The 116,906-nt window shown below is 46.5% G+C and overlaps 2 protein-coding genes across 12 annotated transcripts; one reads left to right on the top strand and one right to left on the bottom strand.

Moving 5' to 3' along the window:
* Positions 1-6,723: 6,723 nt before the first annotated feature.
* Positions 6,724-33,300, bottom strand: PLA1A (phospholipase A1 member A). Of its 9 annotated transcripts, XR_006280556.1 has the most exons (13): positions 33,114-33,300; positions 28,445-28,617; positions 24,227-24,428; positions 21,812-21,989; positions 20,488-20,596; positions 18,996-19,097; positions 16,738-16,827; positions 14,708-14,875; positions 13,052-13,141; positions 11,942-12,050; positions 9,486-9,650; positions 7,819-7,922; positions 6,724-7,241 (listed from the first exon to the last, which is right to left on the bottom strand). XR_006280556.1 is itself a non-coding variant. In XM_038387050.2 (12 exons), the coding sequence occupies exons 1-12, from the start codon at positions 33,215-33,217 to the stop codon at positions 7,157-7,159; spliced, it is 1,575 nt and encodes a 524-aa protein (XP_038242978.1). In that variant the 5' UTR covers positions 33,218-33,298; the 3' UTR covers positions 6,724-7,156. The 9 variants fall into 9 exon arrangements, 5 of the variants coding, with proteins under 5 accessions (XP_038242978.1, XP_038242980.1, XP_043368434.1 ...); XM_038387050.2 differs by lacking the exon at positions 7,819-7,922 and having other exon boundaries at positions 33,114-33,298; XM_038387052.2 differs by lacking the exon at positions 7,819-7,922 and having other exon boundaries at positions 28,445-28,637; positions 33,114-33,243.
* Positions 33,301-43,440: 10,140 nt separating this feature from the next.
* CD58 (CD58 molecule) lies at positions 43,441-109,278 on the top strand. 3 transcript variants are annotated; one of them, XM_043512462.1, is made up of 23 exons: positions 43,453-43,616; positions 49,943-50,254; positions 62,364-62,612; positions 64,034-64,138; positions 66,057-66,101; positions 68,633-68,698; positions 71,697-71,783; positions 85,621-85,692; positions 86,858-86,893; positions 87,269-87,331; positions 88,424-88,495; positions 90,813-90,848; positions 91,227-91,289; positions 92,382-92,453; positions 93,619-93,654; positions 94,031-94,093; positions 95,186-95,257; positions 97,576-97,611; positions 97,988-98,050; positions 99,143-99,214; positions 100,380-100,415; positions 106,513-106,565; positions 107,842-109,278. In XM_043512462.1, the coding sequence occupies exons 1-23, from the start codon at positions 43,556-43,558 to the stop codon at positions 107,884-107,886; spliced, it is 1,815 nt and encodes a 604-aa protein (XP_043368397.1). In that variant the 5' UTR covers positions 43,453-43,555; the 3' UTR covers positions 107,887-109,278. The 3 variants fall into 3 exon arrangements, with proteins under 3 accessions (XP_038240359.1, XP_038240328.1, XP_043368397.1); XM_038384400.2 differs by lacking the exons at positions 71,697-71,783; positions 87,269-87,331; positions 91,227-91,289; ... (1 more) ...; positions 97,988-98,050; positions 106,513-106,565 and having other exon boundaries at positions 43,442-43,616; XM_038384431.2 differs by lacking the exons at positions 66,057-66,101; positions 71,697-71,783; positions 87,269-87,331; ... (2 more) ...; positions 97,988-98,050; positions 106,513-106,565 and having other exon boundaries at positions 43,441-43,616.
* Positions 109,279-116,906: the final 7,628 nt, after the last annotated feature.

The raw sequence follows: 116,906 nt of genomic DNA, 5'->3' as shown, positions 1-116,906 counted from the left end.
AGGTCTTTTGGTCAATCCACTTGGAATAAGGAGGATGAGAAGAACCAGGACTGAATTTCTGTGCCCTCTTGGGATGGATTCTGGGTCTAGCCCTGGGAAAGAGGAAGGACTTAACCTGGATTTCTGTGTCCCTCTGGAAGGGAATATGGGTACATCTCTTTGGAAGGAGAAGAAGCTGTACTGGATTTTAGTAGATTCTGGGTGTCTCCACTGAGTTGGAGATGGAGTGAAGGAACAGTCAGGTCTGAGCCCTCACAAAAGGATCTGGGAGATCGGGATAAGGAAGCAAGGAAGGTGCAATATTTTAGTTAAAAACAATATGGAGAGATAGTAGGTAACTTACAAATACAGCAATAATAATATTTCTGCTGCAAGCTCACCCATCAATGGGGGCTCGCATGGTATGATAATAGTCACCAGGGGCCCCTTTATACCCCCCTTTAGTCTGGTGCCAAGGGGCCACATGGCAGGCATAAGGCCCCCTATGCCCAGGTACAGAGGCGGCTCCACAAGCTCCATGCTGTTCCCACAGGGACCTCAAGTGCAGGAGGCATTCTGGTGTGGGCCGGGGACATCGGTAGGGCTTGCTCCTGCAAAGCTCTATAAGGATCATTGAAGCACGGACGCAAGTAGCCAGTGCGGGGTCTATGCCAGCCCCTACAGTAGAAACTGCCTCCTCTTTGTTACTCTACCACAGGAGAATCATAGAATCATAGAATCATAGAATATCAGGGTTGGAAGGGACCCCAGAAGGTCATCTAGTCCAACCCCCTGCTCAAAGCAGGACCAAGTCCCAGTTAAATCATCCCAGCCAGGGCTTTGTCAAGCCTGACCTTAAAAACCTCTAAGGAAGGAGATTCTACCACCTCCCTAGGTAACGCATTCCAGTGTTTCACCACCCTCTTAGTGAAAAAGTTTTTCCTAATATCCAATCTAAACCTCCCCCATTGCAACTTGAGACCATTACTCCTCGTTCTGTCATCTGCTACCATTGAGAACAGTCTAGAGCCATCCTCTTTGAAACCCCCTTTCAGGTAGTTGAAAGCAGCTATCAAATCCCCCCTCATTCTTCTCTTCTGCAGACTAAACAATCCCAGCTCCCTCAGCCTCTCCTCATAAGTCATGTGCTCTAGACCCCTAATCATTTTCGTTGCCCTTCGTTGTACTCTTTCCAATTTATCCACATCCTTCCTGTAGTGTGGGGCCCAAAACTGGACACAGTACTCCAGATGAGGCCTCACCAGTGTCGAATAGAGGGGAACGATCACGTCCCTCGATCTGCTCGCTATGCCCCTACTTATACATCCCAAAATGCCATTGGCCTTCTTGGCAACAAGGGCACACTGCTGACTCATATCCAGCTTCTCGTCCACTGTCACCCCTAGGTCCTTTTCCGCAGAACTGCTGCCGAGCCATTCGGTCCCTAGTCTGTAGCGGTGCATTGGATTCTTCCATCCTAAGTGCAGGACCCTGCACTTATCCTTATTGAACCTCATTAGATTTCTTTTGGCCCAATCCTCCAATTTGTCTAGGTCCTTCTGTATCCTATCCCTCCCCTCCAGCGTATCTACCACTCCTCCCAGTTTAGTATCATCCGCAAATTTGCTGAGAGTGCAATCCACACCATCTTCCAGATCATTTATGAAGATATTGAACAAAACGGGCCCCAGGACCGACCCCTGGGGCACTCCACTTGACACCGGCTGCCAACTAGACATGGAGCCATTGATCACTACCCGTTGAGCCCGACAATCTAGCCAGCTTTCTACCCACCTTATAGTGCATTCATCCAGCCCATACTTCCTTAACTTGCTGACAAGAATGCTGTGGGAGACCGTGTCAAAAGCTTTGCTAAAGTCAAGAAACAATACATCCACTGCTTTCCCTTCATCCACAGAACCAGTAATCTCATCATAAAAGGCGATTAGATTAGTCAGGCATGACCTTCCCTTGGTGAATCCATGCTGACTGTTCCTGATCACTTTCCTCTCCTCTAAGTGCTTCAGGATTGATTCTTTGAGGACCTGCTCCATGATTTTTCCAGGGACTGAGGTGAGGCTGACCGGCCTGTAGTTCCCAGGATCCTCCTTCTTCCCTTTTTTAAAGATGGGCACTACATTAGCCTTTTTCCAGTCATCCGGGACTTCCCCCGTTCGCCACGAGTTTTCAAAGATAATGGCCAAGGGCTCTGCAATCACAGCCGCCAATTCCTTCAGCACTCTCGGATGCAATTCGTCCGGCCCCATGGACTTGTGCACGTCCAGCTTTTCTAAATAGTCCCTAACCACCTCTATCTCTACAGAGGGCTGGCCATCTCTTCCCCATTTTGTGTTGCCCAGCACAGCAGTCTGGGAGCTGACCTTGTTAGTGAAAACAGAGGCAAAAAAAGCATTGAGTACATTAGCTTTTTCCACATCCTCTGTCACTAGCTTGCCTCCCTCATTCAGTAAGGGGCCCACACTTTCCTTGGCTTTCTTCTTGTTGCCAACATACCTGAAGAAACCCTTCTTGTTACTCTTGACATCTCTTGCTAGCTGCAGCTCCAGGTGCGATTTGGCCCTCCTGATATCTTTCCTACATGCCCGAGCAATATTTTTATACTCTTCCCTGGTCATATGTCCAACCTTCCACTTCTTGTAAGCTTCTTTTTTATGTTTAAGATCCGCTAGGATTTCACCATTAAGCCAAGCTGGTCGCCTGCCATATTTACTATTCTTTCGACTCATCGGGATGGTTTGTCCCTGTAACCTCAACAGGGATTCCTTGAAATACAGCCAGCTCTCCTGGACTCCCTTCCCTTTCATGTTAGTCCCCCAGGGGATCCTGGCCATCTGTTCCCTGAGGGAGTCAAAGTCTGCTTTCCTGAAGTCCAGGGTCCGTATCCTGCTGCTTACCTTTCTTCCCTGCGTCAGGATCCTGAACTCAACCAACTCATGGTCACTGCCTCCCAGATTCTCATCCACTTTTGCTTCCCCCACTAATTCTACCCGGTTTGTGAGCAGCAGGTCAAGAAAAGCGCTCCCCCTAGTTGGCTCCCCTAGCACTTGCACCAGGAAATTGTCCCCTACGCTTTCCAAAAACTTCCTGGATTGTCTATGCACCGCTGTATTGCTCTCCCAGCAGATATCAGGAAAATTAAAGTCACCCATGAGAATCAGGGCATGCGATCTAGTAGCTTCCGTGAGTTGCCGGAAGAAAGCCTCATCCACCTCATCCCCCTGGTCCGGTGGTCTATAGCAGACTCCCACCATGACATCACTCTTGTTGCACACACTTCTAAACTTAATCCAGAGACACTCAGGTTTTTCCACAGTTTCATACCGGAGCTCTGAGCAGTCATACTGCTCCCTTACATACAGTGCTACTCCCCCACCTTTTCTGCCCTGCCTGTCCTTCCTGAACAGTTTATAACCATCCATGACTGTACTCCAGTCATGTGAGTTATCCCACCAAGTCTCTGTTATTCCAATCACGTCATAATTCCTTGACATCACCAGGACCTCCAGTTCTCCCTGCTTGTTTCCAAGGCTTTGTGCATTTGTATATAAGCACTTGAGATAACCTGTTGATCGCCCCTCATTCCCAGTATGAGGCAGGAGCCCTCCCCTCTCAGACATTCCTGCCTGTGCTTCCTCCCGGTATCCCGCTTTCCCACTTACCTCAGGGCTTTGGTCTCCTTCCCCCGGTGAACCTAGTTTAAAGCCCTCCTCACTAGGTTAGCCAGCCTGCTGGCAAAGATGTTCTTCCCTCTCTTCGTAAGATGGAGCCCGTCTCTGCCCAGCACTCCTCCTTCATGGAACACCATCCCATGGTCAAAGAATCCAAAGCCTTCTCTCCGACACCACCTGCGTAGCCATTCGTTGACCTCCACGATTCGACGGTCCCTACCCAGGCCTTTTCCTTCCACGGGGAGGATGGACGAGAACACCACTTGCGCCTCCAACTCCTTTATCCTTCTTCCCAGAGCCACGTAGTCCGCAGTGATCCGCTCAAGGTCATTCTTGGCAGTGTCATTGGTGCCCACGTGGAGAAGCAGGAAGGGGTAGCGATCCGAGGGCTTGATGAGTCTCGGCAGTCTCTCCGTCACATCACGAATCTTAGCCCCTGGCAAGCAGCAGACTTCTCGGTTTTCCCGGTCAGGGCGGCAGATAGATGACTCAGTCCCCCGGAGGAGAGAGTCCCCGACCACCACCACCCGCCTTCTCCTCTTGGGAGTGGTGGTCGTGGAACCCCCAACCTCAGGACATCGCATCTCATGCCTCCCAACCAGCGGGGTCTCCTTCTGCTTTCTCCCCCCAGACATATCATCTGGTCCACTCTCCGCATTGGTACCTGTGGAGAGAACATGAAAGCGGTTAGTTACCTGTGTCTGTGTTACTGGAACCCGGACATTCCGCTTACCTCTTCTGGAGGTCACATGTTGCCAAGCTTCTTCACTGGCCTCTTGGCTCCTCTGTGCAACCTGCTCTATATCTTTAGAGCTTTGTGCCCCTAGAAGGCTATCCTGAGTTTGGTCCAGAAAATCCTCAGATTCCAGCATCCTCTATCACAACCCTTCTGTGTTGTTTCCCCAGACAGATGTCTCTCTAGCTATTCACTGTGTCTGCTTCTTTCTGACCCAGTCATCCTCTGTAGGCTAGGAAGCTCCTCCAGTGGAGAGCTGTTGGCTTCTCCTTAGCAAAGGAGTGGAGGTTTCTGTTCAGTGCCATTGAACTACACAGCAAGGTAGCCACTATTCCCTGAGCGGTCGGGTAGACCCTGGGGTAGTTGTTAATACATATTGCTACCCCGAGGTATCCACGGAAAAGACAACTGCTGTCACAGGTGCTGACTTTTATTTTTCCTGGTGGGTGCTCCACCCTGCACTCTGCCCTGAGGCCCTGCCCCCACTCCGCCCCTTCCCCTGGGGCCCTGTTCTCACTCTGCCTCTTCCCGCCTCCCCTCCGTCCCCTACCCTGAGGCTCCCAGCCCGCCCGCCCGCTGCTCACTGCTCTCCACCTTTCCCAAGTGCCTCTTGCCAGCAGCCAACAGCTGATTGGTGGTCCTGCCGAACGACTGTGGCTAGTGTGTGCTGAGCACCCTCTATATTTTTCTGTGGGTGCTTGAGCCCCTGAGCACACATGAGGTTGGCACCTATGACTGCTGTCACAAGAACTGATACATGAAGCCCAGAGCGCATGCGTAGCAGGAGGGGAGCTGCCCCCTGTGCCCCCACCACCACACCTAGCTCAGAAAAAAATCAAACTCTCAAAGGCTCTGCTGAGTCCCACAGAGAAGCCATCAGAGGGCTGGATGCACTCTCCGTTGTGAACTTCCCACCAGGGTATGCCCCCCATATGATTCTTACATAAAATCGTCACTTATAAAGTTTGCAGATGACACAAAAATTGGGGAGGGTGGTAAATAGTGAAAAGAACAGGTCACTGAGACAGAGCGAGCCAGACTGCATAGTAAACTGGGTGCAAGCCAACAATATGCATTTGAATATGGCTAAATGCAAATGTAGCCATCTAAGAGGAAAGAATGTAGCCATACTTACAGAAAAGGGGTCTCTATACTGGGAAGCAGGGACTCTGAAAAAAATTTAGGGGTTGTGGTAGATAATCTGCTGAACATGAGTTCCCAGTGCAACACTGTGGCCAAAGGAGCTAATGCAATCCTGGGAGGCATAAACAGGGGAATCTTGAATAGGAATAGAGAGGTTATTATACCTCTGTATTTGGCACTGGTGCGACTGTTGCTGGAATACTGTGTCCTGTTCTGGTGTCCTCAGTTCAAGAAGGATGTTGATAAGATGGAGGGGGTTCAGGGAAGAGCCACATGAATGATTAAAGGATTAGAAAACATGCCTGATAGTGATAGACTCCTATAAACTGGATGGGTAAGTACTGTCCCAAGGGATGAGTGCAGGACCCCAGTCTTGTAAGGTTCTTTCTTCACTCCCTTCCCTCCCCAACACAATTACACATCTGTAGGGTTCTGAATCTTGTCATGGTGGGGAAACCTCCTGGCTCCAGATGAAGGCCTCTCCTTTGCTTTTGTACTGACTTGCTTCTGCTGGCCAGCTGTCCTTTTGACCTCTGTGTTCTGTTTCTTTCATTCCAGGAAGGGGCTTCTCCACCCCTAGTCTGTCTGGTGGGGTGGCCAATTCAGGGGTTAGAACGCTGATGTTCTGAGGTATTTATTAAAATATGTTTGTTTAGGAAAACCCTGTGAAAAGGCATGGCCCTAAAAGAGACTGATGGCTCTGACTGAGAGACTACTGCCAGGAAAGGCCTGTGTGTCCAGGTGCAGGGCCACTCTCCCAAGGCTAGATGCAAAGCTCTTCCAGAAGAAGTTATGGAAGTTTTGGACTGTCCAAAAAAAGTTTTTTTTTTCCACCAAATGCATCCGATGAAGTGAGCTGTAGCTCACGAAAGCTTATGCTCTAATAAATTTGTTAGTCTCTAAGGTGCCACAAGTACTCCTTTTCTTTTTGCGAATACAGACTAACACGGCTGCTACTCTGAAACCAATCAGATAGCCAGAATAGCAGCTGGAGTCTTGTCATGATAAGATAAAACATATCGATGCTGATTACACTGCAGGACCACTCATGAAATCAAGAGGGCCTCAGACTCTGTAGGCATCCATGGCCTGGACTAGTTATTTTCACATCTGTGTGTGTGTGTTGGTAGGGGAATGACTCTTTCCCATACAAAACCGGAGCCATACCACTCCACGTTCTCTAATAACAATAATACTTTGCACATCTGGACCGTTTAATGGGAAGATCTCAAAGCACTTTAGAAACATTAAGGAATTAAGCAACCGTCACAATTCTCCTGAGAGAGGAGCAGAATCAGCCCCTTTTGACAGAGGGGGAAACCAAGATTAAGCGATTTGTCCAAGGTCTCACAATGGCGCATTTGTAGAGCTGGGAATAGAGCCCACAAGTCCTAACTGCCAAGCAGCTGCTCTACCCATTTGACCATAGTCTTTCCTTTCAGCAGAGCATTTATCTTCCCAGAGCTGTTATTCATTCTATCCCCTAGGTGGGTTGATGAAAAATCCAACTGGTTCTGTCCTATTTGGAGGAAGTATCGTCCAGAGGCAGGAAGTAAATGTTGGAACCCAGCATTGTGCCTGTGCATGCTGCATGCTGCAGGGGACTTTCCTATGCACAGGGCACCGCCAGGTCATATTCAAGGGGCCTGCTTGCCGTCAGGGACAGATTCTGAGACAGGCAAAACATCTTCTCACTGTGAGAGAAGCACACAGGAGTTAGGCAAATCTTAAAACAACCAAGGGTGAGAACCTGCTGGTGTCAAAGGACTAGCCCCAGAGGGGCTCTCTCTGATCTCCACCTCTTGCGGTCGCTGCTGCATTAGTTAGGGGAGTCTCAGATTTTGTGTTTCTCTGCGAGGACAATGTGTTGAGGAATATGGGCTTTCACAGGGTGCCAGGTCAATACACATGTAATTGGCATCACACGCTGATGCCTCAAATTTGGCTTTGACATCATACCCAAACATTCAGAGGTGATGGGCCAGATTGTACCATTTAGTCACAGTCCCGACTGGGGGGTGCTGTGAAAGGGGAAACCCAATGCTTCCCAGAATTCCAGCATGCAAGGGATCACATGCAAGGGCTGCTGGGCCAGCCTTTAAGAAGGTGCAGCATGTGCTCCCCTGTGTGGCCAGCTGATCCTTGCAAGCTGGTGTGAAGGACATAAGGTCATGACTCTGCCACTCCCCTAGCAGCTTTGTGGGTCTTTTGCTCTTCAGGGGGCACTGGAAAGGAACAGTCCTCAAAAGAACGTTGGAGCAACTGTAGCACCTTCTCTCCATGTGGGAGTCTGAGAGTGGGGAGGCTTTTTGTGTCCTCTCCTGCTTATGCACCTGTACAAAGGCCCAGCATTGTCTAGCTTTCAGGTGGGCTCTCTAGGCATAAAATGAGGAGCATGTCTCCTAATGACTATGGGGTGCAGTTGAGGGGGCTGCTTATGGTATATCAAGGACTGTATTGGAATTGCAAGTTATCACTTTAAGCGTGTGTGTGTGTGTGTGTGTGTGTGTGTGTGGGTGGGGTGTCCTGGTCCTGCATGTAGGCTAGTGGGCTCTGTAGCAAAGCATGCAATCAGTCAGACTGGAAAGAGCCAGCTTAAAGAAAGGTGGGGTGAAGTGTGCTTCTCTGCCTTAGGGAGCAGCCTGCTTTGTCTCACTGTGTTTTTGGGATCATGTGTGTTATTGTTCTGAATTCTAAACAATACAGTAGTGTTACGTTGCAACCTTCCATTGAGAGTATTTACGTTTATATCTAACTTCTCTGTGTGTATACTGGGAACATAACTCTGGTTGTCGGGAATGTTGCATTAGGGTGAGAACCTCATCCAGGTTAGATGGGTTTGCTTTTGGTTTTTCCTGCTTTCAAGATGCTAACTAGGGCTGGATGGTAACTACAGTTCAGCGAATAATGGATTTTTTGGTTCAGAGGCTGAATTTAAAATCCAGGGAAAATAATCTAGTCCGCTTGAAATGAAACCAATTTTTTCAATTTTTTTGTCCAAAAAAAAAAAAAAACCCTAAAAAAAGAAATTGTTTCAAACCAAAATATTTGATGACCCAAATTTGGCAAATAACTTTGGAACCTGCCGAAATGCATTGTTTGGTGACAAAATAATTTGTAAAAAAAAGAAAACCTCAAAACATTTGTCCCGCTCTAATGGTTACTGGTTCACAGTCTCTGGCACAGCCGCACAGGCAATGCCACCTGGCAGCAAAATGGCTGCCCTGGGCCCAAGCATCAGAAGCTCCCCCTGATTTCAGAACAATCAAGGCCCTATGCTGACAGGTGCTCAGTACGTGCTCAGTTCTTCTCCAGATGAGACCCAAAGTGAGTGGGACAGGGTCGAGAGGGCAGATGAGGACAAAAAGAATGAGCCCTAATGGAAATGACCAGTGCAGATTCCTTTGGCAGCTCTTCACTGTGGTGCTAAGCCCCCTGGTGGGGCTTCAATTGGAGCAGCAGCCTTTTCCCTCACAGCAGCAGGGTCTAGCTCAGCTAGATCACAGGGGATAAATGGAGATGGGTACCATAGTCCAGGTGATTCTCTCACACATGTAGGGTATATAGGACAATTTCTCCAGGGACAGTTTTTCAGGGGCCTTTTCCTCTCCAAGAAGCAGTGGGGCTCGTCCGTTAAAATCAGGGGATGTCTCCCATGTAATTCATTTCCTGAATTGTCTCTATGTGTGTGCATGCAAAGGAAGGGTTGGGGGCCTTTGTGGCACCTCGGCCCTTTCCCAATATTTCCTTCATTTCTGCTGTATGTGGTACCCATCAACAGCCAGAGAAGACAAAGGGGAGAAGCTCTAACTAACATGCTTAGCTTCTGCATGACTCCAAAAGAAGCTGTGCTCTCACACAGGGCAAGAAGCCAAAGCATTGAGCTGGCCAATAAGGCTCTCTGGCTGGAGTGAGCTCAAGGGATGTTTCCTGCTTACCCATTACTGACAGGCAATGCGGTTGTACAGAAGTTGCCAGCGATGACGGCCTTGTCCTTCTTCCAGATCTGCAACTTGGGGAGATACTTCAGCATCACCACCTCTATCTGGCACAGTGGGACCGAGTGAGCCAGCACCCCTTTGCCCACCTGCTGCTGCTTAGGTCTGCAAGGCAGAGGGAGGGATGTGAATGAGAACAAGGGGCCAACCCACAGTAGCGTGTCTACTAAAACATTGGAGATGGTGGGGTTGTTAACAGGAACCCTCATAGAACTTGGTGAGATCTAAGGATCCTTCTATGGCAATCTTACACTTCATGAGAGGTGGGAGGCTCTGTCCCAATAGACCCCCTCCTACTCCAAGGGGACCTCTCTGTGTTATATGACCTTCCTCTTCAAAGGCTGGAGAATGTGTGGGTGTGGGTGTGTATCTTTCTTCTTATACCACATGATCAAAGCAGCTCCCCCAGATCAGCAAATATTCACTCCTCTGTTCCTCTGTCTTGTAATCCTATCCTGACACTCCATCAAATACAGCACTAAACATTGCACAGAAGGCCAGGAGCATTATGAAGTGGGAAAAGCGTGGGGTGGGGGATGTTGCCTTCTTTGAAACATCAGGTGCTGGCCACTGCCAGCAAGAGGGTAATGGACTGTAAGGACTATTGATCAGATCCACTAAGACAAAGCCTGTTTTATAAAGAACAATGAGGTCTATTAATCTCTACTGTAATAGCATTGATTTTAGTGGAGTTACATGGGAAGGAATTTGGCTCACTGTGTCTGGTTTGCAGTTCTCAGAAAATAAAATAAGAGAAATGATTAGTAAGAAAATGTAAAACAAACCAAGGGAAATCCTTCTTTCTGAAGCATGTATTCAACATGTGGGATGCACCCCCCCCAAATGGGAAGAGAGTCACTGGATTTCAAAGAGGGTTGGTTTATCGCCAGTAATCCTGTGTGTGGGAAACTCTGGTTGACTTTAACGGGAGTGCTGTGTGTGGAGGCTCTGCGGGACTGAGCGCATGATGGCCAAACATTTCAAAGCTGGGTGTCTACAGTTAGGGTCCTAACTCCATATTTAGGCATGAAAAAACCCCAACCTCAACATGTTTTCAGCACTGCTGAGTACCTACAAATCCTACTGAAGTCCCTGGGAGCTGCTGAGCGTTCAGCATGCTTGAAAGTCTGGTCACCTATTTAAGTGCGGATCGGATACAGATACAAATTTTGTATTCTCAGACAGCTCTACCTGTAACCCAACCAATTCCCATGTGTCCTGTCCTTCTTGAGCTCACACGCCACCTAGTGGACATACTTAAATGACCCAAATGGCTGTTGAGGTCAAATAGTCATGATTGAGCCACCAAGGTTTAGAGTAGAGTGGGGCCCAGATCCAAGCACCCACACACACATTGTTGGGAAATATAGACCTGGCCTTAGACTTTCCTGGGCTGAACTTGCATGTAACTCAGAGGTTTGATTTGTGTCTGTTCAAGCTCCAGAAGGTTGGCTGCTTATCTGAATTCATCTAAACTTCTTTGGTCTGCAACATTAGGCTGGAAATCAGTAGAGATGTTAATGCTTCTTGTTACTGGCCAGGCTGGAAATCCCCTGGAAACAGCTCCTCCCTGAGTATCTCAGCCCTGCTGCTCTTGGTCCCAGGCATAGAGGTAGCACACTTCAAAGGTCTGGGCCAGACTTTGTGCTGAGCGGAGTTTCTGCTCAGCTCAACAGAAAGGGGCCATCTGGGAGCTAGCTCTGGTGCTGCTCTGGCCTGGGCCCTTGGCACACATCCTGCAGCATGCTCTGCTCTCTTCCTCCTGCCCCACCTTGCCTATTGTGCAGGGGGTTGAGGGGAGGGACAAACGAGCTGTAGGAGCCCGCAAGACTGGCTCTGTGCCTGCTGGGCACTCTCCTTTGCTGGGGAAATCCCAGAGGAGTTAGCACACGGGGCAGGGAGAGGTCAAAGAATCTGGCCCTTTAATTCAGATACAATCTGGGGGAAGATGGCACGTTCCAGATGGATCTTACTGGCCCAAACTTGCCTCTTTCCCCAGCATCAGTGGATTCTCCTCTCCCAAGTTCATTGCTGAGTAACTGCAGTTACAATGGATTAGTTAACCTCTGTCCTGCTGCACAGAAATGCTTCTGTCTCTACAGCCATTTTCAGCTCACATCTCAGGGTCATCAGGACAGCTGCCTGATGAGTCAGGTATGTGTGGCCAGACCCTGGAAGGAGTCATGTATGGAGGTTGGTATTTGCTGGATGTCCCTCGCTTTGCCAGCAGTTAGGTTACCAACTACTCAGTTGCATTACCAGGACACCTGGTGGTGATTGCATGTGGTCACTTGTGCTACCGCTATGCGTGTACATGGCTTAGGAAGACATCCTTGCGCCTGCAACAAGGAAAACAAGGGAGTAAAGACAGGTCAGAGGTGCACATTGTCACTCACATGGTGATCTTCACGCTGGCTGTAGAGTTGCTGCTGCGGAAGGTGATCTCAAGGTTGGTGACCAAGCTTCTACTCTGCTGCAAGTGAAACTCCACCAGGCTGTGGTACACTGGGCAACAGACAGCACACGACAGAGTGAGGGTACAAGTCCCTGGCTGGACCATGCCTTCAGCATTAACCCTTGCCTTGTAGCAATGGGAGGGCTGTCTGTCCTCACCCCCTGCCTGTTATGACCTCTCTAGCACTGTATGGAGAAGATTAAGCAGAACTTTGACATAAAAAGGGAACAGGCTGCCTGGTTGATTGGACATATAATTTGTTTACTGACGGGACTCCATTCCTCACCGTTATGTTCCGAGTGTGAGAGTCAGACAGACAGACCCAGAGAGGGGGGAGGGTGGCAGAGAGAAAATGAAGGTGTCGGTGAGAGCCACTGGGCCCACATCTCCTCTCATATTGGTGTAAATCAGGAGTAACTCCACTTAGACCAGTGGAGTTACACAGGTGTAACACTGGTGGAAGTGCGAGAAGAATCAGGCCTGTTATCCTCGATAGTCTCCAGGAGCGTGGCAGGAAATGAGGCTTAGGGCCAATTTCTACTCTCAGGTACACCTGTGAAAAATGGAGTATCTCACCAGGAGTCAATGGGTATGGAAATGGCTGGAGAAGCTGGCCCATAACTCAGAAGAGGACAGTAGCTTGGGTTAGCCCAGCATTTGTAACAGTGATGTTCTTCTGCGGCTGGTGAAAGCAGCACCTCCCCGTCCCCCTGCCAATGTACATCTGCTGAAGGAGGCCTAGGGATAGGGAGACTCATGGAGGAGCGTGTGAGAGGGGCACAGCAACATCTATTGTCCCTCGCTGAGGAACATGGCACAGCACAATACTGCACTTCTGCAGCAGGTATTGAGGAATTTACAGAAGCTACCATGAAGCCAGATACCCCCTCAAATCATTTCTCAGAGCCCCCTGCAGTTTCCATTGGAAGCAGGGGAAGGACTGACACATTCCAGGCAATGGTGACTCTCTTCAGGAGCACTGACATAAATGGAAAGTCTCCACAGTTCATTCATGCCACCAGCCTGGCTTCCTTCTCTCTTTGCTACTTACTGCAGTACGGGGCTGAGGAAGCGGTCACCAAGTAAACCTTCACCTCCTTGGGGAGCTTTGCCATGCTAACTCCACCGTGCTCCAACAGCCCTAGGGGAAGAAATGAAGCCAAGCTGGAGGGGGAAAGGCCCTGAGGGAATGGTTGGCAGGAACATCTGATTCACTTCTCACCTATCCCACTATTTTGATGTGGATCAAAATAGTCTTTACTTACCCCCAGCATCAGTGAGATCAGGAACAGGCTCACAGTGTCTGCGTCCCAGCTACTCTCCACTGCAGGGTTCCACCTGCACACCCAGTGTCACACCACTGCGACCACCAGGGCAGCCAGCAGCAAGGAGGGTCACCAGGGCATCCAGGCATGCTCCAAGATGACACCATTGTAGCCTCTGGGCCTGATTCCCCACTGCCCTGCAGCCTGTGCCATCCTTTGCACCTCTCCCAAATGAGTGTAAAAAGGCTTCCCAGTCAGGGTGGTATGGTTTCACCCTCACTTTGTGCAGCGTGTACCTAGGGAAACCAGGCTGGCTGTGCTGGGGGGAGGGCTAGCGACTCCTGTTGTGCATTCCCCCAGCACCAGAGAACATGCCATGCCTTTCAGGGGCAAAATACTTCCAGTCAGTGGCTTTCCAGTGGTGCACCTCCTCGCACCCTCCAGCACAGCTCAGCCTCAGGGGAGCGCAAGAGAGTTCTCCCAAGTACTGGAATGCAGCCACCTCTGGGGTGTACAGAGCCACTGCTGACCAGCATACTGATGTAGGAGCAATGGGTGAATATCAAAGGGGTTGAAATTCAGGTTCGGCTCAGTTTAGGGTAAACGCTGGCTGCTTCTCTGAACGAGCCAAACTTTTTGACTTCAGTGCACATTGGTTAGACAGGTAAGTGAACAACATCTCCTATTGAAACTGCAGGGGGGAACGCAAGGGCTTATAAATGTTTGTGTGGATTATGGGGCAAGCTGGGGTGTAAATCTACCCTGCACCCGCCTGCTGCGCACTAAGTGTCCATGTGGACCCTGCTGATACGCACTAATGGCTCGTTTGTGCACTTTGATTTACTCCCATTTCATCAAGGCGCAGTAAGGAGCTGTTAATGCACATCAGCAGGGTCCACACAGACACTTAGTGCTCAGCAGGCTAGTGGAGGGTATATTTACACCCCAGCTTGCTGTGAACTAAATGTTAGCGTAGACAAGCCCTGAGCAGGAATTGAATGACTCACATTGGCATTTGGCCAGGAGACCAGGTTTAAAACTAGAGTTGGTCCCAAATCACAGAATTTGATTCCAGATCTGAACTCCGATTTCTAACCTGCCCCAAGTTCAGAGGAATTCGGATTCAGGATTTTGATTTAGCCCATTCAGAGGGAGGGGCCAGCTGCAAATCTGACCTTTTGCAGACTTTGGCAGGGGGGCTAGATCTGGGGTATTTGTTCAGATTCATTTCCTGCCCTTATGGAATGTACAATAGGGTGTTCAATGGCGATAGGCATTCAGAACCTTGGTTTTACAGCTCATCCCACAGCTGAAACCCGGTAGTTCCTGACCATTGCCAGCTCAAAAAAATCCAATCTAAATGCCTCACCCTGCATCAAAGACCTTCAGGTTTCTACTCTCCTCTCCCTTTGGACAGTGGAGTTCCCAGGCTGGTATCATACCTATTCTGGGACAGGAGTGCAGGAAAGGATTGAAACAGTCCAGGCAGTGGCCAGCAAGGAAATGTTCATGACTTGAGCATGGAAATGCCATCATAGTACAGGAATTCTCCAGGGCACTGACATAGAGATGTACCGCCCTCATGTGATCACAGATCAGATAGTTATACCCTGCAAGATAAAGCAAGACTACAGGTAAGGTGACCATGAAGGGACTGACCTCTTGATCCAATATGGACTCTCTATGCATTTCTAAGGAGCCCAGCACAGTAATAGCTAGGGTGCAAGTTAAGAAACACTTTATTCTGTCTGCGAAGAACACATCAGGTACAATTTTCAAAAGTGCCTAAGCAATTTAGGCATCCAAGTCCCACTGAAAGTCAAGTCACTTAGGTGTTTTTGAAAATTTCATCCAAAATCCCCTCCACTCAGCCTTTCCTGGGCAGCTGTGAACTAACCAAAAGGCTGCAATTCAAGCGTCATAGGTATTAGCTCCCAGTTTGGCCTCTAACTCACTGTGTGATTGTGAGCAATTCACTTGGCCTCTCTGTGCCTCAGTTTCCCAATCTAGAAAATGATGCTATGGATACTCATCCATCTTTATAAAATGCTCTGAGACCTGTGGCTGGAGAGCCCTATATATGGCGAATTCTAAGGCCTAATCCACATTAGAAAAGGTTTGCTAGCAAAGCTGCACTGACAAGCCCTCTCAGTTTAGATGCAGCGTATACCAGAAGAAAAGTTTTTTTTTGCTGTTATAGCTTATACTGGTTCCACAAATGAAATAAGAGATACTGGCAGTTAGGATATAGATATTCAGGCCTGTCTGCAAAGGCCTATACTTTAAGAATTTAGGTATATGTTTATCATTTAGCTAGTTATAGAGGAATAAAAAAGAATCAAAAGTTACTGTCTGCCTATTTATAGGGCCTTTTTCACTGTGACAGTCTGAGGCCCTGTTCTTAGGCTAAGCAACAGAGGCAGCCATAAGCTGGGAAGCGTATGGTCACATCCTTACGCTCCAAACTAGTCACATTGAAATAATTACTATTGGCCTGTTAGGCATTATCAGGACAGGATTGTATTCCTATCACCTCCAGAGAAAGGGAAGTGCCTAGAAGATGTAAAAAGAAACTTATTTTGATAGCATCCTGTCTGGCAAGAACTCACTTATCAATAGCTGGGATGTGAAATCCTCATTTCTTTATTGTTCTATCACTGTAGTCCCCAGTTCCCTATTGTTTGTCTGTATAATCTCTGTCTGGTTCTGTGATTGTTTCTGTCTGCTGTATAATTAATTTTGCTGGGTGTAAACTAAGTAAGGTGGTGGGATATAATTGGTTAAATAATCATGTTACAATATGTTAGGATTGGTTAGTTAAATTTCAGTAAAATGATTGGTTAAGCTATAGCTGAGAATATTACTATATAAATTAGGGGAAAACAGGAAGTAAATTGGGATTTGAAAATAAGGAAAAGGGAACTTGGATTTAAGCTTGCTGGAAGTTCACCCCAATAAACATCGAATTGTTTTCAGCTTTGGACTTCGGGTATTGTTGCTCTCTATTCATGTTAGAAGGACCAGGGAAGTGAGAAGGTGAAGGAATAAGCCCCCTTACACTGGCAAAATGACTTTTTTTGCTGGTATAACTGCATTTACACTAGGGCTTTTGCTAGTATAGAAATATCATTAAAAAAAAATCACCCCCTGGGTACAGGCAAAAGTTTCTAGTGGAAACCTGGCCTCAGGGTGCTTTGCGTTTCACTGTTATGTTGTTGCATAAACATAGGTAGTGTTAGCTGGTTCTTCTTCTTCTTCTCTGAATGCTGAGAGGCAGCTTGGGCAAGACGGCCCATCTTGCATGATACCGTCATACTATGGCTTGTCCTTGCACATTTACTGTCCTGCTGTAATGTCTACCATATCCCTGCCCTGGCTCAGGTGGGAACTGTTAGTCAAGCAGTAGCTTTACAGGCTGACGGATTGGAATGAAGGGAACATCCCTTGACAACTTGCCGTGAATCCTTCTCACCTAATGAGATGAAGCGGGGGCATCCAGGCTGGTCTTTGCCTCCATTAATGAAGTAATCAATATGGCCTACAGGAATCCGGATACCAAAATCTGAAAGGAGTGAAAAACCCTGCTAAGCTATTATTCCTGCTCCTCCTTCTCTAGGGTAACATTCTAGAGGAAGCTGCTAGTTTCATGTTCCAAGGTCCTAAGAACAGGATGTACCCAACAATACCCGAGCTGGCCTCAGGCCCACACACACAATATGCTGGTTTCTTCACCAGACTAAGTGAGAATTTTAGGTGTCTTGCCAGCTGTTTTCACTGTACAGATTGCTCCATCCCTATGTATTGAAGCATGGAGGAGAGTGTTCACCTGGGCCTTTGTTTTAATGGGACTTTCACACTGAAGGAAACTGAATGGGAGAAACCTTAATTTGGGAAATGATTCTCTGGTCACCTTTTTGCTGTTTTTCCTTTACTGTCTTTGCAGAGATCTGCAACTGAATTAGAAGTGGTTTCTCCCTCCCTCATGATCTACCTGCCTGATCCCCAGTAGTGTCAGTGTCCTGGCTTTGTGACTTCATAGCATGTTTCCCACAAAATGACTGTGAGGTCAGTCACCATTGTGACTTCTCTGCAGGAGAAGATGATGGGCTGTGATGAAGGGCAAGACTTTTTCCATGTTCTTGTCCTGCATAATTATCTGCAAGAGGCAGTGATATGTAGTGGTTAGAGGACAGGAGCAGGAGTCAGGAGGCCTAGATTCCATGGCTGGCCCTGCAACTGATGCTCTGTATTTTTGGACACATCACTTAATGTCTCTGGGCATCAGTTTTCCCCCCCGCTGTAAAATGGAGATGATACTGACTTACCTCCCGGGAGTTATGAAGCTTAATTAATAAATCTCTATAAAGAACTTTGTGGTCTTCAGGGAGAAGGTGCTACAGAAAGGCAAAGCATTATTCTTCTATAACATCTTTCATCTAAATTGACCTCTAAGCACTTTATAAAGGTTACTAAGTAATTGTACCATCTCTGGGTCGGATTCTGCTGTTGCTTACACCAGAATAAATGTGAACTAACTCCCTTGAAGTCAGTGGAAGTAGGAGGAGCGAGGCCCTACATACTCACAGGAGTCACTGGGAATGTTCACCAGAGCCCATCAGTGTGGCATAACAGTTTAGGAAAGGAAGTGAAGGAGAATATTGAATTGAAATCTCCAGGGGCATTTTGGGAGCAGTATGTAATGACCAGAGATGACATAAGGTGAGGACACTGCGTCTTGCACCCCAATCTTTGCAAAAGGTGCCCGGGAATCTTTAAGGGCAATATATTGTCAGGGCCTCAGGTTGTATGGAAATTGAAAGGGAAGCTTCTCCTCTGCCCAATGTTGAAGGAACTGGACTGTGTTTCTGCTGAAACAATCTTCTCCTGGCAAAACCAGGAGCTATGCTGAGCTGGTCCCACCAGAAGCTCTCTCTCTGTGTTCCTCCACCTGACTTGCTGCCCATTCATTGATCCTGCTGCCTTCAGATGCTGGGGATGAAGAGACACAAAGGGAGGAGCAGTATTTGAGAATTTTTTGACATTGTAAATTTCCCTAGTGTAGACACAGACAATGAAATTCTCAGAAGTGCTATTGTTGGTGGGGCTTCTAGTATAGACAAAACTCTCATGGCCATATTTTTACTATAATTTGAGTTTAGCCTTCTGGAAAGCTAATCTAACCAAAACACAACCACATCCTACTGTGAGACTTGAACCTATTATCTTCTGACTTAGAAGGAAGAGCCACCAAGGGCCAGATTAACCCAACCCTGGGTCCTAGGCAAACACACTTTCTGGGCCCCTGTCTTCTAATAGAAAACAGCGCTATAGTCCACTCACCGCAGCTGGGCTGGCCATGCTGTAGATCTGCCAGGACTGGCTTCTCGTCTTGCTGCTGCTTGGAGTGCTGCTCACAGTGACAGAGGGGCAGCCAGGCCAAACTTGAGAGGCACTACAACCTGGAGCACCAGGTTGCAATGCCACTCATTTGAGTGAAGTTCTTTCAGTTGGCACACAAATTTGCACTGGTAAAAAAAAAATCCTCCCTCCTGCCCCCTCCCCCAAAATGTGGGCCCTAGGTGGGTGCCTGGTTTGCCTGTGTGTGAATCTGGCCTTGGAGTTAGCCACTGGGCCACACTGACAGCTAGACACTAACCATGTTCCTGGGCATTAATGATGATGGCAGAGTGGGGAAAATCAGTAGGCTGAAAAGAATAGAAACCAGATTACTGTCTGTATCAGTGTGAATGGCTTCCACAAAGAGAGCATCTCCAGGATCCAGGCGCTCCTCACAGCTGGCTTTTGTGTACTTGGGCCCCGCAGGATCCAGTCCTGTACCAAGATAAGACTTTCGTTCTAACAGCAGACACATTGCCACCCTCTTCCCCCTAAGAGAACCAGTGCAGACTCTGGACCCAGCCTTGGGTTGGAAGAGTTTAGGTTAGTACCAAGAAATCCAATGCTGATACAAATGTTTTCAGGCTGCAAATGGAACAGGATATTTGGTATAATTGATTGGACGCTTGTGAAATCACAGGGTAGGAATGAGTGGGGAAAGGGAATTGTCAGAAGGTATTGATGCCTGTAATTTACTTGGCAGAGGTAAAAGGAAGACACATTTGGCAACTGTTACAAGTTAAAGGTTCAGAAACGGTAGAAGGCCCTGAATGTGAGATTGGTGAGCATGTAATTACTGGGGAGCAAAATGGTGCTACTTTTATAGGCCTGGTGAATATGTAAATAAAAATGTTACTGTTGAAGATGAATCTCAAAAGACTTACGAGGAAACAGAAAGAGCAATGCCAATTTCCCCTTCTGCTAAATACCTTGGGCCATAACATACATAGACCTAACATCAGACTAAACTAATCTTAATAATGCATATTTTTTTAAATGTAGAGGAAGAGGATTGTGGTGCAGGTAGCTAGATGGACTGTCTTGTATGTAATGCACCTCTGAGTGTAAAGTGTGCCCTGGAACTGAGCTAGCTCAACATGGCAGCTCTGTAGAATGAGTCACACACACTGTGCTCTCTCTCCTGGGAGTTGTACTGTTCCTTCTTGTTGTTCTTCCTTAATCCAAAATAAAAGCTATTCATTTGAAAGCATATCTTTTGTATTAGAAACACAGGAGTGATCTTTGTGCTGAGGGGCCAGCAAGGACCATCTGACGCAAGCTTTTTTGTGGTTCCCTTGGTACCAGGTCCAATTAGGCTTCCCAGCCAGGACATTTTTCCTCTAAGATGGTACAAGCTCTGAGCTGAAAGGGTCAGCTCTTTATAATTCATTCCTATTGCTGTCAGTCACACACAATCCTTTGTTATTGGTCTGAACATACAAAACTTTTCTCAAGCATTAATGCTTTGATTCTCCTGGGGTCTAGATTTCCCCATCATTAACTGATGGTGCAGTGACAACTGGTCTCCACCCACCCAGTAAGTGGTGTGAATTCTATTATTTGACTGTGTGAAAAATGTTACAGGCTCTTCACAGTCTGAACAGCGAGTCCTGCAAGTGAAATCCTGTGCTCAGAGGGTTGCTGGCCATTATTCCAAGAAAAAAAAAAAAATTTCTGAACCGCTCTGTAGCTCAGAAGTACCCACAAGCTCAAGACTTCTCAGCTTAAGAACCATTATCAATCCCTTTCCATCAACCTTGACATGCTCTTTCTGTCCTCACAATACAGGGCCATTGGGAGAATCCTGGACCCAATGTTACAATACCTGTAATCCTTCCCAGCTGGCCTCCATGGAACTGCCCCACCAGACCTGCAACATGTGCTCCAAGGCTCACCCCAATGAAGTGCACAGATGTCCCTGACACTCCAAGTGCCTGAGGAGTTGATAATAGTTAATACTTTTCATCCCAGGGTCTCAAAGCACTTTTCAGAGGTGAATCACTATTATTTACCCGCATTTTACAGATAGGAAAACAGAGGCACAGGGAAAAGTGATCTACCCAGTCACAGCAGACCAGTGAGTGGCAAAGCCTGGTTTGCGGACCTCCTGTCCTGTGCACTGCTCCTGGGCTGCACTGCTTTTCTCCATGCATAAGGTGGGTAACCAGAGAGAAATGAAGAGTGGTTGATATTGTCCTTACTTAGTTCTCTGACACATTGATCATGGACACAAGATCACTCCAAGTCAGAGCTGTCATCTCCTCCAGCCCCCTACATGCTCTCATGTTCCCTCCCCTTGAATTATCTTCACTCTGGAGCACTTCCCTCAGAACCTCCTAGTTGGGTGACACTACCCCCAACACCTGGATGTCCCAGGAACAAGATCTCTCTCCTAGCTTTGTCACCTCCCCATCCCATGCTGATGTTGTTTTCTCATGATGTTTCATTGGTTTTAGTTGCATAGGTTACATTCCATTGACTCGAATGGGACTTAAGCACTTGCGTCAGTGTTTTCTGACTAAGGGTCAATATGATGTGATATGATACCACGTGCCCTAGTTAAATACAATGGGATGCAACAAATACAGGGCAACACATTTGAGGCAATACAGTATTATGGGACAGGACACAACACATTTATCCTACCACCTCGCCTTTGATAGTTTGAGACCCACTTTTCACAGGTGTAAACAATGACATAAGGGGAAAGCAATGGAGGATCAAGGTCAGTGCCTTCAATATGTGAGACTACACTACTGTGCAGGGCCTGTGATATTGGCAGGACAATGCAGTATGGTACAATGCAATAAAGTGAATCACAATGCTAGGCACTACAGTATGTGACAATGCTATATAATAGGGTAAGTGAGAGTGGGCAAGAGGTGGAGAAAGGTAGTGTCCTTAGTACACAGACCCATGGAGTGATGGGTTGGAGCAGCAGATGAGAGCTCAATGCACAGCTGGGCTGTGATACTCAGGAGGAAGAGGATCTGGGAAGATGGAGAATCTGTTTGGCCACTGCTGTGAGCTTATTATGGAACAAACAGCAGAAGTCAGTAGTGGAAGCTACTGTCTGGGTTGGTTTGCATTCACAACTGTTTCTGTCCCTTGGCTATGCTCCTCCCACCCAGACATTCATTTCCACCTACCAGCAACTTGCTGATGAAACAAGAGATCTCTATGCTCAGCTTCATGACATTTTCCACAGCACCAAAGTAGGTTCTTGTAGCTCCATGAACCCAATCAACTGCGACCACATTCACCTTAGCAGCTCGAAATAATGCACCAACGAGTCCATTGATCCAGGAGGGCTTTGTGCCAAGTGCTCTGGTGAGCCATCAGAAATAAATATGTAAGATGCCTTCTAAAATGGGGCACACACACATGCAGACTTCTCCTCTGGGGTGGTGTAGCAAGGCAATGCTTCACTGGCACAGTGCCTCCTGCTGGTCATCCTGGGAATCAGCTCTTCCAGCCCAGAGCACCCTCTGCAGGCTGGTGTCTCACTTGCCACTGGCCCCCATGCCCCTCCCAGACCCCAGTACCCTTTACTCTGAGGTTCTGCCCCCACAGTACTCCCACACTCTGGGTCTCCCCTCCCAGGGGAACCTCCAACCTTCTAAACTCACCTTGCCTCAATGGCTACTGCCAGTCATCAGCTAGCCCCCGCTCACTGGGGCAGACTGCAGTCTGTAATGGCCACTCATCATTGGCAAGGGATTAGGACCAGCTGCTTCTGCCTATTCCCAGGCTGCCCCTCTGCAGCCCCAGTACTTTTCTGGGCCTTTATCAAGGCCTGCAGCCTGGGGGTTTAACCAGGTTGGAGCTCTCTTTGCCCTTCTCCAGCCCTACTCTGCCTCAGGTACCTTGTTCTCAGGCAGCTAGCCCATCCCACTCCAGGGCTAGAGTGAGACTCCTCTGCTTCTGGCCCACAGCCCTCTTATAAGGGCCAGATGGGCCCTGATCGGGGTGTGGTCCCAGCTGTGGCTGTTCCCCCAATCAGCCTAGCTTTTCCCCAGCTGCAGCCCTCTCCAGGGCTGCTTTAACCCCTTCAGGGCCAGAGCAGGGTGACTACCCGGCTACAGGTGGCATCTCAAAATCTCCCTGCTGGGACTGCCATACAGTAGGTGAAAGTTTTGTCTACTATCAGATCGCCCCAAACAGCCTTCCTTCACTGCAGTTCACAGACTCTTTTCACCTATAACTATCCTGCCCATTATGAGTCAGAAAGAAATCAGACATTTACATGACCAAAACTAACACCTGCAGTGACAACAGCTCGAGTGAAATTGCCAGAGGTATCAGTCTTGCTGTAGTACTTAAGCTGATCACCAGCTGAGGTCAAGAAGAAATTTAGAGGGAGTATAGTCTAGTGCACAATGGGATAGAGGTCTAGGCACTAGGAGCTCCTAGTCTCAGCTCTGCTACCAGCTGGCTAAGAAACCTTGGGCAAGTCACATCGGCCCAGATTTTTAAACGCATTTAGCTCTGGAACACCAAATTGATTTAGAAGCCTAAATCCCATTCTTAAAAGGGATAAGTGTTAATAACACTTAGCCAAAATCCTGTCAATTGTCCATGGTATTTGGATTTTGGCTGCCAAGTCCCTAAATCCCTTTTAAAATGAGGTTTAGTCTCCTAAATCAGTTGGGCATTACAATGCTAAGTGTAGCGATGCCTAAATATCTTGAAAAATTGGGGCTTTAAGCTCTCTGTGTCACAATTCCTCTTCTATAAAATGATATGTATTTACCTCTGGGTGTATTTTATTTATTGATTTCATTTTATAATGTCTCACCTTTCACGGAAATTAAATTAACATGATTTAAAATCAACTATGGGCTGGCTGATGCTCCCACAATAAAACAAACCCACCAAATGGCCACAGCTTTAAAAACCCTGGCTCAAACTCCCTGCCTCCAGGATGAGAAGAAGAAAGGTAGGTTTGGCAGGCTTCCTAGCAGGTTAAGAAATCCACACACTGAATGGCTGGGGGCATAGAGGGAGAAAAGTCCAAAGCAAAGACTCTTCATGAATAAAACTAGTAAAAAAACAGGGGGAAAGACTGCATTTTGGGAGAGGGTGGGGGGATATCCCTGTTTTTTAAAACCTGTGGATATTTGAAATTTTAACATTGAATTGAAATGTTGAAATTTGAAGTATTTTGACCAGCTCTGCAGCTCATCTCAAGATGAGGGTGAAAAAGTCACAAAAAGTATATTAACATTTTCTCCCCCCTTTTTTTTTTTGGTTTAGAATTAGAAATGTTGACTAGATTTTTCACTGACATTTTGAAATTCAGCTCTTTTGACATGGAATATCTTCCCCTTTGATTTAAGCACCTTGCCTGATTGTGGATTATAAACTCTTTTGGGAAGGAAATATCATTTCATTCTGGGTTTGTGCCATGCCTAGCATCAGGGGGTTCTGGTCCATGACCAAGGCTCCTAGGTGCTATGGTAATACAAATAATAAATAATAATTGTTGAGGTATGACATGAGGAGAGAGAAGGAGATCTCTGAGGTCACTCGGACTGAAAGTGTCCAGCTCAGTTTATGCTTACCTGAAGCCATGGATTATTATTTTGGTGTCCAGGCTAGTATTGAAGTTGGAGTTCTTGATGTCATCGTCAAGTGATATCAGCTGCCCACAACTGGGGTTTGAGGAGGTGAACAGAAGAAACTGGACGTTAAGTTTCCTGTCCTGTAAGAAGCTTGCAGTCTGAAAGTCAGAGCAGGGCTGTGCTGGGACATAGGTCTCATGCCCTGCAGTGAGAAAGAAACAAAAACATGCATGCCTAGTCTGTGTATGCCCATTGGGAAAGAGCAAATGGAGGGGAGGGGGATGATGGGCTTGTAGGGCACTGAACTGAGACATTGGCAAGTGGGGTACAGTTCTCCACTCTACCACAGCCTTCCAGTGTGATCTTCAGCAGGTCACTTAATTTTTCTGTGCCTCCATTTCAAAATCATTGCATGGTATATGCACAGGGATGTACAGAGAGTTATAAATATGTGCTGGAATTATGTTCTTAAAATGTGCTTGGCAAGCAATACATAAGTCCAGTCTGCCCTAGATAAAAGAGTGTGTATTTGCTTTTCTGACCAGCCAGGCAGAGACAATGAAGGTACATCTACATAAAAGGTAAACAGAGCTGACAAGTGGGGGAGAAAATAGCCTGGCGACTACGCTCCAGCAGGAAAGAGAAACTTCGTCTGGGCTTCCTTTTCAAGAATACATTTCAAAGGTTTACTGGACTATGACAAGAGGGGGAGAGAACCACTAATTTAAGTTATCCTTCACCTGAGGAGACAAAGAAACCAAGCACTTTGAGATCTGAGAAGGGTCCTAGCTAAAAAACTGGTCAACCAGACTGGAAGAAAGATGGGTGAGAAAAACTTCTTTGAACAAGGGACTCTAGTTTGTTAAGTTAGATCGAAGTCCTAGAAGCCTATTCTTACTTTTGTTTGCTTGTAACCATTTCTAGCTTTATTCCTTATACTTGGTATCACTTAAGCTGATATCTTTTTATTAATAAATGTACCTCTTTTTTTTTCACTATAAACCATCTCCATGCTTTGGTTGAAGTGGAGGGTTTGTCAAACCCAGTTAAGTTAACAAGTTGCGGTGTACTCTCTCTTTCAAGGAGCAGTGAACTAGATAAAGTTCTGTGAGGGGCTGAGCACGTCTCTGAGGAACTCGGGAATTGGGGTTTATTGATTGTTACCTGCTAGGCAAGGTTTGGACTGGCAGGATAATAAAGAGTTTGCTGGCAAGGCAGACAAGCTGGTGTGGCAGTGAGCTGACACACATAGCTCAGCTGCAGCAAAGCTCTCATTTGCTGAGGCTGGGGGGAGTAACAGTGATTCTCAGGCTTGGAAACCCCAGCAGATAGATCAGCTAGAGTTGTAACTATTCAGATTGTGACATTTTGGGGGCAGGGACAGTCTTTTGCTCCATGTTTGTACAGCACGTGACACAATGACGCTCTGATCACGAAAGACTGGCTTCAGAAAGGCTCAGACTGTGGACATATCTCTGTGAAGCACATGCCCACATTGGTCTGTGTAATTTTTGTATGTGTTTTTCCACCTCCACACTCCAGCATACCTGGCTACTCTCTCTTAGTCACTGGAGATCTAGAGATGGCTCTCTCCAGATCCTATCAGCAACACAGTGAGCACCAGCCAGAGAGGATCACTTGAGAGCAAAGTAAGGTCCCTCTTCAGTCCCTTAAGGCAGAGCTCCCAGCCCCCACCTCCATGACAACACATCTGCTACAGTGCCCCAAACGGTTGTCTTTTATTCTGTGTGCTGCATTTGTCATTCTGAAAGCAGTATAAGCTCCCTGTCAACACAGGTGGTTATATTGGTCTAACTACAGTGGTATAACTATACTGATGTAGTTAGGCTGGTAAATTTCCCCACATAAACAAGCCCTTAGTGTTTTGTTTAGTCCATCATCATAGTATGCAATCTGCCAGGTATATTGTGAAGTTAAGTATATTATTAGTTGTAAAGTGCTTTAAAATCTTTGCATGGAGAACACTACAGAAATGCTATATTTTTATATGCTCAATAACACTTTTACATGCATGCATATATTGTGCAGGAATGATATGGGTGACAATTTGAAAATGTGTCTTGTAGGTCATATTCATCTTTGGTGCAACTGTGATGCTCTGTACCCTGGGGAAACACCCTGCACCCCCATGTCCAACCTTATAATATGATTGTGTGGTATCCAATGCAAAGTTTGTCATGTCTGGTATCTTTGGAAGGCTCATGATGCACTGAGCATTGTTGTATGCTCAAATAAATTTGTTAGTCTCTAAGGTGCCACAAGTACTCCTTTTCTTGTTGTTATAGTAATGTTATAGGTTGTAATTTCATATATATAGTTATGAGGCTAAAAAGGTGTCCTCATGGCTTAAAACAAGTCCAGGCAAAACTCTCCAGGGGCAGAGGGGCAATTCACACCTCATCAGCGCATGTATGAGACAAACCCAGCCCAGCCTCACAGGAACAAAGGACACTGGCCTAGGCAGCAACAAAGGATCTGTTGGACTCTTGAGTGAGTCACCCCACTTCCCTTGTCAGTTTGGGACTACGATGAGGTAATGCTAACCTGACTTGAGGAGGGGGTCAAAGCCAAGAAGGAAGAAAGAACATGATCAAAGGGAGAGACATTTGCCATGCTCTCTCTCCTCCACCTCCATCTACAGATACCATCCCCAAGCAACTGAAGCGCTGATCAAAGGGGAGAGCCTGGATGAAGGGCAACCAGCCAGCCTCTGGTGAGAAGCATCTAAGTTTTGTAAGGACACTGAAAGTGTTAAGATCAGTTTAGACTGTGTTTTGCTTTTATTTCATTTGACCAAATCTGACTTGTGCTTTGACTTATAATCACTTAAAATCTATCTTTTGTAGTTAATAAATTTGTTGGTTTATTCTACCTGAAGCAGTGTATTTGGTTTGAAGCATGTCAGAGACTCCACTTGGGATAACAAGCCTGGTATATATCAATTTCTTTGTTAAATTGACAAACTCATATAAGCTTGCAGCGTCCAGCGGGCATAACTGGACACTGCAAGACAAGGTTCCTAGGGTTGGGTCTAGGACTGGAGATATTGACTAGTGTCATTCGATTGCACATTCGGTTGGTCAAAAGTGCTCACTCACATAGCTGGGAGCAGCTTACATGCTAGAGGCTGTGCGTGAACAGCCCAGGAGTGGGGGTTCTCACAGCAGAGCAGGGTAAGGCTGGCTCCCAGAGTTGAGGATTGGAGTGACCTAGCAGATCACCGGTTCATATAACACCAGGGGAACATCACAGCAACCCCACTTAAAAGCTTGACTCTTCCCCATGCTCATTCTCGCGCCACTACACCCTAAACTTTCTTTCCTTCTCTAAACAACCTTGAAGCCATGTTTAAAACAGAAACAAGAAATCCCCTTACAAATCACTCATTATCCCAACTGAGGACACTTTTATAAAAAAATCCTGGAGGGACCATTGTTGAATGGTGCAAGAAACTGAGAGTCAAGAGACTGAGGGCCCAAGTCTCCCACTGCAGGATATGAGAATCTCCCACTGAAATCTATTTGGGACTTACCCATGCCTGTGTGGATGGGGAAGGGAGAACTGAACCCAGGGGTTGCATTTCTGACTGCAAGTGATCAATGGTATAAATGAGCAAGGCTGATTAGAAAGGACAGTCCTGTGCCTTCCATGAATGGCAACTGGCAGCAAATGAGGGAAGGAGCAGGGAGTTACAATGTAGGAAGTGCAGGTTCCATGGGATTTTAGCATAAGAGAACAGTTTTTCAGTGATTTTTTTAAACCAACCATAGGGTCCCATATCTTCTTTCTTATTCCAGATCAGACATGCTCCGTTTTCAAGACAGAAGTCGGTTTTCTAATTTACCAAGCCTGCCAAACTGAACATCCCATCTGGCACTTTCTACCTCATACTTAGCTACTTCTAATAAAAATTTTGCAATGTAAACTTAGTTGATCATTGGGTTGCTGTAATTACTTTTGTAAAGCCAAGTTGATGGACCTGCCTCACAGACATATGTGGTGGAACCAATATGTTGGGGTAAGAAAGGGCCATTTCTACAGTCACTTTTCTTACCAAAACTCACTTGGCTCTAGCAGGGACCTGATATACATGTTGGATTGTGTAGTGTAGGGACCATCAATTGAATTCACTGCCAGAATCTACAATTCCTTGCCCACCACCTCTGATGCATGAGCCTCTACCAGTACCCTCCTTACCTGCACATGCTGAGCTGAGCAGCAGGACAACGGCAAGAACAAAGAGATACTTCTTCCTGGGATCCTCAGCCTTCTTCCTGGTCAATCTTCTCATGCTGTAATCCACAAGGCCTTCACCAGAGGGAAGGGAAAAGCAAGCCCTCTGCAACAGGAGCCTTCTGAGCAGGTTGGTTCTGTTAATGTTTAATACAGCCTGTGTTTTTTTGGAAAAACATGGGAGCCCTCACTTCTGTCCTTGCTTGATTATTAGCCAAAGTCACAGCAACAGGCATAGAACATTATTGATTTTCACATTAAGGACATTGAACCCACTCCCCTCTCCAAACAAACAGCCTCAGAAGTCAATTACTGGCATGATTAACTGTAGCTCAGCTCCTGTCATTGTAATAATGATACACTTCAATAGCCACTCCATCCAAAGTCCTTTTGATTGTTAATGAATTAAAGCCTCAGAGCTCCCTGGTAAGGTATGGAAGTATTGTCATCTCCATCTTATGGAGAGCAATGAAAATCAATTATTGGTTTGTAGCCTGAGATCAAATATACCCAGCCCCCGAGCCAGCCCAGTGAAAATGAATGAGTGAATGAGGATGGGGAAAGCGAGTGGCAGAGGAAGGGGTGGATGGAGTTAGTGGGGGCGGGGCCTCAGAGAGGGGGCAGGGTATGGGCAAGACCTCAGGGAAGGACGGGCAGGGAGCGATGCAAGGGTGTTCAGTTTAGTGCAAGTAGAAAGTTGGCAATCCTATCTGCAGATTAGGCCACTTACCTGGAATTCTATAATCTAAAGCAGTGGTTTTAAAACTTTTTTTCTGGCGACCCAGTTAAAGAAAATTGTTGATGCCCGGAACCCTATGGAGCTGAAGATGAAGGGTTTGGGGTGAAGGAGGGGTCTCCAGATTTGGGGGGGCTCAGGGCTGGGGCTGGGGGTTGGGGTGCAGGAGGGGGCCAGGGCTTTGGGCTGGGGGTGCAGGCTCTGGGGTGGGGCTTGGGATGAGAGGTTTGGGGTGCAGGAAGGGGCTCCAGGTTTGGAGGGGGCTCAGGGCTGGGCCAGGGGATTCGGGCGCGGGCTTACCTCGGCCGGCTCCCGGTCAATGGTGCAGCAGAGGTGCTGAGGCAGGCTTCCTGTCTGTCTTGGCAGCACAGACCATGCTGCGCTCTGGAAGCAGCAGCAGCAGGTCTGGTTCCTAGGCAGAAGTGCACAAATGGCTCTGTGCAGCTCTCACCCGCAGGTTCTGCCCCCCCCCAGCTCTCATTGGCTGGGCGGAGTCTGTGCTTGCGGGGGGCAGCACATGGAGCCCTGTGGCCTCCCCACCTAGGAGCCAAACCTGCTGCTGGCCGCTTCTGGTGTGCAGCGTGGTGTCAGAACAGGTAGGAATTAGCCAGCCTTAGCTGGGCAGTGCTGCCGACAGGACTTTTAACAGCTCAGTCGACGGTGCTGACCAGAGCTGCCACGACCCAGTGCCTTACATTCTGTGACCCAGTATTGGGTCGCGACCCATAGTTTGAAAACCACTGATCTAAAGCCAGGCACCGAAAATTCCAAAATGTTGGTGTAAGTGACTTTACAATGTTACACAGCAAATTAGAGGAAAAACATTATTGGGTTCAATACAGAGTAACTGGGTAAAACTTGATAGACTGTGATACAGAGAAAGTGAGACTAGAAGATGATCTAATAGTCTCTTCTGTCCTTAAACTCTATGAATTTATGAAATCCACATTAGAAACCAGGACTTCCTGTTCCCCAGCCTCCCTCCACCACTTCAATCACTAGACCGTACTGCCTCTCAAAATAAGGCAGTGGCAAAATTTTTACTTTAATGGGACCACTCCTGCTTGCCTTACACACATAGCCCCACGGACTTCAGTGGAACTGTTGATGAGTAAGGATATGAGTGAAGCTTGCAGGATCATGCTCCAAACTATTAACCTGATCTCATAAATTAAAAATCTCCATAGCAACTGTATGGGTGTAGCAACCCTGTGTTTATTCCTTATAATAGAACATAACAGACCACAAGAAGGAAACCAATGAACTTTTCCTTCCTTTTTCAGTTAAAACTAAGATAACTAAACCTTCTTTTTAGCCGGATTCATTACTTAATATTTATCAAGTGCTTTGAAAATATATAGTACTATATCATAAGTGCTGAGTATTAGTATTACAACATTATGTTAATACAAACCTACAGGTAAAATGCACGGAAGAGATGCATGTGTCTTCACAGCATTGTACGTACTTTCAGAGCTGCGTAAGGAACTGATGCATCACATGCTACCAGGTTACTTTAAAGGGCCAATTTCCTTTTTTACAGACATGTTTCTGGGGTTTTTTTTTAAGGCATTGTGATGATTTTGGGAATTTGACTATGTACAAGCTACAAGTTCTGGTTCATTTGATGAAATTGCTGTATCATCAAATTCATAAGAGCTTGCTTACACTAGAGAGCCTTTTTCAAGATAGTTATGTCAGCAAAGCCCCCTAATATCAATGCAGGAGCACAAGCCAATAAAAGGTGTTCTGACAGCAAAGCTATTCCACCTCCCGGAATAACATTGTCTAAGTCAACAGAACCATGCTTATGTCAGTATAGCTGTGCCTACCTCAGGGTTTTGCAAGTATAGCTAAGTCAGCTAGGGTGTGTGTGTCAGTTTCTCCCCCCTCCCCCGCAGCAGACGTAGCTATACCAGCAAAACTTTATTGTGTAGACTAGGTAGGCCTCAACATATAGTGAGTCTGTCATGGGCTGATAAGTTCCCTGACGCACATCACCTGCCATGTCTGGAAGAAGCTACAGAACCAGGGGTGTCAGAACAAGGCCATGGCCTCCCACTTTTTACTGTCCATAAGAGTGAGCGACGGGGGGGAAAGGGGGTAGAGAGGAATGAGCAGGGGGTGGGGCCTCAGGGGAAGGGACAGTACAGAGGCGGGGTCTCGGGCTGATGTGGCACAGTGTATGAGGCCACAGTTTGGGGATCTGTGCCTCCCCCCTTTTAGGGAGCTTCTGCCACTCCTGTACAGAACAAACAAAAAAAGTTGTTAATATAAGGACTGGGCTCTGGCTAAATGATGATATATGCCTGAGTTGGGAGAGCAAGTTCTACCTAGGTGGTTTGACAGCAGAGCAGTTTGGAGACTAGAAAATCCCCAAACAGGGAAACAAAAACCAGGTGGTAGTGCTAGCTTTTAAAAAGAGGCTGAGTAAGGGGGTGAGAAAGGCACAGGCTCTTGGCAGGAGATGTAGGAGCAGCCCACGTCAAAGGAAGCGAAGAGAGACAGCAGACTCCAAATTCCAGACGGGAAGCCCAGAGGAAAGAGCTCCAGGAGAGGGGACTTGGAACCCTGAAAGGATGCTGTCCCACGTCTTGAACACTGAAGCAGGAAATGGCATATAGAGGTCTTATTGTCTTGTCTGGATCTTGTGCTGTCCACAGTAAAAAGTGATTGTTTTTTGGAATCCTTACAAAGCCTGTGTGTCTATTTGCTTCAGCTACCACGTGTTGCTGGAGCTGTAATGTAAACCAGAGTACAAAAACAGCACAAAATGTCAATTCCTCACCTATTAAAAAAAAACCCCAGGTGCCCTGAAGAAATATATAGGCCTTGCAATGTTCCCAGAGTCAGTACATTGGGGTGCTGTCAGAGTAAGAAGAGGAAAACAAATAACATAGTTTGCGGAAATCGGCTAATATTTGAAAGCTGCTTTTTCACATGGACACTTCTCATTGAGGAGCTAGAAGAGACTGGTTCTAATCTGAGCAAATTATGACCATTTAAAAATGTTGTACTGTGTTCACCTGAGGGACAGGGCAAGGTGCATGCTCAGCTAAATTAACTATGTATTTAAGACCTAGATCATCAAAGGAGTTTAGGATCCTCACTTTCACTGAAATCAACGGATTACCTCTGTGGATCTGACCCTAAACTTCTACATCTCATTCTAGTTTGAAGTGATTCAGGTTCAAATCTTGATGTGACAGGTACATAAGCTTTTCCACACAAACTGGTTGGAGCCCAGTACCACTTCAACTTTAGATTCCTGGTGCCTATTTTCTCCATTAGCTGGTTTCAGCTAGAATGTCTTCCCTGCTTCCTGCAGCTTTTCAGCCAGCCTGCCCTGACAGACCTGACTGGCAGAGCCGTTTCACATTCAAACCACTTTGAAAATCACAGCCCTTGTCTAGAAAATGAGTTTCTAAGGAGCCCAAGGGATCCAACTCTCTTAGGATTCTTTGGAAGTCTCAGCCTACATCCCTACGGCTAAAGGGTTGATAGCAGGAAGCAGAAGGGAATTGAAATTATGGCACTAATGGAGGTTCTGGGGGAACATAAGAGAAGCAAAGAGGAGTCAGGAGGGTAGTGTAGCCTCTATTTAAAATGAATAGATAGTTCTGTGTTAAACTACAGTGCTCCTAGGGAGTGAGCTCAGCTCTTGTGTTGCTCCAGTCTTAAGATCAACATGCTGAAAGTTACTCTTAGTGATTTTCTTAGATTGGGAGACTCTAGGAACACACAAAGAATGAGGGCCGTGACCACAAAGACTGTCACAAATAAGGAATCTTGTCGTATTATAAGTTTTACTAAACAGATTATCAAAGTTACAGTCACAAACAAATATATAAAACCTAAGAAAGCCCCTGCAATAGCTAATGCAGTATTCATACTCACATCCCCAAAGACAGAGTTGAGTCTGATGGCTCTCTCAGCAGGTGGTCATCAACAGAGGAGTGATTCCTGCTACCGTCTTCCCACCCTGTCCGCACCATGAACATATCCTGTTGTTATGACCAGTCCTAATACCTTATGCATATGCATGAGGGTTCTACAACCCTCCTTTTCCTTATCTATACTTACACACTCCAGAAATGCTGGGGCGCCCTGCTTGTCAGAGGTGGTTTTCTTATTTCCCCTTATTCTTATTAGCATCTTTGCTTCAACCTGTTTCTGGGGTTACCTGCGATAAGAGCAGAACTTTCCATGATGTTACAATCAGGTGTCTTGTGGTTTAGATGGGTACATTGTGGTCTACTTTTGCAGAACATCAACTGTTGGCTCATTCTTTACAGTAATCTTGTAATTTTCCTGGCCCAGGGTTATTCTTACGTCACCCATTTATGCCAAGCCTCCTGAAGCGAAGTGTGGCTAAGCTGAAATCTTATAGACCTTCACCTGTAGGCTGTGCATTACAGCCATGCTTTACTTATATACCTAATACACGTGTCACTCCTGAATACTTGTATGCAGTATTGTTGTAGCTGTGTCAGTCCCAGGATATTAGAGAGGCCAGATAGGTGAAGTAATATCTTTTATTGGACCAATTTCTGTTGGTGAGAGCATAAGCACCGACTCTTTGGGTGCTCCGGGGCTGGAGCACCCACAGGGAAAAAATGGTGGGTACTGAACACCCATCGGCAACCCCTCTGTCAGCTCCCCTCTTTCCCACAGCATCTCCCGCCTGCTAGCAGGTCCCCTCAATCAGCACTTCCCCCTCTCTCCCGTGCCTTCCGCCCACCGTGATCAGCTGTTTCATGGCATGCAGGGGAGGGGAAAGGGGGAAGAAGGGGAAGAAGCAAGGGCATAGCACATTCGGGGGAGGGGGCAGAACAGGGCAGGAAGAGCCAGGGTGGGAGTGGATTGGGGGGCAGGAAGAGGTGGAGCAAGGTGGGGCCTTGGGGAAAGGGGTGGGGTGGGGGCAGGGCCTGGGGCAAATCAGGGGTCGAGCACCGCCCAGCACACTGTGGGTGAGAGAGACAAGCCTTTGAGCTACACAGAGCTCTTCTTCAGGCCTGGGAAAGGTACACAAAGGCTTTGTCTACAGTACCACTTTTGTCGGTCTGGGTGTGAAAAAACACCCCCCTGACTGACATAAGTTTCATCAACAAAAGCGCTGGTGTGGACAGTACTATGTCAGCAGGAGAGGCTTTCATGCCTCCATAGCTAATGCCGCTCATTGGAGGTGGTAATTATGTCGGCAGGAGAACTCTCTCGTGCTGGCAAAGAGTGACTACATGGGAGACTTTACAGAGGCACAGCTGTAGCATAGTCTATAGTGTAGGCATGGACTCAGGGCAGATCTACACTATGGGGCTAAGTCGACTTAAGTTACGCAACTCCAGCTACGTGAATAACATAGCTGGAGTCGATGTACCTTAGGTTGACTTATTGCGATGTTGTAACACCCCGCTGGGTTGACGGGAGAAACTCCACGCATCAATCCCCCGGTAAGTGGAGACAAGCCCTCAGTGTCACAAGCTAAATACAAGATGGAACAGATAGTTTAGCATAAATAGTTAGCACATATTTTAAGGGACCTGTAGTGGGGCGGCTGCCCCACTCTTGCAGAACAGGGGTTAAAAGCCTAGAGAGGGCTGCAGCTGGGAAAAGGAGTGAAAGCAGCTGAGTGAGTAGCTGGTCACAGGTGTGGCCAGCCCAATCAGACCACAGCTGGCCCTATAAAGGGCTATGAACCAGGACCTGAGGAGTCTCTCTCCAATCCTGGAGGGAGAAGGGCTAGCTGCCTGAGAGGAAAGTACCTGAACTGGAGCAGTGCTGGGGAATAGGGCAAGGGAGCTTCAGCTTGGTAAAACCCCAGGGTGCAGGCCTTGTTGAAGGCCTACAGAGGTACTGGGGCTGCAGAGATACAGCCTGGGAATAGGCAAAGGCAGCAGGTCCTAACCCCTTGCCAATGATGAGTGGCCTTTACAGACTGCAGTCTGCCCCAGTGAGCAGGGGCTAGCTGATGACTGGCAGTAGTGGGTTTAGAGGGTTGTGGGTTGCCCTGGGAGAGGAGACCCAGAGCGTGGGGATATTGCTGGGGCAGCACCCTGAGGTAAAGGGCACCGGGGTCTGGGAGGGACACGGGGCCAGCGACCGGTGAGACATCGGACTGCAGAGGGCTCTCCATATGCTGGAAAAGAGCTAATTCCCAGGATGATCAGCCGGAGGTGCTGCACCGGTGAGTCTTCGCATTGCTACACGACCATTCAAGGTGAAGTGGCTCGTTAATGCCCCATTAGGAGATGGTGGCAGAAGAGTATGGGGCAATAATGTGGCCATTGTGATCAATGTGGTCAACCGGCCACTTCTCTTTGAATGGTCCCTTAGAATATGTGCTTACTACTTATGCTAAACTCTCTGTTTGATCTTGTATTTAGCTGTTGCTGTGACTGACATCCGATGAAGTGAGCTGTAGCTCACAAAAGCTTATGCTCTAATAAATTTGTTAGTCTCTAAGGTGCCACAAGTACTCCTTTTCTTTTTACAATAAGTACAGTTTCTCAGATCCTGAAGAAGAGCACAGTGTAGCTCAAAAGTTTGTCTCTCTCAGGTCCAGTAAAAGATATTACCTCACCCACCTTGTCTCCTAAATACTTGTCAATCTTAGGCCATGTCTACACTAGAAAATTATGTTGATCTAAGTTACATTGGCATACAACTGCAGCCAAGGGTGAAAGTAGGCTGGTATGGGCTGGTATGGTGTACTGGTAAGAAGCCGGTACCAGCTCATACGCAGCCGATGTTAAAGCATTGTGGAGATTTAAAAGGGCCCGGGGCTCCTGTCTGCCGCCACTGCTACCACAGCAGCCGGAGCCCCGGGCCCTTTTAAATTGCTGCTGGAGCCCTGGGTGGTGCAGGCCAGGCAGTGCGGATGGGCTGGCTGGGAGAGGCTGACCCCCAGCCCCTCCCCTTCTGGGGCCCAGAGCTGGGCCCCCATACTGATAAGTGTTTAATATTACTTTCACCCCTGGCTGCAGCTGTAATTAATTGGCTTTTGCATGTCCACTTTACATGCTTTGTGTTGGTGGTGCTTGTCCTCACTTGCAGCACTTGCATTGATGCAGAAAGCAGTGCACCATGGATAGCTATCCCACTGTGCAACTCACAACCATCTTGCACATGGTGTTTTGACAAGGTTTTGCAATGCCTCTTGGGGTCAAATGAGTCACGCTGGAGTGAGTGGCCCATCCAATAATTTCATCTGCATCCCATACTGTTTTGTCTCTTCAAAAATCCCTGCAAACCTGCTTATCCCTCCTCACTGTCTGCCATATCTGACAGAAACATGGATCCTTCACAGCTCTGCACTGCTGTGATGAGCATTGCAAGCATGGATCCTGCAGTATCTGCCAAGCTGCCAGAGGAACCGCAGGGAACATGCTGATTCCATGGGGCCTGGATTGCTGTGGGACGTAGAAAGAAACAATTCAGTCATTGGTGGTGAGCAGCTGGAGATGGTGGAGTGCTGGTTCTGGGCCTGAGAAATAAGCACTGAGCAGTGGGAACACATCGTAATGAAGGTTTAGGATGAAGAGCAGCGATTGCAGAACTTTCCAATTTTGTGCAAGGTCACATTCCTGGATCTGTGTGCTCAGCTCACCCCAGCCCTCCAGTGCAAGGACACTAAAATAAGATTAGGAGGACTTGTGGCACCTTAGAGACTAACAAATTTATTTGAGCATAAGCTTTTGTGAGCTACAGCTCATTTCATCAGAGCTGATGGAGAAGTGAGTGGTGATAGCTCTGTGGAAACTTGCAACACCCAATTGCTACTCATCATTTGGGAATCAATTTGGAGCTGGGAAATCCACCATGGGGGTTGTTGTGATGCAAGTGTGCAGGGTTGTTAATTGCCTCCTGCGACAAAGGACTGTGACTCTGGGCAGTGTGCAGGACATAGTGGATAGTTTGCAGCAATGGGGTTCCCGACCTGCAATGGAGTGACAGATGGCACACACATCCCTATTTTAGCACCAGACTACCTTGCCACAGAGTATATCAACAGAAAAGGCTACTTTTCTATGGTATTGCAAGCACTGGTGGCTCACCAGGGATGCTTTACCAACATCAGTGTGGGCTGGTCAGGGAAGGTGCATGACGCACGCATCTTTAAGAACACAAGGCTGTTCAGAAAGCTGCAAGCAGGGATTTTCTTTCTAGCAGACCTGTGGACTACCACTGGGGATGCTGAAATGCCTTAGCGATCTGGGACACCCAGCCTACACTTTACTCCCATGGCTCATGAAGCCGTACACCAGCCACCTGGACAGCACCAAGGAGCACTTCAGCGACAGGCTCAGCACATGCAGAATGGCCATTTGAAAGGTCACTGGCGCTGTCTACTCACAAGACTTGATCTCAATGGTGATAGCTGCTGTCTGTGTCCTGCATATCTGCACAGCAAAAGGAGAAGGTGGAATGACTGTCTGTTAATTTAGAGCAGCTGGATACCAAGGCTATAAAAATTGCTCAGCATGGAGCTACACAGCTCAAGGAGGCTTTGAAAGACTATTTCAATAGTGAGCCACAGTAATGTGTGTTGCTGCAGTGTGCTCTGTGACATTGCTCTTTTGCACCCCAGTATGAACCTTGTAATAAGTACTCTGTGTGTGGTAATGTACCTATTACTATTATCTGTGCATGATGTCAGCCGCAGCCTGCATATGTTGTGAACTCCACAAGATGAATTAAATTTCCCTCCAAAAAAGACTTTGATTCCATACTCATGCAAACAGACACATTTATAACGGAATAAAACTTAATAAATAAAGAGGGGGGAAAAAACTTTTGAAGGGGGGGAAAGAACAGTCATTTCCATTTCAGAAACACACACTGACCTGTAGTACTTGTGGCACCTTAGAGACTAACAAATTTATTAGAGCATAAGCTTTCGTGAGCTACAGCTCACTTCATCGGATGCATTAAGTGAGCTGTAGCTCACGAAAGCTTATGCTCTAATAAATTTGTTAGTCTCTAAGGTGCCACAAGTACTGCTTTTCTTTTTGCGAATACAGACTAACACGGCTGCTACTCTGAACACTGACCTGTGAAAGACACCGTTGGTGTATATGTGCAGCTGTGATTCTGTACTCTCCTCTGGGGGTGGAAGGGTAGAGGCAGGCATGCATGGGACTGTTGAACCTGAAGGTCAACAAGAGTCTCTTCAGCATGTCTGCTGCTTGACAAGTGCAAGCATCTTCGGCTGCACGTCTCTGTCCTTTTCATGTCCCTTTCTCCTCTCCACTCTATCCCCGTCCATGCTGTCCATGAGGGTGAGCCTCCAAGCAGTACCGAGTTTACAATGGTGCCAATGATGCCATGCCCCACACTCGAAAGAGGCCCATAATCCCTCCCCTGACATGTAGAGGGTGAGCCCAGCAGGCGCCGGCCCTTGGGCTGGTGCGGGAGGCCACCCCACAGGGTGCACAGAGCCACCTGCAGGGGGCAGCCCCCCAGCACTGCACCCTGGGCTCAGCGAAGTGGCTGGAGCCGCCGAGGCTTGGAAGAAGGGCAGCCAGGAGGAGCAGCAGCAAGTGTGGCCATGGGGAGGGGACCCAAGCCTCAAGCGGCTGTGCCCCAATGCATGGTGCCGGGGGTGCTTCACTGCTGCGTCCACGTTCCTGGGGCATGGCTCCTTCAGGCACTGGGCTCCATTCTGCGGCTGTGGGGCACAGATCGTGGCTCTGTGCCCCTCCCTTTGAAGCTGCCACCGTGGCTCAGTCCCCGCCCAGCCTCTGGTGGAGCGGTCATGCCCCCTCCCCCTCATCCTGGGTCCCCTATGCCCTGGGGGGGGAGGGATAGCTCAGTGGTTTGAGCATTGCCCTGCTAAACCCAGGGTTACGAGTTCAGTCCTTGAGGGGGCCATTTAGGGATCTGTGGCACAAATTGGGGATTGGCCCTGCTTTGAGCAGGGCGTTGGACTAGATGACCTCCTGAGGTCCCTTCCAACCCTGATAGTCTATGATTCTATGCAGTCCCTTTCCCGGATTAGTCCGAGGCGGGCATGGGCTGAGCTCAGGCATCCCCCGCGGCTAGGGATTCCCCACTGCTGGGGTCAGCGCTAAGCCCGGACACTTGTCCTGACCCTTTCTGCTGCACTGCCCTTGCCCCTGCCAGTGCTGGCTGGTGTGGAGGTGAAAGGGGAGCAGCCAGGCCTCCGGCAAGTGAAGTCACAGCCTCCTGGGTGCCAGGGATGAGTTGGGTGGACCAAGCTTGGACCAAGGCTGCATCCAGATGAGGCCTGGCCAGGTTCAGAGAACAGGGGTGGATCGTTAGCAGGGGGTGAATCGGGAGTGGGGTGCCTCATAGCGGTCCATCTGGGATTTCGGTTTGGGAATAGAGGTTTGGGAGTCAGGAGCCCGGTTCTGGTAGGCAGTGGAGAGTTTTGGGTTGAGAGGGGTTGGCTCATAGAGGGGTCTGATCCAGTTTGGGCTGGAAAGCGGTCTGGTCCAATTTGGGGGTTTTGGTCTGGGGAGGGGTGCGGGTCTGGTCCAGTCCGGGGGAGGGGGGTTGTTGTGGGGAGGGATGTGGGCCAGGTCCAATTTGAAGGGTTGGCTGAGTCTTTTAGGTGCACAGCTGGTCCTGATCTTAGTCTCTGTACCTCTCTGCCTGCAGGGAAGGACCAGAAAGTAGGGTGACCAGATGTTCTGTTTTTAAAGGGACAGTCCCGGTTTTGGGGACTTTTTCTTATATAACACTATATATATAATGCTATATATATATATATATATATATATATATATATATATACTATTACGCTCCACCCCCTGTCCTGTTTTTTCACAGTTGCTATCTGGTAAATAGCAAGTCGAGTATGAATAATGGTGCTATAAGTAAAATGTATTAAAGTTGTTCATATTTTGTGTTTTTAAAATGTTTTGAAGAGTTTTAAATCTGCCCCAATTTCATACAAAAATTTAATTCAAGCCCTGGTTGTTCATATGTGAAATGTGAAGGGTGAGAAGATAGCGTGATGGTTCCCTTTTAGTGGGAGCAGCACATGGCTGGTGGTTTTGGCCAGCTTTGGCTTTTGTTAGTTGTTTTTACCCACTGTGTTTTATTTTGTATGTTTTCTGTTATAATTTATTTGTTGTACACGTGTGTGTATTCTTTTTGTCTGAAGGCTCCCATTGCTGGTACTCTCGGGGCAGCCACCTTCATCTGTAACTTAACTTGTGAATTTTGTAAATAAAACCTGTGCAGCTGTGTCAAAAACAATTCTGTGTCGAGCTCCTGTCTTTTACAATTGTACCCCACGGGGGCCCACAAATGTTTGGCACCAGGCCCACAAAAGGTTAATTCGGCCCTGCCTCTAAGCCTTCTGCTCAGTATTAGAAGCAGTAGAGGCTTGCAGGATCTCTTGGAACATGTCATCTCACGTCCTCTTTCTTCTCCTCCTTATCTCAGAGACTTTACGGTCAGAAGGGACCATCATGATCATCTTATGTGGCTGAGCTGCTCTGCTGGTGTGGATGGAGAGACCCCCAGGCCACATTTCCAGCTGCAAAAGATATAAGGCACAGAGGTACTATTGTGAGTGTATTTGTGAGATAAATGGAAATTTTGTACACTGAATTCAGTCCCTTTGACCCACACAAGTTACAAGCACTACATTCTCAGTTCTCCTTGGGATTCATAGGGCATGGCACCAGTCCCAGCCATGGTTAATGCATCCCGGGAAGGGAGGGGGTGAATTGGGGAAATAAGGGGGAGATAGCTCACAGGCATAAGTATATGTGCATGAATAAGGTCCTGCTTGAATCGCAGGATGTTCTATAAATAATTGTGGCTGAGCTGTGGACAAGATGTGGGAAATCATGGAAAAGTAATGGACCTTTACTAATAATGGTAGTTTAAAAAAGCCTATTTTCAGCTTGGAAAAGAGATGGCTAAGGGGAGACATGATTGAGGTCTATAAAATCATGATTGGTATAGAGAAAGTAGATAAGGACGTGTTGTTTACTACTTCTCATAACACAAGAACTAGGGGTCACCAAATGAAATGAATAAACAGCAGGTTTAAAACAAATAAAAGGAAGTATTTCTTCCCACAACGCACAGTCAACCTGTGGAACTCCTTGCCAGAGAATGTTGTGAAGGCCAAGACCATAACAGGGTTCATAAAACAACTATGAAAATTCATGGAGGATAGGTCCATCAATGGCTATTAGCCATGATGGGCAGGAATCTTGTCCCTAGCCTCTGTTTGCCAGAAGCTGGGAATGAGCAACAGGGGATGGATCACTTGATCATTACCTGTTTTGTTCATTCCCCCTGGAGCACCTGGCATTGGCCCCTGTCAGAAGACAGGACTCTGGGCTAGATGGACCCTTGGTCTGACCCAGTAGGGCCAGTCTTATGTTCTTATTTCTTTAAGAAAAATTTGCTGGAATGATATAAACATTCAAGTATTATGTTATGCCTGCTCATTTTTTTGATAACCGGACATTTTTCTGCAACCATATTATATTTATTTTTTAAAAAGTGACTGGTACAATATACAATTCAAGAGATTAAAAGTCTTAACACACCTGCTGTAGAAACAAGTCCAGTCACTTTAGCCTTTTACATTTTACAGGCATTGAATATTAATGCAGTACACCCCACTACAGGGGTCTCCTTCACGCCCTGTCTTTGCATTATGAAGACTTGTCTGTACTGAGACACTGCACATTGGCATCCACAGAATTAGGCAAGATTGATAGTGATCACTTTGCTGTCCCTGCTAACTCTAGAAAATGCTGTAGAACTTTACGTGAATCCCAAAACAAGATCATTTCATTCACGTTCACTTGCAAAACATTTGTATGGGGAAAGCTGTGCTGTAGCTTCATGGACAAACGTAGGGATTGCCTCTAGAAGGAGTGCCTGCTCTGACAACATGTTCACTTGTTTCACATCAAATACCTGAACTGCTTTCATCAATGACAGTCCAGGCTGCGTGAACCTTGATCCTTGTTAAGCAGGTCTGGCAACACTTTCCTCAGTAGTATTCTTTCAGTTTGTTTGCTGTTTTCTTGAACACTCCTTGTAAAAACGCAATCCGCTCTGCATCTTTGCTGTGCTTTTCCTATGCATTGGAGTCCGCCCGGTGTGTCAAATCCATACAGTGTTGTACGATTGATGGACAGAAATAGAACACATGTCAAAAGATGTGATGGTTTTCACCAGTGGTTTGGCATTTCAAAATGAACTATAGCAAGTTCACGGTGTTTAAAAGCTAGATCAGGCTGTCCATTATTTGCGTATCAGGTGAAAACGCCATTTCACTTTCAACAAACTCGCCCTAGTCACTTACATGCTCAGCACAGTAAAGAACTACTTCAAAGCACGAATTCCATTGTGTCACTACTGGCTCTGGAAAGAGAAGCACTTGGTCAGGAGGATTAAGCTGTTTTTTTCCTGCAAAGAAAGTCTGGAGACACAGTTTGCGAGCAGTGCAGTGTTTAAACATTTTTTTCATAGCAGCAGCGAATTTCTTGACTTTAGAAAAATGAATGCACCACTGATTGCTGCCAGAATTACCATATGCTCATTGCACGTTACATGCATTGAGTTAGGAAGTAGTCCCTGTAGAAGCTGATTATATGCTCGAGTGCCGTATGTTGCATTGTCTGTCATGTCCTGTACATCTTATTAAAGTCTACATCAAAATTGGTCAGGAACTTGCCGGCCAATGGGAGCTGCGGAGCCGGTGCTCGGGGCAGGGTCAGTGCGTGGAGCCCCCATGGTGGGCCGCTGAGCCGGAAGGACACGCCGGCTTCTTCCCGGGAGCCGCGCCGAGCCAGGCAGGGAGCCTGCCAGCCCGGCGGCACCACCACCGCCAAGCGGACTTTTAGCAGCCTGGTCCGGGGTGCTGAGCGGAGCCACCGGGGTCCCCTTTTGGACCGTGTGTTCCAGTCGGAAACCAGACACCTGGCAGCCCGCCCCAGCTCCAGCGTGGCCAAGGGGCAGGGCCTGGGGAGAGGAGGAGCGGGGCCCCCCCAGCTCCACCCAGGGGCCAGCAGGGCCCTCGGGTTAATCCGCCACTGGGAAGAGGCTGCAGCGAGGGTAGAGGGTTGGTGGAGACGGGGGGCCACGGGCGAGGCAGAGGGACGGAGGGGGAAGGGCCAGGAGAGGGGGGTGAGGAGGGCGACGGGGGAAGGGAGGCGGTGTGGGCTGGCGGGGGCGGGGCGGGGCGGGGCCAGGCGCCGGCAGGAGGCGGGCTGGGTTTGAGGCGGGGCCGGGCCCGCCCACCATCTAGTTTCGCTCTCGCTCCCAGGGCTTGTGCGGGGCGGCGGCCTCGGAGCGAGCCCGCCGGGCCAGCGCAGCCCGGTCCGGCCCCGCGAGCCGACATGGGGCTCGCCGGCCGCCTCTCCTCGCTCGGGCTGCGGCTGCTGCTGAGCGCCCTGCTGGGTAAGGGCGGCTGCCGCCTCCGTCCCTTCCCGCCGGGACCGCGTGCGAGAAGCGCCCCGGCCCGCGCCTCCCGGCAGCGCGGCGCAGAGGGGGGGGGGAGGTGGCTTTGCCCCGGGCTCGGCCCGTGGCCTGGGCTTCTGTGGGGCGGGAAGTGCGAGGGAGCTGGAAAGGCTGATGCTGGGTCCCGGGGCTGGGAAGCCGCAGGGCGGACCCCGACTCGTTACTCGTGGGGGCGGGCGGAGGGCTCTTCCTGGGATTGTTCGTTAGAAAAAGCCTTTTCCCAACTCGGAAAAGTTGTTTTCAGTCTGAATGAAAGTGAAGGCTCCGGGCCAGCTCCCACTGCAATTACAGGGACAGCGGGGATGCGCCCAGAAAAAGGGGGCGGGGGGGGTGAAAACGGCTTCTTCCTGCTTTTCCTAGCTGCTCCCTGCCTGGGCCAGTGTCTTATCTGGTGCACACCCCCCCCCCCCCGCCCCAAAGTTTATGGTTCTGGATGCTTGCCAGCCCCACAGAGGTGACACGATTGTGAGCTGAAGCCTGTTCCTCTTGGCGTCTCGGGAACAGAATTATTTGCTAAGAGCTCAAACCTGCAATTAGGGTGACCAGGTGAAACGGAGAAAATGTCGGGACACGTGGGGGAAGCAAAAAAACCCCCCAAAACAAGAATCCGCCGGAACGGCCCAAGCGACAATACTGGGACAAACGGTGTCCCAGCCGTGCATCGGTCGGGACGCGGGAGAAAGAACTAAAAATTGGGACAGTCCCGATTTTATCAGGACATCGGGTCACCCTGCCTGCAGTTGCCTTGATGTGGGCAAACCCGGGCATAACGTCGCTGGGTCTTAGTGTGGGTGTGTGCCCCCGTGGAGTCATTTGCAGGATGAAGGCCTAAGTCAGGGGTAGTCAATTATTTTCTGTCAGGGTCCAAATTTCTTGGTCAAGGTATAGTCAAGGTCCAGACTCCAGAGACAGTAGTAATAATAACAGGTTTCAGAGTAGCAGCCGTGTTAGTCTGTATTCGCAAAAAGAAAAGGAGTACTTGTGGCACCTTAGAGACTAACAAATTTATTAGAGCATAAGCTTTCATGAGCTACAGCTCACTTCATCGGATGCATGTAGTAATAATAGGATTTCAGGGTCTGTTCAGAAGCATCTGGTGATCTGGATTTGGCCCACTGTCTGCTGATTGACTACCCCAGCCTTGGTTTCTATCATTTTCACCTCTGGAAACCCACTGAGGAAAATGGAATTACACAGATATTGTTTCAGAGTAGCAGCCGTGTTAGTCTGTATTCGCAAAAAGAAAAGGAGTACCCGTGGCACCTTAGAGACTAACAAATTTATTAGAGCATAAGCTTTCGTGAGCTACAGTTCACTTCATCGGATGCATTGGTGATCTTCCTAAAAACACCATCCTAGCCACTATGGATGTAGAAGCCCTCTACACCAACATTCCACACAAAGATGGGCTACAAGCCGTCAGGAACAGTATCCCCGATACTGTCACAGCTAACCTGGTGGCTGAACTTTGTGACTTTGTCCTGACCCATAACTATTTCACATTTGGTGACAATGTATACCTTCAAATCAGCGGCACTGCGATGGGTACCCGCATGGCCCCACAGTATGCCAACATTTTTATGGCTGACTTAGAACAACGCTTCCTCAGCTCTCGTCCCCTAATGCCCCTACTCTACTTGCGCTACATTGATGACATCTTCATCATCTGGACCCATGGAAAAGAAGCTCTTGAGGAATTCCACCATGATTTCAACAATTTCCATCCCACCATCAACCTCAGCCTGGACCAGTCCACACAAGAGATCCACTTCCTGGACACTACGGTGCTAATAAGCGATGGTCACATAAACACCACCCTATATCGGAAACCTACTGACCGCTATTCCTACCTACATGCCTCTAGCTTTCATCCAGATCATACCACTCGATCCATTGTTTACAGCCAAGCGCTACGATATAACCGCATTTGCTCCAACCCCTCAGACAGAGACAAACACCTACAAGATCTCTATCATGCATTCCTACAACTACAATACCCACCTGCTGAAGTGAAGAAACAGATTGACAGAGCCAGAAGAGTACCCAGAAGTCACCTACTACAGGACAGGCCCAACAAAGAAAACAACAGAACGCCACTAGCCATCACCTTCAGCCCCCAACTAAAACCTCTCCAACGCATCATCAAGGATCTACAACCTATCCTGAAGGACGAGCCATCACTCTCACAGATCTTGGGAGACAGACCAGTCCTTGCTTACAGACAGCCCCCCAATCTGAAGCAAATACTCACCAGCAACCACACACCACACAACAGAACCACTAACCCAGGAACCTATCCTTGCAACAAAGCCCGTTGCCAACTCTGTCCACATATCTATTCAGGGGATACCATCATAGGGCCTAATCACATCAGCCACACAATCAGAGGCTCGTTCACCTGCGCATCTACCAATATGATATATGCCATCATGTGCCAGCAATGCCCCTCTGCCATGTACATTGGCCAAACTGGACAGTCTCTACGTAAAAGAATAAATGGACACAAATGAGACGTCAAGAATTATAACATTCAAAAACCAGTTGGAGAACACTTCAATCTCTCTGGTCACTCGATCACAGACCTAAGAGTGGCTATACTTCAACAAAAAAGCTTCAAAAACAGACTCCAACGAGAGACAGCTGAATTGGAATTAATTTGCAAACTGGATACAATTAACTTAGGCTTGAATAGAGACTGGGAATGGATGAGTCATTACACAAAGTAAAACTATTTCCCCATGTTATTTCTCCCTCCCACCCCACCCCCCACTGTTCCTCTGATATTCTTGTTAACTGCTGGAATTAGCCTACCTTGCTTGTCACCATGAAAGGTTTTCCTCCTTTCCCCCCCCCCCCCCGCTGCTGGTGATGGCTTATCTTAAGTGATCATTCTCTTTACAGTGTGTATGATAAACCCATTGTTTCATGTTCTCTGTGTGTGTGTATATAAATCTCTCCTCTGTTTTTTCCATCAAATGCATCCGATGAAGTGAGCTGTAGCTCATGAAAGCTTATGCTCTAATAAATTTGTTAGTCTCTAAGGTGCCACAAGTACTCCTTTTCTTTTTGCGAATACAGACTAACACGGCTGCTACTCTGAAACCTCTCTAAAACTGTGTGCAACACAAAGGTCAGCTGTAGGCATCAGGATGCTGAAGATGCTGTGTCTAGGGGCATGTAAGTTGTAAATCTGGCCCTGAGGTGGACCTATGATGATGCTATGTTGCTCAAGACTGTAAAAAAATTTCACTCTCTGAGCACAGTAGTATGGTCAGGGGCAGGCAAACTTTTTGGCCTGAGGGCCCTATCGGGTTTCTGAAATTGTATGGAGGACCTCCCCAAACAGCCAGGCATGGCCTGGCTCCTGCCCTCATCCAACCCTCCTCCTTCTCACCTCCTGACGGCCCCCCCCGGGACTGCTGCCCCATCCAACCTTCTCGTTCCCTGATGGCCCCCCCCCGGGACTCCTGCCTCATTGACACACGTCCCTCCCCGCTCTCGGTCCCTTGACCACCCCCGGACTGCCCACCCCTAACTGTGCCCCGCTGCCCCATCCAACCCCCTCTTCTTTCTGACTGCCCCCCTGAGGCCCCTGCCCCATCCAACCACCCCTTTTCTCTGATTGTCCCTGGACCCCTTGCCCCTGACTGCCCCCCCAGGACCCCTGCCCCATCCACCTCCCTGTCCCCTGACCACTCCCTGCCGCCCCATCCAACCCCTCCTCTCCTTCCTGACTTCCCCCCCTGGGACCCCTTCTCCCATTCAACCCCTGCTCCCTGCCCTCTGACCACCCCGACCCCTATCCACGCCCCTGACCACCACCCCCAACTCCCCTGCCCTCTATACAACCCCCCTCCTGCTCCCTGTCCCCTTACTGCACTGCCTGGAGCAACGGTGGCTGGCAATGTGGCTGCACCAGGACAGGCAGCCGTGCTGCACAGCATAGAGCACTGGGTCAGGCCGAGCTCTGCAGCCTGGCTGTCCAGAGCATTGCACTGTGCTGGGGAAGGGGGACAGCGTTCCAGGCCAGGAGCTCAGGGGCCGAGCAGGACGGTCCCGCGGGCTATAGTTTGCCCACCTCTGAGTTAGGTTGACCTAACTCCTAATGAAGACATGGCTAGGTTGATGGAAAGCTGCTTTCTATATTACCCACATTGACAAGAAAACCCCTTCGGTTGATGTAGGGAGCATCTATGCTATAGTACTGCAGCTATGCTGCTGTAGTGTAGATATACCCTGAGAGACAACAGGACCCCAGGATGCGATTATTTCAGATCAGAAACACATTTTAAATAATTGCACAGGTTTATAAGATTTTGGGCTTTTTCCAACAGAAGAAATATATTGGTGCTGCAGTAAAGCATCAGAAACTCGTGGTGATATCACAGATCTTATGATTAAATATAGTGATGTCTCATAAATGATCATTATGAGGTAATGTGGTGATGTTCATTCACATCCTCTCCTCCCCCAGTTGCGTTTGGGACAGCAAAAATATCCTTGTTGTGTACTTTACATTTTGTCTGTCAATAACTCCAGGGAAGTGTTGAGCTTCAGTACCTTTTGTTGATAGAAATTCTAGACATATTTGGCATTTCTTAATCAGAGTGGGATGAAGATACTGAATGTGACAGAATTATTCCTGGCTGCTTGATACCAGCATTTCCAGGATGGCCCCACAAAATTGGAGGCAGATGGCAACCTTGCATGGTTTCTTTTAGGAACAGGTGAAGGTTTGTTGTGATCATAGTAGCATTGCAGAGGCTGGCAAACTATACTTCATGCCTTCTCTGGCATTGGCTCATTGGCTTTGGTTACTGATAAAATGGTGAAAGTTTGGGTTTTTACTTTTCTTTGAAAAACAAGAATTATCAGTCATGACTTCTGTCTGGTTTACCTACTTTAAAGTAAGATTTGAAATTTTGGCAGGTGCTTAAATAACTAGTTATATTTCTCATGAAATATCAGATAGGTGACATTTTCCTCCCTCTTCCTGGAGAGACTACTCCTAAGGATAAGGAATATATATATATATATATATATAATATAAAAATAAGATGCCTCTCAGCCTTTAACACTAATCAAGTAGAAACTTATCTGTACTGAAAATTACCCATTTGAAAATCATTCATCAGATGATAAGAAAAGGGATCATTGCTATCAGAACATTAAGCTAATTTGACCAAAATGGATGTTTTGAAACATGAATTCTGATACACAGTGTGGTTGAAGCTCTTTGCCACAAAAGCCCTTTTTCAAAGAAAAGTAAAAACCCAGAATACAAAACATTCACCATTTTATCAGTAACCAAATCTAACCAAAGCCAATGAGCCAGTGTATTTCTTCTGTTGGAAAAAGCCCCAAATCTTATAAACCTGTGCAATTTAAAGTGTGTTTCTGATCTGAAAAGTGTGTACTTTAGGCTGAAAATTTTTGGAAAATTTTAGTCAAAATGGTTCAGATGTTTCTGAGAAGAAGGCTAGTGGAGGGAGGGACACATTGTTTTGCCCATATTAAATTCTGGTGACCTTTTCTTTGAACAGTGCTGGTGCCCCATGCTTTTGGAGCAGGGACTTGAAATTTGGCAAGGAAGAGGGGGCCTTTGTGTCAGGGATGTGCCTTTTACATCCTTGTGAAAATCAGATTGAATTTGGACAAGTTATAAGCCTTGGGGGGGGGGGGGGGAGGGAAATCACAATTCACACATGCTCAGTACAAACTTGCTAGAGCTTTGCAACTAAAAACTCTGAAAATTCCATCCATGCTGAGCATGCTTCAGCCAGGGGCTGAGCAGGACTTTCCCTGGAATTGCTGCTGTGTACTTGGGCCAGGACAGTCCAGATCTAGGTACTGGAACTGAGAGCAGGGGGTCTCTTCTTTGCTCTCAGTGTCCCCTTGTTGGCACCTAGGAAGCAAGGAGGAGTAAGATGCCTGATTTGAGTGGGGAAGGATGAAGAGCTGAACTGCCTGTCTGTCTTTAGAAGAGTAGATTGGGACAAGAAGTCAAGGGGACTGAAGGCTGGCTGCAGAGGAGACTGGGAGTTGTGGAGGAAAATGGAGATTGTCTTGTAATGCATCTTCACAAGGGGGCTGAATTAAGGTTGCCTGGGCAACCTTAATTTGAGGACTTCTTAACTTTTATGTGCTTGAGTTTGCAGTCTTAATGTTCTTTTACCATTGGGTCATTCTGTATCTATTACACACACAAACAAACAATAGTTTAGATAACTAGGGACTGATTAAATTTCTTTTCTTTTTTGGCATAGTATGCACCCGGTCTCAAGATCAAGAGTCTGTGTTTGCGATTGTGGGAGAAGAGTTTACTTTTTCACCAAAATTTATTGGTAAAATACAAGAAGTTACCTGGATGAAGGGAAGAAATAAAGTGGCTGAATGGGATTACAGTGATGGGCTTCCTACATATTTTTCTAGCTTAGCAGGGAGAGAACAGCTTGACACATCTGGCAATTTGACCATCAAAAAGTTAAATCTTGATGATACTGCAGAGTATGAGGCACAGGTTCTGGCTGATGACAATGACCAGCTCCAGTTTACAAAATTTGTACTCGAAGTATTGGGTAAGTAGTGGATAAGCAGTAAAAACAATTTGCAGCTGTTGTCTCCTTAAAAAGTGAAAAGAAGTTAACTATCACAATGCAAAGGAAAGATCAGAAGAATAGTAAGAAACCAATATAGCTCCAGCAGGAGCTCTTTAATGAGCTGAAAAATCCAAAAAAGAATCCTACAAGAAAAGGAAACTTTGACAAACTGCTAAGGAGGAGTACTAAAGAATAGTATAAACATGTAGGGACAAAGTTAGAAAGGATAAGACAAAATGAATTATACTTAACAAGGGGCAATAAGAGGTTCTTGAAATACACTTTCGTTCATCTTTCTCTTGCTCCTAATGTAGGTCCTTTTACTCCTGGGGGAATTCTGCACCAAAAAAAAAAAAAAAAAATAAATTCTTCATATTTTAATTGTCCAAATAACAAAATATAGTCACGCCAGTTTCAACTGTGTTGTTAATTTTATTTCCGCAAGTATGTTTGTAACAATACAGACAAAAAAAAAAAGTGTTTTGACAAATAGGTTCCTTCCTAGGCATATTAATACAGAACTGAGTAATAATACATTTAAACTACAATACATAAACTTATTTCCCTCATCCCTCAGAAGCAGTGCAAGGCCAGGTGTGACAGAGGAGTTGAGGGAAGTGATTCATAGATACTAAGATCAGAAGGGACCATTCTGATCATCTAGTCCGACCTCCTGCACAACGCAGGCCACAGAATCTCACCCACCCACTCTTACGAAAAACCTATGTCTGAGCTATTGAAGTCCTCAAATCGTGGTTTAATTGTTGGGAAGGAGTCTGGGTATGAACTTGGAGGGTCATTGGGTGAGAGTTTGAGAAGTATGGAACATGGGTTTTTTGGGGGGAGGGGGAAATTTGTTAGGGAGCCTCTCCCGTACAGACCTGGCTGACCCCTAACCACTCTCATTCAGTGAGACATATCTGCCTCCTGTCCCCATGTGTTCTTGCACCTTCCTGTTCCCATGTTTCCCTGCACCCAGCCACCCTCCTCCCCATGTGGCCCTGCACCCCTTTCATGTCCCCATGTGGCCCTGTTGCCCCCACTTGCCCTTCTGAACCCCAGTCTGTGACCCTTCAGTAACCCCCTATGCCCCACACTGTCTGTCCCCTCCATCCCATTCCCCCTGACCTGGCCCCATGGGCAGGGCGCTTGAGGAATGCAGCATTTTCTCTTCATTATCCACATCTGGGGCTGCTCCTGCTCGGGAGTGGCTGCTCTCTGCTCTGGCACTGTTGGTTGCGATCCAGTGCTCCGAGGCTTTGCAGGACTGAACCCAGAGTTCTGTGGCAAAACACCCCAGCTTTATACTTGGAAATTTCCACTTTAGTCTCTGGATTTTGCAGTGTTATTCTGTAATCGTTAGTCCTTAAATGGTGTTAATCTTGGGGTTTTCCGCTGTTATCATTTGATGGTTATTGTTGGGCTTCCCATTGTTATCTCCTATTTGTTGTCTCGCCTTCGGGGGTGCCTGCCTCACCTCTGAGGTAGTCAGTGGTGCTAACATGTTTAGCGTCAGATACAGTGGATGTTTTCTGATTGTCTCCTGGTGTTTTCAAGTCTCACTTTTTCTTGACCATCTGGACATTTGTGATGGCTTTCACACTCATCCTTAACCATGCACACATCCTTTACTCACAAACAATTTTACAGAGACTTTCAGACAGGATAACATTTTGGAAAGGATTATATGGTTACTAAAGGGATTACAAAAGAACCTTACACAACTTAGTTTGCAGTCCATACAAGTAGTAAGACCTTATAGCAAATACTGTAATGAAATCTTATCCTGAAACAAAAGGTGACCATAATCAGCCATAAGGACTATTCTGGTCTATTCTGAGGGGAAATGCCAGAGAAACTCACCAGAGTGGCATTAAAAAAGAAGAACTACACGAAAATGAGGAAGCTAGTTAAAAGGAAATTAAAAGGAAAAGTCACAAGGCGAGAAAATGCCTGCAAACTGCATGAAGACTATTAAAAAACACCCTTAGAGAGATTCAAACTAAATGTTTACCCCAAATAAAAAAAAATTGTAAGAGGACCAAAAAATGCCACTATGGTTAAACAGTAAAAGAGGTAGTTAGAGGCAAAAAGGTATTCTTTAAGAATTGGAAGTCAAATCCTAGTGAGGAAAATAGAAAGTATTAATAAACTCTGGAAAGTCAAATGTAAAAGAATAAGGCAGGTGTAGAAAGAATTAAGAGCACCTAGCTAAAGAGACAAACTAAGAGCAAAAAATTTAAGTACCTCAGAAGCAGGAAGCCTGCCAAATAGTCAGTGGAGCCACTGGAGGATTGAGGTGCTAAAGGAGCATTCAAGGAAGACAAGGACGCTGCAGAGAAGCTAAATGAATTCTTTGCCTCAGTAGTCACTGCGGAGGATGAGAGAGAGATTCCTACATGAGCCATTCTTTTAAGGTGTCACATCTGAGGAACTGTTCCAGATTGAGGTTTCAATAGAGGTGGTTTTGGAACAAATTGATAAATTAAACTATAGTAAGTTACCAGAACCAGATGGTGTTCACCTGTCATAGAATGCATCACTTACCACCGGACTGGCACTTCCTCCAGGTTTCTCTGGAGATTAGTTTGAGATCGACACCCCTGTCCGTTGTCCTGCACCCCGTCACTCCTTCTCCGCAGTCCTCCTGCAAGCCCCTTGCAACGTCAGGAACTGCAGCCTCCTCTTCGTGGCTCGGCCCTCCGGCTGTGTCACTATCCGTGTTTCCCCCCTTCCAGGGGAGGTTTAACTCCTCAGTAGTCTAGCTACTTCTCCAGTGGCAACTGCAGTCACTTATCCTGCCACTTCCCCAGTGGCAAGTGGGGGGCACCCAGACCCAACCACTACTCCAGATGCCAGTCCAGATGCCAGTCGATCACAGCCTCCTGCTATGCTCCTTTGACTTTGCTATTGCTGAAATAGCTTGAGCCATTTCCCTGCAGCCATAGCACCCTCCTCAGTTGCAGCAGCCGATCTGGAGTTCATTCTCTTCTCCCCAGGTTCCTGCCTGCATTACTCTGGTTCAAGGTGCTACAGGGTTGCAGCCTACTCCAGGCACAGTCTTCCCTCCTTAAGCTCTAGGCAGCTACTGATTCCACTCTGCCCTGAAGCTCTTCTTATATGGGGCTGCTGGGCCCTGATTGGCCGCTCCTCATAGCCCCTCTCCTATTAGCTGCTTTTCACGCAGCCTCGCTACATCTCTATTAACCCCTTCCTGCCCAGTGTAGGGCAGACGCCCATCACATCACCCAAGAGTTCTGAAGGAATTCAAATATGAAATTAGAGAACTACTAACTGTAGTATAGATTCATAGATACTAAGGTCAGAAGGGACCATTCTGATCATCTAGTCCGACCTCCTGCACAGCGCAGGCCACAGAATCTCACCCACCCACTCCTACGAAAAACTTCACCTATGTCTGAGCTATTGAAGTCCTCAAATCATGGTTTAAAGACTTTAAGGAGCAGAGAAGCCTCCCTCAAGTCATCCATGCCCCATGCTACAGAGGAAGGCGAAAAACCTCCAGGGCCTCTCCAATCTGCCCTGGAGGAAAATTCCTTCCCGAACCCAAATATGGCGATCAGCTAAACCCTGAGCATATGGGCAAGATTCACCAGCCAGATACTACAGAAAATTTTTTCCTGGGTAACTCAGATCCCATCCATCTAATATCCCATCTCAGGGGATTAGTCCTATTTACCCTGAATATTTAAAGATCAATTACTTACCAAAATCCCATTATCCCATCATACCATCTCCTCCGTAAACTTATTGACTAGAATCTTAAAACCAGATAGATCTTTTGCCCCCACTGCTTCCCTTGGAAGGCTATTCACTCCTCTGATGGTTAGAAACCTTCGTCTAATTTCAAGTTTAAACTTCCTGGTGGCCAGTTTATACCCATTTGTTCTTGTGTCCACATTGGTGCTGATCTTAAATAATTCCTCTCCCTCTCCTGTATTTATCCCTATGATATATTTATAGAGAGCAATCATATCTCCCCTCAACCTTCTTTTAGTTAAGCTAAACAAGCCAAGCTCCTTAAGTCTCCTTTCATGAGACAAGTTTTCCATTCCTCGGATCATCCTAGTAGCCCTTTTCTGTACCTGCTCCAGTTTGAATTCATCCTTTTTAAACATGGGAGACCAGAACTGTACACGGTATTCTAGGTGAGGTCTCACCAGTGCCTTGTATAATGGTACTAAAACCTCCTTATCCCTACTGGAAATGCCTCTCCTGATGCATCCCAAAACCGCATTAGCTTTTTTCACAGCCATATCACATTGGCAGCTCATAGTCATCCTATGATCAACCAATACTCCAAGGTCCTTCTCCTCTTCCGTTACTTCTAATTGATGCGTCCCCATCTTATAACTAAAATTCTTGTTATTAATCCTTAAATGCATAACCTTGCACTTCTCACTATTAAATTTCATCCTATTACTATTCTTCCAGTTTACAAGGTCATCCAGATCCTCCTGTATAATATCCCGATCCTTCTCTGAATTGGCAATACCTCCCAGCTTTGTATCATCTGCAGACTTTATTAGTACACTCCCACTTTTTGTGCCAAGGTCAGTAATAAAAAGATTAAATAAGATTGGTCTCAAAACCGATCCCTGAGGAACTCCACTGGTAACCTCCCTCCCACCTGACAGTTCGCCTTTCAGTAGGACCCGTTGTAGTCTCCCCTTTAACCAATTCCTTATCCACCTTTTGATGTTCATATAGATCCCCATCTTCTCCAATTTAAGTAATAATTCCCCATGTGGCACGGTATCAAATGCCTTACTGAAATCTAGGTAAATTAGATCCACTGCATTTCCTTTATCTAAAAAATCTGTTACTTTTTCAAAAAAGGAGATTAGGTTGGTTTGGCACGATCTGCCTTTTGTAAAACCATGTTGTATTTTGTCCCACTTACCATTGACTTCAATGTCCTTAACTAATTTCTCCTTCAAAATTTTTTCCAGGACCTTGCATACTACAGATGTCAAACTAACTGGTCTGTAGTTACCTGGATCACTTTTTTTTCCCTTTCTTAAAAATAGGAACTATATTAGCAATTCTCCAATCATTCGGTACAAGTCCTGAGTTTACAGATTCATTAAAAATTCTTGCTAATGGGCTTGCAATTTCAGGTGCCAATTCCTTTAATATTCTTGGATGAGATTATCTGGGCCCCCCGATTTAGTCCCATTAAGCTGTTTCAGTTTCGCTTCTACCTCAGATATGGTAATATCTACCTCCATATCCTCATGATCACTTGAGCCAAGATTGTCCCCTACAACCATTTCTTCTATGAGGTCCTCGCTACTCACCAAAATTAAATCTAAAATGGCATCCCCTCTAGTCGGTTCAGCAACTACTTGATGAAGGAATCCATCAGCTATCGCATCTAGGAAAATCTGAGCCCTATTATTATTACTAGCCCTGGTCCTCCAGTCTATATCTGAGAAGTTAAAGTCTGCCATGATCACACAGTTTCCATTAGTATTTATTTTATTAAAAACATTAAAAAGGGCTCTATCCATACCCAAATTAGATCCCGGAGGTCTATAGCACACCCCAAGCACTGTCGTAGGAGAGGCTTTACTAGTTATCTTCCCCAATGTAATTTTTGCCCAGACGGACTCTGTCTTATCCATTGCATCGCTTCTTATTTCTTTACATTCTACCTCATCATTGATATACAATGCTACTCCACCACCTTTACCTTTGTTTCTGTCTTTCCTAAACAGCACATACCTTTCAATACCTGTAGTCCAGTCATGACTACTATTCCACCATGTTTCTGTTATCCCTATAATATCTGGTTTCACTTCCTGCACCAGTAGTTCTAGTTCCTCCATTTTGTTACCTAGGCTCCTCGCATTGGTGTACAAACATCTTAATTTTTGCTGTTTGGCCTCGCTCACATTTTGTACCCTAGTAGGCACAGTCATTCTACAGCCAGTATAACCTATTAAACTAGTATCCACACCACCCTCGCTCCTTATATACATTCTCCTAACCACAGCTGTATCCTTTCTTACTTTGTCTTCTTCCCTCTCAATGCTAAAATCTGGTGTGGAGATTACCTGGACATCTCCCCCAAATTCCTAGTTTAAAGCTCTCTTTATCAGTTCTGCCAGCCTTGATCCTAGAAGTCTATTTCCTTCCCTACTCAGATGAAGTCCATCCCGAGAGAACTGTCCTTTGTCTGTGAATGCCTCCCATTGGCCATACATCCCAAAGCCCTCCTTATAGCACCACTGCCTAAGCCATCTGTTGACAGTCATAATCTTGTCACACCTTTGTTGCCCTTCTCTAGGAACAGGAAGGATCTCACTAAAGATCACCTGAGCCTCAATTTCCTTAAGTGTCTTCCCCAGCCTAGCATAGTCTCCCTTAATACTTTCCAGCGAGAATCTAGCCGTATCATTTGTTCCCACATGAAGGATAATTAGGGGATTCTTTCCCGCTCCCTTTAGGATCCTTTTCAACCTCAGGTCTACACCCCGTATTTTAGCACCCGGAAGACAGCACACCCTTCTATTCTCTGGATCAGCTCTAGTTACAGGCCTGTCTATTCTTCTCAATATAGAGTCCCCTATCACATAGATCTGCCTTTTCCTGGTGACAGTGCTATTCTCCAGTCTTTCCCCTGTTCCCTCTGGCTGCAAGTCCTTTCCATTCCTATTTTCCCTTATAATCCTCTTCAACCCATCCTGTATCCTCCTGGGGCTCATATTTGGTGTAGTCTCCCTTGACTCTTCTGTTTTTCCTATAGGACTAGCCTCTCCTCTTCTTCCTTACCCTTCCACCTTCAACAAATACCTGCTGAGCCCCTTCTTCATTTTCCAACTCTGCAAACCTGTTCCTAAGCTCTGTTTCTCCTTCACTAGCCCATCTTTTCCTCTGCCTGGTCCTTTTAGTCACATGCTTCCACTGACTACTTTCCTCACCCAGTCTCCCCTCAAAATTCCCCAGCCCTGCTTCCATCTGTAAGTCGGAGCTTTTCCCTTCAGATACCTCATATCTTTGCTCCATCACCTGCTCAAACCCCTTCCTAAACTCAACCAGACTTTCCACCTGCATCTCCAAACTTCGGATCTTTTCCTCCCTCAGCTCTATCAGACGGCATTTCATGCAGAAAAAACTCTTACCAGGTCCCCCCTCCAGGATTATGTACATACCACAGCTTCCACATCCAGTCATCCTCAATGTGTCTTCCACTACAGGAGTCACTCCCACAGCTGCCTCCGTATCTGTCATCGCCTTCCCACCTAAATCCTGTTAATCTGGGAAACACAAGTCACACCAAAAAGACCACCGCGACCACCCCCCCTCCCCATCAAAAGCAAACCCCAAACAAGCACCACAGTACAAACTCCCCTGTTTACAGCTCTGTTTGCTAGCTCCTGTGCCACTGCCTGACTGGCTGGCTACCTTTATAGGACCTCTAGTCAGAAGCCCCACCCTCTAATCAGGGTTCAGCTTCTCTCCCAGCACAAAGCCCCTACAAGCCTCTACACCTACACACACACACAAATACTAAAAATACAAAACCAAGTTCAAATACCTTCTCTTCCAACAGAACTCCCACTCAAACTCCCCTGTTTACAGCTCTGTTTGCTAGCTCCTGTGCCGCTGCAGCTGTCTGAATATAGTATGTAACCTATTGCTTAAATCATTCTGTGTACCAGATGACTAGAGGGAACCTAATGTAATGCTTAGTTTTAAAAAAGGCTCCAGAGGTAATCGTGGCAATTACAGGCCAGTAAGCTTAGCTTCAGAACCAGACATATTGGTTGAAACTATAGTAAAGAACAAAATTATCAGTCACACAAATGAACACGATATGTTGGGGAAGAGTCAACGCGGCTTTTCTAAAGGGAAATCATGCCTCACCAACCTATTGGAATTCTCTGAGGGTGGTAACAAGCTGATGGACAAGAATGATCCAGTCAATATAGTGTACTTGGATTTTCAGAAAGCCTTTGAGAAGGTCCCTCACCTTTTAAGCAAACTAAGCTGTCATGGGATAAGAGAAAAGGTTCTCTCATGAAGGTCCGCACTTCTGCAAAGACGTGGACAAATTGGAGGGAGTCGACAGGATAGCAACAAAAATTATAAAAGATTTAGAAAACCTGACCTATGAAGAAAGATTAAAACGACTGTATGCTTAGTTTTGAGAAAAGACTGAGGGGAGCCCTGATAAGTCATCAAATATGTTAAGGGCTGTTATGAAGAGGATGGTGTTCAATTGTTTTCCATGTCTGCTCAAGATGGGACAAGAAGCAATGGGCTTAATCTGCAGCAAGGGAGATTTAGGTTAGATATTAGGAAAAACTTTCTAATTATAAGGGTGGATAAGATTTGGAATAGGTTTCAAGGGAGGTTGTGGAATCCCCATCACTGGAGATTTTACAGAACAGGTTGGGCCAATGCCTGTCAGAGATAAGTCTAGGTTTACTTGGTCCTGCCTCAGAGCTGGAAACTGGACTTGATGATTTCTTGAAGTCCCTTCCAGCCCTATATTTCTGTGATTCGATAAGAAATAGAGGGGCAACAATATTATTGGTTTGTCAAGCGAAAGAGAATCGCTCAAATATCTGAAGAAGGGAGGGGGTGCTAATCAAAGTAGCAGACTGGGAGTCAGAACTCAAGAGATTCAATTTCCAGCTTTGCCATTAACTCACTGTGCCATCTCGACAAATCACGGAGGCCCAAGTTTCTAAAAAAAGCCTCTCATTTTATGTGCCTTAATTTTTGGGTGCCTATTTCTAGACTCCTTGGGTCTGACTTTTAGAGGTCCTGAGGAACCACAGCTCCCATTGACTTCATCAGGAGCTGGAAGTGCTCAGCACTGCTGAAAATCAAACCCAAGGAGTCTAGAAATGGACACTGGAAAATGGAGACAAACAAATTCAAGGCCTCTTTTGGAAATTTAACCTTTAAGCTCTCTGTTCATCAGTTTTCGCCTGTGTAAAAAGGAGTTTAACACCTACCTCAGAGAGTGGTTTTGAGAATTAATGTTTGTATATCTCCATGAAGATGAAGGATCCACACAAAATATTATTGTTCATAGCGTAAGGAGGTTTAAGACCAACAGGGACCATTAGATCATCTAGTCGGACCTCCTTATTTCACAGGCCAGAGAATTTCACCCAATTACCCCTCTATTGAACCCAATAACTTGTGTTTGACTTAAGCATAGCTCCCCGAAAGGCATCCAGTCTTGATCTGAAGATATCAAAGACACACGGTCCACCACTCCCCTTGGTAATTTGTTCCTAAATTAGTCATCCAGTGCCTTGTAATATGACAACAGAAGTTTGAAAAGCTTAAAAATGGAGAAGAAAAAAATTAAAAATCAAGAAAACTTATCAGTAGCAAAAACACTTTAAGAATCCAAACTCATGGAAAAGGTGAAAGTGTCACGGTTATCTCCAGCAGATTCATGTCTTTATGTTGTAATGAAGTATAGTGTTGGATCTAGGGAACAAAATTCACTTTGAAGAAAACAAGCTCCTCACTTTTTGTTCGTTATTTAGCTGAACTAACTGCCGTGCAACTAACTAGGCTAAGCATGGGCCATATACAAGGCATAGCATTTTCTGAACAAAAACTAATATTTCACTGGTATTTGTCATACAGTTAAGTAAGATTAAGGACCAACCAAAAAGCAGCCCTCATGAACCCTGCTGGCCTATGCAGCCATAGCGGTTGCTTCTGATTCAGAGGGAGAGGTACTCCTGTGTTAACATAGGGGATGACATAAGAAGATTCAGGGTATGTCTACACTACCCGTCTAGTCTAGATGCGATAAATCAATCCCCGAATGCTCTCCCATCGACTCCTGTACTCCAGCGCCACGAGAGGTGCAGACAGAGTGGACGGGGGAGCAGCAGCAGTCGACTCACCGTGGTAGAGACACCACGGTAAGTCAATCTAAGTACATCGACTTCAGCTACTTTAGTCACATAGCTGAAGTTGTGTAACTTAGATCTATCCCCCCCAGTGTAGACCAGGGCTCAGTGGGACAAATTCAGAGGCTATGTGGTGTAAGATATAGAGTGTAACTGAGCCTGGGGGAGTCTAAAGTAGTTTGCCTTGCAGACTCGGGCTGGAAAACAGAAATGCAGCAGGAAAAACAACTAACAGGAGGGTGTCAGAAAGTGTATGTAAATGTAACCCCTCTCCCTCACTACACACTTTAACTTATGTCATGTCCACTCCTCCCACAAGCTTGTAAATTACATACTCCCTTTTAGCCCTTCATTCACCCATTTCTTGGTGTGTAACTTGTACCACTTTCTACAGCATCTCTGAATTTGACCTTTACATTTCTCATTTTCCCATCTGTTTCTTATCTATAGCTCTGTCATAATTTTTGTTGTAAAAAATAATCTGTTTCAAGTTGCTGGCTGCTGGGCCCAGAAAAGTTACTTATGACCTTTATATCAGGTGTGTCAAGTTTCATAATCAGGCAGTCTTGACTGAGACACCCTGTCACTGGTGCTGGGGAAAGGTGTGACCAAAAGTGAAAGCACTTCCTCTTGTGTTCAGCTTGCCAAGAAATCTGTTTCTGTAATAGCTGATTTCTCACTTGCTCCATTTGTGCAGTCTGCAGCTAGGACATCCTCACAACAGCAACTGGCAGTGTTTTGAGCACCACTGGTCATAAAGTGCTCCACCCTGCTTTCTTTATGGTAGCTGTCTGGAAAGTGATGGAACTGCCATTGGTTGTTTTTTGTTTGTTTGTTTATTTATTTTTTGTTTGTTTTTTTTAAAGTCCTGAATGATTTTGGCTCTGACTATATTCAAGATCACCTCCTTGAGGCATCTATCACATACACAACCTGATTTTTTCAGTGCCACTGTTGTGACTTAGATTGGTGGTGATCACACCTTTGCTGTTGTAGTGAATCCTTATGCTGTGGACAAGAGACAAACTGAACCAGTTTGTATCTCAGATACACAGGTGAAAATCTGTAGCTACTAAGTAGAAGTTACTGGAATTGCTCTGAATTTACAGTGATGTGACAGATAGAAATTGGCCTGATTTAATAAATCATACACACATGCACCTGAAGAGCTTGGTTCATCAAGTCTGCTTGAACTAAAGAAAAGCTTTTCTAGATGCTAGTAGCAGTCGATCCCTTATTCTTTTTGTGGACCCAGTCACCAGAGGGTGGCAGAACAGCACCCACATACTTTTGTACCTGCCGTTTTCAGCTACATGCTTAAAATGGTGGGTGCCACATTTTGTGTTTTGTTCTGATGGTGCTATTCCAGGATTTAAAAAAAAATGCTTATAAAAATAGTATTCGAGCATTAGCACCCCAAAACTGCAGAGTCAGCAGAGGCGCTTTCTCCTTATTTGTTAGTAAAATACTTAGCATGCTTTGGGCTTGGAGGCCCATATCCTACAAGTTCCGTGTAGGTGGTTCTCTGTAGCTTTGCAAAGCTCATTGACTTTAGTGTCTGCTATGCAGATGCAGGGGTCCACCTTCAAGGATCAACCTACAGAATTGAGGCCAGTAGAGGTAATAATTTACAATAATAGTAATTTCTATTGTAAGATGTCTTGGACTGATACAGTATACCATTACTATAGAATGTTGTCATACCTTTTCGTAAGGGAAAGCAGCACCATAGGGCAGAGAAGCAGAGTCTCACCATAGGCTTTAAAGAGTGGAGGGTTGATCCATCAAGGCCTCCCTACAAAAGAATTCCTATGGAAATAATTGAGAATGCTGCACAGTACAGGAGACTGCACTTTCCACAGAATGGAAACACTCGTAGGATTGGTCCTATTGTGAAGTAAAAAATAGTGACATCTGCACTTGAACCTGCTTCCTTGAAAGCTTTTGTCCTGTTAAAAGAGCTGGGCCCCCAATATAGTCTAAACACTTAAGTTTGTTGTGTGTGTTACAGAACTGTAAGTGTTGTTATTGCTGCTTGGCAACTGAACTAAATATCCCCTATGCAGCTGGACTGTGTTTTAAACTTTACACCCACAAACAGCTAGAAAAAAGCACTCTTGAAATGCAAAACAATGTGAAGTCAAACTAATGTAGTTTTTTTTTTTTTCATCTAGATCCTCCTCCACCATCGGTATTAAATTGCAGTGTCACTAATGGTCTGATTAGAATATCGTGTGTGATAAAATTCTCAAAGGAAGTGCACTACAGTTGGTATCGGGACGACATAAAAATTATGCATGCTAATAATTCTGTTCTCGAACTTAAAGAAAATGTAGACCCTTCAGAGAAAGTTTTCTGCGTCAGAGAAGTCTCCAAAACAAAAATCAACAACTCAATCTCTCTGAGTGCATGCTTCTGGGAGAGTAAGTATGTGCGTAAAAAGGTCTATGTAACAGTGAGAGGGGACCGGGGACCGAGCTGGGAAATGAGTTGTTCATTCAGACTGCAGGGTTCCTCTTGATGTCTCAGGAAATTATGCATAGAGTATAAAAGGGAACAAAATGCAAAAGTCACTATAGCAGAGTCTGTATGGTGTTAAAAGTGACTTTAGAGCTGGCGAAAGGTGCTAGATTGATAGTTATCCCATTGCACAGAACATACAATGCAGGAATAGCAGTAGTGTAAGCTGTCAGCTGCTACTTGGAATGAACTATTAAGGGAGAAGAGTGAGTTCAGTCTCCGTGGACAGAGTAAACCTTGGCCTCTCTGCTGAACCTGTCAATAAGGGGGTTTATCAATGTCAATTATGATGGTGGAACCTGTCCTGTTAAAATTGGACTGAGTCTATCAAATCATTTCACATAACCTGCCAAGGAGTCATCAGAGGCTAATGATTTTAATCACTACTGACCTGATCTGGATTTGCAGTGGTGTTTTAGAAAATTGGGGACAGAAATACTTTTTCTCATTGTTGCATTGGCAAATTCTGTGTTTTAATTAACTTGTGAAACTCAGGGCCACAGAATGTCACATGGGGTTTATCTACACTACAGAGGCACAGGTATGGTGCTGCTGCTATGCTGTTGTAGTGCAGACACATGCTGCAGCAATGGAAAGAGTTGCTGTCAGCTGCTGTAGTAAACCCATCCCCTCCAGAGGTGGTTGCTCGGTCAATGGGAGAATTCTTCTATTGGCCTAGCGGTGTCTACACTGGGGCTAAGGTCAGCTTAACTACGTCTCTCAGGGGTGTTGACTAGGCCTGAGGCCAGGTTTAGACATTTATAGGAATAAAAAGAATATCTATAGTTCTATTGCATAGAATAAAACAGGTATATAGAACATAACCACTCCTGCTTTAGGGACATAAGCCAATTACTAACTGACAGGAGTTAGGAAGAAACTTCCGCTCCGGGCAGGTTATTCTATGGCTGTCCAGCATGTTGGTTTTTGCCGCTTCCTCTGAAGCATCAGGAACAAGCTATTGGTAAAGACAGCTGGCTGGACAATGTACTGTGATCTGGCATGGCAATTCCTACATTAGAAAGTAACAAAAGTTTATATTTTTTAAAGATATGAAGTTATTAAAATATCTTAAGCATAATATAACATACCATCATTGGGCCAAAGTCATCCCTGATGTAATTCCACTGGAGCTAGTGGGGGTGACACCGGTGACTGAATTTGGCCCAATAAAGTTTTCAAATCATTCCTTTTTTTAAAAAGTTTTACGTTTGTATGTGCCTTTTAAACATACTTTCTCTATAGACTTTTGACTCGAATGAGGTTGTTTACAGCACATTGAAATGTCTTTTATTAGCAATTTATTCTTTTTTTTTTCTTTAAGGTCCCAAAAGTCTTTCAAGAGGTAGAAATGGTTTAATAGCAATTTTTGTTATTATTATTATTCTCCTTCTATTCATGGGAGCACTCTTCTTTCTATGGAAAAGAGGTATGTAGCACTTCATTTGTTTGCATATGCTGTGTGATTTTGCTGCATGGCAAGTTTCAGTAGGATGAACATATGCTTACATGCATTAAAGTGCATTTTAGTTATGTAATCAATAAGCCCAGTTTATATCATCTCTATAGGGCTGGAGGACTTGAGAACAAATTTACTTTAAATTCCTTAGGACTAGATTCTGGGCTCTGTACGCATCCCACAACAGGCATATCCTGACAGAGTGGTGTGTGAGTAGGTGCAGTTCTTCTGGAGCTGCTGCTTTACCAGAATCTGTGGCCACTCTGTGTCCTGTATGCATGGGTGTCTGGGGAGTCAGCCTGTAGATCAGATGTGGGCAAACTACGGCCTGCGGGACCATCCTGCCCAGCCCCTCAGCTCCCAGCCAGGGAGGCTAGCCCCCAGCTCCTCCCCCGCTATCCCCCCTCCCCTGCTGCCACCCGGGCAGTGGGACTGTGAGCTCCTGCTGCTCTGAGCGGCATGGTAAGAGGGTGGCGCATGTGTGCGTGGCAGTGGGGGGGTTGGGTAGGGAGTCTTGGGGGCAGTCAGGGGACAGGGAGCGGTTGGATGGGATGGAGGTTCTGTGGCGGTCGGAGGTTGGGGAACAGGGTGGGGGTTGGATAAGGCGTGGGAGTCCTGGGGGGCCAGTTGGGGGGTGAATAGGGGCTGGGGGGCAGTCATGGGATAGGAAGGAGGGAGGGTTGAATAGGAGGTGCGATCTGGGGGAGGTCAGGGGACAAGGAGCAGGGGGGGTTGGATGGGTCGGGAGTTCTGAGGGGGGCAGTCAGGGGGTGGGAATTGGGAGGGGGCAGATAGGGGGCGGGGGCCAGGCTGTTTGGGAGGCACAGCCTTCCCTACCCAGACCTCCATACAGTTTTTCACCCCGATGTGGCCCTCGGGCTAAAAAGTTTGCCCACCCCTGCTGTAGATCCAGATAGTTGTTATGCCTCTGACCTCCATCGTCCCTACAGGTGTTTGTGAATGGAACCTGACATGCAGGGGGTTGAACGCCCCCTTTTGGTAGAGGCTCCCCGAGTCCTGTGCAGAGAGACTGTACTGGTTTTGCTGCCAGTTAAAATATTACATGTCTGTAGCAGGAAGGGCAGGACTTGGCCATTAGCAACATCCCCTTCCCTCCCCCTTTCTGTGACCTACTTTTCAGTTAATACTATGGGCTGAATACTGGCTTGGAAAAGAAATGCCTAACCCCCCACCGCGCCCCTCAGAAGCAAGCACAGACATAGCGCCGATCCTAGAGGTGCTCTGTCTATAGAGCGCTCATTGACTTCAGTGGGACTTCATGCAGAGGAGCTCCAGTGCTGAGCTCGTTGGCTGCAAAAGCAGCACAGTCCGCCGTTCTCATTCTGCCTGACAACAGCCTCAACAGGGACACTCTCCATGCAGCTTACTCCTAGGAGGAATCAAATGATGAGTGTGTGTTTGGAGCAGGAGCTCTAGGTATGGATCTACAAATATGGAGATATTTATTGCTTACGGACCGTATGCTCTTTCTTGGTCACTGCCCATTTTGGGCCCTTTCTCAGAACGAAAGTGGAAGCTCCATGGAGATGTCTCTACTTTGCTAAGTGGAGCCAGAATTAAGGCAGTTATCATTTGCTCTGCTGCTTCCGGTCAATTATATTTTGTCTGGTGTGCACTTATTGAGCCAGAATTTATCCTACTGTATGTGTCTGTCTCATTTACAGCCTATTCTCTGCACCCCCCACCATTAGATTGTGAGCTCTTTGGTGCAGGGACTGTCTTGTTGTTTTGTGTTTGTGTAATACCGAGAACAATGGCGTCCTGCTCCATGACTAGGGCTTCTAGGCATTACAGTAATGCGAAGAATAATAACAAATAACGCATCAGCTTTCTTTCTTTCTTTCTTTCTTTCTGTTTTCCCCTTAAGGTTTGCTTTCCAACATTCTCTATCAGATACGCACAAAGCACTCAGGTAAACATTACACTAACCTTATGGGCTCATTATACACTGTGTGCAGCTCTTCATAATTGAGGCGTCACAACAGTGTTCTTGCTGGGAATGGAATGTGTTGACGCACTGTTGGGGGTTTGTTTATGGGCCCTTGGGCTCTTGTGTTGCTGTTATGAAGAGCATGGAGAGTGACGGTAAGAGATTCTGGAGACATAGACTTATAGTTCAAGAACTTTTATTTCCCCTGTTGAGCCCATCAAAGGGTTTCATCTTGGGAGGACAGGACACTGGCTCGCAGGAACCCTACTCTTTGGTTGATGCTATTTAATGTGTGATCTGTGACTGATAAATGCCCTTCACAAACCCTGGCTGGATGATTCATCTGGTTCTTTGCTAGCTCAGTTCCCCAGACAGGCGTTCAGTACCTGCTAGGAATGAACAGGTGTCGCTGTTTTGTTTGTATCGGGTTTCAAGTTGGGAGGGGTCACTGGTGGGTGTGGGCCTACCTGACTTGAAGGAAAAAGAGAGTTGTTTTGGGGTAAAACATGAGAGGAGGGTTAATTTGGGAATAGGTGTGATGTACAGGGTTCCTCATTGGACTTCTGAACTTTTTCGTGAACTAAGAGAGTTCTTGTCTGCTCTGGCCTTGGAATTGCCCAGGCTGCTTTTGCATTTGAAAAGCAGTGGGCTGGGATTATAATTGAATGTTGAGATACAAAAGCCATTCTAATGCTTCTGTAGTAGCTAGATGGATCCCCCTTGTGCCACCCTGTATGTGTAAGCGGGGCCATTGTCTGATGTATCGCATGGTTTGTACCTCACCACAGTCACAATTTGGTAATTCTTTGATTTTTCCATTTGTGGAGGAGATACCCACACCTTCTGGGTGTTTTCTGAATGTGGTTGGGTGCAGTCCACTGCCTCAGGGAAAGGCAGAACTCCAGGACTTTGTTAGTTGGATCTTCAATCAGGTTTTTTTTTTTTTTTTTTTTTTTTTTTTGAGATGTCACAAGCAGCTCGTGATTCAAGCTAGCAAGAACTTGTGTTCTTTCCATTGGTCTGTAGTGTTGATGCATGGATCCAGAAGGGCTTCTTGGAGTTGAGTCAGGAGAGTGGCCGTGAATTGAGGTCTTGGTGTATCAGCAGGTCTGGAGTGGCCTGGGTCTTGTATTCCCAAACAACCGCAGCGTCTTGTGTGATGTCGGCTGCTGCAGTACCCACCATACTGAAAGCCACGGTATTGGCATTGATTTGAGAGAGCCACTAACAAGGCTCATATCTTAGGTGACTTTGCTGTCCACATCGATGATTACTTTTGTGGGCTTTGCTGGAATCTAATGGTTGGCATGTCAATCATAGACCTCTGTCATGAAATTTTGGCTCTGCATATGGGGCTGGGCACTTTGGATCCTGTTTGGAGACCGAGGGGTGAAAGCTGGTCCTTTGTTAGGATCAGACCATGACCATGTGCAGTCTGAGGTCAGGGCCAATCCGTGTTCCCAGCAGAGGCTGATGGACCCTGCTAGGTTTCAGGTTTTTCTACAGGAGAATACTCCATATCTAGTGGCTCACTCTAGCAATGTGCCAGTAGGGTATTATGATCACTTTTGTCCTCACCCATTAGTACTGAGTCTCCAAAGCATCCTCTTGGTTTGCATCATCTGCTCAGATCATTTTGGTGTACACGTGACCTACACCAGATAAAATATATGAAGTAGGTATTAGGGCATCAGGGACAGAAACTGCACTGTTCCATTGCATCACTAAGAACTTCTGAGCTGCCATGTTGATGCTGGAATGGAGACAGAGCTTTTTCTCAACCTTCGCATTCATCTGGCATAACTGTTCCAGGTGGTTGCAGCCTGGTGGTTCTCGGTTGCCTGCGTTAAGGTGCTATAAAGAATGTTCTATTTACTGAACAGTCAAGTTTGATTGAATTCAAACTGGGTGGGTTGCTTTCAGGGGGCAAACTTGTGTCTGAAAGTTGCTGATGTCCTCAGCTCCCCATCAGGGAAATGGAGACAATTATGTCCTACCTTAGAGAGGTGTTGCAAGGATAAAGCCATATTTATGAGGCACTCAACTATTTACAATGATAAGTACATAACTAAATGGATGCCCATGCCTCTTTCTCTGAACCATCATGGCAGTTGAGATCAGCTAGTGCACATGAGTTAACAGAATGTAGATTTTTAATTATCTGTGGAGGGAGTGGCTTGTTCTCAGTGAATGGTCCTCAGCTTTGGAATTCACTTCAACTAGTCTGACAGAGCCTAAGTTTGTTGGTGCAAGATCCATTTTTTTACTCAGCTTCTTGAGGTTGAGGAGGGTGGCTTAGGGGTGGTTGTTCTGTTTTGTTTTTGGATCTTGTCTTTTCTTCTGTATTAGTATAGTATTTTACTGAATTATGAGTTTGCTCCTTGAGTCATATAATTGGTTTCATTTTGTGAATGGAAAATTAAATAATTCTTGATTTGAGGTTTTTGACATTTTTATGCTGATGTGCCTTGGGATTTTGTTTATACATGCAAGTTTGTACTTCATTTGTTTAGTTGTAGATAAGACTGAAGACCTTACAGAAGATGGCAGATTTCTGGAAGAAAGCAGCCAAAAAGAAGGTGAGAGTGCTGGAGTATAATATATTTTTACGGGCCACACTGCTATCGTTAATGGTCTGTTAGCATTTCTGGTACAAATCCTTCTGTCTAAGGATTTATAAATCATCTGTAAAAACTGCTCCAGGCTGGAACCTGGCATACAAAGGGCCTCATCTGCCTCATGTCACAATTGACTTCATTGAGAGCAGGTTCAGTCCCAGTGGCTCAGCTAAGGAGCAAATAACGTTTTAAAAAAATTCATACAAATCTGCTCCACTGGAATTTTGAGTTATAAATTGGCCTACAGATAGAAATGTAGACGTAGGAATTGCCAGGCTGGATCAGACCCAGCTTTGGTGCTGATCTAGTTCAGAGTGCTGTCTCTGGCAATGGCTGGGACCAGATGCTTCACAGAAAGAAAGCCCATAATGGATGATTGATTACAGAATATTTGCCCATGGGGAGAGTTACTTCCTGACCTCATCAATCAGAGGTTGTCTTATGCCCTGAAGCATGAGGGTTTATATACCTTCTGATTTTTATCTTACCTAATGTAACTATAGATGGTCTCATTATTCATAGAAATATATTCATAGAAATACAGACGCTCCCTTTTGAAAATTCTCATAATTATTAGTATTAGATAAGAAAAATATCTACAGCTACACTGGGTGACTTGGCACAAAAGTCCAGGACCACATGAGTTTTGTCCTTTCCTGAAATGTCTTATGCTATAATTGGACAGAATTAACTATTAATGTTTAAACCAGAGACCGGTTTTTCTCCTCCACATGGGCATGCATCAGTTGATGCTATCATAAACATTTAAGACAACTAAGATTAAAAGAGGTACAGACACGCTATAGCGTAGCCTCAATATGCAGCAGATCTTGGGAGATGCTTGAAACCCCTGGCTAATCGGGAGTATTGGAGACTCAGGTGACATGCTTGGCCCATTTTGTGAAACAGGTCACTTCAAGTTTTCCAGTTCATCATTATGTGTTGCTTGTTTGCAAACGTAGCTAGACTCCAAGGCCCAGTAGCTTACAGCAAGATTTCCTAGATGAATTTCCACTGAATGCCTAGCCTACACAGAGAGAGGCATCACATAAATACTGTAGAGAGAGTCCTTTCTCTGATTTCTCCCACCCCCCACACACACTGGTAGTTGAACAATAACTCAAATACAGATTTTGCTCTGCCAAGATTTAATTATTTGCTTCTCTGTTTCTGCAAACAGTAGGTGGGTGGGTTAAGAGGCTAGTATTATAGGGCCTTATTCTTCTCGCACTTCTGTTGGGTTTTCACCTGTGTAACTTCATTGACTTCAGTGGAATTATGCCTGATTGGCTAAACTATTTGCAGAAAAGTGTATTAGAACAATCTGTGTGCAAATTAGTTGTGAACAGACATGGATGTTTATAAATTTGCTCAGTATTCAAAATTGTTTGAGTAGGTCATACAAACTATTGTTATGTGACCTTGTGGTCTCCTTCATGTGAATTAGCACAAGCAGGCTGAGTCCATGGAACAATGACACTGGCACAAGCGAAGTAACAGCAGGTGTACTGATTACTGGAAGAGAGTACAGAGACTGCTCTCATCCTCTCCTGCTGCGACTGCTGACTTTGCACCCTCCAGGCGGGAAACACCCCCTGCCTTGACCTTCCTCCCCAGAGTTACTTCCAGACTCCAGAGTTCTGCCTGTCTGAGTCAAAGCCACACCCATTAGGAGCTGAGTGTCTGTAGAGGTGTCAGCCAGCACAGTGAGGGCAGGTCTGATGCAGTTGCATCGCTGTAGCGCTTTAATGAAGATGCTGTAAGCCGACAGGAGAGGTGGCAACTCTGGGAGAGGTGGTAATTATGTTGGTGCAAGAAGCTGTCCCGCTGACATAGAGCTGTCTGCACCGGTACGTAGGTTGGTGTAACTATGTCACTCAGGGGTGTGGGTTATTCACGCTCCTGAGTGATGTAGTTATACCAAAAAGAAAAGGAGTACTTGTGGCACCTTAGAGACTAACAAATTTATTAGAGCATAAGTTTTCGTGAGCTACAGCTCACTTCATCGGATGCCACAAGTACTCCTTTTCTTTTTGCGAATACAGACTAACACGGCTGCTACTCTGAAACCAGTTATACCAAAGTAATTCTGTAGGGTAGAGCAGGGCTAAATTTATTACACTATTTTCTGCCAGTGGATTCCTGATAACTATTACCTTTGAATGTCTTTTGCTACTCACTATTCACGTGGTATTGTTAGTTACCTGAATGGATGACCTTGTCTTTATAAATTACTTTGTTCCTGCCCAAAATTAATTTTATTTCTCCATGACGAAATTACGGGGAAAGGGCACGCATGGGCTGCATTTCAGAGCCCTGCAGACCAGGTGTAATTTTGAGACAGCAATTTAGGTGCCGCATCCTAGATAGTCCATTAATTCATGTATTAATCAATAGTAGGTTTTCTCTTTGGATCTGTGCTTGCTGGTACTTTTGTAACAAAATATGAACATTTGTGTCAGACCTTTACTGTTAGTTTTTCCCCTAATGTCTAAATTTTTCCCTTTGTGAGTTTGAGAACATTATTCCTTCAACTGTTGTAATCCCCTCTGATAGTATGTAGATAAAAATGTACACCTGTGTATACATGCAGTGACCTGACTAGGCTAGGCCAGTGCTTCTCAAGCTATCTGATGTAGGGGACTGGCAATTTTTTTTCCTAATGTGCGCGCAGACCAGCAGCCGATGGCTCGCAGACCGGCAGTGGTCCGCAGACCACCACTTTGAGTAGCACTGGGCTAGGCTATGTTCTCTGTGAGGAGAAACAGAGACAAACCAAGACAAAAGGAATAATTTTTAAATGTTTAGAACTTTATAAGGGAAAACCCCAAAATTGTACCAGGCACATAACTAATATAGAACATTACCAAGTACTTACTATTGATGATAATAAACTATAGGTTACCTACACATTAACCACTGTGAGCTTGTACATACTACTCTTCCTTACTCTGTGCAGTTAATACCAAATGCATTGTTACTGAAAAGAACAAAAGAGATTACTCAACAATATACTATGTGACTTCAGAGAAGAATCAACTTAGCTGTAAGTTGTGCTCCACCCTGGCTATCCTGTTCTTTGCTTCTCTTTGGCGTGTAGTGCTTCTTAGATTTGATGTTCCTGTGGCTTTACTTCCTTTCAGTTTATCCACAAAAAAGGTTTCTTCACCTAGTGGGCCCTCACCTGTCCATTAGGTATCTTTGAACTGTGTTCTTTCAGTAGATGTTCACACAGTCATTCTCTCTGTACATTTACTTTATTTCCTTTGTGGGTTGCTTCTCGTTAACTGTTTTCAGGATCTGTTTTCATCTAACAGCTTTTTGATCAATTCTCTTTTTCACCAATTGGTTTTTCCCTTGCTTCTCTTTCTTACTTACTCCTACTTACATTCTCCTGTCCTTCATTTGTTATTCACCTCTCCTCCTACCCCAACTCCTGTTCACCTGCTAATTCAGCACTTCACTTTCTCTATCTTTGAGATGAGGATAATGATACTTGCCCTTCTTTGTAAGTCGCTGTGCTGGACCCAGCGCAAAGCCCCAAGAGGTTGAGGAAATCTGAGGATTTCTGATGGCTCTGAAGTTTCCTCACCATCACCATGGCTCCAAAATTCCACACTGGAGCTGGCTGAGAGTTGGGATTTCCAGTTCATGAGAAATCTCAGCATTTTGAAGGTTCTCATGAATCAGGAATTCTGATATGATTTCAGTTCAGATACAAAATGCAACTTGCTCCCTCATTCTTCATAGCAGTTTTGAAACTGACAAGAATGTGAGTTTCCATTAGCAGCTCCCAGACCTCTCGGGGCACATCTACACAGGGCAGAGAGACCTGCAGCAGGGCTGGCTGGCGCAGGTCACTCGACTCAGACTTGGGCTGCAGAGCTTAAAAAATTGCTGGGAAGATGTTCTGGCTCAGGTGCAGCCTGAGCTCTCAGACCCTCCCCCATCACAGGGTGCCATAGCTCAGGCTGCAGCCTGAGCCTGAATGTCTATATAGCTATGTTTCAGCCCCAAGCCCGAGCCCTGTAAGCCTAAATCAGCCGACCGGGTCCAATCATGGGTGTTTTAGCCCTGTGTAGACGTACCTCACGGTCTGATGCTTCAGAACAACCGGCCCAAGATTCTGGAAACTCTGGGGTCTCCAGCTCTGTCCTGGAGCCACAACCCCTTGGAGGCCGTCAAAGGGATCCCCAGGCTCCCAGCCACATGGCAGGGAGCTTGGAAGCCCTGAGAGCCCACAAGTTGTTCAGGCTCCCTGCTGCAGAGCTAGGAGCTGTGTCCTAGTTAGTCGACTCTCCTAGGGCTTTCAGACTTCTGGCTCCATGTCAGGGAGGCTGGAAACTGGGGTTGTGGTGCTACTCCGGGGCTGTGGACCCTTGAAGCCTGGAGTCCCCCATCCTGAGGCAGACAACCATAATGGAACTGACATAACTGAGCCAGCCCATCCATTCTGGCTGCATCCCGGGGCTGCCTTATGTGCCACAGCGCTGCCCAAAATTGCCCTTCCGCCAAAGCACCCATCCCACCACTTCGTTCCCTGTGCTGGGGACTGAGCAAATGTGACTGAAGGACGGCCTAAAGGCTGCGCTCTGCAGTACCTAGGCCAGGAGAATTTTTCCCCACTCAGAACTGCGGGCGGTGGGGGAGGGGGCGCGTTGGGTACCTTTACAGCATTCTAGCCCTGCTAAAGAGGGGCTGGTGCAAGTATCAGGATCTCATCCAGTGCTCTTGGCATATAAAATGAGAGGATTTGATTCATAATCTTTAAAACATTGAACCCCAAATGCCATTGTTAGCTGCTCTCTAGACTAGAACGACACTTTAAAGTGAAGCCACAGAGTCGGAGGAGAAATGACAAGATGTGCCAGCGAGCCACCAAGAAGGTAACAGAAACCAAGCTGAGGGAAGTGTGTGTGGATGTCAAATTTTAGCCAGAATTGAGGCACAGAAGTGAGGGAATAAGCAGCTAGAAAGAGAGAGAGAGAGAAGCCCCTGGTTGTAAAGATAGAAACACGGTCCTTGTGAGGGGATGGGAGGGGACGAAACTATCACTGTTGCAAAGCAGAGTGGGAGGGAGGCTTTGGGCTAGATCTACAAAGGGGCTTAGGTGTCTTTAACTAGGGTTTAGGCACCTAAATCCTGGTTTTAGGTGCCACTGGCTCTGAGCATGCCAAGCTCCACACAGAATGGGTATGGGGAGAAAATGGCAGAGTCGGTCCTCATAAGCTTTAGCCCAGTGTTTAGGGTACTCACCCAGAAGATAGGAAACCCTGGGTCACCCAGAAGATAGGAGACCTCTGCCTGCCATCTATAGGGCACCTAAGCCATCTGACACTAGAAGAGGGTGTTCCTGGCTGTGGATTGCAAGCAGGGAGAGGCGGCCTCCCTGCAGCCTGGATATAGGTGCCAAATTGCATGAGAAGGGTGTGTTTTAGGATAAACTCCTCTCTCCCCATCTCCCATTGGCTAACTTAAGCCCCTCCCCACCTAGCATGCTGGTTTTTGTGGCTCCCATTCTTCAGTTCTCCCCATTCATTGTATAGGATCCCTGGGTGCCTAACTCAGCCTCTGTTGATCCCATCGCTATTTCAGTGATCTTTCTAGGCCTCCAGAAGTTAGAGGTTCCACCTCTGCGTGTTGCCACCCCTCAGTCCCTTTGTGGCTCCGGTCCTTGCAGACTGGAGAAGAGGGGAGAGAGAGGGTTTCGATTGCTGAGAGAGAAGTGGCCTGTTGCTCAGCAAGGGAATGAGGGGAAGGGAGCATGAAGCTCAGTGATGGTGAATCTGGGCGTGGGGACTTGGAGAGGAGGTTTGGAAGCAAGCTTCTCACAAAAGCAGAAACAAGACAATTCTACAGGAGGTGCCGACTGTACAGTGCTGCACTTTCTTTGATTTCTTCAGCCTGTCTCTGCTCCCCTGTCTGCTCTGGTGTGTTGATGCGGTTACTTGCTGATGTGCTTCTGCTGTGTGTGTACAGGGCATTTCTGGAGCATTACTATCCTGTTTGTTAGCCTGTCACTTTCACCATCTGTTCCACTGATGGAACTAAGGCAGTGGTTCCCAACCTTTCCAGATTACTGTACCTCGTTTAGGTGTCTGATTTGTCTTGCGTACCACAAGTTTCACTGCCCTTAATAAGTACTTGCTTACAAATCAGACATAAAAATAGAAAAATGTCACAACACATTATTACTGAAAAATTGCTGGCTGTCTCATTTTTTCTGTATATGATATGATAGTTTTTAATGACTTTGCTAGTGCTCTTTATGTAGCCTGTTGTGAAACTTGGCAAATATCTAGATGAGTTGATGTAACCCCGGGAAGACTCGTACCCCTAGTTGAAAACCACTGAACTTGCATCCTGAAAACATGGTCAAAATACTAATGTCTGATTGCTTCCCTTGGACAGAGGTCATTATTATTATCCCCTATTTATAGATGGGGAGATGACACTGGAGTCTCTGTAGCCTCTATTAACCCTTGAAATTTTGCAGGCTTCTGGTACCATTAGATGAGATGAGCAAACTCCCAAATGTAGTGTTTTCTTTAGTGCCAGGCCTACCAATCGTAGCTGTTATAGGGGTTACAAAATTCTTCAGTATGTGGATGGAGGGCAAAATTCAATCACTGTAATCCCAAAGGAAATGGAAAGATTAGTCTGAGTTCTTGCTAATGTGAATGGAAACTCCACGAAGGCTTAAGAAAATGGGTTGTTACCAGTTTTGCCCGTTACTTTGGGGTATGCTCATTTATTAGAGTTACTCTTTGGGAGGGGGGGTTCTATAATCCTAATAATGTACTGTTTGTGTCACTTGTGTTTTCATAAGGAGCTCTACTCCTCCCTTCTGCAAATCCCCTCCCAATGGAGCTACCCTGCAGGACCTAGGTTCCCCAGGGCTGGGTTCCTCCAGCCCCAGAACCAGATGAACATGCATACACCCGCACGCATATTAACAGAGCAAGGCTGCCACCCTTATATGCCCCGTACTCAGCAGACTGGGTCAAGCAGCACTTTCCAGCTGCCACCGTTATATGCCTCTGGACTCAGGAGTCTGGGTCGAGCAGCACTTTCAAGCTGCCACCCTCGTATGTCACAGCACGTCCCTATCCCCACTTACATGTCACAATTATACTGGTAATAACCCACTTGATGAGCAAATCCCACAGTATTTTGGGCGCTACAGGGATCTTTAGCTTAGGTAAAAGAAGCGTTGCTGCAGAGTAAATGGGGAAGCTAAAAACACAAAAGAGTAAAGTTCAGAGAGAGAGAGAGAAGCAACCAGCTTAACCATAAAAGTTATTTTTTGAATAATAGGGATACCTACACAAGGAGAACCTAAACCAACATAACAGTTACATTATTAAAGGTCACAAAAGTCATATATAGAAAATTATACCTGATCAAACAAGTCAGGGTTAGAAAGTTATACCTGAGGTAGAAAAGAAAACAGAGAGAAAGCGAGGCATCTCACCAACTTCCATTAAGCTTGAACTGGTCAGGGTTCCCAGGTGATGGCGGTAGCTCAGGGTCCTGAGTGTTGGAGACAGGCAGAGCCCCCACCATCATCAGTCAGGAGAAGATGAAATCCCGTTGAAACTGATACAGAGTTTGGATCCATGCATCAGAACACTTACTGGAGGGTGAGTAGAGGTTTTTGTAGAGAAAATACAATGGTTCAAGGGAGAACACTAGATTTGTTTAGAGGTAAACTGGTGACTCAAGGGTGTTCTTTAGGCTAGACAATAGGAGATGATCACTCTTGGCTATGAATGATGTTCCTTCCAGGGAGCTGACAGTGCAATTAGGCTGCTTCAGTATTTTGGATATTAATCAAGGATTCATTACTAGAATTGGTGTGATACCTGCTGAGCTGGGTGTGTGCAGGCATAGGTTCATTAACATTTGGAGCAGAGATCCCCCATGATGCAGTGCTTCCCTGCTTTTCTGGTCCCAGAGTTCAGTGTGGTTCTCTGTTCTCCATTTTGTATGCTAATGGAGATGCCTTCCTGTCCCACCTTTCTTGTAGATGAGGCTAGAGGAGTTGCCTTTGTTCTTGTCACCCTTGTCAGGAGGTGTCTGCAAGTCTTTTCTTTGATTGGTTTTGGTTCAGCACAGGCTGGTGGGAGTGGGTGTCTTTCATGAGTCAGACAGGCTGGATACTGCGCCCTGGTTTCCAAGAACACAGAGCTGACTGGTATCAAGGTTGAACAGTGGAAAGACTTACTAGTTAAAAACAGATGTGTATAGCTTTCCATCAAACACATCTCAAATGGTTGAGGGCTGTCCCCTTCCAAATCACACTCTAACTTTTTTTTATGTTGTCATCTCCATAGAGCCATCAATTGAACCAGTACTGGAGTGTAATAAATTCTGATTATATTTAACTTTTATTTATATTCCCAAGAAGCCACAAGGAAGATGGAAATACAGGGTTAGTGTAAGATACTGAGCAATGAAATTAATTCTGTTGTATATTAAGTAGGGCTGTCTATTAATTGCAGTTAACTCATGCGATTAACTCAAAAAAATTAATTGTGATTAAAAAAAATTAATTGCGATTAATCAGTTTTAATTGCACTGTTAAACAATAGAATACCAATTGAAATGTATTAAATATTTTGGATGTTTTTCTATTTTCATATAAAGTGTATATTATTTTTGCTTACAAATATTTTCACTGTATCAATGATAAAAGAAATAGTATTTTTCAATTCAGCTCATACAAGTACTGTAGTGCAATCTCTTTGTTGTGAAAGTACAACTTACAAATGTAGATTTTTTTAAAAAAAAATTTTTTTTTTGTTACATAAGTGCATTCAGAAATAAAACAATGTAAAACTTCAGGGTCTACAACTCCACTCAGTCCTACTTCTTATTCTGCCAATCGCTAAGATAAACAAGTTTGTTTACATGTACAGGAGATAATGCTGCCCTCTTCTTATTTACAATGTCACCAGAAAGTGAGAACAGGCAGTTGCATGGCACTTTTAGCCGGCATTGCAAGGTATTTATGTGCCAGATATGCTAAGCAGTCGTACAGCCGTTCATGCTTCGGCCATCATTCCAGAGGAGATGCTTCCATGCTGATGATGCTCGTTTAAAAAAAAAAAAGCATTAATTAAATTTCTGACTGAACTCCTTGGAGGAGAATTGTATGTCCCCTGCTCTGTTTTACCTGCATTCTGCCATATATTTCATGTTATAGTAGTCTCGGATGATGACCCAGCACATGCTGTTCATTTTAAGAAAATTTTTGCTATAGATTTCACAAAACACAAAGAAGGAATCAGTGTGAGATTTCTGAGTGACCCACAATTTAAGAATCTGAAGTAACTTCCAAAATCTGAGAGGGACGGGGTGTGGAGCATGCTTTCAGAAGTCTTAAAAGAGCAGCATTCCAATGCAGAAACTACAGCATCCAAACCACCAATAAAGAAAATCAACCTTCTTCTGGTGGCCTCGGACTCAGATGATGAAAATGAACGTGCGTTGGTCCACACTGCTTTGGATTGTTATTGAGCAGAACCCGTCATCAGCATGGACGCATGTCTTCTGGAATGGTGGTTGAAGTATGAAAGGACATGAATCTTTAGCGCATCTGGCACGTAAATATCTTGCAACGCTGGCTACAACAGTGCCATACAAACACTTGTTCTCACTTTCAGGTGACGTAAACAAGAAGCGGGCAGCATTATCTCCTTCAAATGTAAACAAACTTGTTTGGCTGAGCAATTGGCTGAGCAAGAAATAGAACTGAGTGGACTTGCAGGCTCTAAAATTTTACATTGTTTTATTTTTGAATGCTTTTTTTTTTTTACATAATTTTACATTTGTAAGTTCAACTTTCCTGATAAAGAGATTGCACTATAGTACTTGTATTAGGTGAATTGAAAAATACTATTTCTTTTTTTTTTCACAGTGCAAATACTTTTAATCAAAAAGAAATAGAAAGCACTGTAGACTTTTTATTTTGTGTTATAAGTGAAATCAATATATTTGAAAATGTAGAAAACATCCAAAAATATTCAAATAAATGGTATTCTCTTATTGTTTAACAGTGCGATTAATTGTGATTTAATTTTTTTAATCACATGATTATTCGCAATTCATTCTTTTAATCACCCTCATATTAAGATCAACTTACTTATGAACCAAATTAAATGGGACATTAGCTGGCCAAGGGGATTGTTAAAGGTATGTAAATCCTTTCACCTGTAGATTACTAGGTCAACCCAGTTCAAAATGGTAGTGACTAAGGCCCAGATACACAAAGAGATTTAGGTACCTAATCTCCAGATTTCTATGCCTTAATCCCAGATCTAGGAACCACTGCAGTTCACAACCCTCTGCCCACCTGTGGCTAGCCATGTAGGTGCCTAAACTCACTCAGTGCTGAAGTTTTTTTTAGCAGTAAAAGTTCCCTCTGTGCCTATGTTTTTGCCTTGGGCATGGGCACTGCTGCCTCACTGTAGGCATCCGGAAGTCTATCTGCTCTCTAAGCCCCAGTGTGATCTGAAGAGAGGTGGAGGAGCACTTGTCTTGTGTGTCTGGCCTGATCTGACCCGATTAATGTTCCCTCTAATTTTTTCCATCCATGTGTGGAATAAATTTTTTTATGTGCACCACCACTTAAAAACAAACAAACAAACAAAAAAACCCAAACCTTAGATGTAATATATATTTTTAAAAAGTTACCATACGGATAATTACTCCAGTCAGGACAGGTTAGGCATTTTAGAACTCACTACTCAAAGTATTAAATTTAAGTGTAAGAGAAATAAAAATGATGAAATGCACAGACCAGTCAAAACACTAAAATAACATACTTCGAAAGAATTAAATTACAGAGAATATCTGTGCATTGCAGGAAGTACCAAGAAGTAACAACAACAATAATACAAATATGTGTTGGGAGGTGAGTGTGAAAGAGACTGTGTGTGTGTGAGTGAGTGAGAGAGACACTGTGTGTGTGACGCAGAGACTGTGTGTGTGTGTGTGTGAGTGAGTGAGTGAGGCAGAGACAGTGCATGTGCTCGCTGCTGGGGAAGTTTCTGATTGCACTGTCTCTTTAAGACACTCTTAGAAAGCTCTCCTGCTCTGTCCTGAGCCCTGTTGTTTCCTCTCCCCCACTCTGCAGAGATGGGGCACATGGGTGGGATCGGGGGAGAGAGTGTGTGTGTATGAGAGAGAGACAGACAGAGATGGCTGCTGGGGAAATCTCAGAAACAGTGCACTGTCTCTTTAAGAAAGGTACTCAGTCACTCTCTCTTCACTGCAGCAGCTCCATGTCCCCTCTCCCCTGCTCTGAGGAGATGGGGTTACAGGGGCAATGCAGAGGGGGACACCCTGACATCAGCATGCTCCTCCCTCCCCTCCTCCACACAGCCAGCAGGAGGGTCCTGGGAGGGGAGCAGCTGCAGGACAGAGCAATGTGGGGGGGAGAGCACCTGAACACATGCTGCTGGATGTGCATGACCTGCATCGAAATCTCTCCTGGGCAGCTGCCCAAGCGCGCAGCTTACAGGGGGACATAGGACCTGATGTGTCTGGGTGTGCTCTTAATCATGCCTAATACCACATAAAGTGGTACCTAAGCCACCTGACTTCAGGAGAGGGGTTCCTGGTTGTGAATTGCTAAGCAGAGAGAGGCACAAGCTCAGAGGGGTGGGGCTTAGAACACACTTCTCTCATTGATCTCTCCCACTGGCTAGCTTAGGCGGCTCCTTGCCAAGGGTGCTGGCTTTTGTGGATAGCATTCCAAGGGCTTGGCTACACTTAAATTTTATAGCGCTCTAACTTGCTGGCTCAGGGGTGTGAAAAATCACCCCCCTGAGCGCAGCAACGCTGAGCGCTTTAAAGGTGGATTACCAGGAGTGCTGGGAGAGCTCTCTCCCAGTGCTGCTGCGCGGCCACACTCACACTTCAAAGCGCTGCCACGGGAGCTTTCCCACGGCAGCGCTTTAAAGATTCAAGTGTAGCCAAGCCCTAAGGTTCCTCTCTCCCCCTGTGCATTATATAGAGAGCCTGGTCGCCTAATTCAGGCTTTGTAGATTCAGTGTTCTGGTGGTTTTTCTAGGTGCCTTAAAAGTTAGGTGTTGCAATGCTGAGCGTCGTAACACTTAAGTTGCTTTGTGAATCTAGGCCAAAGTGGTTACCATCCGATATCAGTTGAATAGCCTTTATGAAATTTTCTATGGTTAAATTGAAAATGTCAGCTCTCAGGACTTTCTATCTGGCACCTTTAATTAGACAATAAAATTAACACAAACATTTGAAATGTTGACAAGATAACCTTCATGGCCCCAGCACCTTTAGTCATTCTAATTTGATCTACTTGCAAATGATTTCCTAGTGTAGTAACCAATAAGTAGCTGTGGGTACTGGGTCAAGATTGCAGCTAATTGAAAGGCCTGCAAATAAAAGAGTAGCTTCGATATGCTATATACATTATACAATAAGGAAAATATATTATAATTTTCATGTAATTAATGAAGCTGCCATTTTAAGCCAGCGCTGCACGTTCATTGGGTTACAGACCCCGTCAGTAAGGTGGGGACACAACTGTGTACCGCTATTTGTAAAGCACTTATATCTCTGGAGGTAAAACACTTAGAGTCAGAGTGGTGTTAAGAACTCCAGATGAGAGCTGCTTTTATGGTGAATGAACTACTGTCCAACATCATCTTTTGAAAGGGAAACAGAAGCGCTCAGAAGAGTTACCCTCAGTGTTCCCTCTACATTTTTCTTGTTCTGAACAGGCTTGAAACTTCATTGAGCACGACAGTTTTGTCCTTGGGAAACCTTATACTTCCTTTTTCAAGTTGTCTTATGTTGTATTGCATTGAAAAATATAAATTTTAAAAGTGACATTTCAGTAATAAATGTACATACGTATATGGGACACACAGGCACACATATCAGTGCTTTAAGAACCTATTCAAGAGTTTTAGAGTTTAAAAACCACAAAGTCAGAAAGCAGGAGGCCCTATACCCTACATTCACCCTTTCCTGAGATCCTGAGCCCTTGAGGGAGCACCCCTCCCATGAGCCCCTGCCTCCCCCATCCCGCTTATTACCCCTCCTGGTGGCTCAAGTGTTCCTTGGGGGAAGGGATTTTAGGGTCTTCCCCTCACTGCGCCATTGTCAGCCCAGCTCCTCTCCCTCTCTGCTCCAGAGCCAGCCCTTCTCTCTCCCGTTGGGGTCCCTGGAAGGGAGGTGCCATCGCAGCCCAAAGCACAGGGACCAGGTGCCCCAGCAGCTGCTGAGGCTCTCCCTCTCCCCATCCCTTGCCTCAGCTCCCTGCTGGGCTGCGCTGCCAGAGGGTCATTTCAGCACTACCAGCCCCGGATGCTGCTGCCAGCAGCAGGGGCCAGCCTCTCCACTGGGTTTATGAGCTCCAGGAGGGGACCATGAATTGCTGCCCCCCCGCCACCATGCCCTACCTAAATGGCAGCCCTGGCCTCTGCTTACCTGCCCCCATCCCCTGCCCCACTCCTTACCCTTCCCTGTTGGCTTGAAGCTTCCCACAGCACTGAGAGGAGCTGTCATGGGGCACAGCAGACAGAATGGGACCCAGGTGCTGGCTTCTCCCCCACCCCTGCTCCTTATCCCTCCGCCCTGCTTGCTTGAGGCTTTCTGCTGGTCCCTGGTCCCGGCACCAAGAGGAGCTGTTCTAGGTGCTGGCTGTGCTCCTAGCCACGTGAGATGTGCAGTAGGTACCAAATTAAAGGGAATGTTGCACACAGCTTAAAAGGAAGGTGAGGTACCATACAATCTACCCCAGCTAGGCTCCACAGTTGAGACAAAACCTTATAGTCAACAGCATCAAAGCTACAGCATAGACACTTGAGCTTTGCCTATTGCTGGGAGGAGACCAAAACCAGGATCCTGAATAAAGCCATGAGAGGATTCCAGTTGGTGCCAAAGTTGCCTTGCTATCACCATTAACACAACCTTGCCCCAAACACCATGTTAGAGATAGGATGATAATTAGCAACACTATTGACATCAAGCGAGATTTTTTTTTTTTTAAAAGCACGTTTGTGTTTGAGGGAATCTGGCACCCTACGCTCGGGTATGGAGGCACCAACAATGGATCCAGTACCTCCTCACTTGATTTTACTATCCGTGAGGTGTACAGAGTATAGTTAGCAGCTGCAGGCAGCAGCCCAGCACCTGTCATGAGCTCAGCCTGGCTGAAATGCAAAGAGATGCTGTGGTGTCTTTCTCTGCTGGACACTCACCTGCCTGCCCCCACAGATGCACTGGCAGCTGAATCTGAGCAGTCTTGTCAGCACAAAACATTTCTCTGCTTTAAGGCAACCAAGGACCTTTCGGCCTACTGCACTCCCCGCTCCTGCTCCTTTAACTTCCTCCATCAGCTGGGGGCCCTTATTACTGGCTGAGGAGTGGAAGTCACAGGGTGGGGACTAGGAACTGCTGAGCAGCGATAAAGCCTGCTGTGCCCTAGCCAGAATGCTTGAGGGGGGAGGGGAAAGCTGCTTGGTTTGTGCTGCCAGGCACAGAGATCGCCTTTGTCTTTACAGAAAAAGAAGTTATTCTCTGTGGTGATTGTCAGATCCAGAGTAGTGTGGAAGGTAATGGGCTTGATTCTTCGCTATCTTGCTCCTTAGTGTAGTCATTTGTATCTGTGCAAAGTGCCTGTAAAACACTATCAGTCAGAACGAATAGTACTTTACACCCACTGTGAACAGGTGTAAGTGGTAGCACAAGGTGCAGAGCAGCATAGATATCAGGTCCCAGAGTAGATTGGCTGCTTAGGCTTTCTAGAGGCAGTAGGTAGTAGACTGCAAAATTAATAAAATTATAATTTATTCTTATGTTAGGTCATTACAAACTTCCCAGTACCTTTACTGAATTTTAAGAGAGATGTACAATTATTTTTATACACATTATTCTTGGAGAATATGAGAACTTCCATGTTTGTTTGTTGCTTATTTAATTATGTCAAATGTTCACATGAAGGAGATTCCTAGAAAATCTGTTTCAGAGTAGCAGCCGTGTTAGTCTGTATTCGCAAAAAGAAAAGGAGTACTTGTGGCACCTTAGAGACTAACAAATTTATTAGAGCATAAGCTTTCGTGAGCTACAGCTCACTTCATCGGATGCATTTGTTAGTCTCTAAGGTGCCACAAGTACTCCTTTTCTTTTTTCTAGAAAATCTGCTTTACGTCAACTAGTAACAGGCTCCCAGAGTGTCAAGGGAAAATAACATGGTGTTTATTACCTCAAATGTGTTTACTCAGGCTTTGAAATGCCGCTTATAACTTCCGTTTTGATTTAACATGCTACACTTTTTATACTATATTTTTGACAGATGTATATAAGTGTACAAAATATTTGATAGAAAGCTTTAATTTCAAGTTGTAAATGTACTACTAATGGTAGATCTTAAATCTAAGGACCATTTGGTCAAAAAGGCAAACCCCACTAACAAGATTGTCTTATCAGAGACCAAGGCACATCCCTCTGGTATGAGCTACAAGTCTGGCATAGAGATATGACTATCTCAGGCGAACAAACTTCGTAGGATATTTATTTTAGAAAGAGTCCTGACTTTAAAAAAAAAAAAAAAAAAAAAAAAGTAAGGATGCTGTATTCAGAATACTTCAGAGAAGTAATGTTCAGGGATATGTTACTAAGAACCAAAAACTACATCATAAAGTGGGCTTTTTTAAAACGACCCCTTTTTGCAAGGTAAAAACCTTTGGTTTCAAACTGAAAACTTCCTGTTTAATTTTTTTATAAATGCTCAAAGCTTTCATCCTTCAACTTTAAGGAAAACATTTACAGTTGGAAAATGTTTTATAGGAGATCTTTGCTGCTTCTAAATTCATGTATCCATGCAAAGGTGAAAACCTTTGTTTATTCCTTAAATGCTTAAGATGATCAAAGCTCTTTTTGTAATTTTCATTGCAAATGTTTTGTAAAGCATCTAATGTAATTTCCTAATATCATGACTATGCGAATGGAAAGATGTTTATATACAATATAGCAGGGTCTAATGCTAGAGCTGGTTATGAAATAAGAAGCCATTTGGGTATAGAATAGTGATATTGGGGAACTAAATAGTATCTGCCAATGCTTAAGCAACTCCTGATGGAAGTCAGAAAGACACAAGTCACCTCTTCAAGAATGGTTAACAAGAGACAGTGTTTTATTGGATGACTGTTTAAATTGAAAGACATTCTTTAAGAATATTAAAGTTTAAAAATGGTCACGATGAGAGTGAAAAGCGCTATATATGACATAAGGGTATTTGGACTCATGTGAAGCAGAACTTCAGCTCCGGTTGAACTCTGGTGGAACTAAAGGCATATGTCGGAAAATGGACTAAATCAGGGAAAGAGGTAAAACTCTAAACTTTAAAAATATACTGAGAATTTCCTGCCACAAAGGGAGTTAGAATCCTGCTGTAAATGCTGCTGCAGATTGCATATATTTTCTGGATGCGCAAGCTCAAAATTTCCCCTCCTTACTCCACTGTTGTACAACTAGCTGTATGCTGGCGGGTTGCTGCTGTCCACCCCAGAGGTGGCTGCGTTTCAGGAGCTCTGTACAGATACCGTTTAGGAAGCTCTTCCGGGACTATTGATCATGGAAGTTGTAAGATGCGAAAATATTCACAGCTCCTTTTAGCCAGATAATTTCATATGAACTGTACAGAGAATATCCAAGTGAATCAGTGCTGGTTGGGGGTGTTTGTTGGGGCTGAAACCACCTGAGAGAAGGTGATGGGTTCATTAATCCCAGATGATAAATAATACGCAGCAAATTGCCTGGCAGAAATTTTTGTTCCTGTTAAAATATATTATGTTATGAACACCTGAAGTTTATATAATTCTCTCTCCTCCTTGTAGATGAAGAGAAGAACTCAAAAGAGAGTAAATCAGTGAGCCAGGCTGACCTTTTCTCCACTCAAGAGAATGCAGGTGTGTGGCCATCACACTCTGGCCAGAGTTAAGTGGGGGAAGTGAGGACATGTGCTGCATGGCAATGACTAGCTGCTTGTGCATGTCTGAGAAGTGGCCAGTGGAGGGAAATGGTTGTGAAGTGTTGGGAGGGGATGAGGTGCCCATTGCACACACAGGAGGGTAGGAGAGAGACACTGTCATGGGAGTTGGGGGAGGAGGGAGGGTCTCTGACTGGAGAGTAGCTTGTTTACAGGGGAAATGAAAGGAAGGAAGCATGAATGTTTCTGATGTAGCTGGAAGTGAGGACTTGGGGTGGGGACTGGAGGCAGATTTCCTGCAAAAGGAGAGTCAAGACAATTCTCTGTGTGGCTCTTATAGTATAGTATAGTATCTTATAGTGGTTAGAGTGGGGGGGATAAGGGGGTTGAACAGGAGTCCCAGAGGGGCAGACAGGAAGGGGGGGATTGGATGGGGTGGCGGGGGGCAGGCAGGGGCAGAGGTTCCAGGGCGGTCAGGGGACAGGGAGAAGGGGTGGATGGATGGGGCAGGGGTCCCGAGGAGCAAGTCAGAAATGGGGGGGGGGTTTGATGTGGCGGTAGGGTGCAGTAAGGTGTGGGAGGTCCAGGGGTGGTCAGGGGACAGGGAGCAGAGGTTGGTGGATGGGGCAGGAGTCCCGGGGGAGCTGTCAGGGAACGGGGGGTTTGAATGGGGCAGGAGTCCTGGGGGGAGCTGTCAGGGAGTGAGAAGCGGGGACGTGGGGGGGGGTCGGATAGGAGGTGGGGGCTGGGCCACGCCTGGCTGTTTGGGGAGACACAACTGGCCCTCCATATAATTTTGGAAACCCGATGTGGCCCTCAGGCCAAAAAGTTTACCTGCCCCTGCACGAGGCCCCCGGCTGGGTGCTGTAGTAAGCAACAAGCCCTGGAAAAAGGGGTGAGGGAAAGAGGCGCACTGCTACCTTTTTGGAGTAGCAGTAAGGGGGTGCGTTTTAGCACATTATGCTTCAGCTCTCCCATTACCCATCCTTCTCTGTACCAGGGACACGCCAACTAGCCACTACTCCTCTGTTCCCTCAGTGCTCCTTAGGTAGGTTAGGAAAAAATTTTACCCCCTCTATGATGACCATGAACGATGTGTGCAATAATAGGTATTAACTCCAACTCATATGCATCTTATTTTTCAGATTCTGAAAATATCACAAAGGAGAGTCAGGAGCCAGGTATGGAAAAGGACACAGGAACGTTTTAGACCCCTGTATGATCACGTCAGGGGAAAGTACGTTAGATTGCTAGAGCTGGTCCCCAGCTAAAAGCTCCAAACATCCCTGAATGTTCAAGACCATACATGTGATGTGTGCACATAGCTCCTCGGGTTATAGCACTCACTGTTGGCATGGCTTTCAGTGGTTAATGCTGTCTGATGGGGGGGGGGGGTCATTTCAAAGGTGCTGAATGGCCCTAGATGTTAGAGCTCTAGATGGCAGATTAACACAAATATCCATATAAGGACTGGGATTGGTTGGCAGGATTTGTGGTAGCAAATGAGTGGTTGTAGATCAAATGGTTAATGTGTCTAATTATCCTTGGCTACAAGGGTTCCAATTCTAGATTAAATCATGAATCAGGGATGGAATTCACTAAAAGTTGCATCTTTCAGGGTAAGTCTACACTGGAAAGTTCAAAGCGCTGCCGCAGGAACGTTCCCGTGGCAGCGCTTTGAAGTATGAGTTTGGTCTCGCGCAAGTGCTGGGTATTAGCTCCGCAAAGGGATTAGCTCAGAGCTCTGGGACTTAAAGCGCTCAGACTTGCTGCGCTCAGGGGGATGAAATTTCATACCCCTTAGCCAGCAAGTTAGAGCGCTATAAAATGTAAGTGTAGACAAGCCCTCAGTGCTTGAACATGTTGCATTTCACTGTTAGGCTGGCTCAGTTTGGTAACAGTATTGCTCTAGCCATAGACAACTCGTGCCTCCCGATCCTGAGGGGTGTGGTGGGGACACAAATCTAAAGGTGAGGACATGTGACCACCCCACATGTCTCCTTTGCCCAGCGACCTCTGCCCTCCTCTGTCTGGAGCCTACCCTGGGGCTGCAGCGCTCTCCCCACCTCACCAGAGTTACCTGCGGGGGAGAGAGGACTCTGTCCTCCCACTGCGCCTCCCCCTCACCTGGCATGTTCAGCTTCTTCCCCTGGCAGCTGGGCCTGGGTGGAGCATGGGAGGGAAACGCTTCTCACACTACCTGAAGCTGGCTACTCTGGGTTGCTGACTCTGTGCAGTGCAGCAGCTGCCTGAAGGAGAGCCTGGCTGGGGCGGCAGCCCGCCTGCCCCCTCTCCTCCCCGCCCTAGCTCAAAATTTTTCTCCTCCTTACTCCACTGTTGTACAACTAGCTGTATGCTGGCGGGTTGCTGTTGTCCACCCCCGAGATGGCTGCGTTTCAGGAGCTCTGCACAGAGATTGTTTAGGAAGCTCTTCCAGGACTATCGGTCATGGAAGTTATAAGATGCGAAAATATTCACAGCTCCTTTTAGCCAGATAATTTCATATGAACTGTACAGAGAATATCCAAGTGAATCAGTGCTGGCTGGGGGTGTTTGTTGGGGCTTAAACCACCTGAGAGAAGGTGATGGGTTCATTAATCCCAGATGATAAATAATACGCAGCAAATTGCCTGGCAGAAATTTTTGTTCCTGTTAAAATATATTATGTTATGAACACCTGAAGTTTATATAATTCTCTCTCCTCCTTGTAGATGAAGAGAAGAACTCAAAAGAGAGTAAATCAGTGAGCCAGGCTGACCTTTTCTCCACTCAAGAGAATGCAGGTGTGTGGCCATCACACTCTGGCCAGAGTTAAGTGGGGGAAGTGAGGACATGTGCTGCATGGCAATGACTAGCTGCTTGTGCATGGCTGAGAAGTGGCCAGTGGAGGGAAATGGTTGTGAAGTGTTGGGAGGGGATGAGGTGCCCATTGCACACACAGGAGGGTAGGAGAGAGACACTGTCACGGGAGTTGGGGGAAGGAGGGAGGGTCTCTGACTGGAGAGTAGCTTGTTTACAGGGGAAATGAAAGGAAGGGAGCATGAATGTTTCTGATGTAGCTGGAAGTGAGGACTTGGGGTGGGGACTGGAGGCAGATTTCCTGCAAAAGGAGAGTCAAGACAATTCTCTGTGTGGCTCTTATAGTACAATTTTAGATCTTCTTTATTCTCCAGCTTGCCTCGGCTTGCCCTCTCTGCTCTGGCGTAATGACTTGGTTACTTGCTGATGTGCTTCTTCTCTGTGCACACAGGGCACTTGTAGAGCATTACTGCCGTGCCCATCCACCTGTGTTTTACCCTTCTGTTTGTAATAATCAGCACGTACATCCTCAAACACCGTTCAACCATTGCTGCATAAATCCTCGTTGTGCCCCTTTGAGAGTGGGTATTGTTCTCTCCTACTTACACCTGGGGAAAGTGAGGCACAGAGGTGAAACGGTTTGTGCAAGCCACACAGGACCCGAGTCTCTACTCGCATTGCTGTCAATCAGGAATCACCCTAGTGGTGTCAAGTAAGCTACAAGAGTGAAGATGTGTAGACAATCAAGCACGGAATATTACAGAGGGCATAGAACCCAGGAGTCCTGATTCCCAGTCTTGTGCTCAGAATACTAATCTATCCTTCTCTGTCTCAGTCATCTTATGACAAAACCGCACTTCCCAAACACAGTGTTGGAGTGTCTAGATGTATGACTGCTGCCCTGCAAATTTCAGGCAAAATGTTAAAATAAGGGTGACTAGAGCAGTGTCTGATTAAACCCTCTTATACCTATGGCCCCCCCAGACAGGACAGATTCCTATGCCCAGATCCTCAAAATTATTTAGGCACCTATTTCAGTGGAAGTTAGGAGCCTAAATACCTTTCAGGACTGGGCCTTGGTGCTCTCTTGAAGGCTAAGGGGAGACTTGGTTGTTGTGCTGTTCACACTGCAAGAGTCACAAGGGTTTTGAACAGCTGGCTGGGGGACACAGCAAAGCCCCTAGGCCAGAGGTGCGCAAACTGTGGCCCAAGGGCCACCTCCGTCTGCAGGACCCTCCTGCTCGGCCCCTGAGCTCCTGGCCTGGGAGGCTAGTCCCTGGCCCCTCCCCTGCTGGTCCCTCTCCCCCGCAGCCACAGTGTGCCGTGCTGCCAGCGCAATGCTCTGGCATCCGGGCAGTGCGGTTGCAGAGCCATGGCCTGACCCAGTGCTCTGGGTGGCGCGTTAGTAGCACGGCCAGCCACAGGTGCTCCAGGCAGCACAGTAAATGGGCAGGGGGAAGGGAAGGGAAGGTTGGCTAGAGGGCAGGGGAGTTGGGGGTGGTGGGCAGGGGGCGGGGTGGTTAGAGTGGGGGGGATAGGGGGGTTGAACAGGAGTCCCAGAGGGGCAGACAGGAAGGGGGGGGTTGGATGGGGTGGCGGGGGGCAGGCAGGGGCAGAGGTTCCAGGGCGGTCAGGGGACAGGGAGAAGGGGTGGATGGATGGGGCAGGGGTCCCGAGGAGCAAGTCAGAAATGGGGGGGGGGTTTGATGTGGCGGTAGGGTGCAGTAAGGTGTGGGGGGTCCAGGGGTGGTCAGGGGACAGGGAGCAGAGGTTGGTGGATGGGGCAGGAGTCCCGGGGGAGCTGTCAGGGAACGGGGGGTTTGAATGGGGCAGGAGTCCTGGGGGGAGCTGTCAGGGAGTGAGAAGCGGGGACGTGGGGGGGGTTGGATAGGAGGTGGGGGCTGGGCCACGCCTGGCTGTTTGGGGAGACACAACTGGCCCTCCATATAATTTTGGAAACCCGATGTGGCCCTCAGGCCAAAAAGTTTACCTGCCCCTGCACGAGGCCCCCGGCTGGGTGCTGTAGTAAGCAACAAGCCCTGGAAAAAGGGGTGAGGGAAAGAGGCGCACTGCTACCTTTTTGGAGTAGCAGTAAGGGGGTGCGTTTTAGCACATTATGCTTCAGCTCTCCCATTACCCATCCTTCTCTGTACCAGGGACACGCCAACTAGCCACTACTCCTCTGTTCCCTCAGTGCTCCTTAGGTAGGTTAGGAAAAAATTTTACCCCCTCTATGATGACCATGAACGATGTGTGCAATAATAGGTGTTAACTCCAACTCATATGCATCTTATTTTTCAGATTCTGAAAATATCACAAAGGAGAGTCAGGAGCCAGGTATGGAAAAGGACACAGGAACGTTTTAGACCCCTGTATGATCACGTCAGGGGAAAGTACGTTAGATTGCTAGAGCTGGTCCCCAGCTAAAAGCTCCAAACATCCCTGAATGTTCAAGACCATACATGTGATGTGTGCACATAGCTCCTCGGGTTATAGCACTCACTGTTGGCATGGCTTTCAGTGGTTAATGCTGTCTGATTGGGGGGGGGGGGGGTCATTTCAAAGGTGCTGAATGGCCCTAGATGTTAGAGCTCTAGATGGCAGATTAACACAAATATCCATATAAGGACTGGGATTGGTTGGCAGGATTTGTGGTAGCAAATGAGTGGTTGTAGATCAAATGGTTAATGTGTCTAATTATCCTTGGCTACAAGGGTTCCAATTCTAGATTAAATCATGAATCAGGGATGGAATTCACTAAAAGTTGCATCTTTCAGGGTAAGTCTACACTGGAAAGTTCAAAGCGTTGCCGCAGGAGCGTTCCCGTGGCAGCGCTTTGAAGTATGAGTTTGGTCTCGCGCAAGCGCTGGGTATTAGCTCCGCAAAGGGATTAGCTCAGAGCTCTGGGACTTAAAGCGCTCAGACTTGCTGCGCTCAGGGGGATGAAATTTCATACCCCTTAGCCAGCAAGTTAGAGCGCTATAAAATGTAAGTGTAGACAAGCCCTCAGTGCTTGAACATGTTGCATTTCACTGTTAGGCTGGCTCAGTTTGGTAACAGTATTGCTCTAGCCATAGACAACTCGTGCCTCCCGATCCTGAGGGGTTTGGTGGGGACACAAATCTAAAGGTGAGGACATGTGACCACCCCACATGTCTCCTTTGCCCAGTGACCTCTGCCCTCCTCTGTCTGGAGCCTACCCTGGGGCTGCAGCGCTCTCCCCACCTCACCAGAGTTACCTGCGGGGGAGAGAGGACTCTGTCCTCCCACTGTGCCTCCCCCTCACCTGGCATGTTCAGCTTCTTCCCCTGGCAGCTGGGCCTGGGTGGAGCATGGGAGGGAAACGCTTCTCACACTACCTGAAGCTGGCTACTCTGGGTTGCTGACTCTGTGCAGTGCAGCAGCTGCCTGAAGGAGAGCCTGGCTGGGGCGGCAGCCCGCCTGCCCCCTCTCCTCCCCGCCCTAGCTCAAAATTTTTCTCCTCCTTACTCCACTGTTGTACAACTAGCTGTATGCTGGCGGGTTGCTGTTGTCCACCCCCGAGATGGCTGCGTTTCAGGAGCTCTGCACAGAGATTGTTTAGGAAGCTCTTCCAGGACTATCGGTCATGGAAGTTATAAGATGCGAAAATATTCACAGCTCCTTTTAGCCAGATAATTTCATATGAACTGTACAGAGAATATCCAAGTGAATCCGTGCTGGCTGGGGGTGTTTGTTGGGGCTGAAACCATCTGAGAGAAGGTGATGGGTTCATTAATCCCAGATGATAAATAATACGCAGCAAATTGCCTGGCAGAAATTTTTGTTCCTGTTAAAATATATTATGTTATGAACACCTGAAGTTTATATAATTCTCTCTCCTCCTTGTAGATGAAGAGAAGAACTCAAAAGAGAGTAAATCAGTGAGCCAGGCTGACCTTTTCTCCACTCAAGAGAATGCAGGTGTGTGGCCATCACACTCTGGCCAGAGTTAAGTGGGGGAAGTGAGGACATGTGCTGCATGGCAATGACTAGCTGCTTGTGCATGGCTGAGAAGTGGCCAGTGGAGGGAAATGGTTGTGAAGTGTTGGGAGGGGATGAGGTGCCCATTGCACACACAGGAGGGAAGGAGAGAGACACTGTCATGGGAGTTGGGGGAGGAGGGAGGGTCTCTGACTGGAGAGTAGCTTGTTTACAGGGGAAATGAAAGGAAGGAAGCATGAATGTTTCTGATGTAGCTGGAAGTGAGGACTTGGGGTGGGGACTGGAGGCAGATTTCCTGCAAAAGGAGAGTCAAGACAATTCTCTGTGTGGCTCTTATAGTATAGTATAGTATCTTATAGTGGTTAGAGTGGGGGGGATAAGGGGGTTGAACAGGAGTCCCAGAGGGGCAGACAGGAAGGGGGGGGTTGGATGGGGTGGCGGGGGGCAGGCAGGGGCAGAGGTTCCAGGGCGGTCAGGGGACAGGGAGAAGGGGTGGATGGATGGGGCAGGGGTCCCGAGGAGCAAGTCAGAAATGGGGGGGGGGGTTTGATGTGGCGGTAGGGTGCAGTAAGGTGTGGGAGGTCCAGGGGTGGTCAGGGGACAGGGAGCAGAGGTTGGTGGATGGGGCAGGAGTCCCGGGGGAGCTGTCAGGGAACGGGGGGTTTGAATGGGGCAGGAGTCCTGGGGGGAGCTGTCAGGGAGTGAGAAGCGGGGACGTGGGGGGGGTTGGATAGGAGGTGGGGGCTGGGCCACGCCTGGCTGTTTGGGGAGACACAACTGGCCCTCCATATAATTTTGGAAACCCGATGTGGCCCTCAGGCCAAAAAGTTTACCTGCCCCTGCACGAGGCCCCCGGCTGGGTGCTGTAGTAAGCAACAAGCCCTGGAAAAAGGGGTGAGGGAAAGAGGCGCACTGCTACCTTTTTGGAGTAGCAGTAAGGGGGTGCGTTTTAGCACATTATGCTTCAGCTCTCCCATTACCCATCCTTCTCTGTACCAGGGACACGCCAACTAGCCACTACTCCTCTGTTCCCTCAGTGCTCCTTAGGTAGGTTAGGAAAAAATTTTACCCCCTCTATGATGACCATGAACGATGTGTGCAATAATAGGTGTTAACTCCAACTCATATGCATCTTATTTTTCAGATTCTGAAAATATCACAAAGGAGAGTCAGGAGCCAGGTATGGAAAAGGACACAGGAACGTTTTAGACCCCTGTATGATCACGTCAGGGGAAAGTACGTTAGATTGCTAGAGCTGGTCCCCAGCTAAAAGCTCCAAACATCCCTGAATGTTCAAGACCATACATGTGATGCGTGCACATAGCTCCTCGGGTTATAGCACTCACTGTTGGCATGGCTTTCAGTGGTTAATGCTGTCTGATTGGGGGGGGGGGGTCATTTCAAAGGTGCTGAATGGCCCTAGATGTTAGAGCTCTAGATGGCAGATTAACACAAATATCCATATAAGGACTGGGATTGGTTGGCAGGATTTGTGGTAGCAAATGAGTGGTTGTAGATCAAATGGTTAATGTGTCTAATTATCCTTGGCTACAAGGGTTCCAATTCTAGATTAAATCATGAATCAGGGATGGAATTCACTAAAAGTTGCATCTTTCAGGGTAAGTCTACACTGGAAAGTTCAAAGCGTTGCCGCAGGAGCGTTCCCGTGGCAGCGCTTTGAAGTATGAGTTTGGTCTCGCGCAAGCGCTGGGTATTAGCTCCGCGAAGGGATTAGCTCAGAGCTCTGGGACTTAAAGCGCTCAGACTTGCTGCGCTCAGGGGGATGAAATTTCATACCCCTTAGCCAGCAAGTTAGAGCGCTATAAAATGTAAGTGTAGACAAGCCCTCAGTGCTTGAACATGTTGCATTTCACTGTTAGGCTGGCTCAGTTTGGTAACAGTATTGCTCTAGCCATAGACAACTCGTGCCTCCCGATCCTGAGGGGTGGGGTGGGGACACAAATCTAAAGGTGAGGACATGTGACCACCCCACATGTCTCCTTTGCCCAGCGACCTCTGCCCTCCTCTGTCTGGAGCCTACCCTGGGGCTGCAGCGCTCTCCCCACCTCACCAGAGTTACCTGCGGGGGAGAGAGGACTCTGTCCTCCCACTGTGCCTCCCCCTCACCTGGCATGTTCAGCTTCTTCCCCTGGCAGCTGGGCCTGGGTGGAGCATGGGAGGGAAACGCTTCTCACACTACCTGAAGCTGGCTACTCTGGGTTGCTGACTCTGTGCAGTGCAGCAGCTGCCTGAAGGAGAGCCTGGCTGGGGCGGCAGCCCGCCTGCCCCCTCTCCTCCCCGCCCTAGCTCAAAATTTTTCTCCTCCTTACTCCACTGTTGTACAACTAGCTGTATGCTGGCGGGTTGCTGTTGTCCACCCCCGAGATGGCTGCGTTTCAGGAGCTCTGCACAGAGATTGTTTAGGAAGCTCTTCCAGGACTATCGGTCATGGAAGTTATAAGATGCGAAAATATTCACAGCTCCTTTTAGCCAGATAATTTCATATGAACTGTACAGAGAATATCCAAGTGAATCAGTGCTGGCTGGGGGTGTTTGTTGGGGCTTAAACCACCTGAGAGAAGGTGATGGGTTCATTAATCCCAGATGATAAATAATACGCAGCAAATTGCCTGGCAGAAATTTTTGTTCCTGTTAAAATATATTATGTTATGAACACCTGAAGTTTATATAATTCTCTCTCCTCCTTGTAGATGAAGAGAAGAACTCAAAAGAGAGTAAATCAGTGAGCCAGGCTGACCTTTTCTCCACTCAAGAGAATGCAGGTGTGTGGCCATCACACTCTGGCCAGAGTTAAGTGGGGGAAGTGAGGACATGTGCTGCATGGCAATGACTAGCTGCTTGTGCATGGCTGAGAAGTGGCCAGTGGAGGGAAATGGTTGTGAAGTGTTGGGAGGGGATGAGGTGCCCATTGCACACACAGGAGGGTAGGAGAGAGACACTGTCACGGGAGTTGGGGGGAGGAGGGAGGGTCTCTGACTGGAGAGTAGCTTGTTTACAGGGGAAATGAAAGGAAGGGAGCATGAATGTTTCTGATGTAGCTGGAAGTGAGGACTTGGGGTGGGGACTGGAGGCAGATTTCCTGCAAAAGGAGAGTCGAGACAATTCTCTGTGTGGCTCTTATAGTACAATTTTAGATCTTCTTTATTCTCCAGCTTGCCTCGGCTTGCCCTCTCTGCTCTGGCGTAATGACTTGGTTACTTGCTGATGTGCTTCTTCTCTGTGCACACAGGGCACTTGTAGAGCATTACTGCCGTGCCCATCCACCTGTGTTTTACCCTTCTGTTTGTAATAATCAGCACGTACATCCTCAAACACCGTTCAACCATTGCTGCATAAATCCTCGTTGTGCCCCTTTGAGAGTGGGTATTGTTCTCTCCTACTTACACCTGGGGAAAGTGAGGCACAGAGGTGAAACGGTTTGTGCAAGCCACACAGGACCCGAGTCTCTACTCGCATTGCTGTCAATCAGGAATCACCCTAGTGGTGTCAAGTAAGCTACAAGAGTGAAGATGTGTAGACAATCAAGCACGGAATATTACAGAGGGCATAGAACCCAGGAGTCCTGATTCCCAGTCTTGTGCTCAGAATACTAATCTATCCTTCTCTGTCTCAGTCATCTTATGACAAAACCGCACTTCCCAAACACAGTGTTGGAGTGTCTAGATGTATGACTGCTGCCCTGCAAATTTCAGGCAAAATGTTAAAATAAGGGTGACTAGAGCAGTGTCTGATTAAACCCTCTTATACCTATGGCCCCCCCAGACAGGACAGATTCCTATGCCCAGATCCTCAAAATTATTTAGGCACCTATTTCAGTGGAAGTTAGGAGCCTAAATACCTTTCAGGACTGGGCCTTGGTGCTCTCTTGAAGGCTAAGGGGAGACTTGGTTGTTGTGCTGTTCACACTGCAAGAGTCACAAGGGTTTTGAACAGCTGGCTGGGGGACACAGCAAAGCCCCTAGGCCAGAGGTGCGCAAACTGTGGCCCAAGGGCCACCTCCGTCTGCAGGACCCTCCTGCTCGGCCCCTGAGCTCCTGGCCTGGGAGGCTAGTCCCTGGCCCCTCCCCTGCTGGTCCCTCTCCCCCGCAGCCACAGTGTGCCGTGCTGCCAGCGCAATGCTCTGGCATCCGGGCAGTGCGGTTGCAGAGCCATGGCCTGACCCAGTGCTCTGGGTGGCGCGTTAGTAGCACGGCCAGCCACAGGTGCTCCAGGCAGCACAGTAAATGGGCAGGGGGAAGGGAAGGGAAGGTTGGCTAGAGGGCAGGGGAGTTGGGGGTGGTGGGCAGGGGGCGGGGTGGTTAGAGTGGGGGGGATAGGGGGGTTGAACAGGAGTCCCAGAGGGGCAGACAGGAAGGGGGGGGTTGGATGGGGTGGCGGGGGGCAGGCAGGGGCAGAGGTTCCAGGGCGGTCAGGGGACAGGGAGAAGGGGTGGATGGATGGGGCAGGGGTCCCGAGGAGCAAGTCAGAAATGGGGGGGGGGGTTTGATGTGGCGGTAGGGTGCAGTAAGGTGTGGGGGGTCCAGGGGTGGTCAGGGGACAGGGAGCAGAGGTTGGTGGATGGGGCAGGAGTCCCGGGGGAGCTGTCAGGGAACGGGGGGTTTGAATGGGGCAGGAGTCCTGGGGGGAGCTGTCAGGGAGTGAGAAGCGGGGACGTGGGGGGGGTTGGATAGGAGGTGGGGGCTGGGCCACGCCTGGCTGTTTGGGGAGACACAACTGGCCCTCCATATAATTTTGGAAACCCGATGTGGCCCTCAGGCCAAAAAGTTTACCTGCCCCTGCACGAGGCCCCCGGCTGGGTGCTGTAGTAAGCAACAAGCCCTGGAAAAAGGGGTGAGGGAAAGAGGCGCACTGCTACCTTTTTGGAGTAGCAGTAAGGGGGTGCGTTTTAGCACATTATGCTTCAGCTCTCCCATTACCCATCCTTCTCTGTACCAGGGACACGCCAACTAGCCACTACTCCTCTGTTCCCTCAGTGCTCCTTAGGTAGGTTAGGAAAAAATTTTACCCCCTCTATGATGACCATGAACGATGTGTGCAATAATAGGTGTTAACTCCAACTCATATGCATCTTATTTTTCAGATTCTGAAAATATCACAAAGGAGAGTCAGGAGCCAGGTATGGAAAAGGACACAGGAACGTTTTAGACCCCTGTATGATCACGTCAGGGGAAAGTACGTTAGATTGCTAGAGCTGGTCCCCAGCTAAAAGCTCCAAACATCCCTGAATGTTCAAGACCATACATGTGATGTGTGCACATAGCTCCTCGGGTTATAGCACTCACTGTTGGCATGGCTTTCAGTGGTTAATGCTGTCTGATTGGGGGGGGGGGGTCATTTCAAAGGTGCTGAATGGCCCTAGATGTTAGAGCTCTAGATGGCAGATTAACACAAATATCCATATAAGGACTGGGATTGGTTGGCAGGATTTGTGGTAGCAAATGAGTGGTTGTAGATCAAATGGTTAATGTGTCTAATTATCCTTGGCTACAAGGGTTCCAATTCTAGATTAAATCATGAATCAGGGATGGAATTCACTAAAAGTTGCATCTTTCAGGGTAAGTCTACACTGGAAAGTTCAAAGCGTTGCCGCAGGAGCGTTCCCGTGGCAGCGCTTTGAAGTATGAGTTTGGTCTCGCGCAAGCGCTGGGTATTAGCTCCGCAAAGGGATTAGCTCAGAGCTCTGGGACTTAAAGCGCTCAGACTTGCTGCGCTCAGGGGGATGAAATTTCATACCCCTTAGCCAGCAAGTTAGAGCGCTATAAAATGTAAGTGTAGACAAGCCCTCAGTGCTTGAACATGTTGCATTTCACTGTTAGGCTGGCTCAGTTTGGTAACAGTATTGCTCTAGCCATAGACAACTCGTGCCTCCCGATCCTGAGGGGTTTGGTGGGGACACAAATCTAAAGGTGAGGACATGTGACCACCCCACATGTCTCCTTTGCCCAGTGACCTCTGCCCTCCTCTGTCTGGAGCCTACCCTGGGGCTGCAGCGCTCTCCCCACCTCACCAGAGTTACCTGCGGGGGAGAGAGGACTCTGTCCTCCCACTGTGCCTCCCCCTCACCTGGCATGTTCAGCTTCTTCCCCTGGCAGCTGGGCCTGGGTGGAGCATGGGAGGGAAACGCTTCTCACACTACCTGAAGCTGGCTACTCTGGGTTGCTGACTCTGTGCAGTGCAGCAGCTGCCTGAAGGAGAGCCTGGCTGGGGCGGCAGCCCGCCTGCCCCCTCTCCTCCCCGCCCTAGCTCAAAATTTTTCTCCTCCTTACTCCACTGTTGTACAACTAGCTGTATGCTGGCGGGTTGCTGTTGTCCACCCCCGAGATGGCTGCGTTTCAGGAGCTCTGCACAGAGATTGTTTAGGAAGCTCTTCCAGGACTATCGGTCATGGAAGTTATAAGATGCGAAAATATTCACAGCTCCTTTTAGCCAGATAATTTCATATGAACTGTACAGAGAATATCCAAGTGAATCCGTGCTGGCTGGGGGTGTTTGTTGGGGCTGAAACCATCTGAGAGAAGGTGATGGGTTCATTAATCCCAGATGATAAATAATACGCAGCAAATTGCCTGGCAGAAATTTTTGTTCCTGTTAAAATATATTATGTTATGAACACCTGAAGTTTATATAATTCTCTCTCCTCCTTGTAGATGAAGAGAAGAACTCAAAAGAGAGTAAATCAGTGAGCCAGGCTGACCTTTTCTCCACTCAAGAGAATGCAGGTGTGTGGCCATCACACTCTGGCCAGAGTTAAGTGGGGGAAGTGAGGACATGTGCTGCATGGCAATGACTAGCTGCTTGTGCATGGCTGAGAAGTGGCCAGTGGAGGGAAATGGTTGTGAAGTGTTGGGAGGGGATGAGGTGCCCATTGCACACACAGGAGGGAAGGAGAGAGACACTGTCATGGGAGTTGGGGGAGGAGGGAGGGTCTCTGACTGGAGAGTAGCTTGTTTACAGGGGAAATGAAAGGAAGGAAGCATGAATGTTTCTGATGTAGCTGGAAGTGAGGACTTGGGGTGGGGACTGGAGGCAGATTTCCTGCAAAAGGAGAGTCAAGACAATTCTCTGTGTGGCTCTTATAGTATAGTATAGTATCTTATAGTGGTTAGAGTGGGGGGGATAAGGGGGTTGAACAGGAGTCCCAGAGGGGCAGACAGGAAGGGGGGGGTTGGATGGGGTGGCGGGGGGCAGGCAGGGGCAGAGGTTCCAGGGCGGTCAGGGGACAGGGAGAAGGGGTGGATGGATGGGGCAGGGGTCCCGAGGAGCAAGTCAGAAATGGGGGGGGGGGTTTGATGTGGCGGTAGGGTGCAGTAAGGTGTGGGAGGTCCAGGGGTGGTCAGGGGACAGGGAGCAGAGGTTGGTGGATGGGGCAGGAGTCCCGGGGGAGCTGTCAGGGAACGGGGGGTTTGAATGGGGCAGGAGTCCTGGGGGGAGCTGTCAGGGAGTGAGAAGCGGGGACGTGGGGGGGGTTGGATAGGAGGTGGGGGCTGGGCCACGCCTGGCTGTTTGGGGAGACACAACTGGCCCTCCATATAATTTTGGAAACCCGATGTGGCCCTCAGGCCAAAAAGTTTACCTGCCCCTGCATGAGGCCCCCGGCTGGGTGCTGTAGTAAGCAACAAGCCCTGGAAAAAGGGGTGAGGGAAAGAGGCGCACTGCTACCTTTTTGGAGTAGCAGTAAGGGGGTGCGTTTTAGCACATTATGCTTCAGCTCTCCCATTACCCATCCTTCTCTGTACCAGGGACACGCCAACTAGCCACTACTCCTCTGTTCCCTCAGTGCTCCTTAGGTAGGTTAGGAAAAAATTTTACCCCCTCTATGATGACCATGAACGATGTGTGCAATAATAGGTGTTAACTCCAACTCATATGCATCTTATTTTTCAGATTCTGAAAATATCACAAAGGAGAGTCAGGAGCCAGGTATGGAAAAGGACACAGGAACGTTTTAGACCCCTGTATGATCACGTCAGGGGAAAGTACGTTAGATTGCTAGAGCTGGTCCCCAGCTAAAAGCTCCAAACATCCCTGAATGTTCAAGACCATACATGTGATGCGTGCACATAGCTCCTCGGGTTATAGCACTCACTGTTGGCATGGCTTTCAGTGGTTAATGCTGTCTGATTGGGGGGGGGGGGGTCATTTCAAAGGTGCTGAATGGCCCTAGATGTTAGAGCTCTAGATGGCAGATTAACACAAATATCCATATAAGGACTGGGATTGGTTGGCAGGATTTGTGGTAGCAAATGAGTGGTTGTAGATCAAATGGTTAATGTGTCTAATTATCCTTGGCTACAAGGGTTCCAATTCTAGATTAAATCATGAATCAGGGATGGAATTCACTAAAAGTTGCATCTTTCAGGGTAAGTCTACACTGGAAAGTTCAAAGCGTTGCCGCAGGAGCGTTCCCGTGGCAGCGCTTTGAAGTATGAGTTTGGTCTCGCGCAAGCGCTGGGTATTAGCTCCGCGAAGGGATTAGCTCAGAGCTCTGGGACTTAAAGCGCTCAGACTTGCTGCGCTCAGGGGGATGAAATTTCATACCCCTTAGCCAGCAAGTTAGAGCGCTATAAAATGTAAGTGTAGACAAGCCCTCAGTGCTTGAACATGTTGCATTTCACTGTTAGGCTGGCTCAGTTTGGTAACAGTATTGCTCTAGCCATAGACAACTCGTGCCTCCCGATCCTGAGGGGTGGGGTGGGGACACAAATCTAAAGGTGAGGACATGTGACCACCCCACATGTCTCCTTTGCCCAGCGACCTCTGCCCTCCTCTGTCTGGAGCCTACCCTGGGGCTGCAGCGCTCTCCCCACCTCACCAGAGTTACCTGCGGGGGAGAGAGGACTCTGTCCTCCCACTGTGCCTCCCCCTCACCTGGCATGTTCAGCTTCTTCCCCTGGCAGCTGGGCCTGGGTGGAGCATGGGAGGGAAACGCTTCTCACACTACCTGAAGCTGGCTACTCTGGGTTGCTGACTCTGTGCAGTGCAGCAGCTGCCTGAAGGAGAGCCTGGCTGGGGCGGCAGCCCGCCTGCCCCCTCTCCTCCCCGCCCTAGCTCAAAATTTTTCTCCTCCTTACTCCACTGTTGTACAACTAGCTGTATGCTGGCGGGTTGCTGTTGTCCACCCCCGAGATGGCTGCGTTTCAGGAGCTCTGCACAGAGATTGTTTAGGAAGCTCTTCCAGGACTATCGGTCATGGAAGTTATAAGATGCGAAAATATTCACAGCTCTTTTTAGCCAGATAATTTCATATGAACTGTACAGAGAATATCCAAGTGAATCAGTGCTGGCTGGGGGTGTTTGTTGGGGCTGAAACCATCTGAGAGAAGGTGATGGGTTCATTAATCCCAGATGATAAATAAGACGCAGCAAATTTTAAACAATCTGGGGGAAAAAAACTCACTTCCTAATGATCAGGTTTCACTTCCGTGGTGTCTGTGATGCCATAACCCTACTAGTTCTTCCACCTGAATTTGCCATGTACATTAACATGTGGAATTAAAAAAAAAATCAGGCCCCCATTATACATCATAATGAAGTGAGAACAGGCACAAACTTATGTTACACACTCTGGAAAGTAATAATTTTAAAAAATTATGAAACCACCATGTAACTGGCAAGTACTTTTGCTGTAGTTCTTTTCTCTCACTACTGACAGCGTCTGTATTTCTGTGCAATTACTGAAGAGTGTTCGCAGATGAATCAAAGGGAAGGGTAGGCTGCTTAGCAAAGAAAGAGCTGTTACTCTTTATCCATACCAATAACCTGGGTTTTAGCAAGGATTGGAGATACAGGAATGAGAGGAGGTTTAAGGGTTATTGATTGGTTTTTTTTGTAAATGTGTGATGGTTCATAAAGCAGCATTACAAAGGTTTAATAACAACACTTTACAATTCTGTGGCACCTTAGATTAGACTCAGATGAGGCAGGCAGTGTGTCTGGGAATCAGCGCACAGAACTGGGAATCAGGAGACCTGGGGTCTCTTCCTGACTATCACTTGCTCACTGTGTGATCTTATTAGGCAGGTTACTTCTACTATGTGTGCCTCACACTCCCAGTCTGTAAAATGGGGATAATAAAATGATCTTTATGAAATGCTTGGAGAACCTCCAGTGAAAGAGGAAATATAAATATAAAGTATTATTATGATATACCCTGGCTCCTAGTCCACTGCACTAGCCATGTTATACTCTCCCTTTTTCTTTGGGTACATCTATGGTGCAGCTGGAGGTGTAATTTCTAGCTCGGATAGACATGCATGCACTTACTTTCATCTTTGATTTTAGCTAGCTAAAAATAGAGTGCACCTGTGGAGGCATGGGCAGTGGCATGGACTAGCCTCCTGAGTACAATCCTGTCTGAGAGCTTACCTGCGTACTCGGGGCAGCTAACCCATCTCTCCACCTACACGGCCACAGCTGCGTTGCTATTTTTTAGTGTGCTGGGTCAGTTGGAGTGCTTGAGCTCAATCATATCTACCTGAGCTGGAAAGATACATCACCAGCTGCAGTGGAGACACCACCTTAGAAGTTTTAGAAAGAGAAATCTCATTGTCACCACGCTACGTGATAGCTTGAGAACACTGCTGGAAAGGGGGTGCTGGTGAGGTCCATGAATGTTGTCAAGCAGACTGAGAAAGGAACGTATTTATTTTCCTTGTTTTTTGCAAAGCATGAATCAAAAACAAAATCTGTACCGTATGCAATATGGTATGTCAGTAATCCAGTAAAATCTCTTCCCTTCAATTCTACCTGCATACACTTTGACACACTTGGGGCCTGATGTTATTTTTTCTTTTCAGATGTGCTGAGCACCTTAGCTCCCATTGAATATTGGTTGAGTTGCTGGTAATCAGCACTTCCGAAAATCTGGCCCTAGTTGAGAACCTAAAAATTGAGGCATCTAAACTTAGTGGCCACTTTTAAAATGGTTTCAGAGTAGCAGCCGTGTTAATCTGTATTCGCAAAAAGAGAAGGAGTACTTGTGGCACCTTAGAGACTAACAAATTTATTTGAGGGTAAGCTTTCGTGAGCTTATGCTCAAATAAATTGGTTAGTCTCTAAGGTGCCACAAGTACATCTTTACTTTTTAAAATGTAAGCCAAAGTGACTTGACAAAGTTACATGTAAAATCTCTGACAGACCCAGAAACAGAATCCAGATTTCTTGATGCCCATAACCACAAAACTTTCTTTCCTCTTTTGATATTGGATACCAAATCCCTTAGCATTCATTGAATGATACATCTGACTATACAAACTATACATCTGACTATACAAACAAGAAAATATAATAAGCGCATACGTTGTATGAAACCGCTTTAAAAGCAATGGGCCAGATCTCAGGTTGGTGTAAATCAGCACAGTTCTATTGAAGCCATCAGTGAGTGTCTGGCCCAGCTGCTGGGATCCTGCCCTGATTAGTGGAAGCTGCACCTGGAGGTATGATGGAGGTGTAACAGGGCAGACCAATTGTATGTTCCAAGAACTATCCTGCCAGTGCAGTGCACAATAGTTGAAATTGTGGTCGTGCATTATCTTGCACATTTTGATACTCCTTTAGGCCCTGATCCAACTCTTAGTAAAGTCATTGGAAAGATTCCTCCTGCCACCAGTGGTAGTTGCATGAGTCCTTAAAAAAGGGGCAGTTCGAATCTCCTGTCTCTGTGACTCTATCTTTTGTTAAGCCAATCACATGCTCTTGTTATGAGTAGCTGGTTTTCAAGAGCCTCCTTCAAAGTCCCATCTCTTTTTCCTTTGGGTAGAGTAGCACTCCCCCACCCTTCCTGAACACTGGCCTCTTCAGTCAATGTCTTACAACTGGACAGTTCTGATGGGCTCGGGTTTTTGTGCAGTCAGGTTACATTAACGTACTGCACTCATGAGTCAGGGCTGGTTAATTTTCTGTCCTGCCTTTCCACTCAATGCAAGTGAGCTATGTAGCAGTGCACCGAAACAGAGATGTCTCACACATCACAAAATTGCTGATTAGGTTATTACTAAACCAGGTTTCCGTGGGATGCTATCCCATCTGTTACATTTTTTTATCCCTTTTTATGCAGGAGTTCCTGAGAATAAAGGAAGAGTGTACCATTTTTAAAAAAACAAATTGCCTTCCCAGTGTTATTAAGAACACTTTAGAGTTGAAGGTTTTAGTAATCAGTGTTCTCTTCTCCATTTATGCTGGTGATTTGTTTTTTTGCATTTTACTCCATTTGGACAAGAAGGGCCTGTCCATTAGAAGGCCTGAATGCTTTAACTATACTGGCATAGTGAAAGTGGGCAAAAAACCCAAACAGATCCTTAATGTGGATGCAGTTATACCAGTATAAAAGAGCTCATACTGGTATAGTTTATTCTGGTTCACAAAGGTAAATAAATGATATTGGTATAAGGCACCTTTATCTGTGAATAACTACATCCACACAAAAGAAAAGGAGTACTTGAGGCACCTATGCTCAAATAAATTTGTTAGTCTCTAAGGTGCCACAAGTACTCCTTTTCTTTTTGTGAATACAGACTAACATGGCTGCTACTCTGAAATACATCCACACACAGGTTTATACTGGGTCTACTATATTAGTAAAGAATCAGCCTCCTAATCAACAGTTATGCCAGTAGAACTAGTTCTAGTCTAGTATAGAACATGCCCAAGAACAAACTAATAAGTTTCACTCTTATATCTAATTAGTATCACATTCTGATTAACAGGCACTAATCCAAAGCCACAGTGCTTGGGGTTGAAAACACTGAGCCCTGGTCTATACACACAAGTTTTGCTGGCTGGCTAGGAAAGTGAGAAAATCACACACCCTAGCTGACATAACTCTGCTGGCCAAAACCCTAGTATAGATGCGGTTATACTGGCATGTTCCTTTTGCCTGTATAGCTTGTTTCATTCAGGGACTTGTTATAAGCTGCATCTCCACTAGTAGGATTTGCCAATATTGATAGATAGATCTGTGTAGCTATGCTAGCAAGCCCTTTCTAGTGTATATAAGAGGGAGATGTAAGTCCAAAAAATCTGAGTGAATGGTTTTGGGGAGGGGTATTATTTCACAAAGTATTTGTATTAACACTAGGTTTTGCAATAGCTACACCTAAAGCCTAAATATGAGCTCTAAACAGCCTGACAGTGTCCCAGAAGGTGTTACTTGACTCTTACTCAGGTGAGTGCCCATTGACTCTGTCTCAATAAGACCTGAGTAAAAATCTGAATAAGTTGCTCAGTATTTAGCCCTTGAGTAGTATTTATATAGCACCATATAGATACATGGGGCTCTGCTGCAAGGAGCTTGCAATCCATTTTCAACAGAAACGGTGCAAACAATTAAAGTTCAGGTACTAGATGGGAACAGTCTGGGTGTGGATCAAAACCACTGAGGTTTAAAAAGTATTGCTGAATTCATACTAGAGGGTTGCACTGTTTTTATTGCATTGGTCTACTTAAAAGTGGTTGTGTGTGTGTGTGTGTGCGCGAGCCTTGAGTACGGTGGTGTATTTTTATGAGAGTTTCTCTCTTCGCATGACATTGATAGTACATTAAAGATTCCAAGGCTCCACAAGAATCTGGGTGGAGGGGCTATCAGAAATATGCAGAGTTTTCTCTTCTATTTAATACCAACCAAGCTGGATTTGCTGGAGACCGAGGGAGCAGGTAAAAGGGAGGCTTAGGAGGATAGCTAGTGAGGGGGAGTACAGAGAAATGAGAGTGAAGGTATAGGCAGGGCTGAAACAGAGGCCATGGAAGTTGAACTAAATTTGAGTGTAGACCAGGCCTAAGTGAGGGACAGGATAAGAAACCTGAATATGATGCAGATGAAGAGAGGCAGCAGTGTGACGATCTGAGGCAGGCCAGTAACATGGTCCAAGTGGCTGGAAGGGGAAGCTGATCTAAGCATTGGCATTTTGGATCAGCTAGAAGGGGCCCCAGAGCTTGTTAGTGAGGCTGAAGATGTAAGTTTTTGTGAGGTTTGCTGGCTGTTGCTAGATCATGGGCTATTATGATTTTCTGTTCTATCCAGGATGCTTTATTTGGCCATTGAGGTTTGCCATGGTGTTTGAGCCATGTTTGGAGGTTTGTAATATACAGTTGCAATATTTGTATCTGCATTATTGCTACATCTCACCACAGAAGAACAAATCAGTAACAGCAGCATTTGATTTAGTGCTGTTCACAGGTTGTGTGACCTATGTCAGAACTACCTAGGGGAGAGTAAGAACTGACCCTGTCTGTCACAGCTGTAGGCAGGAGAAGTGCATTAGTTCCATGTTTGGAGGGGATCTCCACCCTACCATTTGAGCCTTGAACAAACATCTGAAACCAGAAACACCAAGTCTGAGGTTCCAAAGTTGGGTTTTTTTATGCTGCTCTGTCATCTTCTTTTGTCCTGTGTTCAGATGGCCTCAGCAGGACATGACAAGAGCAAACAAAGCTGCTATGGATCTGGGATACAAACTTTTGCAAAGAAAATAATTTAAAATGTTCCTTTTTGAAATTTTGCCCTGGCGGTCTCACCTTTAGGGAGGTTTCCCTTATCTAATCAACCACAGTCCCCACCAACGCCAAACCACCCACCCATACAGTCGGATAACATCTCACGCACATGCTGCTTTGGAAATGTAACAGACACAGGAGTTACTTCCCCTTATTCAATGTAGCGTAACTGAGCTCAACAAAAAGTATCAGCATAACTGTAGAGTTGTACCAGCTGCTTCAGGTCTCCCTGCTGCTAGACTAGCTTCCCTGCTGGCGTCTGGAGTGGATGGAAATGGTACTGTGCTGAGATTTGGTGTGGGAGGAATGGTGCCGTGGGAGGAGAGGCACAGTCTGCATGTACCAGTGCCTTGGCACATACAGAATGATCTCTCCATGTTGCTGTGTCTGGTGCACGAAGAAGGAAGTGTTGACTTAAGTGACAGTTAAGTATACCTTCTGAAAATCAGCCCGGTTTTATTTAGATTCCCATCACATGATGTAAATACTTTAGATATTCTGTCTTGACACTTTTTCGTTATAATTTCTCTGTCCCTCAATTTCCTTGTCTGTAAAATGAGGATAATATTTACTTACCTTAGGAAAGCTCTGAGATCCTCAGATGAAAGACGCTTCAGGAATGCATAATGTTACCATAGGAAAAAAAAATCCCTGCAGCATTATACCCAGGAGTGACACCGAGTATCAGCTGATGTTGCTACTAACATAAACCAAAGATGACATAACAAAATGCTACAGTATCCTATTAATTCATATTTATTGTTCGCTAGTGTTCAAAATTTGCAGCGTTCTTGGATAAGTGATAAAACATTGCAAATTAAAATAAAAAATATAATGAATTCATCTTTTATTCCAGATCTTAAACAGTAAAGGGACACAGACTAACAACACAATGGACTAAACTCCATTGCGGAGTGACAAAAGACATTGAGAGAAGAAATGGAACAAGTATCACGTGGACGTCATCCATGAGTGCTTGAGTTCTCCGTAACAGAAGTGTTTTGAAGATCCATTTATTTGTTCTCAAGCTTCCATCAATGCCCACTTTTATCTTTCGAGGACAGATGTCCTCTTTCTTCAGTGTTGGTTATTTTGAAACTGGACAGTGAGTCAGGGACCAAATCCCTTTGCATGTGTGCTTTTTTTTATACTTTCGTTTTACAAGCAAGCAAACACGAAACTTAGGAACCAGGTTTATTTATGCCAGTATTTCCAGGCATTAACTAACACAAATGAATGTTGACAAATCAAAAACTAATCGACATGATATACAACTCTAACTGTAACATTATTTACATTCAAAGGAGAAGAGTATTCAGAGGGGCAACTCTCATTTTCTCCGCCTCCCTATCCGAAAGAAAAGGCCACAACGACACTGTCCATCCATAGATGAGCAACAGCTTTCTTGGCTCTTGTTTCTTCCAGAAAGCACCGCCATCACCATCACCCTCCACTAAATTCTAATTTTTTTTGCATAGCAAAAGGCAGACACACCTTCTTGCTCAGTGGACATGGTATCAACTCTGCCATTTACTCTAGCCCAGTGGTTCTCAAACTGCGGGTCAGGCCCAAAAGTGGGTCATGACCCTGTTTTAATGAGGTCACCTGGGCTGGCATTAGACTTGCTGGGGACTGGGGCTGAAGCCAAAGTCTGAGTCCCACTGCCCAGGACGGGGGCTGAAGCCAAAGCCCAAGGGCTTCAGCCTTGGGCAGCAGGGCTCAGGCTACAGTGCCCTCCCCCCACTCCCCGCTGCCCACCCAAGGAGGCAGGGCTCAGGCTTCCGTCCCTCTTCCTGGAGTTGTGTAGTAACTTTTGTTGTCAGAAGGGGGTCGCGATGCAGTGAAGTTTGAGAACCCCTGCTACCTAAGCAATGTATCCTCAGACTCTAGGGTAAGTCTCAAGAGCAATTACGTCTGTGGCGCCCACAACTGTGTCAGAACAGCTGATCTAAAAGCATCAGCACAGACCCTTCATCACTATCAGAAGGAGATTATCAACCAATGAAACCAGTACAGTCTCTGTGCCAAACCCAGGTCTCAAATCTATGCAAGTCAGGGCTTTGATGTATGAAGTTAGGCACCCAAAAAATCTACATACTTTAGGGCAGTGGTTATCTTACTTTTTTTTTCATGGACCACTTGAAAATTGCTGTGGGTCTCAGTGGGCCACTTTGTGATCTTTCCAAATGTTGTTTGTATCATGAGCTAACTATTGTAAAGAGTTTTTGATAAAAAAAAACCCCTTAATAATAATTAACGTTTTTTGGTTCTACAAATAAAAGCACACAACTCAGTATTTTAATATCAGTAGTCTTATCTTTCTAATGCGATGGATGTGCCCTCTCTCCCCCACCGCGGCAGCCCCCAAGCTGGGGCTGGGAAGGAGGGCCGTCTCTCCCCAGCAGCTGCAGTTCTGGAGCTGGGGAAAATTGTCTCTTCTCTGGCTGCCGCAGCCCTGCACATCCCAAATTTCCCCCACCCCCTCTTCTCACCCCACTGCCTCCTCTCAACTACCTCCTATTCCCCCCAAGGCCACCACTTCACCTTACATGTGCATCTTCTCCAAGATCCAGGCACCTAATTAGTGGAGCCACGCCTGCGCAGCTCCACTAATTGGGTGGCTGGCCTTTCATTTTCTCATGTGTGGCCACCCAGGCATGCACCTTAGAGGGAACTATCCACGGACCACCTGAATGGAGCTTGCGGACCAATGGTAGTCCACGGACTCCAGTTTGAGAACCTCTGCTTTAGGGGATTCTTGCACAAGTGACTTACCACAGGTCCCACAGCAAATTGGTGGCAGAGCTGGAAACAGAACCCACATCTTCTGATTCATAGGTTAGCAAGCTAATACTGCACCATGTTTCTTCCTTACCCATTGACTATTTTTAGCATGCTTTCATTATTTTAATAAGGGGCTTCCTCGGAAACATCCCCTTGAGCTTATGATCTACAGCATGCATGTGGAATGTCAATATTTGAAAATGGATGGTCAAAAATTGAGAATGGAAAATCGAATGTTGAAAATCAAGAGTGGAAAATGGACTGTCCAAAATTGAGTGTTCTAAATGGAGAAAGAACAATCAAATGTGAAAAATTGAGTGTGGAAAATCAAAAATATTAAATGTCAAAAATGGGAGTATGTAAAATTAAATATAAAAACCGAAGTGCCAAAAATCAAGAATGTAAATTTGCATGTCAAAAGTTGAGAATGAAAAGTTGTCAAAAATATGCAATGGAAAATTGAGTGGCAAATTATGAATGAAAAATTGCACTGTAGGGGAGAGCTCGGCCATTTGGACATTTTATGGCTGGACTTTCTAACTCCAGGGAAGGCCTTTGCCAGCTAGGTAGAAAGTGCCATTTAAAAAGTGAGTAGCACCCCAAGTTTGGCTGCATAGGAAGGCATTCTGGCAAGCTCTCACAGCACCCAGAGCCTGAATTTGGCCAGTATACCTGGAGGCACGGTGCTTTGTCTTTGCAAGGAGAAGTGTGTCAGATGTACTATTTCATACTATGTACTACATTCTATTTCAAGTCATTTGAATGCTCACACCCCAGCTGAGGGCTTGTTGAAATGCAGTGGATTTGATTTACATGTGTACCACACAGACACGCCTGTACAGCAGTGGATGAGTTTTATTTGTGTACCACACAGACATTGCTTGCTTTTGGGAAGCAGTTGAGAACGGCTTTTTAGGCATTTGGAAATCAGATGCAATCTATCAGTTGATAGTTTGACAGACACTTTTCACAACAGGCACAAGTTTGGGCAAGTAATAAAACACATCGCTTCCCAAGCTGGAACCGTACAGCGTCTACAAGGGAACATCTTCGCTTTTCCTGGAGAACTCTCTGGAGACCAATCAAAGGTGCCTGAATTTTCATTCCCCCAGTCTCAACACCTGCAGGATTTGAACTCAGGTCATCTGAGCCTGTGGGTGAGAACCATACTACCAGGCCCTCCAGGCACTTGCAGGCTCTGTATACCTGAGAGGAAGGCTTTTGCTAGTTTCATACAAACTTTGCCAGCATCCAAAGTTTCACAAGTTGTCCAGTTTTCTGCCATACTCTCGCACCCCATAACCTGACCCAGACTCAAATACCACGGTGCGCATCCATTTTTCATTTGTAAGGAAAAGCATTGGACGATGTATTACGTCACAGAGATGGTAGTCACGTGAGTACTCTCATCCCAGCGGAGGGCTTGCTGAAATGCAGTGGATTTCATTTATATGTATACTGCACAGACACACCTCTAGAGCTGTGGATGAGTTTTACACGTCTACCACAGAGAGAGGCATCACCACCTCTCCCACCTCCAGCTGAATCCCAAACATCAGCTGAGATGAAATGGGCTCAGACTTTAATAACAATTCCAGCCCATCTCAGCTAGCTTCTTCTCTTTTCCCCAGAAGGATAGTTATTACTGTGGTTTTTTTCTTCTAAAATCCCTTTCCAGTTAAAGGGAAAGGGAACAAAGGACGTTGTTAAAATGAAAGCCTTATTTAAAATTACATTTTAAAGTTACATTTCAAATGCTTTGTTGCTTTTTTCCTTCTTTTTATCTTTAATAAAAGGCTACAAGAATTGTTAATGACGTGTTTGCCATGGTATGAAGCAGGCTGAGGTCTCTGTTTATAAAATCCCAAATCTAGTTTAATATTGTTTAATGTTGGACAGTGACTGGGTTATGTTAACATCTTTGGGCCCTATATTCCATCTCAACTAATACAGCAAGTTTTGCAGACAACAGCCACTACCCAACCCATATCACTGTCCATCCTGTGCACTGAATGAGTCAGGGTTTCCTGTGGAAAAAATAGCTCCTGGTCCTGCAATTAAGACTTAATCATAATGCACGCGAATAAGGGGGCTGAATTAAAGTTTCACAGGCAATCTCAGTGCTGGCATTTCCTAACTTTGGGTTCTTTGACAGTGCAACCTTAGTGCTCTTGTAATGTAGGTGTCTTTAGGATGTAATTTCTGAAGTTTTTTCCAAAAAACAGAAATTCCATCACATGGAAACATCTTGACCCCCAGTTTGGGTCATCAGGGGGCTTCAGACCTTTAGGACCCAACATAGGCCTTGTCCATTTGAGTTGTCAGTGTATCTGGTAGCAGCAGTAGGCTGAGTGCACAGATCAGGCACTAGAGGAGGATGAGCTACACACATTGCCAGTGAGTTTCACAACTATTTGCTGACAGCAGAGGGTGGCAGAAACTCAGGACTACTGGGTTCTGTTCCAGGTTCTGTAGGGCAGTGTGCTCAAGAGGTTATAGACCCTTCTGCCCCTGTCTCCCTTATGCCCCTGAAGTCTGTCTCTATTCCCCTGTCCTTCCCACCACCTGGCTCCTGCCCCTAACCAGCCTGAGGCAGACACCCAGTATGGAAAATTTCAGCTTGATGTTAAAGGTTGTTAAAATTATAAGCAACTGAAAACAGGGTCTTTTAGTTATGGCTATGATTCTGTCACAGGTATTTTTAGTAAAAGTCAATAAACAAAAATTCACTGAAGCCTGGGACCTCACCCTGACTTTTACTAAAATATCCTACGGAGGGGACAAACAGTGCTGCTGGGGTTGCAGCTGCTTCTGTGGCAGGAGCTGACTACTGGTGCTGCAGCCCCAGAGGGGCTGACCCAACCCCAGCGGCTGCTCTGGCAGGCTGGGAACTGCTGTTCTGGCTGCCCGTGGGAACAACTGACTGGCAGACAGCCCGGGGCATGGAACAGCTGACTGGCAGACAGCTCCTGGAACAGCTGACCTGCGGCACCCTGCCGGTCAGCTGTTCCTGGGGCTGACAACTGCTCCAGCCCTGCCCCAGAAGAAATCACAGAGGTCCCGGAATGTCATGGAATCTGTGACAGAATCGTAGCCTTACTTATAATGAAAAGTGTCAGGCACCTTTTACTACAGACATTGCTACCCGCACTGCCTATAACATAAAATGAGGCAGCATAGTCCAATGATAGGGCACTGAAGTGGGAATCAGGAGAGATGAATTCTGTTCCTGGTTCTGTCCCTTGCAGGCTTCTATTTCCCTCCTCCCTCTGTCTGTCTTGTCCATTTCGACAGTAAGCTCTTTGGGGACAGTGACTGTCTCTTTCTATGTGTCTGTACATCACCCAGCATGTTGGGACCTCTTGGTGCTACTGTACTATATACTGATCTTCATCCATTTTTATCCTGTTCTTGTATAATGTCATGAATTAGACCACATGTTGTGTTTCTTCAGTTGTCCATATTTAAATGGTGTTCTCAGGTTTAGATCAAAGTGCAGCTTAAATCCCGTGCCAGGCTCCATTGTTGTTCTCCATACCAGAGTCAGAATAATGATTTTTTGTTCTCATAAGAGAGTTAGTGAACTTGAGCCATATTTGAGAGCATCTCCCCATACTAGTTCTTTTCTTGTATGTCACCTGTTCCATTTTTTTCTCATCAGATGCATAGCAACTCCTTATTTGGTTGTTAACAGAGGGAGAGATAAAAAGGCTCCAACATGCAAATATTTTCCAGCCATCATGGTTAGTATACGTAGCTCTGGTGTGGCTGGTATTTCAATACCTGTCATTTTTTGTTAATGTGGCAAATATCTTGGTCAAGATTTTCAAAAATGACTAGTGATTCTGGGTGCCTTGAGATTTGGGTGCTCAGCGTGAGACTCTTTAAAAGGGCTCAGAGTATGTTAGTCTGTATCTGCAAAAAGAACAGGAGTACTTGTGGCACCTTAGAGACTAACAAATTTATAAGAGCATAAGCTTTCGTGAGCTACAGCTCATTTCATCAGATGCATTCAGTGCTGGAGTTCCAGAAACTGCTGAGCACCAACCTTCTGAAAATCGAGCCCCTTTAAGGGTTTCAAGCTGAGTGCCCAAAATCACTAGTCAGTTTTGAAATTCTTGGTCATATTTGTGGTTATGTTTGCATTGTGTATGCATGGAAAGATGTATCCACTTGCATATAGCATTTGGGACAGTATTTAGAGTTTCCTCCACTGATTTTTGCCAGTTTCCTTTGTATCATGTACACTTGATGTTTTATAGCATATAATCACATGACATGCATTGATGGAGATGGGGAAACTAACACACAGAGAGGTGATATGACTTGCCCAAGGTCGTGCAATGAACTAGCCAAGAACAGAATTAATCTCTCATCATGACTTCCTATCTAGTGCCCTCTCCACTGGACTGGCTGCCCTATGCTGCTTCCCTTGCAGGGAGGAGTCCAGAGCAAAACAAAATGATCAAAGAGGTTTTGTAAATGGCTAGTAAAGGGACACTGCAAAAATAACAATATAAAATAAGAATGTATTATTATTTAACATTTTTATATAGTGCCTTCTATCATCAAAACACTTTAAAAACATTCACTGATGAATCCAGGTAAATATTATTATTTCCATTTTACAAATGGGGAAACAGAAGCACAGAGAGCCAACATGACTTGAACACACAGTCTTCCTGTTTCTGTTGTTAGTGACATCCAAAATAATTACAATTTAAAGTATTGTAAAATGCAGTATACGTTTCACCACTTGTGTGGTTTTTTAGGGGGTGTTCTCACTCTGTTTGGACAGTGAAATAGCTCAGTTTCACTTTTTGATTTTCATAACTCCTGCCCTGCCATAGCAGCTGCAGTTGTGTTTGGGTTTGTAAAGCATTAAAAAAGAAGTCAGAACAGTATCGAAAGGCCAGGCCCTCTCCTCAGCTGCTCTAAATCATCAATGTTCCAGCACAGTCAGTGGAGTTACCCCAACTGACACCAGCTGCAGGGCTGGCTAGTTGGCAATGTTGCTTTCATAGCCTATTGGGTGGCAGTGTAGTAATATGCACACATAATGTAGCTAGTGCCCCTTGGTGACAGGTGCAATTACAGCACTCAAACTGAATGCCTGTTGGACTACAATACCTAGAATCTTTCACAGGAAATTGTGTTGCTAACTCCTTCAAAAATCATGCGACTGGCTTAAAAATCACTCTTTCTTTCTTTTAAATGTTGGGGATGGGGCTTATTTACATTCTGGTGTTTGAGCCTTTAGGGTTTGTTTTCAACCTTTTCTCTGCAACTACTGGAGCTAGAAACATGTTTATTCTTTTTAGAGGAAAGCTGAGATCCTTGTGGAGGACTCCAGGAGCTGGGACTTTAAGAAAAATACCATAACACTGGCATTAAAAGTGTGAGAGCTGCTTGCACCATATGTGGGTGTGCCAGGAGTTTGAAAGTATAAAGACTGGTGGATTGTTAGTAGCAAATCTTAAACTCTGGGGGGTTCTTGTACAAAAATAAAACCCCTCATGTGCAATGTACCCAATGTACACTAATGCTTAACGATCCTCATAGCAGGCACAGACTGTAAGCAGGTACCATAATTTCTTTACTCTAACTGACCTGTGCACAAACCAGTCATGCAGACTATAACTTTTAACACTATTAGTCTAAATATCTCAGTTTTTTAACCAGCGGTCTCGGGCTCTGAGCACAGGGTCAGATGCTAGGAACTCCCAGATGTTAGTTCTTCTTTGTTTCATGGTAGCACCCAGAGGTCCTAGATGAGATCAGGGCCCTACCACAAGGCATTGTATGCTATGTTCCCTGTGAGCTGCATGGCCACGCAGTCATGCAGCAGCCTATTTAGTGCTGTGCATGTGCTCAGGGAACCCTCCCTGGCTCGGACCTACTGGGGGAGGGACGCCTATTCCATGGCCCCAGCCCCGGAGCTGCCGTGGTGAGGAAAGGCGCCTCCCCACCAGCCCAGGTGCTGCTGAGGGGAGAGAGCTGGGAGGAGTCCTCTCTCCCTGCTGTAGCCCCAGAGCACCCTCCTGTACCCGGCACCCCCATGCCCCAGCCCAAAGCTCGCACCCCCAGCTGGAGCTCTCATCACCTGCACTCCAACCCTCTTCCTGAGCCCCTCATACCCAGCCCCGCCCTAGAGCCCAAACCTCAACCCTCTGCCCCAGCCCTGAGCCCCTCATCCCCAGCCCCAGCTCAGAGCCTGCATCTCCAGCCGTAGCCTCACACCCCTGCTCTCCAACCCTCTGCCCCAGCCCTGAGCCCCCTCCCACACTCTGAACCTCTTGGTCCCACCCTCACCACATGAATTTTGTTACGTCACCAATATGAAGGTGATATGTCACACATCATCTCCATATTGATGCACATAACAAAATTAATTCTGCACATGTGGGGGGGAAATTAGAGGGAACACTGATTGCATGTACACATAGTAAGAGATTGTCCCTGCCTTTAAGAGTTTATAATATAAATGAACAAAGGCAGTATTATCAACCTCATTTTATAGATGTATAAATCAGCCCCAGAGAGATTAACTGAGTTGCCCTCAAGGTCACACAGGGCATTTGTGTTAGTTGGGAATTGAACCCAGGTTTTCTGAGTCCAATTTAGTGTCTTAATTTCAGGACTATTGAGTTCTGATTCTAGCCCTTTGTAGCCCTGGGTGAGGGGCTTAACTTCTCTTACTCACTTTTCCCATCTCTAAAATAGGAATAATACTTAAGTACAACATCTGGTTGGGCAACGCAGCGTCTGCTAGCCCCACCCCTAGAACAAAGGACACCGGTAAATTACCACAGCAGAGATTTGAGCTGGGAGCATCCCCCTGGCTGAGTAAATAGAAACCATGCTGAGTTGGTCTGAGCCCAGGTCTTCCTCCCTTTGAGCAGGTAGGAGCTATAATGAGCTGATCTCTGGCAAGGACTGAACTGGTGTCAGCTAGAAATCAGCCTTTGCAGCTCTTGCAAATTTTTTGCCAAATTAAATGGAATTTGTTCATAAATTCAACCATGAGTTAGTCACGCAGAAGTGCACAATGTTGTGTGATGCCTATAATGCAACTGACCACGAGGGGTCTCACTGGTAACAGTAATTATTTTGCAGCCATATCATAGCTGGCAAAAG

This window comes from Dermochelys coriacea, chromosome 1 (assembly GCF_009764565.3).
Source record: "Dermochelys coriacea isolate rDerCor1 chromosome 1, rDerCor1.pri.v4, whole genome shotgun sequence".
Lineage (NCBI taxonomy): Eukaryota > Metazoa > Chordata > Testudines > Dermochelyidae > Dermochelys > Dermochelys coriacea.
This window is presented reverse-complemented; position numbering and strand designations above follow the sequence as displayed.

What these genes read in the sequence shown, in the direction of transcription:
- PLA1A (XM_038387050.2), bottom strand. Translation starts at nt 33,217, where the DNA reads ATGTTCATGGTGCGGACAGGGTGGGAAGACGGTAGCAGGAATCACTCC. An exon ending in ATAATAATCCATGGCTTCAG is followed by an intron (nt 21,990 to 24,226) that starts GTAAGCATAAAC and finishes ATGGCTCACCAG; the next exon opens with AGCACTTGGCACAAAGCCCT. An exon ending in CCCCCGCTTCATCTCATTAG is followed by an intron (nt 14,876 to 16,737) that starts GTGAGAAGGATT and finishes TTTATCTTGCAG; the next exon opens with GGTATAACTATCTGATCTGT.
- CD58 (XM_043512462.1), top strand. Translation starts at nt 43,556, where the DNA reads ATGGGGCTCGCCGGCCGCCTCTCCTCGCTCGGGCTGCGGCTGCTGCTG. An exon ending in TAAAAGTTGCATCTTTCAGG is followed by an intron (nt 98,051 to 99,142) that starts GTAAGTCTACAC and finishes TCCTCCTTGTAG; the next exon opens with ATGAAGAGAAGAACTCAAAA. An exon ending in CTCCACTCAAGAGAATGCAG is followed by an intron (nt 99,215 to 100,379) that starts GTGTGTGGCCAT and finishes CTTATTTTTCAG; the next exon opens with ATTCTGAAAATATCACAAAG.